Raw genomic sequence first — 144,179 nt, forward strand, 5'->3', positions numbered from 1 at the left:
CTGAGGTTCTACGCTCTGTGCAGGGGCCGCCGACGCGCAAGACAAACTCCTATTCCAACGGTGGCGATGGCTTGCTCCCTTGTTATGGCTTCGTTCCTGTTCATAAAACTTGGCTGTTACTCACTGAATCAGTATTTTTATGCAACACTGACTTGGAACATAAATAAATATCAAGGGGCAACACCTCTTGTTTCCACAGCAACAAATGAAAAGCAAATACTGGTCATTTAAGCGTTTCCTTCCTGCATGGGCACCTATTAGCACACGGACTCGGGTCGGCACCCTGAGTGGAGATGAAGTCGGGAAGGAATGTCCCGGCTGGGGAACCGGCGGGAAGTCGGCCGGTGGGGGCAGTGAGTGGGTCTGTGAAGACACGGGGTGAGGCCGTGAGTCCCTTGGTGCCAGATTTGGGAGGGGTTCCGTCTGTCGGTAAGTCAGACTTTGAGGCTGGGAGTAACGAGAGAGAATGACATTCATAGGAAACCCACCCAGCCAACAGTCCTAGAGACCAGGCAGTCTGGAACGTTCTGCGCATCTGCAGATCCCAAGATGACTCCAAGCAAGCAAGGAGCGTGGGGAACAATTTCATAACACCCTGGCTCCTCCTGATATTTCTCTCCAGTGCTTGAGAAAGTTCTCCGAGCTGGAGTGTGAGTTCACAGCTGAAGAAAATCCATCACTCGCTCAAACTTAAGTTCTATTTATCACCGAGAACATAATAAAACTCAAGCTCTAATGTAAACTTCTCTCCTGAGAAATAAAGCACTCGCAGATTCTTTGGTTTACCTTCTGTCTGCTCACCACATTGCTGGGGAACGCGTTAACCGGAGGTCTGGTGGTGGGCGGAGCACTATTTCTAAAACAAATGCGTATTTCCATGTCCAGGAAGATGGATAATCGATGCCTGTGTATGTTGATGCACATAATTCTTTAACTGTGGAAGAACTAGCCTAGAAGGATCTGATAAGTCTTGTTTATCTTTGTAGTATTGGCTCAGCGCCTAATAGATTCACTTATTAAATGAATAAAAAACTTACCCGTTTTGTGACATGTATCATTTATTTGGCAATGTGACGGTGTCCGCCACTCTCCCTATATATGGGTACAATGTGTGGGGTATCACTCACCTCACTGCAGATATGGGGTTGGGCTTTAAGGTTCCAGAGAGTTCTCCGGTCCGTGTTCATAATTGTAATCACTAGTAACACTAGGATTTACAGGAATCCGCTATATTCTATTTTTTTTTTTTTTTACCAAAAAATGTGTGCATTTTAGAACATTTTAAAAAAAAATACTTGAAGAAATAATTTCTGCTTTATATCATGATATTCTATTGGTTTGGGAACACTCCATGTTTTCCATGTAAGAGACAGGAGAAAGGAAAAAATATTGTGGGAATGTCACATGTCAGAATGACTCAGACATCCCTGGAATGAAATAGGATAAAAGGGCATCATTAATCTATGTTATGTGAATTTCATATCAGTTAAAATGGCCTCAGAGCCCGGCAACCAGGAGCCTGAGCCAGGCCCGGCCAGGCCCAGACGTCCTCTGCTGGACACGGGCACCGCCACCCACGCGAACTGTGCGGCGGTCAGAGCTGGTCCCCAGAGCTCACCGGTGAGGACACAGCATTGCCGCCGGGCCCTGTTCTCCCGCGTGAACCACTGCCGGCACGCTGGCCCTGATCTCCCCTGAAACAAAGCCGACGCTTGCTCCTGGAGGGACCCCGCTGCATGGACACATTCACGTGACCACACTTGAGGACAGTGCCACTAGCCGGGTTTCTTCACAGGAAAGAGATGGCAGACAAGTCAGTATTAGTAAACAGACCCTGTGACCAAATGCCCATCGCTGCCAGGACAGAGAGACCCCAGGCCCAGCCGCAGCCTCATGTCCTCAGGAATGGGGACAAACAGGACCCCAGGCCCAACCACAGCCCCCCACCCTCAGGAACAGGACACGTGACCCCAGGCCCAGCCGCAGCCCCCCACCCTCAGGAATGGGACACAGGGCCTGCTCCAGGACAGCACACACTCGGGTCAGCGAGGACACTGCAAACCATCTTCCTGCGTCCAGTGAGGGTGGGAAGCGTTTTCGTTTGTTCACAGCAAACTTCTCCTGCGTCTCTCCCTCCTCCCCTCCTCCTCCCGCCACAGCTTTAAGGAGCGTCCACACCTGTGTTGGGAATGGTGGCGACACGCAATGTGGGAACAACAACTCCGACACAGCACCCAGGGCCCTGCGGAGGCCGGTCAGACTCCTCTGCCCCAGCGAGACGCCTCCTCCTCGCGCCCGGTCAGCCCGGGTTCTGGAAGGGCTGAGAAAATGTCCTTCCCTAGGGATTCCCGACCCTCCCTGCAGGCCCTTCCCCGACCGCTCCCCCGAGACAGCAGCCTGCGTACCCCTCGCAGCCTCCCCGGTGGCTTTCCGCCCCGCCCGTGCCCTGCGGTAGCGTGTGGTCGCCTCCCGTGCTGTCTGCCCTCTGCACTAGAATGCCACCCCCACAGTGAGCCCCAAAATGTGTTCCATTGATGAGCACGTCCCTACCCACCCGGACAGGTCACTGAAATAGTATACAAGCTATTTTTCATACATTTTCATATCTTTTATACTCCACAGAGTGAACCTATGCTCAGCTCATGTTCTCCGCACACACGCACACTCTCGCACACGTACCGTATCCACGCGAGCCGTTGACAGATAAGCCAAGTCCGCCTTTTGCATTGTGTTTCTCACGTGCTGGCTAGGATTGAACCTCACACGGAATCTGTCTCCACGACAGTCGTCCCGACACCTACCAGTCGTCACCGAATTGCAAATAGAAACCCTTTCGATGGAAGCATCATGGAGTGTATGAACACCCTGCGCACCCGTGGGGAACCGTGGGACCCACGACAGCAGTGGGGAGTACAGGCGAGTGCTGGCTGTCGGAGGGATTTCGGACCGAAGCTGTGTGTGTGTGTGTGTGTGTACTATGAATGTACACGTGTGTCTGGGTGAAACTGGGTCGAACTTAGTAAAAGGAACATTTATACACAGCCGGCGTAAAATAAATGGATTTTTTCATTTCCTGGGTCTCTGAGGCGAACCAAAGTGAATTCCTGATTGTTAATATGAGACTGAAATGGTAGATCCTCTCATTCCCTTCCTTCGCTCTTCTATAAACCTGATCGGGTCTCACGGTTTCAGTGGCCACCTCTCTCTGTATAACCCCAGTCCATCTCTTCAACCGTGACCCGTGTCGTTGCTGCCGGGCGTGGCCGGTGGGGGTGAGCGTGCCCCGCCACCCCACGGACTCTGCTAGTGCTTCCGTCTAGCTGCCTCTCCGTGGTTTCCCTCCCGTGTCCATGAGGGAGAATTTCTCTGGAGTAATTACTCTTAAGACCCCCTCGCCTCCCCCGTCCACTTGTCCACACCCTGGTCCTTGTGCCTGTGTCCATAGACTCATTTTTAACTATTCCCTCTTTCCCTCTTTTCTCTTTTAACCAGCCCCCCCCCCCATTTTAGACGGACTTATTTTCACGAAATACGTGATTTCATCTTGTTACTCCTTTAATCAGAATTTTAAAAATTATTCTTGAGAAAATAAATATAACTGCACTTCAAAACTTTAACAACTCCAAATGTATCACATTCTGTTATTAAACACAGACCGTGGTTCTGGCCCCAAAGTAACGCATCCTGCTTCATGGACATATCGTGACTGTCCATTTGGCACCTCCGCTTTGAAAAGGCTGTGTTGGAATGTCGCCTCTGCCGGGAAGTCTCCCCTGATCTCCGTGGCCCATGATACCCACCCCAGGGTGCCTGGATCCGGCTCTGCTCCAGTCATTAGCTGCATGGCCTTTGCCCGTGTTATTCTGCATTTGCCTCTGCAAAACAGAGCTGGGTTACATTCTCTCCCATTTTTGATCACTCGAAATTGTACAAATTGGCAACATATTCTATTGATACGATTCATTTGCGCTTGGCTGGTCACTGTTTCTTGTTGCGTCTAAAGGCTTGACCTCCCAAACTGCAAGGTCGGTGGAGGCAGAGATATGTTTCTATCTCAGCAACATAGTTCTAAACGCAGACTAAACAAAAATGTAAAAAATTTGAATTAGCAAAATCTCAACGATGTCAGCTGCCACATTTAGTAAGTCCTCATAAGTAACAGTCGCTCACTAGCTAACCTACTGAGTGAGGGGTTCCGGCTCTGCCGAGCCAAAAGTCTGAGACTCTTCACAGGTTACCCTGTCTAAGGTCCACACACCCGGGAACTATCTCCCTGACCCATCGGGGAGGTTCAGCCAACATAACAAAGAGCGAGATGGGAGATGGACAACTTTTCTCTTACACTTGCTTTCCCAACGTGATAACCCACACAGCCCTCCCACCGACCCTCCTTCATCGCGGACTTCGTCCCCAGCACCCCCACCTCTACCCATTCCGATGATTTCCAGGCACCGCTGTTTCTCTTTGAATGAGTGGTCATGGGACAGAAGTGTCCTAACACTGGCATGCGTCCTGACCAATGACAGAACAGATGCTTACGAGCATGGTCCAAGGATTGCCGTTTGGGGAAATCTATTCACTTAAATACCCCGATGCTGGACAGGTACTGCAGACAAGGCAAGATTCTAGCAGCAAAAACCGGTGATGATCCAGCCTTGTCCTCAAGGACTCACCCGGTTGGAGAGTCATCAAACCTAGATCTGTAGTCATCGGATTCACCCCACGCACGGGATCGGTGTGGGCAAAAGCAGAAGGCCATCCCAAAGAAGGTGGTGGTCATACGCAGGTGGCGAACATCGAGAGGCCTCTCTGGAAGATGGTGGCATCCTGATGGGGCGGGGGCGGGAAGGACGAGCGGCGGCGTGAGCGTTGGAGAAGACAGAGTGCAGACAGGCGCGGGCTGGCGTGGACGTGCACTGGACCTGCCTGGAGCTACAGCGGGCTGGACGTGCAGGGAGTTCACACCGACGCTTCAGCAGGCACCACACAGGTCGCCTCGTGCCCTCTCCCAGCGGGTGGCGCGGCCCGCGGCCCGGCTGCCAGCTCAGCGGCCATCGGCGCCCCGGCCCTGGGCTCACGCCGTCTGCGGGAGCTCACTGCTCGCTCGGTGCCCGAGCTCGAACTCGCGCCCGCTCGCCAGTGCCAGCGACAGCTTCCGTGTGGTTGTGACCTTCACTAGCTGTGGAGGTCGTGTTTCCTCCAAAGGCCGATGCTGGTGGCGGGCTTTCTTTTTAAATTTTAAATCGTTTTCCACTTAAAACACACACACACACCGCGGAGAGAACATAGAGTAAGATGAGGTTTCATCTAAACCTATGAGATTTCTATCATCGCTGCTTCCCTTCCTTTGCATCACATGCTGTGTGTGTGTGTGTGTGTGTGTGTGTGTGTGTGTGTGTGAGAGAGAGGGAGAGAGGGAGAGAGAGTGAGAGAGAGAGACTTAAAGTTAATATGCTTTAAAAGACAAAAAGAGCCTCAAAGCAGGGGAAAATGATAAATCCAGGATTCAAGAAAGATACAATTCCACGATAAAATTTTCTTTGCAATCCCAGTTCTCAACAAAGGGGTGAAGAGCCCTGGCCGGTTTGGCTCAGCGGTTGGAGCGTCGGCCTGCGGTCCGGAGAGACCCGGGTTCGGTTCCCGCTAAGGGCACGTACCTCGGTTGCAGTTTGTCCCCGGCCCTGGTTGGTCATGCAGGTGGCAGCCACTCGATGTGTCCCTTTCACATCGATGTTTCTCTCTCTCTCTCTTCCTGTCTCTCCCTCCCGCTCTATCTGAACAAAAAAAAAATGGAAAAATGTCCTCGGGTGAGGATAAAAAAAAAACAAAGGAGTGAAGAGAAGAACTAGCGTGTTCTTGGTGCGTTTATAGCACCTTATCTTTATTTTGGGAAAGTGTCCTGGAGATCATAAAGCGGTGTCAGTGACATCATGGAAGGCTGGCTGCCCCTTAAAACGTTTTCTGATTCTTTCCACATTGCCTCAAAGACCTCGTATGCAACGCCCTCCCTCTCTCGGGGAGCGTGTCCACAGGGTGCTTTCAGCACACGTGGAAAGAAGGCCCGGGGGGCCCCCAGACTGCTTGGTGACTTACTGTCCAGAGTTAACTATGCAGATTTTTAAAGAAGTGCATTGCTACCTTGCTACTGAGCAACTCTTTCCTTCCTTGTTTTTCACTGATCAGGTGGAAAGAGGAGACTTCGGAATTTTGAAAGTTTCTTGACTTTCGTACAGAAAGTTTCCCGTTCTAAAGCGTATAGGAGGAAATCATTGCATTAATTATCCCCGAAGCACCGTGATTACGAAAATAATCTCCTTACTGACAATTCAGGAAGTCTTAAATATGAATTACAGTGCACATTTCAAGTTTAAACAATGAAACGGACCATTAAGTTTTCTGGTTTCATCTAAGGATCCTGCTTCCCGTTGTGTTTTTAATTTGATCCCGTGGCTCATGACATTCTTGGACTTCAAGTGCGGTTTCACAGTCTTGGATGAGCCGCTAAACTTGGCACCGAATAAGTTACAAAAACAAAGAGAAGAAACCGTCGTTTTTTCCCTCCTGAGGATCAAGGGAGTTTGAAAGACTGCGGATGTATATTATTCTAATATGTGTGCGTAAATTTGTGAAGGAAAATACTTAACGTTTATTTGTGGTTCGTTGATTTCGATGGAAATGAGTGGGGTACCCCATTTTATTTTCCCGCTTGTTAATGGCATCAAAAAACACTGCCTCCGTGGATCACAGTGTGTAAAAATGGGATCACAGACGTGATGAGGAGGTGGAGGTTTTACCACTTCTGTGTGTCCAGCGAGGGGGTGCCTGGCCAAGAGGTGCTGCCCTTGGGCAAACACACGGGGCGGGGGGTGTGCCCTTCGCCTTGAGCCAGGAGGGCAGAGTCCTATCAGCCCACCTATCAGGTGCGGCTTTACCAGGCTTGATCCAACTGAACTGTCCTGGCAGGACAAACGCCCACACAGTGTGCCCTGAGGGCACGGCAGTCACCGTCACCAATCCACCTGCAAGTCAGAGAAGCAGAGGCCACCATCGGCTGAACCCCACGGATCTGTGAGTCAGAGCAAAGCTGACTCCCCTTTTCCAACAAGACGACAGAAAATGCTGTTTTCTCACTTTGGGGTAATATATTAAATACTAAAGATAATACAACGGACACTTCGGGGTGATAGTTATATAATAAAATACAATATAAAATAATGAACGTACTGAATTCACCACACAGACACTGCGTAGAATATAAAATAGCATTAATTTACGAACATTGCTTCCCCCCCAGACGTCCGCCCTGACGCACAGTTTGGAGAACTGGCTGGGGAAGAGCTGAGATCGTAGACGTGGGCCCTGTGGGCTGCGCCTGTGGGGTTCACAGTGGCTTCTCTGTGGCATCTTTTCTAGGTGTCACCAGCTAGCTTTTGGCAGACCTGAGCTGACATGCACGCTGGTGTGACTCAGGATGCTACATCTGATCACACACTGTGTTCTCTTTCACGCACTCGGTGATGTGCTCACAGGCCTCTGACCCCCGGACTCAGAGGCAGATTCTATCCTGAGCCACCGGTCAGCACGAGACACCGCCCCCAGCCCCCACCCAGCTCCATCCAGCACACTGCCCCACCGTGCTCACCACCGCCCAGGTGAGAGCAGGTGCCCCACCTTTGCATACATCTCCCTGGACGCCTCCCTCCGCCTGCAATGATCTCACCTAATCACCAATATTGCTATTTATTACCTGGAACACTGATGCTCACGAAGATGAGCATGGAATGATCTCACCTAATCACCAATATTGCTCTTTATTACCTGGAACACTGATGCTCAGGAAGATCATAGCAAACTCAGAAACCAGCTCAAAAGGGTCATCTATTCAGAGTTTTAAAAATTAGCCCTGGCTGGCTGGTTCAGTTGGTTGGAGCGTCGACCTGTGCACCAAAAGATTTTGGGTTCAATCCCCAGTCAGGGCACAAGGCTAAGTCGTGGGTTCGATCCCCAGTCAGGGAATGTTCTGGAGGCAGTGATGGATGTTGTCGCTCTCACATCAATGTTTCTCTCTCTCTTTCCCTTCCCCTCTCTCTCAAATCAATAAAAACATCCTCAGCTGAGGATTAAAAAGAAAAAAATTAGTTACGACACATGAAAATATTAAATACCCCGCACGTATACACCTCTGGTCTAAACAATCTTTGAGCGTAGTCCCGATTTTGACAACACTCTTAAATATTTACCTAAATATGTAAATACTTATCATGGACAATAAAGAGTTACGGTGGCGTAGGAAGCTTTTCTAAACTGGCGGTAACAAAATACACGTTGATGAATGCTGTCTCTATAGAGAATGACGCTGCGGGATCACCGGCCGGTGAAGAGATGGACCAAGGGTCTGAGGGCCAAAAAGAAAGAAAAAATACAGAGTGGACCAAGAGCCACAGAAATGAGCTTTACAGCTGCGAGTATGCAGAACACAGAGTTTATTCTTGTATCATTACTTATTAATGCTTTTATTTTCATCGCAACAGCTGGTAACCTTCTCTTGCCCCACCCTGCATTGTGTAGAACGATTAGGCAGCTAATAAGAATGTAAACAGACTGACCGGTGTGGCTCAGTGGTTGAACATCGACCCTGCACCAAGAGGTCGCAGGTTCGATTCCCGGTCAGGGCACATGCCCAGGTTGTGGGCCTGATCCCCAGTGGGGGGGGCGTGCAGGAGGCGGCCAATCGATGTTCTCTCTCATCGATGTTTTTATCTCTCTCTCCCTCTCCCTTCCTCTCTCTCTAAAATCAATAAAGAAAAAAAAAAAAGAAATGTTACCTTAGTTTTCGGACTGCGTTGGATTTTAAAAATGTGTACTCAGTAAGGAGGTCCTTTATCAATCTCAACAAAAATTCACTTCTGTGCCTAGGTTGACATGAATACCCTCACATTATCTTTCTAAAAGGTTCTCAGAACTGTGTAAGATGCAGGTTCACGAAGCTGAGATCAGTCCCTGGGCAGGCACGGTTTTATCCACACTCCAGAGGGCGTGGACGAATGCCACGGAAGTCACTTCCCGCGGGTCACACAGCTCGGAGGGGTCAGCCGGGAGGCCTGCGGAACCCGGAGAGGCGTCCCCACCCTTGAGGGAAGCCCTGGCCCGAGGCCCGGTGGCTTGGCTGCCCGCTCCATCTCCAGGGGCGCGTAAAGCCCCCACCGCCAGGCCCCAGCCCCAGAGCCATGAAATCATAACCTCCTGGAATCTGAACTTCGGTCGGCTCCTAGGGCTCCCCAGATGATGTGAGGTGTGAGGATCACTGTTTAACACTGCGTCGTATCCACAGAAAGCGTTGGCTCGGGGCTGGGCCGTTCCGCTTCTAAGGCCGCCCCACTGGAGGAGCAGTGTGACTGCAGGAGGCCTGGCCAGCGCGCTTGTCAAGGTACCGTGAGTCGCCCTGCGTCGTGTCCCTGCAGCCCTCTGGCGCTCACGGCGGGCAGCGCCCAGCGCCCAAAGGCACACGCAGCTTCGCCCCGGCGATGGGACCAGCCCTGCTCTCAGCCGAAGCTCGAAGAAGCTGAGATCGCTGTCATCAGCGTGGTCCATCGCTGGTCCACAGCCAGCCGCCCTTGACCCTCTGCCCTGGTCTCTGATCACGTCTGTGATCACGTCCGTCCCTGCACGGCCTCACGGGGATTCGACTTGGCCAAAACTGTGGCTTAATATTTGCTTTCTTGATATCACCTTGGTAGTCATCAAATTATTTCACACGCTATCTTTTTTTTTTAAATCCTCACCTGAGGATATTTTTCCATTTATTTTCAGATACAGTAGGAGGGAGGGGGATATATATATAGAGAGAGAGAGAGAGAGGAAGAGAGAGGAACACTGATGGGAGAGAAATATATCAATTGGTCGTCTCCCACACAACCCTGACCAGGGCCGGGGACAGAACTGCAACCGAGGTACATGCCCTTGACCGGAATCGAACCCATGACTTTTCAGGCCAATGCTCTAACCACTGAGCCAAACTGGCCAGGGCTCATACACCATCTTTATGTCACTTTTTTCTTGGATTTTACATACAAATATGCAAATATAGTGTAACTCACAACATAATTTATCTTTAATGTGTGTGTTGTTGAATTATCTCAAAAATCAAAGGTTTGAGTCCATTTTAGATTGGACTGTAAAGACAGTATTTTAAACGTGTGATAAACAGCAAGTGGAAAAGTCTGGGAAATGCTTAGGAAGAAAGGGATGGTTAACTAATAAAATGTATTTCTTTTGTTTGTAGGGCCAAAAGCTTACCCCATGCTGGGTAAGTTTACCATGTCCTCTCTGTCAATGTCAGCACCATGCTAAAAATAATTTTTGTTATGAATGTGTGTTATTATTTTGTACTATTTACAACATTGTAGCTTGACAAAGAGGAGAACAATGGGGAAAAAAACTTGTCAGGACTTCAATTTCTTTTTCTTTTCTTTTTTTCTTTTTGAGGGAGGGAGGGGTGAAGAGAGAGAGAAACATCCATGTGAGAGAGACACATCTACTAGCTGGCACCCACACGACCCCAACCGGGGCGGGGGACAAACTGCAACCAAGGTACGTGCCCTTAGCGGGAACCGAACCCGGGACTCTCTGGTCCATGGGCTGGTGCTCTAACCGCTGAGCCAAACCGGCCAGGGCTCAATTGTTTTGTCTTCTCAGTAGTACTTAAAACATAAATGGGAGACTCTTCTTCGTCGCTGTACCTGCAGCGCAGGTCTCTGCGGACGTCAGGTCTCCGCAGATGTCGGTGGACTTCCCCCGAGGCCCATGAGGCTCTCCCGGCAGCTGGCTGGGCAGGGGGCCCCGGAGCTTCCTGTCGGAGCCGCAGCATCACAGAGACACCGTCAATCCGGAGCGTGAACTCACCCGAGCTCCGTCCTCCCGCTGAGCTAGGCCGCTTACCTCCTTGGGCGGTTTCACTTGGTTTTGATCTCTGTGTGATACAGTTCCTTCATTTTCTTTCTTTTTTTTAAATTATTACTTTTAGAGAGGAGGGAAGGGAGAGGGAGAGAGGAACATCAATGTGAGAGAGACATCAGTTGATTGCCTCCCACGTGGGCCCCACCTTCCGGTGCACGGAGTGATGCTCCAAGCAACTGAGCCACACTGGCCCGGCCCATTGCCTTCGTTTTCATGTGGACTTGATGGTAGGACGTCAGTCTTAAAAACCATGTTCAGGGAACTCCCTCCAAGGTTGAGACCGGTGCACATTCACGCTCCTGGTGCGGAGGGCACAGTCAGGAAAGACAGAGCCCCTGCAGTACCAGACGAACTGAGCTCCGCATCCTTGGAAGGGAACCAGGAGAGGGATAAAGTGCTACTTGCAATACCAGACATACGAGCCTCGGTTGTTTTATTGGTGACAAGTTACATTTTACCAGCCTGGTTGATGCCCAACTGACTCAACATCAAAGGGGAAGAAAGATAGGAAGTAAGAGTTTCAAGGAAAGATGCTCAGTGAGTTCTAATGAAACCGTAAGAAGCACCACCAAAAGCTGGTTGTTTGTGTAATTCATCTGGGCAACTGGCTGATATTGGCCGTGTGACATTCGTTAGCATCACTTCAATGAAATCAGAGGAAAATCTCTCTCTCTTATTTACTTTGTTTCTTCGAGATGCCGTAATATAACTTTAATAACAATAACATTCAAATATTAGCATTTTAGTTTTCATTGTTTCTGGACTCCCAATAGGACAGATCAACATAGGATCGCGGGACAACTGGGGTGGTTCTTAGGGATTGTGGGAAAAGGCGAGTCGGAGAGAGAGAGCAGGAGATAAAAGCCAGTATGCAGTCTAACCAGCTCCTTTGCAAAGTGCTTAGAGAGAAGGCAGGATTCAGGTCGAAGGCAACATGCAGGATAAAGCAAGACCGAGAACGCGAGGACACATGTCAGCACAAAGGAGACCAGCCACGCCGCTCCCCGGGGTCCCTGGCTGCAGCTGTGTAGGGTCCTGTCTGGTCAGCCCGGAGAGAGGACGTGGCCGAGGTCTGTGAGCGCCCAGTGAGCTGAATCCATCTCCAGGGAACACATACTTCTCATCACGGCTGTTTACCAGTCCGAAAGCTGCAGCTCCAGGAGCTCCGGTTACTCAGGTGCCACACGGCTAGTGAACACGAGTCCGAGAAACGTCACGTGTCTTCAGGTTCTCTCCTCCGACCATCCCCGGGATTTCCTGTGTCTACTGTCTCTTTCTGTGGCTTACTCTCCTCGTTCCTCCACACCGGCCTCGGGCTCATTCTAAACTTCACAGCTGGTTATCTTCACCCATAAGTTACAACAACTTACTGTGTCCTTTCTGCCCAGAAGCCACGAGGGCTCTGAGGACCGGGCCTTGGCTCTCCGTGCCCTGCCCTTCTCCTCCTCCATGACAAGGTCAACGTGTCCTCCGTCCCTAACACGCACCCGGCATGTCGGTCACGGCGCATGGCTGGACTGATGGCCACACGGCTGGAATCGGATCCATCACCTGCCAAGACACGCATCTCCTTCCCTGACATCACGGCCTCGAATCGCGTCACTTGCATCCTGCAGTCTTCACAAAGCTCTGTGCAGGCACCCGGGCCCTCAGCAAATAACGACAAAAACGAACGAATAAATATCAACTCTGGGTGCTTTTTTCCAATGCATAATACTATGGAACTGAAGAAAGTTCATCTTCAAAACGGAAGACTGCCCACGAGTAAATCTCTCAGTCGTAAGTACAGTGTTACCTGGAGGGCTGCGCACCAAACGCGTCACTTTGAAGGCAGCCCCTGGCAGACACTTGTGTCCGGGGCGGCCTGCTGCTGCCTGTGTTTCCCGGGGCACATGCACGGCGGCGGGCCGCTCCGAACGGAGCGATGGTTAATTAGCACTTCCCTCCCTTCACCCGGGAGTGAGAACTTAGAGAATATTACTGCGCTAATAAGCTCACACGCTTCCTATTTTAAACTGTTTTCAACTTTGGGAATACAAGTCCCCGAGACAGGAAAATACAAAATTCAAATCTTTTCATCCGTGCACCGTGCAAAGTGGGTCAGCCGACAGGTTTCTACGTGGCGTGTCCTTCCCACGAGCAGGGAGATGCTTCCCGCTCACGTGTCCTTCCTCATCGACAGTGTGTTTAAGGGGGAATTTAACGCCACGGAACACGAAGGAGCAAGGAGCCCGAGTCACAGGCAGAGGAGAGGGAGCGAGAAGAGCTCACGTCTCTTCCCTACTGGCCGGTTCTCCCCGATAAAGAGTTCAGGTTGATGTGTCTCCATCGATAAACAGCCTCCACCAGACCAGGGCTGTGTGGTGAATATCTACCTGTTCATAGAACTATTACATCCACGGAAAACAGTGATGATAAGTTTTGATTGAAAAACATTTTTTGTCTTTATTTTAGAGAAACAAGAAGGGAGAGGGAGAGGGAGAGAGAGAGAGAAACATTGATGAGAGAGAACATCGATTGGCTGCCCCCTGCATGCCCCCCACTGGGGATCGGGCCCACAACCTGCACATGTGTCCTGACCGGGAATCGAACTGGTGACCTCTTGGTGCAGGGTCGACGCTCAACCACTGAGCCACACCGGCCGGGTGACTATGAGTTTTTATGTTCCCCATACACATGTGTATGCAAAGTGAGTCCTGACACTTGAGAGACACAATTTATCGAACGGAGCCGGTCCTCATTGGAGGAGACACTCTCCACAGACTGGTCCTCCTCCTGGGTGGGTAAGGAGCTGCAGGTGATGGTTTAGTGATGTGTGGAATTATGCAGCTATGAATGGTTTTAGAGACAAAAGCCACTAATCAGTGATAGAGTTTAGTAGCACTTTGAAAATGACTTTGACCCCAATGAAACATTTCCAAACCTGTAAAAATAATAAGATTTTGTATATATTTAAGTGGGAAAAAATAGAAAATTTTCTTAAATATATATTAATATATAATATATAAATAAATATACACAAACATATATGAATATGAAGTGGCACCGTGGAATTCACTTGTTTAATCTATCTTTATAATGCTCATTTTAAAAAAAGCAAAAATAGCCATCCCTAAAATGTTCTATTAAAAAAGCCCGTCATAAGTCACAAAGTCTGCATTTAATATATTACTTTGTGTTATAATGTTATTTCATTGATTAACTTAAAGCGAGTGTATTTATTATTAACTGACAGGCGTGTATTTCTTAGACATTATTTTCTTTCCAAATGGACCGTCTAGAAATTATTGATAATAAAAAAGGCAAATATATTTGCTCTCATGTTACATGTTACTTCCTTATGTTACCTCTGTAATATGGGAAGCGGAACTCGGGAACAGAGAGAATGCCCCCCAACCCTGTAACTTCAGGTAGTGGACGTGCCACGTCCGGAACGAAGTCAGCTGCCTGCAGAGGCACCTTGCGGGACGGCGCCACCCTAGCCGCAGCTGGACAGCAAAGCTGGACCTGGCCTTCCGTGTGTGTGAGCGAAAGCAGGGTGTCCTGCGTGAGAACACAGGTCCTGTGCACGGAGCCCAGAACAAGATGTTCATGCACCCGGACTGTGTCCTTCTGAATCCAGCACTTCCCATGGGGCTGGGCGCCGAATCCGGACAACTGGAGAGAACCAGGAGCCCCTCGAGAGCCTAAGGGACAGGTGACTCTGCCATCTGATGCCCCCGACTGCTGGCCATGACCTTGCTCTAACCCCCTGCTCGGCAAAGGGTCACGCGGAAACATCTGCCTTCCCCCCATCTCGCTGACCCCACAGGGCCAACCAAAAGGAGGGTTTTCACGCCCGGACTTGGGCGCAGCTCTTCAATGTTTATGATTATCCCATACGTTGTTTATAAGTGTAAACATTGGCTTTCCGGGCTACCTGTGGTCCGTGGTGAGATGAGCAATCTTCCGAATCTACTCCACCGTGCGCCCTCGCGGCCCCCGGGCCCCGGTGGGGAACGCTGGAGACGCCAGGTACCACGGCCCCTGCTCGGTGAGGTGTCCCCTGCAAGCTGCTGCCCGAGCACAGTCCACTCCCTGGATGACCTCTTATCTCATTCCATTCGAGGCGGAACCATCAGAACAAAATCACAGAACTCAGTGCGATCCCGGTCACAATGACGAGGGACATCTTTCCACTTCACTGCGGGAAAGAAATCTAAAGTGAGGTTACCAGCCCAACAACAATCATACTTAGAAGCGGTGGTTCCACCTTCCCCCTCCCTGCTGGGCTCCAAGCACCAAGAATGATCTTGGCTAAAATGCCGACATTGCTAAGGTCGAGAAACCCTGGCGCACGTCATTGGACTATTTTTAAGAAGTGGTCAATTGTCTTAAGATAAGGTAAATCAAAATAAACGTAAACAACAGAATGTTTTTTCACCGCAGTGATAAACAGAACCCAAGAACCCCTAACCCTAATTTTTAAAAGAGGGGCTCATTTAAAATGTGCGTGTTGTTCTATTTTTCAATGAATCAGAACTTCGAAATGGAAGCTCTCGTGAGACAGTTCTGACTGATCAGAAGGCTGAGAAATGCGCATCGCCCAGAGCTCCTTAAATGAGGTCGATGCTCTGACACACGCTCTCTGCATGCCCTTCTCCCCCTGGGCGGGCGCGGAGTCCTTTGATGTTGCTTCACATCCTCTCCCTGCTGGGCACAACTGTTCCTTTTAATTAGACAGTGACTCCCAACCTGATCGTGACAATTCGTCTTTCTTCTGTTAGTTACTGTGTTCAGTGTTTAGCAATTCATAGAAGGCTTGGGAGGGAGGCAGACCCCCCCACAGGAGTAGTCCTCGGGCAACCGCAGGGCCTAATCGGCCGCCCATCGCCCATCGCCCATCGCTCAGCCTCTGGGGGCAGCCCGCTGTCACGGCCGAGTCCCTGATAGCTCGTTCCATATGCATGAGCGTCACGCGCGTCTGCGGGAAGAGCAGCCCTTCTGCACGCGGAGGCCCCCGGAGGCAGGATTCGCAGCACGCGTGGCCGGCGAGGGTGACAGCCACGCGGGCTGGCCCTCTGCTGCTGCACGGATGGGACAGGGAGTGGAAGTGGATTTATTCACGAAGCGACTCCGCAAGGCTGCCGCTTCCACGTGCGTTTTCTTTCTCCGTGAGCATCCAGCCTCCAGAGACGGCGCATCAATGTTCTGCTGGCAACGGGCTCGGTGGTTTAGAGACGGGCCCTGCGGGGACCTGTGAGCTGCAGGCGCCGGTGCTGCCTTCCCCAGGGATCCAGCCTGCATGGCCCTGCCTTGCTCCGTGCCCTGCGGGCCCGAAACCTGCTCACCCCTCACCGTGCGCTTTGCCCTCTGACTTGGGTTGGGGACAGCCAGTGGGAGACCCCAGCCCATCAGAAGCCAGGGCTGGCCCCTCTCCTCCCTGCCCCCACCCCGGGGTACTGGCCACAGCTGTACTCTCCACCGTTCAGGGTCCTGCTGGGGTCCCTTCCCAGGGCCCTGAGTTCTCCAAGGTTCTCGGGCACCACACCTTCCTCTCGTGCTCTAAGGACAGTGACGGTCCCCTGCTGGCACTGGTCCACCTCAGTGCCTCTCAGGCCCCTGGCCCCCCTGGGCTGCCGCACCCCCCAGCCTCTGCTCCATCCCTTCTGAGCCTGTCTGCCGTGCTCACACCCGGGCAGGAACAGCGGGATTTAAACCCAAGTGTCTGTGACTCCAGTCTCTGAGCCCTGCCTTCTCCCAGGTCTGTAAGGAGGTCGGGGAGCGGGGGAGCCGACCCCTGCTGAGCTCTTACAAAACACACGGAAATGCCACATACAAGAACAAAGAGACACACGGAGTCTGTCCCGTACCCCTTAAGGTGAAAAGTGAGGGATGGTTCGCAGGAATCTCTGCAGCGATGGCTCTGGAGGGGCCACGAGACTCAGGCCTGTTTCAGGGAAACGCCCCTCCCCCGGCAGGCCTGGGCCAGGTCACCCCGCAGGACCCTGAGGGGCCAACCCGGGATGCGCACCGAGTCTCTTCGTTCCTGGGCAAGTGCTTGTCCTCTTCCCTGGATTAGCAGAGGCTCCCGGAGGGCTGCAGAGGGTCTCGGATGTCGGATGTCGGGTGGCAGTCCCCGCCCAGTTGCGTCCTCCCTTCATCAAGTGACGTCTCCTGGAGAGAGACCAGAATGAGAATTGAAAACGGGGCCTTTTCTCTCCCTCCCCCGGGACCCCCCAGAGGCGGGTGCACGCGCTAACTGCCCGCAGAGTGGACATGCGGGAGAGGGTCTGTGAGGCCCACTCTCTTCCAGAGAACGGTTGCCTTCCAGCGTGATCGGAATCTCCAGTGTCCCTGAGCTGCCCTCGCTCAGAGGCAGGTAGGATCGTGGGCCGTGCAGCAGAGAGAGCGGCTGCTGGCGGCTGAGCGTGTCGCCCGTGGTGGTGACGTGGTCCGTGTCAGGTGGAGAAGTGACGTGAAGAGGTGGTGGTGGTTCGGTTCGGAACAGCCCTCCCACCCCGAGACGGGCAGCCGGGCGCCGGGAGAGCGTGGCCGCCCACGGGTCCGAGTCCCGCGAAGCGCGGCGCTGATATCAGGGTGCAGTGGTTTCCCTGTCGCATTCGGCGGCTTCAGAGAACATCACACTGTTTACCGGGGTTGTGTCTGAGCTGACACGTGAGTCACAAGCAGCGGAACAAGCTGTGGTCCGCATGGCGGTGGGCGGCTGGGTGGGGTGAGCTCCAGGGACGGGTGAGCATGCACAGGAGGGGGTCACCGTTCTAGGCCTTCACGCTGCTTTCATGGTGAACCTCTGAGTAAATGCAGCCCCGAGATCGCGTTTCCAGCTGCCCCCCGACACAGAACTCCTCCGTGACGTGGCCAGGACTCAGGTGTCTACAGGCCTCCAGTGCCGCACGTGGTTTTTCCTCCTCCTCTCCTCGCCTCTAAATGAAAACATCTGTCTTTACACAAAGCGCAGGAGAGGATTTTTTTTAAAGACTATTTCACACTGATGATTTCCAGCCACACCAGAGGCAGAAGTGCCACGCGTGGTCGGGAGAGGCTGCCCCGCGATATTTTTTTGGCAGGGATCGGGAAGGCGAGCGGTACTCGGCCCCCCAAAAATCCTCTGTGATTTCCCTCATGATTCTGATGGGCCCGGATTTATGACAGAAACTAAGACAACCTGCATGTAATTCTGCTCTGACGTCCTGCCCAAAGCCACGCCCGTCAGCTCTCCCTTCAGGCTCATCGCTCGGTGACCCGTTGGTGGCTTTGATGTGACGGATGCGTCGTGCGTGTGTGAGCCAGGCCCGAGTCGCAGGTCAGTGCTGTGGCCTGGGGGAGCCCCATCCTGAGGGCCTGGAGAGATACTCGGATGGCAACCTGATATGTGAGGCTGTCCTGCCCGCTCAGAGTGCAGCGTGCATGCTGTCCCTTTGCCTCCATCACACCTGCATCTGAATTCTGCAGGAAGGACCTCGGGACTCGGGACACATCGTTTAACCAGCAACGGAGCGGTGGCATGAACAATCGCAGCCAGAATTCAAATCCAGAAAACCCCGGTTATGTTTCCCACACAGGGAGAACCCGGACAATCCCACCGTCCCCTCTCCCAGCCAGGAAAGCAACGCGGGTGCCCCATTGCCATCCAGACGCGGTTCAAACTCCTCCAGCTCTCTGTCCCGACAACGCATCTTCTCCCCCCTGCCTCCCGATCTGGGTTGAGAACGCCAAATGGTCCTGGCCGGTTTGGCTCAGCGGTTGGAGCGTCGGCCTGCGGTCCAGAGAGACCCGGGTTCGGTTCCTGCTAAGGGCACGTACCTCAGTTGCAGTTTGTCCCCGGCCCCGGTTGGGGTCGTGTGGGTGGCAGCCACTCGATGTGTCTCTCTCACATCGACGTTTCTCTCTCTCTCTTCCTCCCTCTCTCCCTCCTGCTCTATCTGAAGATGAATGCAAAAGTATTCTCGGGTGAGGATTAAAAACAACAACAAAAACACCGAATGCACTCACTTGTCCCAGTACCACGGGCTCCCACTGTCTGGATGCATCTCTAAGTATCTTCCATACATTTATGAATTTCCCAGCAGTGACCCCATTTATACCAACACAGCTGCCGGAGCTTCGGCAGGTAATGGAAAACTCACGCTCCTTCAGACCAAGCTGTTTCTTGGACTTAAAAACAAAAAGTCTGGACTGTAACACAAAACGATATGCATTTGCTGAAAAAGCGTTCCTGAAATAATTGGACGTAAATCGCTCTGGCACAGGGTACACCTCAGTTCTGACACTATTTAAAGTCCCAAATCCCCAATTCCCCGCATGTCCTTGGTTATTTCTCTGAAGATAGAACGCTCCCCTAAGACCGTTCTAGGGAAAGGCTAACATCTATGCGCAGAGATGCTGCACCCTCTCGAGGACCGGAGGCTGAGGGGCAGGGCTGTGAACAGGGCCGCGCTCTTGGTCCGCGGCTCGCATCCGGGGGGTGAGTGGCCTCGGTGTGTTTCATTCCCGGGCCAGCCATGGCCCAGCCCCTCAGGTACCTCTCCAGACGTTGACAGAGCCATTCAACCCTTGCTGAGCCTGTGAGTGGCCACCGGGGGCTTCTCAGGCCGTCCCAGACCCCCGAGTGAGCCGCCTGTGGCTGGTCTTGGAGGCCCCATGCCTCTGACCGGCGCTCTGCAGGCCGGTTGCCGTCTTGCACCTGCTCTGAGCTGGTTTTGCTTCGTGATTCGGGCTAAGTGTGAAGAAAATCAGTGTGGCAGATGGAAGGAACTCAAGCTGTTTGTTCTTCACCAAACGCTCCATTCCTGCCGATATGTGCTTGGTTTCCCGTCGCTGAGTCCCCGACGTCGTTTCTCAGCCTGTCGAGAAGGCCTGGTCCCTCGGCGGGGTGAGCAATGTCCGCTGCAAGGCTCCCCGAGAGGACAGGGACGGGGACTCCGCGTCTGGCTCCTGTGTTGGGACAACGGGGCTCACACCGCACAGCGACCTCGGGACTCAATCAGCCCCTCGGGAGTGCCCCGTGTAAGGCCACGGCTTTGCTCTGGTGGCCCTGGCTAGAGAGAGGCCGCTGAAACCCTCAGGCTGGCCCAGGCCACGGGGAACGTGCGGGGCCCTGAACTTGGGGTCAGGGCACCCCGACTCCAGTCCCGACTCAGCCAGCTTGTCCCCGGGATACTGACAACCCTCACAACCCGAGTGGCCAAAACAGTAAAATCTAAGGCAGAACCGGGAACAAGTGACATAATGAACATCGACGTATTGGGAGGCTAAACACCACATGACGAGATATAAACGCATTTTGTTCCGATTTCACGTACCCGGAGCCGGCTAAGCAATCCCATCGCTGTTACGACATTGATTTCAACTTCCAGCAGGCTCCGGTGTCTGACGGATGCTGACGGCCCAGCGGGAGCCAGCACACCGAGTGGACGCCCTGGCTTCCACAACCGACACATCGCAGCATTTCACAGACAGAACAGACACTGTCAGGAGAGCCTTAAGTTACTGTGTAGCGTGCCGGACACCCACACTGAGAACACGCTTTGTCCACCTTACCTCGTAACCTCAGCAACCCAGGGTCTAAGTGGCCACACACCAAAACCATGAGCCATTTTAAAACTTGGCGAGTTTCATGGAAAACAAAGCCAAATTGGTTCAGTGTCCCGGTCCCGATAGACAGCCGTCCTACGCTCCGTGTACATGCACCTAGACGGACATCAGTAAGGCAGAGAGAGTCTCACCATGTGGAGAGGAAGGACGAGATGATGGTGAATACTGCGTACAGAGGAAGACGTGTGCATGGGTACGTACGCACAGCCACAGAGAGAGAGGTATACACACAGGTCTAGGAGGAGCGCATGCCAGGTCCCCGTCCCAGAACAATTAAGTCTGAATAGGGGGGGTGGGCCTGCACGGGTGCGAGCGCAAGCTCCCCGGGGGGCTTTAACGTGCCGCAGGGCTAAGAACTCTGCCCCGCCCTGGGCCCGGAAGGGCCGCGTGCAGCCCTGAGACCACACGGGTCCACGTTCCCACTCAGACCAGAAGGACATGCCAATGGGCGGCATTAAAAGTCTTCATCTGACGCAACTCATTTGCTGAACTTTTTTCCAAGCCTTCTAGAAAATGAAAACAGCGCTTACCTCCGGTCTCCGTGGGGGTGATGGAGACGCCCGGCGCTCGGTGATGCTAAGTGACGGGGCTCGCCCTGTTCTCGCCCGGTCCCTAGGCTGCTTTTCCTGGGGCTGAGCGCTGCGAATAAAACTGTTCGCAGAATAGCAGGGTCTTCACGAGAAAACCTGCACAGAGGCAGAGACGGGAATGTGGACCCCAGGGAACCAACTTGGGGGAGGGGGAGGGTACACGCAGCCCAGCCTCACCCAGAGGAGCCCGCAGTTAGTACAACATTTGCAAATCAGTAGATGTGATACATCACATAAAACAATGAAGGATAAAACCACATAATCACATCAATAGATGTAGAAAAGGCATTTGATAAAATCCAGCACTTATGCATGCTAAAAATTCTCAGAGAAGTGGGAATAGAGCTATCATATCTCAACATAATAAAGGCCACGTATGACGAACCCACAGCCAACATCACACTCAATGGGCGAACACTAAAGTACTTCCGTTCCGCAACACGGCAGGGATGTCTGCTTTTGCCTCTCTTATTCCACGTAGTACTGGAAGTACTAGCTACAGCATCATAGAAGAAAAGAGAAAAGTCATCCAAATTAGAAAAAGGAAGTAAAACCGTCATTATCTGCAGCTGACATATAGCAAACCCTAAAGACGCTACAAAAAAAAAAAAAAAAAAAACTACTAGATTTAATAAATGAATTCGGCAAAATTAATATTCAGAAATTGGTGGCATTTTTATACATCAGTAATGAACTATCAGACAGAAATTAAGAAAACAATCCCATTTATCATTGCAACAACAACAACAAAAATAAGGTACCTAGGAATAAATTTAACCAATGAGGTTAAAGACCTGTACTTGGAAAATTATAAAATGCTGAAGAAATTAATTAAGAAAGATACAAACAAGTGGAAACATATTCCGTGTTCATGGATAGGAACAATTAGCATTATTAAAATGTCCACACCACCCAAAGCAATCTACAGATTGAATGCAATTCCTATTAAAATACCAAAGGCATATTTCACAGATCTAGAACAAATATTCCAAAAATTTATATGAAACTAAAATGACCCCAAATAGCCTAAGCAATCTGGAGAAACAAGTACAAAGTTGGAGGTATCACATTACTTGAGATCAAACTATACTACAGGTCCCTAGTAATCAAAACAGCATCATACTGGCATAAGAAGAGGTACATCGATCAACAGGACAGAATAGAGAACTCAGAAACAAACCCACACCTTTATGGTCAATATTTGACAAAGGAGACAAGAGCATACAATAGGGCAAAGACAGTCTCTTCAATAAATGGTGTTGGGAAAATTGGACAGATACATGCAAAGAAAGGAAGGAAGGAAGGAAGAAAGAAAGAAAGAAAGGAAGGAAGGAAGGAAGGAAGGAAGGAAGGAAGGAAGGAAGGAAGGAAGGAAGGAAGGAAGGGAGAGAAGAGAGAGGAAGGAAGGAAGGAAGGAAGGAAGGAAGGAAGGAAGGAAGGAAGGAAGGAAGGAAGGAAGGAAGGGAGAAAGAGAGAGAGAAAGAGAGAGAAGAGGGAGGGAGGGAGGGAGGGAGGGAGGGAGGGAGGGAGGAAGGAAGGAAGGAAGGAAGGAAGGAAGGAAGGAAGGAAGGAAGGAAAGAGAGAGAGAGAGAAAGAAAGAAAGAAAGAAAGAAAGAAAGAAAGAAAGAAAGAAAGAAAGAGAGAGAGAGAAAAGAGGGAGGGAGGGAGGGAGGGAGGGAGGGAGGAAGGAAGGAAGGACCTAGACCACCAACTTATACCACACACAAGAATAAATTCAAAATGAATTCAAAATACTTAAGTGTAAGTCTTGAAACAATAAAAATTCTAGAAGGAAAATAGGCAGTAAACTCTCGGACACTCTTGTAGCAATATGTTGCCAATATATCCCCTCGGGCAAGGGAGACAAAGGAAGAATAAACACATGGGACTGCATCAACTAAAAGGTTCTGTGGGCAAAGGAAACCATCCACAAGAAGGGGAACCCACCGAATGGGAGAACATGGTTTGCCAATGCTACATCGGGTAAGGGGTTAATTTCCAAACAGACAAAGAACTCATACAACTCAACACCAGGAAGACAAACAATCCAATTAAAAAAATGGGCCAAGGACCCGCGTAGACACTTCTCCAAAGAACACATACAGATGCCAAGAGACATATGAAAATATGCTCAGCATCACTAGTCATCAGAGAGATGTGAATGAAAACCACAGTGAGATATGACCTCACATCTGTCAGAACGGCTGTCATCAGTAAACCGACAAACAACCAGTGCTGGCGAGGGTGCGGAGGGAAGGGGACCCGTCACTGCTGGAATGCAGGCTGGTGCAGCCAGTGAAAAACAGTACCGCGTTTCCTCAAAAAACAAAAACGAAACTTTTGACTCAGTAATCCCACTTCTGGGAATGTATCCTAAGAATCCAAAACACCAAGCAGAAAGAATGCACCCCATGTTCATAGCAGCACCACTTACAACAGCCAAGATCTGGAGACAGCCAAGGCCCATCAGTAAGTAGATCAGTGGATCAGAAAAGCTGTGGCCACGTACACAATGCAGTATTACTCAGCCACACACACACACACAAAGGAGATCTTACCTTTTGTGACAGCATGATGGACCTGGAGATTATAATACTAAGTGAAATAAACACTTACACGTGGAATCTAATGAACAAAATAAACCGATGCACAAAATAGAAACAGAGGCATGGATACACGGAACAGACCGACAGATGTCGGTGGGGAGGGTTTTGGGGGGCTGGATGAAAGGAGGTGAAGGCCTTAAACAAATATACATAGTGACAGCCAGAGGGAGAGGGGCAGATGGAGGTGGGCAGAGGGGGCAGATGGGGACGGAGAGAGACTTTGTTGGGGGGATGAACACACGAGTGGTGTGCAGATGATGTTCTGTTGAGTTGTACACTTAAAACCTGTGTGGTTTTATGAACCAGTGTCACCCCAATACATTCCATAAAAAGGAAAAATAAACAGAGAAGCCTTGCTTTACTTACCTGACAGTGACACAGAGGCCCCGGCTCCAGGGTGGCGAGGCCGGTGGCGCCCCTGTCCCAGGACTCCTGTGATGCTCAGGGGGATGACCACTTCCCCTTTGGAGCGTCCCTGCTGGGTCCTCTGTAAACAAAGAGCCCACTTACAGTTAGTTTAGTCCACGCAACCTTTGCACATGTGTATGTGCTCATGGGAGGTATGATTTGCCCAGTTGAAAAGTAAGCCCGGCCGGTGTGGCTCAGTGGTTGAGCATTGACCCTTGTACCAAGAGGTTGCCAGTTCAATTCCTGGTCGGGGGACATACTCATGTTGTGGGCCCGATCCCCAGTGGGGGGCATGCAGGAGGCGGCCAATCGATGTTCTCTCTCATCGATGTTTCTATCTTTCTCTCCCTCTCCCTTCCTCTCTCTCTAAAATCAATAAAGAAAAAGAAAAGTAAACGGCCCTCTTCCCACTATGACTTGACAACTTGGGAACATAAGATGAGAAAAAGGTCACAAAAACCTCTGTAGAAAGAGGCACCCCAGCCTGTGCAGCACCCTCTAGGGTCACCCCCACACTGAGCCCGGCGTGCACGGGGCTCTGAAAAGAGTCAGCGATCACTGGGCCATCCCTATGGGACCAAGTCGCTTATACTGTTGGGCCGGTTTGCAAATCAGCCATAGCTTCTGACACAACCAATTCTCATGCACTTGTCCTACTGCCGGAGCGTTTTCTAGTGGAACGTTCCAGTGCTTCGACAACAGGGCATCTTATTTCAGTGCAGCCTGGGACTGGGTGGAGCTGACGGTCTGCACTGTTAACCGACTCCCACGTGTGCCTACGTGGCCTGTCCATCAGCCAGGATTCATGCCCTTCCGTTCGCTTTCTCGAACGAAACTCCGAGGAAACAGTAGGGAGTGTCTGAGTCAGGAGCGTACAAAGTGGTGGACACTCGCAGCCAGGTGCTGGGACAGTGGGCCCCCTCAGGACGCTCGCCTGGGACAGTGGCCCCCTCAGGACGCTCGCCTGGGACAGTCGGCCCCCTCGGGACGCTCGCCTGGGACAGTGGCCCCCTCGGGACACTCGCCTGGGACAGTGGCCCCCTCGGGACGCTCGCCTGGGACAGTCGGCCCCCTCGGGACGCTCGCCTGGGACAGTGGCCCCCTCGGGACGCTCGCCTGGGACAGTCGGCCCCCTCGGGACGCTCGCCTGGGACAGTCGGCCCCCTCGGGACGCTCGCAGCCAGGCCCTGGGACAGTGGGCCCCCTCAGGACGCTCGCCTGGGACAGTCGGCCCCCTCGGGACGCTCGCGTGGGACAGTCGGCCCCCTCGGGACGCTCGCCTGGGACAGTCGGCCCCCTCAGTGGTGCGCCCGCCGTCGGGGCCCAGCTGCCCTGCAGTGATCAGCACACCTTCCAGGCCCGCGGAGCCCTGCTGCTGGGTCCAGCCGTCAGTCACTGCGGCTCCAGGAGGGACAACAAGCTCTTGAATGCATTTCTGTCCTTTGCGGCTGCATCCGTGCTGCCCTAAGGCTGCTCCTCCCAGTCCGCGCGGGGAAGGCAGCCTGTCTGTATCCGGCACCCAGAGCGACCTCCACCCTGGGATCTTTACAAAGGACGCCCGGGAAGTGAGTCAGGGCGCTCCAGGTTTCCCCTGCGCCCACCCCACCAAGGAGCCGAGCGTCCGCTTCCATAACAATCCGAAACCTTCGCTTCCACAGAACGTGAGGCTGGGACCTGCAGGCTTGTCTTGTATTCGTTCAGGAAGGACTGACTGCTGAGCGCCTTCCTGCGGCCACTGCTAACGAGACCGGTTACCGGGGGAGACTATTTGATGCCTCACGGGGTCCAGGGTGACCCGAGTCACTGGCGTGTCCCTGAGCCTCGGTTCCCTCAGCTCGAAGGTGAGATCACTCGTGACACGTCGTTTATTGATACGGTTAGAACCCGGGTGAGCTGACAGGTGCGCTCGACGGAGTGAGGCTGTGCGTCCTCAGGCCAGACCCAGGGGGCCCCGCTCCTCCCTTCACCCGTGACTTGTTCGTTTTGGCAGCGGGTGCTCGGAGACGTGGGGGTGAATGCCTGTGCCTCAGCCTCGGCCGATCGGCTGCATTTCTGCGTGGGGCTCACAGACGGGAAACCTCCCCAGTGCAGGAGCCACACGGCCGTTGCCCCTGGGCCACAGCGCCCAGCGGTGCGGCTCAACCCGAACGTGACGGGTCTGCCTGCGCTCGTCTAGGTCTTTCTGAGCGTACAAGGCGAGCAGCTCGGACTGGAATTCAATTTGGACTCAAAAGAGCGATTTTTCGTGTGGAATCTGCATCATGACAACCGACTTGCGAGCAGGTGTCCATTTTCAGATGTTCTGCCAACGCGAGGACCCAGCGCGAGTCCCGGATCTCCGGGTTGGCGACACCCACTCCGTGAAACCCCTTCCCTTGTCACACTTCAGGGAAAGTTTTGGGGGATTTAAAAATGCAGAAATAGTGCAACGGTCTTGATTCTCCACCCCCAAACCACATAAGTAACCCTGCTCCCACTTAACCAGGTGTGGAGAGAAAAGGAAGAAGGGAAAACACCAACACCGGCCTTGCCCACCCGGTCAGCAGCCGCCCGGCACGGGGTGGCCGGGACACGGGCCCTGCCCCCGCACAGCCTCCCTCTTCTGGATGCTACTTGCACCCATATTTAAAAGCGTGGACACGGCCGAGCCTTCAGCTGGTTGAATCACACATGGCCTGGAGTTCGTTTTTAAAGACCCCGCGTGTCCCCAGCCTGTAGGAAATCCGTGGGTGTGTCCAACAGACCCCGGTCTCCAGCCAGGCCTGCAAAGAGCCATGTGCCCCGGCAGCCACGTCGGAGAAGCGGGAACACCCAGCGACCTCGCAGACCCCATGGGTGGTGGGCGTGTGACGGGAGGGCCTGCACAGGGACCACGCGACCCACACCCTGCGGCTGGCTCCCACCAGGACAGCTCCGTGTCGACTGCTGTCGATCGTGACTTCTACCTGAAGATGACTAAACAGACTTGAAACATCTAGACCGTGGCGGAGACTGGGAGCTGCCTAATCAAATCCATTTACTCCGTATTTTATCTGTAACATGATTTGCTGTCAGGGGTGGCAGCCAAGTACTGAGTTGCAAATAAAAGCCCCCCTTTTAGCTTCTCTCCCTCCTCCCGCCACCCACGCTGACGTGGGGGCTGGAGCGTCTGTGTCCACCCTGCTGCCCACCGGGCGCTGGGAGACTGGAAGCCAAGCTCGTAGACACCAGGGCAGAACCAGGGCAGAACCAGGGCAGAACCAGGGCAGAACCAGGGCAGGGGGCAGTAGGAGAGCGCATGCCGGTCCCCGGGCGTGGACGCCCTCTGTGCCATTTCACACAGGAGGAGAAGGGAAACCTACTGACCAGAGCCGGTACTGGGTCTCATCTGTGACAGCCCGACAGCATGCCCGAGCAATGCAAAGGGGATGTTACTCTTCCACTTGTATCGGGTGATTGATTCATTGACGGATCAACAGCTTGGTGTGTGTCCATGTGCGTGCACTTGTGTGTGTCCGTGTGTGTGTGCGTCCGGTGTGGGTGTGTCCGTGTGTGTGTGTGTGTCCATGTGTGTGTGTGTGTCCGTGTGTGCATGTCCATGTGTGTGTGTGTCCGTGTGTGTGCGTGTCCGTGTGTGTGAAGTAAAGCCAACCCTGAAGGGAAGCAGTGTGTTGCACCAATGGGCTGAGAAACAAAGAAACTCAACCGTAGCTGGTAGAATTTAGTAAACATTTGAATCGTTAAATATATTCTAATTTTTGGGTTCTGTTTAGGATCCCACAATTTTCAAAGAGTTAGAAAAGTATTCACATGACCTTTAGTAAGAATATCGTACTTTCCGTAACGTAAGTCAGGGCGTTGTTTTCACGCTTTCATTTCGCAGCTGTGGGCCCGTGGGACCTCCCACACCCCTCCGTTGCCCCCCCCACTGCGCGGAGAGCTTCGCGGAGAGGGGGCCGGCTAGGGGATGATTTGGGATGAGGAACCAAAGCAGAGGAGTAAGTCTTCAGAGGGCTCAACATTTTCATTTTCAAATTCCTGAAATGCCCCGGGAGAGCCATTGCACAAAATCATCTACAGGATTCTTACGAAATACGCACATGATGACAACTTCATAGAGAGAAGTGCTCTGCAAAGGGTTAGGCACATTAAAAAACACATTTAACAAAATTAATAAATGGTAATAAAAGATGAGAGATAAGAAAATGTAGCCATGTAATTGTTTTGTGAATATGGGCTTTTAATCCTTGGCTAGACACCACAGAAAGAACGGATGTACAGAAATGCGTGCCCTGGGTCAGACCCTTCCTGAGTGTACGTGCCCACAGATACACAATCGGGGGGCTTCCATTCTCGGAGAGCAATGCATTGTACTCCACATACAGGAATAACACGATGCTAGGAATGATTGATAAGTGAGCAAGAATAAACTGTCTTTGAAAACCAGCTCAGGTGTGTACATTGTATTAGGGAGACATTCGTCGTACATGATGTCTCTTTATGTCCTTATCTTGAAAAGCCCTTCTGTAGTTTGAGAAAACAATCCTTTTCAGTTACACATGTAACTAGTTAAATCAACAGAACTCACGAGGCCGGTTCCCAGGAGGCCAGATGTTGCAAATGGATGAACCTCAGGTTGAACATTTGTTACAGAGAATTTTCCTGTTTCCCGGTGGGACAAACATCAGCTTCACACAGGTCTCCGTGCTCACCCCAAACCAAGGATAAGGATGTGTCACCCAGCGGTGGGCAGGGACAGGGGCACAGAACACTGGCTTCTGACTGAATCTGCTTACATGGGGCTGACACTATTTCCATGGAACCCCTTAGTTGACTTTCCTAAAACCAGTGGGTCTCCAATCACAATCTGACAGAGTCTGGAAGTCCCTGAGGGCAGATTAAAAGTACTGTCGATAGGATTACAAAATCATTCATTTTTGTATAATCGTTTGGGGGAAAAAAAAAAAGTCAAAACATAGGATTTTGTCCAAGTAATTTTTCTACGAAAGTGTCATAAATCTTTTCCTCTTATTTACGATCACTTATAGAGTAGTGAGTGTTAGCACACCACAAATAGACTAATGAATGAGTCAATAATTACTGCCCAGCCAGTTGAAAGTGTTATTAAAATATTTATACAATATTATTTTCAAGATGAGGGAAACTGCACATATAAAAATACAGCGACATTTCCATTAGTTCAGTGGTATTCACTTGCGATCGGCAGAGCAGTGGCACTCAGGTACCCACAGCAGGTGCGCTCAGGGGTCTTATCCTGAAAGCCCGTGTCCAAAGGTGTCTGCACGTGGCCCTTACACTCCAGCGTGGCTCCTCGCTGGCTCCCTCCCACCTTGTATTTGCTGTTAACTGCTTACAGGGGCTAATTCCTTGTTTCCTGAAGAGTCATAAAGTGTCGGGTGGAGATGAGATGACATTGGTGAGACCATGCTCATGGACACCTCGGCCTCCAGCGGCCAGCACTCACTTAGAAGGGTCTCACTGTCACTCCCCAGCCAGCTAGCCTCACCCTCCAACCAGAGTATTTTAAAGCGCAGTCTGGTGAAATCCCCCAGGTGCACACACAGGTTTAGAATACCCCGGTGAACCCACAGGCTCTTCCCACATCTCCAGTCCCGGTGCGGTCTCGCCCTCATCACCACACCCGGGCTCCTCTCTGCCAGCTGACCCCCCCCCCCGGGTGCCCACGGGGCAGGACTGGACGCCGTGTAATCTGTGGGCTGAGGCAGCTACAGGAGGGGCCGCTCCTGTGGTCCTCGGCTCTATCACCTCTAGCTGCCCCCAGGGCCGACATTCAGCTGCAGGCTGCAGCCCCGTGGCAAAGTGGCCTGGCGCACGCGCTTCTCTGCTCGGATGGAAATCCCCGAAGTGAGGACTCCGGGCTGGGCAGACGCGGACACTCACCCTTCCGATGACTGTGTCGGGCACCAGGAGTCCAGGCCCCTTCTTGGCTGTCTCTCCGTCTCCAGAGGGCTGGGCCACCGCATAGGACAGACCGCCAGGAGCCAACATTATCAGGACTCAAAAGCTACCCCAACACAGGCTCCCTCCTGAGCCCGTCCCCTGCGGCTCCACCCCTCCTGTTGGCACCTGACACAGCCACTGTCTCGCCATCACTTCTTCCTCCTCGGGGACAGCCACACTTGGCCACAAACACGCTTCTGTTCACGAGGCTCTGCTGTGCTGTTCTCTGGCCCTGGTCACAGCACGTGGAAATGCACGGAAATGTTTCGCGACACACGATGACCTCTTGGACGTTTCGCTGTGTCAGCTGACCATCCGGCGAAGGGTGGAGCGGGCCCTTCTGACAGGTGAGCTTCCCCAGGTTAGGGCTGGGGTCTTCCGAACACCCCGCGGCCTCGCTCCCCTTCTCTGGAAATGCTGGTTTTCTGCAGCTGGAGCTACACCTTCAAGGGACCTGAATCTCCTACAGCGGCGCAACCGGCTCAGCGTCCGCCGGGTCTGCGGGGCTCCCGGGGCCACCGCGGCGGGGCCGGCCACCTGTGGGAGCGGACGTAACCTCTCCGAGACGCATATGCTGCCGTGTTTCTCCAGGGCTTAGGAAGGCTGGACGAGTCTAACCACTTATCTCCATGTATCAGGGTGCTGCAGCCCAGGCAACCCCAAACCATTTTCATCTGCGAGCCCCTCGCTGAGGCAGGTCTGCGTGGAGTCTGCTCGCGTCCGTGATCAACGCGTGACTGCAGACTCTTAGGAAAGACTTTATTGCCGGCTGGGCATCAAAGCAGACGTTCAGAAACTACTCTGCAGCCAACCGTTTAGAGTGTGTATGAACCCGAGACACGCGCACACATGGTCTCACCTATCGCGTGAACTCATGGGCCATGAAGTCCCCAGCATCTCCGTGGTAAACCTCGTTTTTAGCTGTTTATGAAAATCTGGACCACGGAACATAGATGTTCTCCGTGATGACCTCTTCCTTCTTCATACTATTACTCAATGTGCAAAGAAAAACATATTTCTACATTTTAAAAAAACAGTATTTAAGATAAGTAAAGGGTGTTCTACTAGATCACCCTTAATCGCCACAGGAACTAATTAAAATCGGTATTTAGTTTTTAAAAATCGCAGCTAAAAGGTAAAGGTGCCATTCGGATGTGGTCGGGGTGGTCTGGGGTGGGTTAGCTGCCGCTGGAATTAAGCGGGAACATTTCTACCCAATGAGAGCGCAGAGGAATCGGAGACAGAGTGGGAGCTGGAACGGGCTCCGGTGTAAGCAACCCCCTTGTGAACTTGGGGGGAAGTGCTCGCTGAAGAGCCTGCCTTGCTTCCCACACCAGATCCTGGCCGGGGAAGACGGAGAGACACCCCACCAACCAGGCCCAACGCACCTTCTTGCTTTAAACGGGCTGGGTCAGGAGGAAAGAGAATGCCGTCGGTGGGCCCCTGCGTGCAACTCCTCGTCGATCACCCGGGAAGAACCACTCCGGCGGGTCGGAACAGGGCCAGAGGTGTGGTGGTCCGGTGGGCAGCGGCCCAGCTCACGCTAAAAGCAAGACCGTCCCACCTGATGGGCGGTTTCTACGGTCGAACGGAAACGTTTTCTGGAGTGTAAGACAGGAAAGGGCAGAACTGGAACGTTTCTTACTGTTACATCTTTTTGTGGACGCAGAAGGTCGGCCATGGAGACGGACCCTTCCCAGAGCACGACGTCCGTGGCGGGAGAGGAAGTGCTGGCAGCAGAGGGACAGCTAAGGGGAGTAGGACCAGATGGGCTGGAGGCCTCTCTCCACTCACCCCCGATGACGCAGGTGAATGGAGCGCTGGGGGGGGCACCAGAAGGCCACCCCGGCTCAGAAAGCTGCCCCGGAGGGCGGCGCTCCATGCTGCCCCCTGGAGAAGTCCAACTCCGTCCACAGCCGAACCCGGGGCAGCGGGGAATAAACCCAGGCTTAGACGTCTTCAAAGAGCTCAAGATTGGGGACCGAAGGACAGCGTTATGTCCCCATTGTCTGATACTGCGGTTGAACAGGGTGTTTTCCGCTTCAAGGACCAACATCTTGGAAACATGAGCTCACACTGATATCTAACAGGCTAAACATGGTTGTTTTTCACCCAGAGAAGACGGCTTTGTCCAGGTCACGTGAAGGTGTCACCGTGCTCTAGGTGGCCAGGGGTGCTCTGCACGAGAGGCTCTCAAAGGAACACAAGCTCCCCTGAAATGACACTCGGAGGGGTCAGCTGTGTGCGAGACGGACAATGTCCTTGGACCCGCAGAACTCAGATTCTGACCACAGTGGACGAGGTGACTGGTGGGGATAAGAGGGGACATTCCGGGGGGTTCTAAGTACATGACCAGCTGTAAACTAAGCAAAGCTCTCAGGGAGCCACCGCCCAGGCCAAGGAACACCCCACAGTGAGAGCTCCCCGGATTATGAACACGAGTCTCTTGTCCTGTTTCCCAGGGTGCGGTGATGAGACCACAGTCATCAAGACAAGCGGGAGCAGAAAGGCAACCTAAGATCGCGGTGTTTGGAAGGACCTGATCTGACCACCGCAAACTGTACCCCTAAAATCAGACCTCTAATAGCTGTGCTCATAGGTACCTAGATCAAGTATCAATCCTCAGGAAGGTTCTGGTGTGCTCTGGGCTAAACCTCACATGCGGGATACAATCATATTCCATTCCCATGACAAGGAGGGAACAGGTGAATGAGGGAGAATAAGTCAAATCACTTCCGTCTTTTGTAAACAAAAGTGAACATTCTGCGTCACACGGAAAATATCTGCGTAACAACACAAAACAGTGCTAACATCATCTGTTCCTATTTTGGATACTGTCTGATCCGTGCAGCCTAAAAATATTTACAAAAGTAAAATTTTATATTTATTTTTGACAGTTTTATTTTTTTGTTGAGGCTTAATGAGTGCCGAAAACAGATAATAATGAGATGTTTTTCCTGGATGTCATACCACTTGAGAAAAAAAGAAAATAAATTCTAAGACAGTTTTGCCCAGTCGGTGTGGCTCAGTGGACTGAGCATCCTCCAGTGGACTGAGAGGTCCTGGTTCAATTCCCGGTCAGGCTATGTGCCCGGGTTGTGGGCTCGATCCCAGTAGGGGGCGTGCAGGTGGCAGCTGATGGATGTTTCTCTCTCACATCCATGTTTCTATCTCTCTCCCTTTCTCTCTCTCTAAAAAAAATCAATAAAAACATATAGATCTATTTTTTATCCTCACCCGAGGACTTTTTTGCATTTAACTTCAGATAGAGTATGAGGGCGGGGAGGGGAGAGAGAGAGAAGCATCGATGTGAATGAGACACAGCGACTGGTTGCCACTCACACAACCCCAACCAGGGCCAGAGACAAACTGCAACCAAGGTACATGCCCTTAGCAGGAACCGAACCCAGGACTCTCCGGTCCACAGACTGATGCTCTAACTGCTGAGCCAAACTGGCCAGAGCAATAAAAACATAGTTTTAAAAAATTCTAAGATAGTTTTAATTGTACAACATGGGAGTTCGCCAAACTACAGGAAATGCCGACTGTGATTCTTAGTGACACAATCATTGGGAAACATATTAGGAAGAAATTTCCTTAGCCAGAGGTCAAGAGAAACTAATTTTCAAAAGTCCATGCAAATGTATTCATCGCTCAACTCTGTAGCCTCCCTGGGGTGTTGCTGCAGGGGGACCTGGTGTGTGACCGACCGAGGCCAACGACATGGTTGTGGGTGGAGAATGTAACACCCACAAATACCTACTGTCTTCCTGCCCTCCTGGCAAACAAATAGGTTGGGTACCAAACACATCGCATTTCTTATCTTCCCCACCCCTCTATCTTCAGGGTTAAGCAATCAGCAAGATAGTTTAGCTCATCTTCAGGATAGAAAACGAGGATGAGAACAGACTTTGAAGAAGCGGATGACTTCCGTTTGTACGAGCCATTTTTAAGATGACTGACAGGTGCCCCCGGAAAGACGGGTTTAATAAGCAGCAGATCTGTGAATCGTGATCTCCAGAGAATTCTGAGCCAACGAGGAAACAGAGGCGTCCTCTCGGGGTTAATGAGCCTCCATCTGTGGGTACAGTTCCTAAGGGACGAGCATTCAGATCGACATGAAGAGAGAACCCAAAACCGAAACCCACAGAACACCAGCACTTAGTGGCTTCAGTCCACACGTGTGCAGCCTCTCTGTGTCCCTGGAGGTGGGTGTCCCACCAGAGATCACGTGTCCCGGGTGTTGGCGTGGCCGTGTCTGGTCTGCATCATGGGCCGGCAGTGAAGTCGTGTGTCATGTGCAAATCAAGGCTTTTAAGAAGAGTGGGTGATTGTTCGAGAGACGTTTTTTCCTCCTTCTACCTTACTTCAAACATTGACAGGACCCTAAAGGAAGTCAGAGGCATAAAATGAAAGGTCCCTTGGACTCTGAGTGACCACGAGCAGAAAGAAAGCCACCAAGGTCGCCGGCTTGCACTATCATGTGAGGAAGAAACACTTCTCTTGTGCTAAAGCCTCTAAAATGACCCCAACAAAAGCAATGCTTCTCTCCGCCTGGGGTCCCCCATCTACCCTCCTCAGCCCAATTCTGTTCTTCCTTCCAAGCCCAGTTCGATTTCTTCCCGTGTATGAATTCCTTCAACCAGGGGCTGGCTCCGTGGTGGTTCCCTCCTCCGGACTGAGCGATTCTTCATCAGAGTCTCCCTCCTTTGGCAAATAATCATGTTTGTAGACACGTCTTATCATTTTAATGGACTTCTCACGTATTTTTGGTTTGTTTCTCTCTGGGTAGACAACCAGGCTTGTATTCAGTATCGTTTTCATACATCTTTTCAAAGGATGGGAAAAGTTTTTCTTTCTCCGTCAAAAAAAAAAAAAAAAAGACAATGTCTAAACTAAACTCCAATATAAAGAAGAAAATGAGGGATTTTTGAATTTTAATGTTGGCTGAGCAATTATGTGGAAGTTACGCGTTTGGCAAGTGAACTACACCTGTCTGTGTCTGTGCTCTGAATGATGAGGTTTATGTCACAGGAGGACAATAAACTGGGGACCCACCGGATTTCTGTGTTCCTGCAGCGGCCATCCTGAGCATTTACCTTCATTTCTGAAACAACCAGCAAACCCATCAGACACACGCACTCGGTGTCTGAGCTCGTCAACATCAGCGGAAATCCGCAGTACATCGCTGACCTTGTCTTGTGCCATGTGTGGTACTTTCTCAGGCCTACTGTGGTCATACTTTCAGGCCAACACATTTCATTCTCATGAGATTGGGATGAAATTTGATATTATCTGCAACGTTAAGTTTTTCCGTCAAAACCTAGGAAACAATGCTTTAGGTCAATGCGAAGCGTGGGGTTTCCCCGGGTCTGGGTAGTGGTTGGAATCGGAGTCGGCGTCCTGGCCGCTTTGGACAGACGGGCAGACGTCCCCACATCGGGGAGCCTCCGTCTCCGAAGGCCCTGGGTACAGTCCGGCGGGCGTTTCACTCCCAAGTTCGCAGCTGGAACAAACGCGGCTCCGTCACCCGTCGCATCCACCACCGCGCGCGCACCGCGGGGCTCATTTGTTACTCAAGCCCTCGGAAGAAGAAAAGGTAAGAAATGGCTGAATTAGATTTCTTTCGTACAAGGAATAATTTCTGCAAATGTGGGGCTGTGGAAATCATGCCTAAGGGGCAGAATTAGGAAAGGGAAATATTTTTCTAGAAAAAGCCTCAAAGTGTTCTGACCACAGCCCGAGAAGGTGAGGCGGAGAAGGGAGGCTTCTTCAGGAGGCCACCCTGCCGCCAAGGCCCGGGCTCCCTGACAACCGTCTCAGGAGCAAGAACGCTCGGAACAGCTCTCCGAGTACCGTGTCCGCTGCGGCGGGACGTCTCCTGCTCACGGTGTCGGTTGTCACCCAGGAGTGTGTATCCCCAGAGAAAAGCGGCATAACGTCCAAGGGTCCTTCCCACACGCGTTCTCGGGGCGCCTGCGTGCGCAGTCAATGCAGCACCCTGACCGTCACCCCCAGGGGAGGGGTGCGGGCGTGGGGCAGGGTCAGCCATGCGTTCCCAGCTCTGCTGTTCACGGCCCCTGACGTCTCGAGCTCCCCGCAACCCCTCCAGCTACATCTACAGCTAGTGACCAGGGCTAACCCAGGTGCTTGAAGGTTGACAAAGAACCTTGACAGACAAATGCCTTTGCTTCCAATCCCCGCATTGCTATAACCGAGAATGATTTGAGGGTGCAGAGACCCAGAGGCCCCCCTAGAGGACGTGTTTGTGTCTGATGTCCACGAAGTAGCAGCCGTAAGCGCTGCGGGAGCCCCAGGAAAACAGCTGCTTAACTTCCAAGGGTGAATGAGAATAGGGGTTCCGTGACCCTCAGCGTCCAGACCACGTTTCAGGGTGAGATCCAGAGCTGGGTCATAGCCACGGGGTTACAGCAGTAGAAGTCGTAGCGTGAATTGTTTCTAAGAGGAGTGAGGGAGCTTTAGAAAGAATGAGCTGTGGAACTGAATTCTAAAGAAACCTCGCGCCTGGGAACTGAACATCACCCACAACCACCACGCCAGTGCCTGGTTCCCTCCGCGCGGGAAACACGCACACCCTGCAGCCGTCCGGGAGGAACACGCATTAAGTGACTCTGGTTCCGAGCCTTTCAGAATCTGCAGGCCACTTGCTGGCTGAAGATGCACATGCAGACAACGCATTTCAAATAAAAATTTTAAAAAACAACAGGTGCCTCATCACGTCTACATCGAAATTAAATACATCTCCAGAGTAGAATTAACGATGCTTTTTTTTATCGCAAGGATGGCGTCTTCGGGAACCTTTCACGAAGGTGTTCATTCAGGTTCAGTAACTTTGGACCCAACTTCGACGTCTGTACATTGTGTAAGAGTCAGCACAGTGATTTTCCTATTTCTTCATTTCTACTAAATTAGAAAGTTCAAAGTCCAGGTGAGAGAGCAGGAGGGGCTAAGCGTCGTTGGGGGAGAGGCCATGGAGCAGATGGTCACAGAGCAGAGCCCGGCCCCGCCTGGGGGCGTGTGACTCGAGCCCGCTGGTTGAGTGAGCCCTCTGTGCCCGTGTCCCCAGCTGCAGAGTGAAGAGAACCATAGTGCTTCAGTCCCAGGGCTTGGGGGACAGTTCAAGCGACTGGTGCAGAGACCAGTCTCCGCAGAGTGCCTGACTCGTGGTGAGTGTCGGGGAACATTGGCCCCTGTCATGCATCGAGTACATGAGGTGGGGACAAAGGTCGCTCAGAACCCAGGTCCACTCCTGTCCGTGCTGTGGGTTCTACAGGGTGTGGGTATGAACAGCGTGGAGGCCCTCACTGCACACGGCTGGTCGCCACTCCGGGGACGCCACACACGGGACCTCACGTGGCGCCTTCTCCACCCCAAACAGGCGCACATGGACCCCCCCCCCCGCTCTGAGTAAATTGCACTTTGCAAAGAGTTTCTTGTGGCCATTTGATGAGTCAGAATGTAGCTTAAAAGATACATCCACAGAATGTTTCTCGCTACAAAGCGAATAAAACCACTTGTTCAGAGGGAATTCTACTCCAACCGGGGGGTCGCCTCACATATTTGCCTTTGAAAGAATGATGTGATCCTGAGCGTTAAACACCAAGTGATTTCATCTCCTTCGTGAGAGTAAAAGCTTACTTAATTATATCACTTGAGCAAGTCCTTTGAATCTAAGAAAAGAGCTTTCTTGGAATCATAAGATAGGAAGGAAAATAAATTTAAAATGCATCTATCGCTGGGAAAACTCAGGTATGTAATGGAAAGATATTTCTGTTAGGAGACAACATGTTGTAATTGAGCATATTAGTACATTATTAATAATAGTAGCTAACTTGTACTGAGCACTCTGTACGTATACACCTGCTGATGTCTTTAACCCTCACAGTAACTCATTGACAGAGGTAGCGTTATTGGCCCCACGTTGCAGATGAAGAAACAGAGCCATGAAGAGGAAGCGGAGTGGCTGAACCACAAGAGTAATCACACACACCGCCTCTCAACACAGAAAATCACTCATCATCGTCCTCGTCCACCCACGGTGGACACCCGTCACGAAGCGTGAATGGACACGTTCTCATCATCACATGTGTACGTGAGTATATTCATAACGTAGAGAAAGAGAAATACTTAGAGTGTTCCCACTAAAGCCAGGAAGAAGGTCGTTTAGTATTTGACCTGCACACAATTGGCAGACAGTTCATCATTATCTGCAGATGATATCTTTGTTTACTTAGAAAATGAATCAAGTAAAAGACGATTATAAAGGACTATTCAGGTGGCTAGGAGAGGTTCGAAGACGGTCCCCAAGACTGCCAGCCTCTGGGGCACCCGCCTGTGTCATCTGCTCCCCCAGGTGTGGGAACGGGTGTGATCACTCCCCAGCTGACGTTCTGGGCAGGCCACACTAACCGGGGCACCTTTAAGGAAGAAGGGGTGTCCGAGCACGGTCCTGGCTGCTGCGGACACTTACGGGGGCCACACGGCAACAAATGCGCTGGCGTATCGTTGCCCTCACCCCTGCCTTCCACGCACAGCGCCCACAGAAGAGAGAAGAGGCTCGTTCATGCAAAGAGTGACCACCCTCATCTGGAAAGTGGGAGGGGGGACCTCACAGAGGACAGGGTCCTTGGGCATCACCGAGCCCAGGTAGCGAGCCGGGGGAGACAGGCCCCGAGGAAGCTGCAGAGCTGATGCAGCGAGGGGCACGCAGGGCAAGGCCGCTGCGGCCACCCCACCTCCCAGCAGGTGCAGTGGACGGGAGGGGGTCGCACGTGACGGGGTGCATGCTGCCCGTTAACTCGTGTTCCCGGGTGGATGAGCACGGGGTGTCATGAAGGCCAGTGGGGGCGCTCCGGATGAGGACTGGTGATAAACTGGTGTGACCGGTTCTTTATCCCCCAAACTGGAGATCCGGAGGGGACCTATTCACGATGCTCTCAGCTCCTGCCGGTCTGGGAGAATCCCACCCTCCTGGAGCGCAGTTTGGAACACCGGACGCCTTGCCTGGGCCTGTCTGCAGTGTGCACATAGTTACACTGAGAGCTTGTCTCCGAGATTCACGTAGTAAGAGTAACAGGGAGAGAATCCATGTAAAACGGGGTGACACCCATCCAGCCTGCATCTTTCATGGCGTAGCTGCCACGCTGGGCGAGGCGGCCAGGACGTGGCCAACCTGGAGGACTCTGCCTGTGCCCTCACGGAGCCCTTGACCTTGGAAGCAGGACGTCCTGGCTCAGTGATCGGAAAGCGGTCTCCGTTAGGTGACTGCCTACCGTTTCCAAGTCAACGTATCGTAACGTCAGTCCCAGGCAGGAAAACGCATGCTACACGCATGCACGGCTGTTCTCCGGGCTGGGCTCGCAGACCCAGCCTCCACGCAGAGTCGATGAACAAAAAGATTCACATGTCTGTCAAGCAAATCACTGCATGAAACTAATTCATAACAGATGCCATGCGCTGAAAAAAATATATAATTGGCTTTAATGAAAATCTAACAATGCAGTTGTGGTCCAGTTGGATTCAGACCCTAATAGGTGCCTGTGGACACATTTCTGTGCACCTGGGGCCTCCGCCCAGCCCTCTGCTCTGCCTCCTGACACAGGTACCTCCACCTCTGCGTCCCGGGGGACACGGGGAGCGGGGGGTGCTCAGGTCTCAGTGATTACCGGGAACATTGCTCACATGTTTCTTCCCTCCTCACCAGAAATGCTATGGAACTTGCTGTACCTCCAAAAGGCTTTGCGTGAAGGAATGCTCCCTTATTGTACCCCATTTGGACCCATGGAAAATTTCAATAGTTTCCAGGGACACGAGAGACACTTAAACGTCATTATCTGAATTCCCTAAAACGTATTTGGAGGAGATCGAGTCTTCTTAGCGAAGATTTTACTCCAGCAGGAAGATGAGGGGAAACAGGAAACGAGCGTTTGGGGCCAAGAAGCAGCAAACACGTCGCTGTCAGTGACCGGTAGAGGGACACAAGCGGTCCTCTCGGCGCCTGGCACCACTGACAGGTGCGTCTGGAACCCAGGTCGACCACAGTCCCGCCAGGGGCGTGCGGAGCCCACGGGATCTGGTCCTTGCTAACGTCTGCGTTGTCGGTTTTTGAATCGTGGCCCTTGTAGCCGGTGGCACAGAACCTTACTCTGCTTTTCATCAGCATTTCCCAGGTGTGTATGATACCGGGCGCTGTTCTCATGGGGTGGTTTCTGTTCCCCATGTTTTCCGTCTGTGTTTGCCACCTCTCTCTGCAGCACAGAGAAAATGCTACAGGGTGGAAACCGAATCATCGCTGAAGAAAACATTTCCCATCTTCACACGTGGCCCTCATGTTCCCTCATGTTCATGTTCCGCATCTGTCTCGGCATCCGGCTCCACCCTCCAGGACCCCTCGCCGGGGGGCAGAGGACTAGCTGCCCAGCGGTGCCCAGTGACCGCCAGCTGCTCCCACTGTCTCCTCTCATAGACCCCAAACTCCAGAGTCTTCCAGCCACAAAAAACAGTGCTCAATCACCAGTAATCACCATAAAGAACTAGTTCCACTCACTTACCACTCACGTGACCTAGGACACGACAGCTACATGTGTGTGCCAACAGTCACTGGAACAATAAAACGCATTTGTAAGCCGTGTGATGCTGAGGCTGTTCACTTGGACAATGTACGAATATTTCATTTTATGATTGATTTTTGTCAACGTTCAGAACATGCTTTCTGGAACTCAGAGGAATCTTTAGCTCTGTATAGAAATTGTTTCCGTTTTTCTTTTCCCAATATTGTTGATATTTTAATATATTTGGGGCAAAAATCTCAGGTTTAATACGCAGACATCTGTAATGTAACTATACCTTTCAAAGCCTCCATTTATTTACTATATAATAGGCAAGAAATACAGAGGATATCATCTTAAGAGAGCAATTCTTTTAAAATACTGATTGTGCATGAGGACATTCAAGTGACAGTGTTTTCTAAATAATCTGTATGAAATGCCGGAGTCACGTTTCCAATAGGCTTCCGCATACCCCCAGCGAATCCCGAGCTTCTAAAGGGGTGACGTTGGCCCTGAGAGCTGTGGGCTGGGGTTCCCCAGGAGCTCCATCTCCGACGGCAAACAAGAGACGCTGGCAGTGCTGGAAACCGCCAGGCAGAGGAAGACAAACCACACGCAGGTGTCCCTCTGGGACCTGGCGAACACCCCTCACAGGTCACCGGCTGCCCTTGAACTCACGGTGGCTTAAAAATTCCGCGTTGCTGAAATGCTTCCAAACATCAGCCCCAGCAAGGAGTGTCAAGAGCCTCATTCCTCAGTCGTTTACAGACGGGCTCTTCCTTCGTTCACAGAGCCGTAGAGAATTCCATCAGCCTGGAGAGGGGTCGGCTGCAGAGGCCCGAGATCGCTCACCTGGAGGGGAAGCAAACCAACAACAAAGGAGGGGAGCGGCAGGCTGGACCTCCACCTCAGAACCACGGTGGGAAGTGTTTTCCTTTCTACTACCTTCATCTGCCAGAAATCCTGGGGTCACGAGGATCCCAGTTTTTGGTAGGAACTCTCTGAGGTTCAGCAAGATGAAGAAACTGGTTGGAGACCGGAGACCGCAGGGGTATTGTCACCAAGCGTTGTGGACCAGACCCACCGCCTGCCCGCTGTCCTCCTAGCCGGACTGGTCCTCAGGTACCTCGCTGCATCCATTTCGGGAGAGGAGTTTCTCTTCCCGTGGCCCACCAAGGGAGAGCCCAATTCCAAAGAGAACGGAGCCATCTGTTACGGTGTGACACCCGCCAAGGACTGTGGATTTACTAAGGCCTTTGTTCCGGCTCTGTGATGGCCCTTGGTCACTCCTGTGGCCCAAAGTGAACGGAGAGATGAAAATTCAGCCCTGCCCTCCGGTCCTGGCGAAGCCTGTTTTATCTGCTTCCCTTTCTTCCCTCTCCCAGGCAGTAAGTTCTTCAACTGGTAGGACCCAGAACAAACTTCACTGAGACACCCCCCCCACCCCACACGCGACCGTGGGTACTCAGTGTTGTCAACAACTATATTTGAAGACATATCATCATCTGCATGGACTTTTTCAAATACTCATTCTGTGCCGTATGCAACAGCAATATTAATCGCAGAAAGATGATAACATCTCTGATATTAAAAATACACCATGAGCCCTGGCCGGTTTGGCTCAGCGGTTAGAGCGTCCACATGCGGTCCGGAGAGACCCGGGTTCGGTTCCCGCTAAGGGCGCGTACCTCGGTTGCAGTTTGTCCCCGGCCCTGGTTGGTCGTGTGGGTGGCAGCCACTCGATGTGTCCCTTTCACATCGATGTTTCCCTCTCTCTCTCTTCCTCTCTCTCCCTCCCACTCTGTCTGTACAAAAAATGGAAAAATGCCCTCGGGTGAGGATAAAAAAAAAAAAAAAATACACCATGAGTCCTGGTTGGTTTTGCTCAGTGGTTAGAGCTTCAGTCCACAGACCGAAGGGTCTCGAGTTTGATTTCCAGTGAAGGGCATGTACCTGGGTTGCAGGTTCAATCCCCAGCCCTGGTCAGGGTTATGCAGGAGGCAATCGATGTGTCTCTTACGTCAGTGATTCTCTCTCTCTCTCTCCCCCCCCCCCACACTTCCTTCCATTCTATCTAAAAAAAAAAATCAAAGGAAAAATATCTTCAGGTGAGGATTAACAAAAACAAAAAATACACATGAGATGATTCAAATACAGGAACAAAAAGAGCGGCGCTGTCGATTGGATTCTGCACGCGGTGCGGACTGTCCGCAGGCAAGGCAGCCTCGGCACTGTTCAGTGCAACGCCTCCATCTCGTGCTGAGGACACCCCGAGTCAGCCAGCTCCAGCCACTTGCACCAGGAAAACTGAGTGTTCATGTCTCCCCCAAATTCATACGGAAGCCTTAATCCCCAGGGTGACTGTATTTGGAGACAGGGCCTTTATGGAAATAATTAAGGTTAAATGGGGTCGTAAGGGTGGGGCTCGGACCCAGTAGGACCAGTGTCCTTGTGAAAACTGACAGCCCAGCACTCTGTCCCCCACTGTCCCCTCGTGCGTGCAGCAAGGAGAGGCCACGTGAGGGCAGAGAAAGAGGGTCCTGCTGCTACTCCAGGGGAGATGTCCCACCTCACGCTACACGCTACATGCCACACGCCAGATTCTACACGTCACATGCCATGCCACACTACAGCCACATGCCATGTCACACGCCATGCCACACGCCACTCTCTGCATGCCACACGCCATGCCACACTACAGCCACATGCCATGTCACATGCCACACTACACGCCACATTTTACATGCCACATGCCATGCCACACTACATACCACATCACTCTCTGCATGCCACACACCACATGCTGTCACACACCACAGCACACACCATACCACACACTACACGCCACATTCTACATGCCACACTACACGCCACATGCCACATGCCACATGCCACACACCTGCCAGCACCTCAAGTTTGGCCCCGGTCTCCAGAATCGCGAGAAGAGAAATGTCCGTCTGTCCACCTCACGGTGTTTCGCTGGCAGCCTGAGCGCCCAAATCAAACCCTTATGAAAGGTCCGTGTAAACACCTCTCAGACTTAATTCATTTCAAATGCTAGAGAAACGTCAGAGGACCGATGGACGCTTCCCAGCTGTAGTTCAGGATGAGTGAGGCGACCCGACCAAGGACCGACGCTGCAAGGTGTCCCTCCTGCTCCTTCCCTCCCCCTCAGCAGGAGGCGCTGGCCCGTGGCTGCCTTGCTGCCCTGAGCCTGTCCCCGCTCCCCTGGCGGCCAAGCGCAGCTCGGCCAGCGAGCGCTCAGCGCAGGGCGATGTCCGATTCCAGATCCTGTCCTACAAGGCAGGAGACTGCTCCCCTGAGCCCTCCGCCGCGTCTGGAGGGGCTCAGGGCGGGGACAGGGACGCAGGAGGCGCGCGGCATGTGGAAGGACGTGGGGTGCTGCAGGCGGGAGCGCATGTCGTCCCACCCCGGCTGACGCCCACTCATCTGTCCTGTGCCGCACCTGGGCCTTGGAGGACAGCAAGGAGGGCCTGTGGGTAACTTCCCTGGTCCCTGGCTGATCGGACTCTGCCATCCCTGTCCCTTACGTGGCACACCCCAAAGGGACCCGAACGAAACAGACTGAAAATGGGTCATTATTTTCTCTGAAAAAACTGGCACACTCTCTAGCCCCTCAAAAGCTGCCGGCTTATTTAACCTTGTTGACGCAGACGAGTCAAACATGCCTCGGTACATGTCAGAGGCTGGGAGAGAAACAAACAATAAAACAGTCCGGTCTTGGTCTCACAGGTTTGCTGGTCCCACTGAGATTTCAGTGCGAGAAATAAAAGGATGATTATTAAAATATTCCTACAGATTTCTGATAAGTGTGTTCATTCCATCAAAGTTTAAGCTGGCAAAGCATATATTTATTACCAATCCTGACATTTAAGGAACACAGCTGAATGTAGCAGGGAACATAAAAGGCAGGTTTTCTTTGTTCTTTGTGAAAGGGACGGGCGGGCATTTCAGTTTCTATAAAACAACATGCCTTTCAAAATCATGCCTGTCAGGACCACATTTTAAATCAGGTCCGCCTTCTGCCTCGCGAAACGGCCACCGCGGCCGTGACATCACTTCCCCGGTGCTGAAAAGCTCCCTGGGATTCGGAGTGAATGCGGCGGACTCATTTGTCATCCTTTGTTCGCCGAGCAGCCGCGACAGAATTATCCTCGAAAGTTACTTTGATAAATGCTACCCCTTTGGGATTAAACATTCCTGCACTCTCTTCTGCTTTGCTGGTCGCTTTCATGCCGTCCCCTTGACAAAGCCCGGCTCACAATGGCGTGTGGGGTTTCTTTCCACTGTCTGCAGATTCCGGGGGAAAGTCCTGCTCACTTTCCGAAAACGCCTCAGTGCGGAGGGCTCTGTCTCACCCTGCAGGCTCAGAACACTGCCGTCAAGGACGGCCACGCATTGTGCCAAGGTGACACGGCGAGGCCACGGCGGAGGTGCCCAAGTGTCTTATCAGGTGCGCCACTCCCTCGCTCGCGCAAGCCGTCTTCGCTGCTCAGAGGGATTTCCCTTAAACGAGAAAAACAGCTGATCGTTGCTGTGTTTTGAAAGGAGCTTAAGAGTTGAAATGTCTATCATCCCAGGTTTCGGTTGAATCATTAATACATACGAAGTCACATTCCTCCCTTTAGTTCTGATGAGGAGGGTAAGACACGAGCCAAGACGGTGAGGAGCCCGGCTGTAATTCTGCAACCCGGGCACGGCTGGACTGAACGTGCCCCTCCCCCCCCCCGGCCTGACTTTGCTCAACTGGCTCATCACTTGTTTGTAAAAACCGAGCACATTGTATGCTTCTTTCTAAGCTCCTAGACAACTCTCTTCCCCGCTAGATGTCAACTTGAATTTAAAAGTGCCCCACTCAGATTTCTGAAGTGGCCTGGAATCCCTTGGCTTTTCATAATAACCTTCAGCATGCGGGTCATTTCAACTCATTAGAATGTTACCGATGGGACTGATGTCTATATTCCATTGCACCGACGGAGCAAGGGGATGATCTGATCGAAGCTTCAGAAAAACACCCCGTGGCCGACGGGTCAGCAGGCGAGCACTTGTAACTTCTTACCGTCACCATTTCTTATATTCGGTCTAATGACTTAATTCCCTACAAGTTCACTAATTCACTGCGTAATCCATTCTCTACACATTCTTAGAAATTCTTTCATTTAGTCGATTGTCCCTGGTTCTCTGAAGTAAGAAATAAAAGCCAAATACAGAAATTTGCCAGGACCATCCCAGCCAGGGTCAATTCTTGCCACGTGAATGATGTCATTGCAACGAGAAAGGAATTACATTTGAATTGGCATGTTCTTACCTTGAAATTTTGTTCAAATTCAACTCTCTTCTCTTTCATTTCGCGACTATGTGTTTTGATTTTAATTGCAGGGAGATCTAGGTTGGAACATTTCTCCTGCTAACCCTAACGTGAGAAATTCTGGTCTTAGAACTTGATATCGAAAGACTATCTCCCTAAAATCCTGGTTGCATGTGGACAAACGTCTAGATTTCCGAACATTTGAAAGTAAATGAGTCTATACGCAATATCAAACGCAGTTTTTCCATAAACTGTTTTGTAGGAATTGCATTTGACTGACCTGGAAAAAAATCGCTCGTATTTGTGACTAACTCCTAATTTTTAAATGTGAGCTAAAAGATTTCCACTCGCTGGTACCCAGATGGAAGAAACGCTTGACATTGCATGAGGATTCGCTACAGGATCACACTGGTCGGTCACGTTATTTATTGTTCAGGTCCCTGCGCTTTGCTACTGCCGGAGCCACTCTGCTTCATTTCCCTAAACACAGAAACGACAGTGTCGGGCCTCGGGCAGGATGCCCCCGGCCCGCGCAAGGTTGCTGAGCTGCTCTGTTCAGAACGCATCCCTGTCACTCAGAGCAGCAGCGTGTAAGAGGAAAGAGGAATGCAGGACAGGCCTCACGGAGCCCACCGATGACGCGGTTGGCGTTCTAAGAGAGGGAAACCCCCAAAGCCAGTGTTCTAGTCGACTCCAGGACGGTCTTAAAAGCTCATTGATATCCTTCCTCATTGGATCCAAAGCACAATGTGCAGACTCTGAAGCCAGAAAGGACTGCTTAAGGCGAGGGGACATGTTGTGGCCGAAGTCCAGCATCACTGAGCCTCTGGACGCTTCTCTGACATCAAGTATCTGTGGTACTGACACGTGGAGTGGTAGGGAGTTAACTTTCTAAAGGTTGTTCATCCGTGGCGGACTTAAAATGTATCTGTTTACTTCTATTTATCTATGCAGACTCAAAGTGTATAAGAGTGGGACAGTATAAGCGTAGAGTAACGTGAAAGTGGTTAAGAGTTGATTGTTTTAGAGATGGGCTAGCAAACCCTTCCACTGAGTGCAGGGGGCTTTCAGAATTAGTCCTCCTCCTTCCCTTCTAGCAACTGGAAATAACTGAAGATCCGCATTGGTGTAAGAACAAATAGCCATGATTTATCTTGGATAATTAACATCCCCTTCTTGCGATGTTGTAAAATCACGAGAATTAATATAATGAATGTGGCTAGAGTTACAAAGTATTGCTATGAGCCAAGACCTTTTTGGAAAGCATTGAAAAGGTGAGGAAGATGTGTGTTCACTAGGGGACAGCCATCTGAGCGCCCAGTACCTGCCACAAATGTTTATAAGGTGGGACCGTGATGACGTGTGTGTGACACGTAAACTCAGTAAACGTCACTCTTGAAAACATTTTCTACGAGAATTATGCCAAAAGTCATGAATGGCAAATTGTGATAGCAAGAAGTTGACATTTCTGGCAATAAATCAAGAGAAATTGGTCAGGGCAGCCTAATTTAAAGACAGTCATAACTAGTGGTGAACACCTGGTATTGGTCTCTATAACCTGGAAACAAAATAACTAAGCACGTGGGAAAACCCCAAACAGAGAGACAAAGAAGCGCCAACAACCGTCAGAAGAGAGTCAGAAGGGAAGCAGAGCTGGTCTGCACCTTCCTATCAGTGCATGGTTTCTGCAGAGTTCAGCCTACGAGGTCAAGGTGTCAGGCATGCAGAGTACGTGGGAATCGTGGGAATTTCCAAGATTTGGTATGATGTCGAAGAAGTAGACCAGGTTTGGCAAGACCCCTTGCTGAGGGTCTGGGCTATTCCCACTGAATTTGACACCCTACTGCTCAGTGTTTACCACATTATAACCAGCACATTCTCAAAACAGAAATGGATATGCTCATACAACAGAAAAACTACTCAGAGGAGGAGTGTGTCATCGCATAGAGATAAAGGGCGCAGAATTTGAGAGTAGCCAGACCTGTGCACAAATAGCAATGACTAACTGTGTGAGCTTTGCAAGTTACTTAAGCTCTCGTGACTTCCTGTCTTCAGCTTACGTGTTGAGACTAATTTCACTGTCATGCTCCCAGGATTAAATCAGACACGACAGAATTAAAGAGGCAACACACTAAGAATAATGATATAGAACAAAACTGGAAAGAATAAAAGTGTAAAGGATAAAGTGAGAAGTTGTAATGTATATGTGTATATGTACATAGACCAATGATTTTCAACCTTTTCATCTCATCCACACATAAACGAGCTACTGAAATTCTGCGGCACACCAAAAAACATATATTTTGTTGATCTGATTAAAAAAATAGACTTAATTTTGATTCATTCACATCGGGTGGCTATTGTCTTGTCATTTTATTTGATGAAGAAAGAGGGATTGCATGTTTTAACAATTCCTGCTGCACACCGGTTGAAAATTGCTGACATGAACATATATACTTATAATATAGACTTAATAATTTAACAAAGAAGAGGGTAAAAGGAAAAATTTTAAGAGGCAACAGTATGCATTTCAGGACTTAATCAATTTTTTTTTTTCCACACCTGAGGACACTTTTCCATTTTTTGCTCAGATAGAGTGGGAGGGAGAGAAAGGAAGAGAGAGAGAGAAACATCAATGTGAAAGGGACACATCGAGTGGCTGCCTCCCTCACGACCCCAATTGGGGCCGCCGGAGACAAACTGCAACCAAGGTACGTGCCCTTAGCGGGAACCGAACCCGGATCTCTCTGGACCGCAGGCCGACGCTCTAACCACTGAACCAAACCAGCCAGGACAGGACTTAATCAATTTTTGCCAAGACAAACAGGACTGATTGAACGGCGTTTATAAAAATGTCCCATGGGGGGTGGAGCGATGGGGAGGCGCTGGTCAAAGGCTACACATTCCCAGTTACAAGACAACTGTTCTGCAGATCTAACGCCCAGCACGGTGACTACAGCCGGCAGGACTGTATTGTACATTGAGAGCGTCTAAGAGTACATCTTAAATGCTCTCATCACAAAATTGTTGCGAATATGTGAGGGCATGGCTGTGTGTGTGTGTGTGTGTGTGTGTGTATCAGATCATAACATTGTACCCCTGAAACTTACCCAGGGTTGTATGTTACTGTAGCTCAATGAGGCTGGAAGAGGCCCGAGACCTCCAATTCAGTGGCCTTCCCAATGTTCCAGGACCTCTGGCCAGATGTCTGCGCCCAGAGCTAAGGGCAGAGAGCAAAGCCCTTGACCATGGGTTCTCTCACACTCTCGGTTCCCCGTGTGTCTAATCAGGCCGAGCGAGGCCGCAATCCAAGGCCTGCCCTGCAGTGTGAGTTCCTACCTCCGCCCCGGCGACCACAGTCCCGCCACGAAGCCGCCACGCGGGTGAGGTCGGGCTCAATGATGCGTGTGCGCCGTCCCATCACTTCTGCAGTTCGGTCTTCTTTGCTTTTATCTCTAAGTCAGATTGCAAATCGTCTCGCCAGACTTGGAGCCTCGGGCATACCGCACACTGGAGTCCGCCGTTTCTTCGCCTTCGGAAACACATGTAAGAGAAACATCACATCCCCCGTCAACTGCACCATTTCAGAGGGGTTTACACTTCGGAGTGGTGTTCACTTCCCAGACACGGGTGTGGGCACCCATCTACTTACGTCTTAATCCGAGTATGGGCAACAGTAATGACATAGACACTACCCAAACTTTGTCTGAGTTTAAGAGGGGCACAGGGTTGGACAGGGGAATTCTTAGGTTTGACGCAGACGGACGCACACACCTCCTCCCAACACTGACTTTCCTAACACCAAGGGTAAGCTTTCCCTTTCTCTTCATTTCCACTCATCTCCCAGCGTCCCAGATCTGCAGACTCCACACCCCAGGCAAGGAGGAGGCCAGGTTCTCAGTGAGCAGAGACCAGCCTCGCTGTGGTTGTTCTCAGTGTACGTGCCCCCCGTTCAAGACAGACTGACGGCGGCAGCTGGCATGTGGGCTGTGTCAAAGCAGACTGATGTGTAGGACCCGAGAGAGAAACGGGAGCCAGACCACAGCGCTCCTGGGACGGGAGGTGTGAATGAACCCCGCGCATGTGAGGTTCAGTCATGAGTTAAGGCCTTTTCTTTTTGGCATGAGCTTGTCTCCTCCTATATGTTATCCGTAATATCCAAATATTTTCTTACAGAGATAAGGAAAAGGCACACAGGATTCTGCAGGCCCGGCTTCTGAGTCCCGCCCGACGCAGATAAGGAACCTTTGTTAGAAGATCCTGTTTCACAGAACCCAGGCCGCGCGGCGGGCTAGGGGCTCAGGGAGCTGCAGGTCCATGGCCGAGGCCCCTAAAATTACCCGCAACTGTGAAGTCTGCCTTCTGAGAGATTAGAAGAGTGACTAACCTCTCTCTCTCTCTTTCTCTCTCTCCCCCCCCCTCCCTCCCCCTTCCTCTCTCCCCTCCAGCAACTTTCTCCAAAGGAGCTTTGTCCACATGCCTTTCTCAACGTGCCTATTTGTCAATGGATGTTTGTAAAACGTTCAGGCAAATTTAAACAGTTTTCTTCTTTTTCCTTCTTTTTTTATACTTTTTTATTTTATTTTATTTTATTTTATTTTATTTTATTTTTGCCATCACCATTTATCCCCTCTATGCCCTCTTCCCCTCCCCCTCCCCCCTCCCGCTGCAATCATTTAAACAGATTTCTCGACTGCAAATTTCCCCAGAAACTTTCTTAAACTAATTACGTGGGGATGAAGAGCAGGGTCTCTAGCCCGGCCGTGTGGCTCAGTGGATGGAGCGTGTCCCATGGACTGAGAGGTCCCGGTTCCATTCCCGGTCAGGGCACAGCCTGGGTTGTGGGCTCCATCCCCAGGAGGGGGCGTACAGGAGGCAGCCGATGGGTATTTCTCTCTCTCCCTTCCCCTCTTTCTAAGCAATCAATAAAAACATATTTAAAGGGGGGGGGGGACTCTAATATGTGATATGTCGGTTTTCCCAGGCTCGTTTGCCCATGGGAGACGCACCTCTTTCCCTGGGCCAGCTGTCTCTCTGGACCTGGCGCCCACGGGTGCACAGGGTGGGGAGGGTCAGTGGGGGAAGCCCGGGCCCGGGTGAAGGAGGACTCGGGGCACAACTCGTGAGAGGAGCGAGGGCTGGACGGAGGTTTGCACAGGGCTGCAGTGGAGGCCGGGGAATCGGGCCCACTCCTCCATTAGCGTCACGACCTTGGCGTGGGCCACGCACCCGTTCCTGCGCGGAGAGTCTTCCGTCAGCTACGTCCACGCCACGAACTTTGTAGCAGGATGACACTGGGCTGCACTCACTGATGGCACTTTTGGTGCTTGCTAATCCCTTTTTGGCTCTGTGGGCCCCTCTCCCACTCAAACTGCGATTGTTGAGTCAAAACTAGGGGGAAATGAAAAGACGGATTTTCTAGTTTCAAGAAAATATCTGGAAGAATTCTGACAGCTGAGACAGTGCCCCTTTCCTGGGACACTAGACAGGTTGGTGATGGAGAGGCACCCCAGAGGAGTGAGAGGCTGAGGAGCTGGAGAGCACCCCGCCAGGGGCCCGTGCCCGGCTCCTGCAGCTCCCACGCCGGCAGGAACGGCCGCCAGGTCGGGGCATGCACAGCAGGGTGCCGTGGGTGCCTCCCTTCCCTGGAGTGGTCTTGGAAAGTTCCTTGTGGCCCCCAGTGCGGGGGCAGGGGCAGCGGTGGGAAGTGGCTGCAGGTGTGTTTGGGTGAAATCCCTGGAGCCCAGAGTGAGGGGTCAGACGAACCTGGAGCTGAAGGTTGACAAGGACTCGCCTGCTAGCATCCCAATGGCCTCGGCTGTGACAGGTGCTGGATGAACACAGCCAGAGTCCCAGGCGGGATGTCCTGTCCCCTCTCTCACCCTTGTGTTCAGCATTATTTTGCCTGTTTGCAGAAGAGAGCGCCAAGGGAGACCGAGAATGTGTCCTGGAAAAGCTCACACAGCTAATAAATGACCACGCTGGGAACCGAACCCACGTCGTCCAGATCAGGGAGGAAATCATGCAGGTATCTGAAGTTTGTTCTGCTTGAATCTTCCAGAAACTTAGCTGTTGGACATTAAAGACCTGCTTTCAGAGACGAGATTTAGAGCGGGAAGTCCTGCCTCTCCGTGGGAGCAGAGGGGAGGAGGTGACCGACGAGGACAGAGGACAGGGCTATGGGCAAAACCACAGCTCTGGGGAAAGAGCCGCGACTACGACCCTGCTCCTCCCCCAGAGAAAGTTCCAAGAAGAAGCTGTCTCCTCCTTGCAGTTACAAAGTGACCACGGTGGTTCCAGCCATTTCCAGGCCCCGAGTGCAGACAAGCATTCCATTGTGAAGACTAAGCTACAAGGAAACAAATCATTTTCTCACTAGGACTTGCTCTTACTATGTATCCGATACCAACCCTCCAGGCTTGCTCCCAGGTTTCCCTGAGAATCCACAGATGATTTGGAGTAATAAATCAGGAGTAGGGAATGTCCTAGAATTATCATGAAATAGGAATAAATAACCCGTGAAATCATGTCCACAGTAAAGAATGCAGAAAACTGTCCAAAGAGAAGATGGAAAGCTACAAATGACATAGCATTATCGAATGAGGACACACCCGCCGCCTCCCGTTCTCCCGACGTTCGGAATCCATTCCCTAGAAAAGAAAGCTGAAAAACCAAAGGTATTTCTCATCTGTTCCAGAATCGCATTCGAATTTTCTCATTAATGAATGCTGGCAAAGTCAGGAAAGATGCGATTCCTTTTAAAATAAATAGTCGTCGCAAGTCCTGGCTACTTCAAGGAATACGTTCAAGTAATGGGAATATTTATTTATGAGGAGCTGTTCGATGCCAAAGAAATTCTTCATTTTTCCAGCATTTCAGGCTACAAGGATTCCTCTTGAGGGGACAATCATGTGAAATAAGTGTATTGGACAATGTATCAGTGCAGCGTAGTGTCAGAGCCTGGAGCCAGGCACCAGCTGGGGCTGGAATCCCTAGTCTGATGCTCACCACTGGGACTTGGGTACGATTTTCCTCCCATGTCTGCCTCAGTTTCCTCATTGTAAAAACAGGGGAATAAATACATTATTTGGTGGGGATTCGTGAAAAAGCATTTACAATAGTCCCTGGGACACAGCAAGCCAACAGATAACATACCGTTGCTATTGCTACACATACCACACGGCTTTATTAACTATAGCTTCATGAGGTTGTCAGGACGCGTAGAGTTGAGTGCTCATACAACTGAACAAAGGGAAGACAAAGAACCCAATTAAAATATGGGCAGAGGAGCTGAATAGACACCTCTCCAAACAGGACATACAAATGGCCAAGAGACATATGAAGAAATGCTCCATATCACTAATCATCAGAGAGATGCAAATTAAAACAACCATGAGGTATCACCTCACACCTGTCAGAATGGCCGCCATCAACAAATCATCAAACAACAAGTGCTGGCGAGTCCCCTTTTCTCCACACCCTCGCCAGCACTTGTTGTTTGATGATTTGTTGATGGCGAGGGTGTGGAGAAAAGGGGACTCTAGTACACTGCTGGTGGGAATGCAGACTGGTGCAGCCACTATGGAAAACACTATGGTGCTACCTCAAAAAATTAAAAATTGAACTGCCATTTGACCCAGTGATCCCACTTCTAGGAATATACCCTAAGAGCCTGAAACACCAATCAGAAAGAATACGTGTACCCCCATGTTTGTAGCAGCACTATTTACAATAGCTAAGATCTGGACACAGCCCAAATGTCTGTCAGTAGACGAATGAATAAAAATGCAGTGGTACATATACACAATGGAGTACTATGCAGCTGTAAGAAAGAAAGATATTTTATCCTTTAAGATGACATGGAGGGACCTGGAAAGTATCATCCTAAACGAAACAAGCCAAACAGAGAAAGACAAGTATCATATGATCTCACTTATTTGTGGAATACAATGAACATAACAGTCTGAGGAATGGGGTAGTCCCAGAGACGTGGAAGTGGGGTACAGACTGACAATCCCCAGAAGAGGGGATGGTGGAGGAGAGATAAACCACAGAATTTATATGCATGTGTGCATGAACAATGGACATGGACAACAAAGCTGGAGACAGCGCGGGGAGGGCGGGGGAGGGCAATCAGTGGGGGGGAAAAGGAGAAACATCTCTAACAAAAATAAATTAATTAATTAATAAAAAAAAGAGTTGAGTAACCAAGAATAAATTTAATGACAATATTCAGACATCATTTCCCTTTACTGTAATTTGTTTTGATGATTATCTTCCAGTATGTTTTAGTATAACTCCTTTTCCTAAGCCATAAGAAACTAATCCTGAATATTATAATTACTGAAGAAAACAAAAAAGAAAGACTAGAGTTTTCCAAATACTATATATGGTAGCTTTAGAATTCGGGGAGGAGGTGGGGAACCTCCGCATAAGGCCCCTGAAATCAACGCCAGCTAACATCACATGCCTTCCCAAATGAACCTGACCAAACAGAGCAGGCTAATTTCTAAGTGGATACTTTTGGACCACTCTCCAATGATGTTATAAATATCCAAATGGCCCTTGACAGAGAAAAAGTTACCCATCCCTGCTGGATAAATAGCTCTTCAACTTCCCTTTCAGACCTGAATTTCTCCCCTAGAAAAACCAGAGGAACATAGACTTTCACAACTTTTTTTGCATATTTCCTGTGTGACCGTGTGAGCTACCGGATGTAGGGGCACAGTTTTGCAACATAAATCTGAGCTGCTTCTCCTGCAGGTGAATGAGCACATTGTGCACTGATGGGAGACAGGTGGAGAACAGCTGGTGCAGGTGGGCAGGCACCACGCGCTCCCAGCGGGGGGCAAGCATCCTTTCAGAATGTGAGCCCACGGTAATTTTTAACATCATACCTCTTTCCTTCTGGAAGCAATACACTGTGCAAATAATCCTGTGTCCTTGTCAGTTTTTGGAATTGAAACAACGTTCATTTTCTGAGTCTGACAAGGATTGCCCTCCTCTGGAACAGGCTGTTGGCGGTTTGGACTGCCCTTCCCGCTGGTGTCTTCCTGAAAGTGCCCACCTGTTTTACATGCAGGCAGCTAGCGTTGTAGACGTCGACACAGACTTACAGGTTAACACACTGATTCTGTTTTTTTTTTTTTTACCTGGCATCATCTTTCAATTTCGGGCCGGCTTAAATAAAATTCTTGACCGTGCCCGTAGTTTGAACATGGGAACGGCCCTCCGCACCACCAGGTGAACACCTGCCCGTGAATAGTTCAGTCCTGGAAGATCAATGATGAAATTTAGCATATAGTTCTCCTTTTAACTTTTTAAAAGTAAGCATCAGTGATTGTTTTTCCCCCTTGAATTTCGTTTTTGTTTGTCTTGATGTTGTGAGCACTTTCGATCTAGAAAGTAGTAAAGATTTTCTACCCCTTCCTATTTATTGTATCTCTGAGCCGAAATGACTTCGGAGTCATTAGGGAGCCACTAGTTTTTTTTGTTTTGTTTTGTTTTTGTTTTTGTTTTTTAATCCTCACCCGAGGACATTTTTCCATTTTTTGTACAGATAGAGTGGGAGGGAGAGAGAGGAAGAGAGAGAGAGAGAGTGAGAGAAACATCAATGTGAAAGGGACACATCGAGTGGCTGCCACCCACACGACCAACCAGGGCCGGGGACAAACTGCAACCGAGGTACATGCCCTTAGCGGGAACCGAACCCGGGTCTCTCCGGACCGCAGGCCGACGCTCTAACCACTGAGCCAAACCGGCCAGGGCATGTTGTGAGCACTTTCGATCTAGAAAGTAGTAAAGATTTTCCACCCCTTCCTATTTATTGTATCTCTGAGCCAAAATGACTTCGGAGTCATTAGGGAGCCACTGGTTTTTGAAGGGCATTTCTTCTGTACCAGGGACGTTCCTGAGGGAGACCCCTTAACGACAGGCCAGTGACTCCTGGAACTGTCACTTAACCTGGGACCACACAGCTCACTGGGCCAGAGCAAGGGTTCTGGAAGGAGGCCTGCTCGGTTCTGAATCCCAGCTCTGCCCCATGTCAGCTCAGGAGTCACAGGAAAGGTATTTCACCCGAGTGATCTCAGTAAGATTCAAAATGTTGATAAAACCAAGGATAATCGTGCCTTCTTTCAATAGCTCTCATACGGATTAAATGAGATTCATTCATTTGTTCTCCAATCTCAACTGAACACCTAGTTCTTTGTGTGTCAACACCCGCTGTAGGGGATGAGGCTCATGGCCACGGTGAGGGTGACGGGAGAGAGAACCGTATTCACAACCGAAAATCAGCAGCTGGCAGTCAGTGCTGAGTGTCACAGAACGAAACTGCTTGATGCGGTGCAACTGGACGACTGTCAACGAGAGGGCAGCGAGGCCTTCTGCGGGCTGACGTCTAAGCTGAGATCAACAAGCACACAGAACTCGGCATCTGAAGACTGTCCCGAGGAGGAACTCTCTGGACAGAAGGAACCGTCAGGGCAAAGGTTCTGATGTGGGAACAGGGCGGAACTTCTGGGAACAGCATGAGCCCCGGCTCACGTTGGTGAGGAGACAGGGCAGCCCCGGGCCACACACCCGAGTTCACCTCCCTCATGGCCCCGGCCGGACCCGAGGCAATGAGCGGACAGGGAACCACACGGCCCCTGACTTCCTCCTCTGCCCACTGGACTGTCCCCGAGCCAGCAGAAGGAGCAGAGGACAGCACAGTCCCCATTGTTAGCAGCGGCCGTGATCATCACCGCGATCGCTGTCATTGTCACTGGGTCACCTGTCCTCAGGTGAGCCCATGCACTGCACCCAAGGCAGAGCCGGCGATCCCGCACGGTCTGCGGAGTCCCGCCAGGTGTGCCGCTGGGCCGCTCGGTGGCTGCTCCCGCTCCACCCGGGAGGACAGCTGTTCCCGAGTGCTCGCCGCCTGCTCCCGGGCTCGGCTCCCGGCTCTTCTCCTGTGACTTATGAAGTCGCTTTCATTTCCAGTGGTTTCCCTTCCCATGATAAGTGAGGGAACGTCACCGGGGCTGTCAGCTGGGAGGAACGCAAATGTTCCAGTGGCCTGTGGGCCCGCTTTCTCGTTGTCGGTGTCCTGTGCTTTGACATTTGATCAAAAGTCACACAATCTTGGTGCATTTCCTCCAAGCCGGGTTCATGTTCTGTGTGGGGACCGGGCCCTTTGCTCCCAGGTTGTGTTGTCACCCTGTCCTGGCCGCTCTGCACAGCAGCCGTTGCCATGGGACTCGCGCTCACCGGAGCCTCTGCTGAACCCCGTTAGTCTCTCGGCACTGGGGCCCCCACTGTGGCCACACAGAGAAGTTTCATTAGACGCTGACCAGGGCTGTGATTCTGGAAGTGTCTCATGGTCTCCAGATTTGGAAGGTGAGAGTGGCCATCAAAGCCGTCCCTGGTGAAGCTGCCGCACTACGTCTCAGTCACAGCGAAGCCAACCACGTCCTCAAGGTCAAACCACGGCTGTTTCCAAGCGCGTGAGGGCCTCTCCGTAGTGAGCGCACGGGGGCTTCACTGAGTCCCCAATTCCCACCCGGACAGATGGAGTCCCACACTGCCGAACGGGTCTCAGGTTTACTCAACAAGGCACGTTTGTGACACCTGAGAAAATATGAGAGGGACTTAAACTTTTTCAATGTAGGGGTTATTTCTGTTTGTTTAAAAGTAGCCTTTTGGGGGATTCAACAAAAACACATCTCGGTGATAGAAAGTGCATTCCTCGTGAAGAAGCGTGGAGGGAGGAAACCAGACCGTCACTGCAGGTGCTGCTCCTCCACGCACACGCCTCGGGAGCACAGGGACTGGGCACGCAGGTGTGTGCACGGCCAGGTGAGCAGTGACCGTCCCCTCGAACAGTCTTCCTGGGCAGCTGTGACAAAATACCACATACGGGGCTTCAGCAAAGAGATGCATGGTATGTCCTCACAGTTCTAGAGGCCGAAGTCCAAGATCCCAGCGACACGTCCTCACAGTTCTAGAGGCCGGAAGTCCCAGGTCCCAGCAACACGTCCTCACAGTTCTAGAGGCCGAAGTCCAAGTTCCCAGCAACATGTCCTCACAGTTCTAGAGGCCGGAAGCCCGAGGTCCCAGCGACACGTCCTCGCAGTTCTAGAGGCCGGAAGCCCGAGGTCCCAGCGACACGTCCTCGCAGTTCTAGAGGCCGGAAGCCCGAGGTCCCAGCGACACGTCCTCGCAGTTCTAGAGGCCGGAAGCCCGAGGTCCCAGCGACACGTCCTCGCAGTTCTAGAGGCCGGAAGCCCGAGGTCCCAGCGACACGTCCTCGCAGTTCTAGAGGCCTGAAGCCCGAGGTCCTAGCCATGGCAGGTCCCGTCTCTCCTGAGGCCTTGCTCCTTGGCTCTCAGACAGCCACCTTCCCAAGGTCCTTCCTGATGTGGAGCACACCCTTGGGTCTCTGTGTGTCCAGGCTCCCTCTTCTCACAAGGACACCTGTCAGACCGGATCAGGGCCCACGCTAATGGCCTTGTTTTAACTACGTCGCCTCGTCAAAGGCCCTGTCTCCAAACAGTCCCGTCTGAAGAGGTTCGGGCTTCAACATATGCACGGGGACTGGAGGAACACAGTTCCACAATTCAGCCCGTAACACTGACTGTCCATTGTTTCGTTGTTGTTAATCCTCACCTGAGGATATTTTTTCATTGATTTTTAGAGAGAGTGGAAAAGAGGGAGGGAAAGAGAGAGAAAGAGAGACATCAGTATGAGAGCGACTCATTAATGGTTGCCACCTACATGACGCCTCCCAGGGCCAGAGATCGAACCTGCCACCCAGATACGTGCCCTTGATTGGAATCAAACCCATAATTCCTTGGTCCTCAGATTGATGCTCTAATCACTGAGCCAAACCAGCCAGGGCCCGACTGTCCATTTTTAAGCCCAGAGATTTTTCCTCTTCGGTGCTGGTGTACCCAGACCCTTAGGGACTGGCTACTAGCAGAGCAAACAAACAAAAATCAAATTTGAGGAAGTCACCAAACATCAGTGTTTATTTATGATGACAAGTAGGAATGTCACTCAGACCAGAAAGTTGACTTTGGCGTCACAGTTCACTCAAGCTCCACGCAATTTGGAAGGCTGGCTGGTCCTATAAGGGCTTCCCGATACCACCAAGCAGTCACCTCGCTTACTGCACATCTCTCTGGAGATGGTGACCCTACCGCTCCATGATGGACAGGGCATGGTTAAATAACACGCCGTTGCTCACTCAGCGTTAGATCTTGAATGTATTTTCTTTTTTTTTTTTTCATGCTAAACAACATTGCAAAGAAAATTCTTTTACTCTAAGTCTTAGGCTATTTGCACATATTGCTGAATTTATTAGTAAAAGTTGTCCCTCAAGAGTTACTGTGGCAAGGAGGTGGTCCTCTGTAAGGCTGTGGATGCACACTGTGAGACCGCCCGCGACCACCGTGGTACCAGTCTATGCTCCGCCACCGGGTGGAGCTGTTTCCCGGTTACCGGTTAGGAGTAATTTGGTGCAATGTGCTATTTAAAAATATATATTCCATTTTGGAATGTAAAAAATCCCACATCTCATTATTTTTTTTTTTGTTTGTTTGTTTGTTTTTGTTTTATCCTCACCCAAGGATATTTTTCCATTTTTTATACAGATAGAGTGGGAGGGAGAGAGAGGAAGGGAGAGAGAGCGAGAAACATCGACGTGAAGGGACACATCGAGTGGCTGCCACCCACACGACCAACCAGGGCCGGGGACAAACTGCAACCGAGGTACATGCCCTTAGCGGGAACCAAACCCGGGTCTCTCCGGACCGCAGGCCGACGCTCTAACCGCTGAGCCAAACTGGCCAGGGCCCACATCTCATTATTTCACAATGAATTTTAGTAACTTTTACCTGTGTTTGATGGGTTTTTTTTTTTATCCTCATCCGAGGACATTTTTGCATTTATCTTCAGATAGAGTGAGAAGGAAAGAGGAAGGAAGAGAGAGAGAGAAACCTCGATGTGAGAGAGACATATCAACAGGTCGCCACCCACATGACCCCAACCAGGGCCGGGGACAAACTGCAACCAAGGTACATGCCATTAGCAGGAACCGAACCCGGGACTCGGGACTCTCTGGTCCGCGAGACGACACTCTAACCGCCGAGCTAAACTGGCCAGGGCTTTTTGAACTGCTGATCCATGTCTTCTGCTCATTTTGCTATTGAATTATTGACCTTCTCACTGACTGTGTGAGCTCTTTGCATATAGATGGTATTAACCATCTGTCCTAAGTTTTAAAAGAGTTTATCAAATTTTGTACCTGATACTTACGATTGCCTAAAATTTTTATTTTTGTGTACTTGAAAATCAATTTTTTCTTTAAAAAAAAAAAAAAAACCACTCAGGTTTTTCCTTTCTTACCTAAAAGTCAGAGCAATATTTCTACATGTTGTGCGCACTGTCTTTTCAAAACTCTTATTTTTTCCAGTGTCTACACTTTCTCCAAGTTGAATACCGCAAGCTCAGCAGCTGGACGCGCTGTTATCAGCGGCTGTGGTGCGGCATGAGAACCACTGGACAGACGACCGTGGGCAGAGTTACTTGTCCTGACACAAACCTACGTCCTGCAAAATGGGCTCCTGATGTTGTTCGGACACAGGGTGATGTCACACAGGTGAGAACACCTGGGTCCCTCAGTAGTTGTTAGTACCATTGTTGTCACACAGGTATTCCGTGGAACCTCAGTACTGTTTACCTTTCACAGGTGAACTTACCACCTCGTTTACCTTGATACTCAAAATAATGCGGGCCTCTCTGCAGCTCTTGAAGTTTATTATGTACTAATTGACCACCACGCTGGGGTAATTGTCCACACACTCAAATGTTCCTTTGATACGTAGAAGGCCTCGTCATCATTACTTAGCATCTTTTTCCTGCGAGGTCTGTTTCTCTACAGCGTACCTCCTATTGCCAAGCACACTGAACACTAAATCCCACCAATTATTTCAGCAACGTAGGAAATAGTATCAATGCCAAAACAAATATTCTATTTCCAGTTCTGTGGCAAACAACTTCTTTTTTATACGTCAGACTGCCCTCAGAAATTGGTGGCGTTATCCAGTTAGTTGGAGCATTAACACAATTTAGAAGCGCCAACGTAATAAAAGGAATGCACTCGTCTTTGGGGTGTCTACAGATGTGGTTAGGCTCCGGGCCTCATCAGAAAGAGTGATGGTGCTGCCTTCTCCGTGCCTCGTCATTGACGCAGGGGGTGATCACCACCGTCTCCATCTCTCGCTCAGAATCGCAGCAGGGAACCTGCCCCATGGTGCCGGCCACAGGCTTGCCTGGCTTCAGTGCTGCGTGAGCAGTGACCCCCTGCGGGACGGGCCAGCTGGGGACGCGCGATCAAGCTCCTGCCCGAGCGTCCAGCCGGGGTCACAAGAGCAGCAGACAGACACTCCCCAAAGGAAACCATGGAGACTGTTAGGAAACTATCGGCTCTTATTTCATCAGATAAAGTACCATTTGTCAGAAGGTAGGAAAAGTTGTGACGAGGAAGATTTCTTTAATCCCCCAAACGTATTCAAGCGCCTAACAATGCTGATTTCATACGCATGTTTTTTAATTTATATACCTTTGGGTTTAAGCTATAGGATTATTATTCAAAACGTTCTTGTGTGCAGATTGGGTGGTCCTTCACAAAGGCATAAGAAAGGGCAATTATATCAACTGAAATATATTTGGCACAAAAATTAAGGTCAGGAGTAACCCTTACTGTCTTGAATCAAGTTTACTTAACTCCTGGAGTTTTTTGTGGGTTTTTTTTTCCAGTATTTATGAGTACCTTGCAAAGTTTTGAGTGAATGAGCTATTTGTATGTTATGTTCGTGGCATAAATGACCAATCACTTTATATATATATATATATATATATATATATATATATATACACACACACACACACACACACACACACATACACACACACACACATTTTTTTTCTTTATTGATTTTTCGAGAGAGGGAAACATCGATGAGAGAGAACATTGATTGGCCACCTCCAGCATGCTCCCCACTGGGGACCTGGCCCACAACCTGGGCATGTGCCCTGATCAGAAACCAAACCAGTGACCTCTTAGTGCATGGGCCGATGCTCAACCACTGAGCCATACTGACTGGGCCAATCATTATATTTGTAATTATCTCTTTAGTGTGGCATTCTAATCCTCGTGAATTTAAAAAAAAAAAAAAAAAAAAAAAAAGACAATGAACCGAGCCCTGGCCAGGTATCTCAGTTGTCAAAGCACTGTCCCCCTACACCAAGGTTGTGGGTTCTATCTCTGGTCAGGTCACATACAAGAATCAACCAAAGAATGCATACTTAAGTGGAACAACAAATTGATCTCTTTCTCTTTCTGTCTCTCAAATCAATCAATAAAAATTATTAAAAAAAACAAAACACACAAAAGAAACCACAAACATTCAACCATGAAAAGAGACCTTTAGTGGCTTATGATGGAATCCAATTTCTTCCCACCCAAAGGGCAATTTAGCAATATTGACCACTTAAAGGGCTACATCAAACAAGATAATGAGGGATAATTCACTTTTCTCTTTCTGGTCTACCCATCCAAATCGGAACAACATGAACAACAGAACAATGCCGCCATAATTATTATTTGGCTTTTGGAGATACAAATGGATACTCTTTTTCAATGCCGCTTCCAAAAAAAGTTCTAACATTGTTCTGTAAGTGCGTTTTTCCCTCGCCTTGGCTATTTTGGTCTTGTTAAAATGTTGTTTTTGATCAAATAGCCCATACACGATTAGCTGCAGTATCAGAAAACAAATGAATCACAGCTGCACTGACAAACACAGAAACAGGGACAGAGAATAATAAATGCAGAAACAATTTCATCTCTGCCTGGCAGGATCCGGACAGCAATCACTGTAGACGGCACAGAACCCGTGTGTCCATCATACATTCGTGCGACTACATTAAAAACATGCCGACAAACATTTAAGGAATAACTTAAAATATATCTTCCGTTATATTGATTTTATCTATCTGCTTCTGGAAACAGACATGCAAGGACATATCTAATATAATGAGAGGTTACTGCATTTGAACCCGGTTAATAGGTGGCAGAGTACTTAAGTGAAGTGTGTGTGTGTGTGCTTTGTAGATCTGATGTGATGTCCCCTTCCACTTTTATCAAGGCCACATAGCTATATGACATCCAGAGAGATTCCTAGCTATTATAGTGGAAATACACCCAGATATAGCATGTATATCTAAGTACAACTCCCTACACTCTAATAAAACCTAATTATGAGATTGAAAGGCAATAAAATGAAAATAAATGTGAGAGGTGAGCTAAGACCAATCTTCAGTGAAAGCAAGAACAGCTGTGACTGGGCTAGAGCGCAGGTTAACGTGGTGTTTGAAATGAAGGAAGTCCTGACACGGCTCCGACGTGGGTGAACCTGGAGGACATCCCGCTGAGTGAAATACGTCAGTCACAAACGGGCAGATGCCGCATGCTGCCACGTATCTGAGGCATCTCAGACAGCCAAGTCCACAGACACAGAGAACAGAATGGTGATTGCCAGAGATGGGGTGAAATGGGGAGTTGTAGCTCAACGGACAGAAAATTGCAGTCACGCGAGACAGAGGAAGTTCTAGAGATCTGTGATACAACTTTGTGCCTGTACTTAACAATACTGCTATTCGTGCCCTTAACATTTTATTAAGAGGGTAGGTCTTGCCCTGGCCAGTTTGGCTCAACACTTAGAGCATCGGCCCTCGGACCAAAGAGTTGAGGGTTCGATTCCAGTCAAGGGCATCTACCTCAGTTGCAGTTCAGTCCCCGACCCCGGTTAGGGTTGTGCGGCAGGAGGCAACCAATCCATGTGTCTCTCTCACATCAATGTTTCTCTCTCTCTCCTTCCTTTCCTCCCACTTTATCTGAAAATCAGTGGAAAAATATCCTCAGGTGACAATTAAAAAACAAAAGAGGGTAAGTCTCACGTTAAGTGTTTTTACCATAATAAAATATATATATATCGCAGTAGATTTCAAATGCGCACTAAAGGGAAATACAAGCAGAAGTAATAGCTAGGAGAGCCAAATCCACAATGTGAAGGATAAATTACCTTATCCACTCCGAGCTCAAAGAGAGAAAGACATCCTCCACCCTCCCCTAGAAAAGCAAGGAGCAGAAGAGATGAAAATTCTGGGGGATACAACATAGAGCCTCGCCTGACGTTCCTGCAAAGGGACAAGCTCGCGTGCGGAACCGCCAGGACGTTCGCGTACATGCTTAGAGTGCGCGCAGGTCAGACCACCCGCACTCCCACCCTGGCTCTGCTCCTCCAGGCTGGGGCCCCTGCGGCACGTTCCTGAAGCTCGCTGTGCCTCCACTTTCTGATGTAGAGTGGGGACACTTCTAAAGGGCTGCTTCGCGTGCTCCTCGAGAGGACACGAGGCGTTTCCCTTACGACGACCTGCCATGGAGAGTCCTTGGTAAATGTCAGCAGCGATCACATAAAACCCTGAACCAGCCTGTGTTCTTCGCGGCCTGCTCTCCCAGGACCCACCACTGAACAAGTGAAAGACGGAAGCTAAAGAAACGTGTGTAAACTGGGAAGACCCACGTATGCTGCAGGCAGGGGTCCGTCATTTTCTAGGCAAAAGTCAAGAAAAGAGACTTAAAATCAGACATATTCCGGCTAATTTTTGAAACGGCATATGCAAAGAAAAAGCTCTCAGGTTAAAAAAGCATAAAAGGCAGACCCTCGAAGACCCACTCATGTTGACCTTTATTTACATCCGGCCGTTTACATAATTATTCTCTGACCTGCTTTTTAACTCGCTGTATCCTGCAAGTCCTTCCACATCCCTGCAAGCTTGGCGGGCTCGTTTTAACAGACACCCGGAGTCTGCCGTGGTTGCTTTAAACATTGCTATTCGTTGCCTTTGCGGAGGGGAACACACATCATTTTCAATGAGAACCTGGCTAAAAATCTGTGTTCTTAAACTACAATATAAAAATGCACTTCTCTCCTTTATTAGACACTAACTCTGTGCACTTGTTATGGATCATTTGTGGAGACGCGATTTGGAATTTGGACAGAAGCATTCCTGGTCGTTAAAAAGGGATCAGTGTAATGGCTCCAGGATGTGCCATTTTGTTCGCAAATTGCACTGCGCTTCTCAAAGTCATCCAAAAACTGAAGGCCATATGGCCCTTGCTTCCATGTTACAGCAACTTTTAAAGGAACGGGCACTCCTTGTAGACGCACACACAAACACTCACACGCACGCACACACAAGGACTGAAGTTTCAGCAAATTCTAGCAACAGAGCTCCATCTTTGGAGTGAGGAAGAACAGTGATCAGGATTTGCATGCACCAAGGAAAACTTGAACCTGGAAACCGAGTTAACATCTCAGATCAGTTGATCATTCATATCTCGACATTTCCCTTCAATTGTTCTTTTCTGCTGACATCCAAGAATCCTAGGATTTGTCCCAAAGGAAAACACTCATCTTTCATAACACCACCTCCCCATCGCTGCTAGGGTTTATAACAGGAGACCGATTTATTGCCTGCCTTTTCTGGGTGGTGGTGTTTATTTTAGCATATACACAACACTTTGAAATGCCAGAAAAATTAATCTTACCATCTGAAAAGAATCTAAAATTTCCAAGATTAGCTATGTTAAGAATATCGTCTATGTACTGACTGGGCCACAGGCTGTGCTGAGCCTGCACTGATTTTTGAAATCCGGCCACACGCAGACGAGAACAGTGTTGTTAGATGCCTGTTTTATGATGAGGAAGCCGAAACTCACTGAGGTCAGATAACTTGCTCTGGGTCACACCGCTAGCAACAGTTCGTCCCAGGACACATACTCACATGATTCTGACTTGAAAGTCCAATTTTTTTACTATTGTTAGTGTTTGAAATGTTTTGATTTTTAAAAGATCGCATGACATTTAAAAATTAAACATTTTGACTTGTATTAAGTGACGCTTTCATCACTAGTGGTAATCTGCCACTCACACCTATTCTCAAGAAATTCCCAATTTGAGGATGATGGTGTGCACCCAGCCAGGGTTTTTCAATACATATATAAAACATTTGATACACGCACACTCGGCCATTTCCCCCAGAAATGGAAACACAATAAACAAGAAACCTTAAAGGACATGTTTTGCCAGCAATGTATTTTTCTTTTCTTTCTGTATCAGCGAATAGAAAATGTGAACACTTTTTGATGGCTGCATACTATTTCATCAAATAGATGTATCCATTTATTATTATCAGTCCACTCATAATGGACATTTGGCTTATTTCTCCAGCCTTTCTGTTTTAAATTGCATTCCTGCCTATCATTGTGAAGGGTTTGAAGCCTTACACTCCTGGTATATCAAGGAGTTAGCCGGCCACAGTGTCCTGGATCCTGGCAGATGACATGAGTGTCCTGGGTCAGAGATAACGGATGTGGCTACACCTGGCACAGCAGGAAGCATGACCTCCGTACTCCAGTTCCTTCCACTTGGCCTCCGAGCTGCACCACCAAGTAGAGTTAAATCCTGTGCATCCCATGGTTTGGGGTCACAGCTGAGGCACCCCAAGCTTAGGAGGCCCCAATTTTTATACAAGTGCCACCAGAAAACTTGCCCAAACATTTTTCCTGGAAAGAGATGTTATCTTTATTAAACCCTCAACCAATAAGCCTCCCCTTGGCCACCAAAGGAAACACAGACTGGGTCTTCCCAGGGGGTACACTGTACAAACATGCTCCCCTCCCAACATGTACAGAAACACGAGAACTCTCAACTGAGACCAGCCGTATTATCCGGGTGCATACTCACTAGAGCTCTGGTCATGATGATCTTCTGCACTCCCCACACACTGCTGTACATACTGTCTGCGGCTGCTCCTCCAGCCTGTGCTTCAGGGCACCCACTGTGCGATGTTGGCAGGAGCAGGGAGTCGGTGTAAAACAGGTGAGAGTTCTGATCTCACCCTGTTACGTCGGGAAAGATAGCTGACTGGATATTCAGACATGGTTAATAAGGGCTATTTTTAATTGTAGAAATTTGGGTGGGTTTTATATTTTTATTTTACATTCCTATCTTTTGCCTGTGTAAATAGTAAGCATGAATGATTGTAGCAAAGCGATGTTACCTTATAACACACACCATGAGTACATTGTTTAGATAGTGAGTTATCTGCCATTCTAAAATCTCTTTAAGCCCTGGCCGGTTTGGTTCAGCGGTTGGAGCGTCGGCCTGCGGTCCTGAGAGACCCGGGTTCGGTTCCCGCTAAGGGCGCGTACCTCGGTTGCAGTTTGACCCCGGCCCTGGTCGGTTGTGCGGGTGGCAGCCACTTGATGTGTTCCTTTCACGTCGATGTTTCTCTCTCTCTCTCTGTTCCTCTCTCTGCCTCCCACTCTACCTGAACAAAAAATGGAAAAATGTCCTCGGATGAGGATTAAATAAATAAATAAATAAATAAAGTCTCTTTAATTTCTGCAGTAACTCAGCCAGCAACTTCATATTCATCATTGTGGTCAGGAATTGAGAGGTAACCCAGCACGCCTTCAAATGGGCAAAATGCCTCCTGAGGAGCATCAAATTAATTCCTCTGGGAATACTGGGCTGACAAAATTCTATTATTGTTCATTCCAAAAACCAAGTTATATGACTGGTTAAAAAAAAAATGCTTACAACCTTTTAAAATGAGAATCAACAGCTAGGCAAAACTATATACCAGTCTTAAATAAAATGCTTGATTTCTCTACTTCAAAAGTCGATGTTTAAATAACATAAATTACTATATTCTCCATGCCTTTGTACTGGTTTGAGCTCATTTTTGAAGTCATTTAAAGATGGGTTTCCAGTTGTATCTCCAGCCACCAGCCATAATTTTCTTGGAATTTCCAAGTGGAATGTGCTTACACCACACTGTACACGCCGGACAGTGCCAGAGACACGGATTTCAAAGACCTAGAAAACCGCTGGTCTCTCAGCTACAAGGGGTGCTGGGGACACTGGCTGGAGGGACGAGCTCTTGCGGGTGCGTCAGCAGGACCACAGCATTGCTCACAGAGCACGGCATTCTTCTCGAGAGCCTGTTCCCCCCACAGAGACGTGTCCACAGGCCCGCACTTCTGTCTGCTTGGGTGGAGGACACCGGCACTTAAATCCAAGAGCACAGACCAGCAGCAGCAGAGCTGGGATGCGTATGAAACACCAGGAATTCTAACTATTTTCTGATATGTGACAATCTACAAAACTCATTTGACAGATAGTTGTCAGAGGTTTAAAAAAAAAAAAGGTCAGGAGTTTGGTGGCCACTAAGGAATTCAAGCGAGAAAAGAATGGCCAGGGTCCCTGCCCCCTTGGCTGTGGGAGAATGTGTACAAATGAGGAAGACAGCATTTCTGTTGGACTGCAAGGCTGAACATAATGGTAAAATAGTATTTGAGGAATACTGGAGAAATAATTTCATGAATAGCATGCCCTCTTATTGAAAGAGGGGGGGAAACTAAATAGAAGAAGATGAATTCTTTCTTTCAGTTTTGCAACCTTAAATGATTTCCCTATAATATTTTTTTAAATAACAATTCGGATGACTAAAATGATAGTGCCGTATAGGAAGAAATACAGTCTTCATCTTTCAAAATATTAAAAAGTCCAAATAAGTTACTATAGTTTAGCTCTCCTTGTTCACCTGAAGACTTCCATGGACACATGCTTACATACAAGCATTTCGAAGGAAGTCCAGGGCTCTCTGTAACTTCCGGAATCGTCCTCAAGTTCTGAAGACTGTATGAAATATATTTACTAACATTGTGTGGAGACCCCAACATGGGTAAAACAACCCCTTGCTTGGCTTTCGGAAACCTCCAGACTGGTATGGAATGTACACTGTGATTCATTTAAGATGACCATGGAGAAGAGTATTAACTAAAACAAAATGAGAACAGAAAGAGTTCAGCGAGTACAATTATCTGTAAAACGAAGATGCTTTCCAGGCAAGGAGCCCAGGTTCCAGAGAGCCGAGGCTGGTTAGCCAGCCCTGGACCAGAACTGCAGGGTGTGCCCGTCAGGTCACATGCCCGACATCCAATCAGGTGAGTGGTGATGATGCACAAGAAGACGCTGCATCTCAGCTTCGACACCTGCGAACTGAGGACTTGAACGAGTGTTCTAATTCCCAAGCCAGTGTGTCATCCGAAAAATGAGATGACACTATTTCTTCTCAGGACTCCATAGTATTATGTTAGACAGAACATGTGAAGGTGCTTAACACAGTGCCTGCAACTATTGATTAAGTGTCCAATAAATATTAATTATTATTATGGGTAATTATACACTTACATTGTTCTCAACAGCTGGAGTTCACCTTGTTATTTAGTTTTGTGGGTAAGTTTAATTTTTTTTTTTTTCCTCATCCGAGGATATTTTTCCATTTTCTGTTCAGGTAGAGTGGGAGGGAGACAGAGGAAGAGAGAGAGAGGGAAACATCGATGTGAAAAGGACACATCGAGTGGCTGCCACCCGCACGACCAACCAGGGCCGGGGACAAACTGCAACCGAGGTACGTGCCCTTAGCGGGAACCGAACCCGGGTCTCTCCGCACCGCAGGCAGATGCTCTAACCACTGAGCCAAACCGTCCAGGGCAAGTTTAATTATTTAAATGATCAAAAAGAGTGGGCAAAAGAGAATTTTAAAATGTCTTCTTTTAGAGACGTCATAGTTCAGAGATGTCATTCTGTCCGGTACTGCATTTTCTCCCCATTCCACAGCCTTCCACCAGTGAAATCATATATGTCTGCAACTACCACTGCAACTGTGCAAAGGACTTGATCCCCCACACAGACCTCTCCCCTCAGCTTTACCAGCTGTAAACAACGACCCATTGGACATTTCTTCTTGATTGTCCCATTGCGACCCCAAACTCAACAGACTCTCAAAATGTTATTCTAAAAAATCTGTTTTTCCTCTTGGATTCGTGAACAGTCACTAAGCTAGAACCCTAGTCCTCACTCTTGATCCCACAGGTCACAGGACCCCAAGTCCTATAAAGTCTTTCTGATTCACCTTGATTAACCACGGCCCTCCCTGTGGGTCCAGAGCCTGACCATCTTCCGTACACGAGACCAGGGCGGCCCCCTAAACCAGCTCCCTGCCACCACCAAAGCAATCCTGAAACGCCAAAAACCATCATCCAAGGTCCCCATCCCCTTCAGGATTTCAGGATAAAATCTAAAGTTCTCAGCATGGGACGAAGACAACAAACCTACCACCATAATCAGAATGATAAGCGCAGCTATAAAGGCTGGAGACCAAGGGCCCTCACCCTTCAGCGTCCCATGAGACACGCCGGGAGTGAGCTCATTGACTTGACTGACACACCACCCCGCCAGGCTCCAGACGGGGTCGGCGAGTCCTGCTGAGACGATTCAGGAAATCAAGTTAGTTTCCTTGTATTTTGCTAAGTCAAGTTTATAAAATTTAAGATTGCAATAAAGTGTAAGTGGTGGGAAGGTATTTTTGTAAATGATTTGCTTTACACCCTGAGTACAAAGTGTGCGTTAATTTATATGATGGGCTGGATTTCCGTGTTAGAAAACAAGGTCGTACGAGAACGCTAAGGCACATTTCCTAGAGCTCCCTAAAGACGCGCAGCTTCTGAGCACCGGAACGAAACCACACTCCTAGCTGGGTTTGTGTCGCCCTTGTCACCAGCTGGCACTGTCGACTTCATCGGTTGGGAGCCAGGATCCCAGCAGGCTCAGATCTGAGGACACCCGTCGACTTGGCTAACACAGCAAGACTCTCCAACATTAATATCCCAATGAGACCCGTGTGGAGGACATCTCGACACGCACTTGCTGCTTCCGTGTCGAAACCAAAGTCACCGATCACGGAGTCAAGACAAGTGGACTTGAAAGCAGAAGTTAACTTCTCCTACTGCTCTTCCCGGCTTGCCACTTGCAGTCCCCGAAGTCACTCACCAAGGAGTCTAGCCCGTCAGTTGCCGATGAAAGTCCACAGCGCCGTTTGACTCTGTTTACAAACAGAACGTTTTGTATGTGATCTGCCTATGTCCTTTGCTTGTTCAAAGAGTAAGAAGATACCCAGCTCGACTTGACCGCAGGACTGTGGGACCAGCATTTCAACGGCAGAATGATGAGCCATCCCCGACTTTCCCAGCACACGGAAAGGTGAGCTCCCTGCGCTGTGAGCACAGCCTGGAGCAGATTTCCACCGCCAGGGCAACATTGTTTCTCTTTCTTTGAAAGCGTGCAGGGGCTTATGACAAACCTCGGAGCCAGGAGGGATGTGAAGAAGAAACATTAAATCATGGGGGCAAAAAAAAAAATGTGGTATAATATACACATTACAAATCACTTCAAAAATTTGCTCTGAAGATCTAAAACAATTAAAGGGCTTTGAAAAAAAAAATAGGCACAATCTTTCTGCCAAAACGTTACTTAACATACCCTCTCCATTTCCCAGAGCAGCTTCCCCCCTGGTTTGCTGGAAATGGAAATCCTTACAGATGTCGCTTGTAGAAATTGAATTAGCATTTATATGTAAGAAGAGTCATTATATTCCTTACATATGCATGTATTTAAATTTGTGGTTCCCCTTATTATTGTAAAACTTTCGCAAAATAGGCCTGTAACTATGCACAGAACAGCGGGAAACAATCTGTGTACTTATTGTCGTAAGCCTGAAATAATTAGGACATTTTGCAATAAATGATGGCTATCTCTGGGGTGGCAGAAGACAGTCGCAGGTCAACTTGAAGTTCTGAGCATCCGCACAGGGTTTTCGGAACCTTTCATACGAGAAATAAGACCGGGATCTGTCTGCCCCTTCGGGTCTCACTTTGAGCTTCCAGATGACACTTAGACACTCTAATTTTAACTATGACTTTGGGGTTCCCCTATCTAGACCTTCAGTTCATTAGGAACAATACACAGAGAAATGTCCTCGGACTGAAACACCTGCTTCCTACTATCACATGGTTGGCATCACGGGGAAGGGTTCACGGTGCCACATGGGTGCTTTCCGAGGGGCTGCCTCTCCATCCTTAGTGCCCTAGAATAAACAGCGGCACACATCGGAATAGCTTCATTGCATTTGACAAAAAAGAGAAACATAGGATCAGCATCATCTTAGGTATTTCAAAACTGTCCCCATCAGTTTGTGTAGATGCTCAGGCGCCATCGAACATCTCTGCGCAGCCCCCAGAGGACCTGGGAGGACGGGGCATGCCGCCTGCCCCCGAAAAATTAAGGCCTCATATCAGGAGACAGCCTCCCAGGGAGGGGGCTCGGCCTGTGCTACAGGAAGGGTGCTCTTGAGGAACCCCCCTATTGGAGACAAGTTTAGAGAACAAATAAATGTAGAAACTCTAAATTCCTGGTTTCAAATAAGATTTATATAGCGAGCACAGCATATCAGTAATAGCCATGATTGTTAAGTCTGAGCCAACAAAGCTCAATTTTTAAATGAAAAGTGATTGAACATGTATATTATTTGGTTTTCAAAATCTCTATTTATTAAGCAAATAATCTTAGACATCTTAATATCAACCTCAACATTTGACAATATTTACAAGTATATATTGAAAAAAGGAAGAATTTTAGTTTGGCCAGAAAATGTAGAGACGAGAAGACAAGACTATGGAATATAAGCAATATAATGCAATAGACAGTTTGAATAGCAGACCGCACTAAAACTTCGGGAATACTTTAAATTTTCACATACGACAAGGGCAATTTTTCATTAAAGAGTGATAGTCATTTTAAAGCTGCGATACATGGCTTTTGAAATGAATTATTAAATGATTAAAACAGGGTTCTCCGGCTTCCTGCAGCGGTTGTGATTGTATGTAAATGTCTCCCCATTGGAGGAAATGCGGGAAGCAGCAAAGCTCCCTCCGCAGGTTATCAGGAGGCCGGATGTCGCCTGCAGGCCGGGCTGTGCAGCAGACGCCCGCCTGACCGATGCATGGGGTGCTGCGATGTTTATTTTGAGATATCAGAACGAACAGTGACTGTGTTCCGCAAACAAAGCATTTTGTTTGTTTATTGATTTATTTTAAATGTCTTGGTCCCTAGTCCCCAGGGGGAGGGTCCGGGACCTCCAGTCTCCTGATCTTTATCCGCTCTCCTGTTTCAGCCCCTCTGACTTTGAATGACCGCGTCCAAGGAAAGTGCTTAAGAAACCATTCTTCTCCGGGGTCATTTCAAGACCCCGAGATACAGGAAACTTCAGAACTTTTACCATTTAGAGCTAAAACAAAGAAAGATAGCCAGAACCAAAAGGTCAGTTGCAACCTAAGGATGCGGAGAAGGTATGATCTAAGTGGCGGCTACTAAATCAAGAGAATACACTGGGGAATCCCACGTGCCTTGTTCGCCAGGGGCCTGTGGAAGGAGAGAGGTGCCACTTAGAGGACGAGTGAGGAGGGTGAGCAAATGGGAGGAAGCATTTCAACCTCCTCAGAAGTGTACACACACATTTCCCTGTATATGCTACTATATACATACCGCTATATATGTATCTGTATACCTCCTCCTATGTCTTACATATCTCTATGTAGTATATGCACATATATGCCTTCATCTATTTACATACCTATACTTCTCTCTCTCTCTCTCTCTCTGTGTATATATATATATATATATATATACACACACACACACACACACACACATATATATTATGCATATGCTAAGCAAAGATAATGAAACATAAACATATCAATTTATAGGCAAGTTTTTATACATATTAAACATACTGTCAAACATCTCATAAGAAAATTAAGAAAACGAAGAGAAGGCAGAAGTAGCTAATATCATGAATAAAAAGGAAAAAAATTACAGATTTTTTTCAAGATAAAAAAGATGAGCCCCAGCCGGTTTGGCTCAGCGGTTAGAGCATCGGCCTGCGGTCCAGAGAGACCCGGGTTCGGTTCCCGCTAAGGGCATGTACCTCGGTTGCAGTTTGTCCCCGGCCCTGGTTGGGTCATGTGGGTGGCACCCACTTGATGTGTCCCTTTCACATCAATGTTTCTCTCTCTCTCTCTCCCTCCCACTCAATCTGAACCAAAAAATGGAAAAATGTCCTTGGGTGAGGATTTAAAAAAAAAAAAGATAAAAAAGATGAGAAGATATTATGAATAACTTCACATCAAAAAAAAAAAAAAAAAAACTTGGGACCTTAGATGAAATAGATACATTCCTGGGAAAATAAAGCTCAGCATAACTGACAAGAACCACGTGGATTTTTGTACGGGATCATGGTTTTCTGGATTCAGTGTTCCGAGGACAGGGAACCAAGTATCTGTTCAGTTACCTGCTCGGGTTCCCCCGAAAGGCAGAATGAGTTTGGCCCGGGGCCACCCCCCGCGACTCTGCCGGTGACTGGGCGGTGCGGGGAGCAGGGGGGGAGCAGGGGGGGCCGCTCCCGAACTCATGAGCACGTTCTCCTGGAATGATTTGCAGCTGAGCCAGCAAGAGGCCAACAGCGCAGCTTCTCAGAGAAGTGCAGGTCCCGCAGAGGGGCCAGGATCAGCTCTTGAGATGAGCACTTCCTCGGACTCGTGAAAGGTTGGCTCACCTAGGACACCCTTCTGGCGGGTTTTGGAAACAGCGACGTCGTCTCTATTCCTTCTTCTACACAGTCAAGCCACGGAGACGGAGACGGAGACGGAGACGGAGACGGAGACGGAGACAGACGGAGACGGAGACGGAGACGGAGACGGAGACGGAGACAGACGGAGACGGAGACGGAGGAGACGGAGACGGAGACGGAGACGGAGACGGAGACGGAGACGGAGACGGAGACGGAGACGGAGACGGCCGGCGTCTGTCGTTCGGCCACAAAGCCGGAGGTAGCGGCTCCCGGGGCCCTGGCAACCTGGCATCTGCTCCCGCTGCGGGTCAGCAAACTGCTGCTGCAAAGGGCCGTACGGCACTGGGGTCACAGGGCTGTCCCCATCACAACTCCCACAATCTGCCACTACGCAGGACACCAGCCAAGGCCCGTGTGGGTAAGACGTCTGTGTTCCAGGCAGCCCACGAACAGAGGCACACGGGGGCTGTCGTAGGCACCCCTGTGCTAGCAGACCGTGCCAGGCCCCTTGATCTGAGGTCATTTCCCCACAAAGGCCACGGCCGCGGTAGGTTGTTCCGTGTGCTCTCTCACTACCCGTCCCGCTGCCACGGATGCCCGGGGGTCCTGCACCTGAGACCCAGAGCAGTGAGCAGGTATCAGGCGGCCGTGCTGGGCCTGGCGAGGAGGAGGAAGGCTCCCAAACAGGACCGAGCAGGAGCCAGGTCGCCCAGACGACGCAGCTCGGTGCCTCCCGGGATGTCTGTCCGGGATGCAGGGCTCTGTGTGACGGCTCCTTCCAGGCAGCATGAGGAAAAATCCCACTCTTTGGCAACCTCCATATAAAACTGTCCTGACCCCCAGAATAGTGTTCATTTCTGCCTCCTTTTTCTACCTCTCTACTTGGTACATACAAAAACATTTCCGTATCCTTCGTCGAGGTAATTTTTCTTTTTTTTACAATCCTAGCTCCCTAACTGGAGCGTCCATCACCTGTGGGCGAGGGTGTCCCTCTTCACTTTGTCTGCCAGACCTGGCTGTCATCCTTAGCGCTCAATAAATGCTCGCCCGTCACAGCAAGCACAGGACGTTGGTGCTGGGGGGCTGGAAAGGGTGGGGGCGGATGCAGTTTAGGGGAAGAGTTTGTGTTCACCCCCCTGATCTCCGTACAAAGCACGATCTGCAAATGGTAGAAGACGTTCACCAGCTACCTGGCAGCTTCTGCCGTGTCTCCAAGCAGAGAATGATCTTTCCTGGGATCTGTCCAGACAAATGCCCTTATTTGCTGGAAACGCATTAGAAAATGTCACGGGGTTATTGCATGTTTGCTCTCCAGGTAGGCGTCAGGCCCTAGCCCTCTTCTTACTTTGCCACATTACTTCTGCATGTTATTATAGCATAGGGCGTGGAAATCCCCGTCTTCCTCTGGAACAACATTGTTTCTCATTCTCTACATTTCAAAATACTAGACTGTCACAAACAGGGAAATAGCTGTACTTGGCTAGAACCTGGTGTGCAAATGGGTCACGGAGGCCTCATCGTTATGTCTACGGTTATCGTTGCACAAAAGACTTATTGCAATTTACTCACCAGCAATGAGTCAGCAGGATAAGAATGGGTTTCATTGGCTTTTCAGCTACGTAATAACGTACTGGCGTCTGCCTTCTGGGGATGGTGCACACGCTTCGATGCGGATAATCATGTCTGGGAAGTACTGTTCCTGCAGCCCAGCAAACTACGACATGGCATTTGGGGGCAGGGTTGGGTTTGGACGATGAGGTAACTGGTGGTGGATCTCAATCTTTACTGGTTTTGATTCTGCATAATTCATTTAAGTTGCAGAGAAGCACAGATTTCTAATGTAAGGGCTGGTTTTCAGCACATACAACAGAACCCACACCACCCTGGATCGTCATGGATGTGCTTTGGCCTGTGACAGGTCATTTGATCATTAACCTTCTCCTTGAAATAAATCAGAGAGGTGTGAAAAGTTGGGATGCCTTATGTTAACTTTAAAATGAATTCTAAATGTTTGAATTTTGTATTTTTATGTTCATTGTAGAAATAGTTTTGAAAGTTAAGAAAAGCACGCCAACTATGAAATTATTCACAACTACAATGTTTTGGAAATAACCACAGTTTATATTTTGATATGTGAGCTTCGATCTTTTAGATATGTTTTGAAATAAAAAAAAAATCAATAATGAAAATTAAGTGAAACTGACAATAACAATTTTGATATCGACATATCCGTTGAGAGGTTAAACATGGATGTGAACAGAAACACACATTCACGTATATGTTTGTCAGTGCATCCCCTCCCCAGAGAGTAAGCTGCATGAGGGCAGGGATTGGATTTTTAAAAAACTCTTCTACCCACAGTGTCTAAAATAGCGCCCAGCCCATATTTGTCCAGTGAGTTGATTATAAATTAGCATTTTTATGTTATAGCATGTTAAAAACACATTCCAATGTCAGTATTCTTATAAAATAACATTTCAATGGCAGTGAGTTTGTACTGTAATTCACTTCTAACCAATCTTCATTTGAAGGACACTTGAGTTCTCTAATTTTTTACATTTTCAAAAATAATTGTTTTTCATATTCCAATATGAAATTTTTTTATTTGTCTGATTTCATTGAAAATACCAGAAATTTCAGAGCAATATTAAGTCACCATAATTGCAATAGGAATTCTTAAGTTAATTCTGAATTAAATAAATGAAATGTGTCTCTCTGAAGTTTTATAATTAAATTCAGTGTTGGTGTTTACCTTGAGATATTATCATTTTAAAGAAATATGTATCTATTTATACTTTACTACAATATTTTAAAAAATAAAGTCTTATGAAAAGTTATCAAAGTTTTTGTCATTTGGTCTGTTAACATAATATACATGATCAAACTTTCCTAATATTAAACAATTTTTAACTTACAGAAGATACTTAGTTATGAAATGTTGTATTTTATGTACAATTAAATTAAGTTAGCTGGTATTTTTATTTGAATTTTTGTATTCTTATTTACAAACTTAATTTGTCTTTAATTTTCTTTAGAGCAAACTTGGTCTGTTTTTAATTAATGAGGATTGGCAAAGTTCACTGAGATTTATTCAAATCCTTTCTACACTCTGGAATGTTTTATTTTTAAAATATTACATTTCTTGGAAATCTGAAAGAAATCACTCACAAAACTCTTGAAGACCATGTCTTTTAAAATAGCTAAGTATTTGAAAATGTATTTTCTTTATTGGATGACAATCGTTTTATGATTGATAATCTCATGTAGTACAGCATTTTGGAAGTTTTGAAATATACTTCTGTAAACTGGCACAGAATGTCTTCATTTCAGGACACAGAGCCTTTAGTCTGCTCATCAACAATGTGAATTGGTCATGGGAAAATACTAGCAGCACTAACTAACAATAAAATAGAACCACTGCAACACTGTAGCATAATACAAGTTGCGTGAGTGAGGCATGAACAGGCGATCAGGGTGACCGGCACATGAGCGGTACAGTCGATCTGATAACGAGACTGCTGCGTGAGTGACTGGTGGGTGGGGAGCACCCCAGCTGGATGCACTGGAGAAAGGAGTGGGCGGCATCCCGGGGCCGGTTAGTAAGGGCGGCCTGTTCAGGACAGCATGCAATTTAAAACATAAGAATTGTTTATTTGTGAAATTTTCCATGAAATATTTTTGGACCACAGTAGACCGTGGGTGACTGAAACCTCAGAAAGCAGAATGGCCGAAAGCAAAGCTGTGCATAAGGAGGGACTACCGTATTTATCTGAAGAAAGAGAAAAGGTTAATTTGAAAAGATAGAGACACACCTATGTTCATTATGGCATTATTTACAACACCCAAGGTATGGAAACAACCTGAGTGGCATTGGTGGGTAAATGGAAAACGATGATGGGGCAGCTATACACCATGGAATACTAAGAAGGACATTTTGCCATTTACGACAACGTGGATGAATCTCGGGGCTATTATGCTAAGTGAAATAAGTTAGACAGAGAAAGACAAACACACTTACACGTGTAATATAAAAGACAAAAAATATGAACAAACAAAGCAACACAAAACTCATGGACACAGAGCACAGATTGGTGCTTACCGGAGGGGACGGGTACTGGGGAGGGGAAGGGGTGAAGGGAGTCACTTGTACGGTGAGGAATGGTGACCAGACTTATTGCGATGATCACCTGGGACTGTTCACAAATATTAAATTATTATGTTATATATCTGAAACTAATATAATTGTGATCTACCAATTTTACCTTAAAAAATAAATAAAGATTAGCCAAAAACAAAAAGAATACAGTTCCCGAGTCAGAAGCATCTATATTACCTGGGAGCTGGTTGAAAATACAGATTCCCAGACCTACCGAGTCAGAATCTCACTTTTCCGAGATCCCAGGCGCATTGCTGGTGGCGAGGCCTGGCACCGTGTGTGAAGTGGGGATGGTATGAAAGGATCGGGGTAGAAATGAATCATCTTATTCCAGGACACTGGTGACTGTGGGCTTCTACTGTCCACCCTCAGGCTCAGCCTTGTTTACTGATCCAGCTACAGTCGTCAGAAGCCTTCCGGGTCCTTATTTCACCGGTGACTTCGCCGGGGCCTGAGCACTGAATTCTAACCGGCTGAAGCACTTCTCTGTATGAAGTGTGAGCAGAGGTTAAAATATGAGTGTGTTTCCTGAACCAGGTAAGGCATTATCTTATTTACACAGAAAGGAAAGTTACTGTGGGTGTGTGCTAGTTACTGTGTGTGTGTGTGTGTGTGTGCGCACGTGCACGTGTGTACGTGTGTTTAAATAATCCCGAAGGCAATTGGCATGGAAAGTTTGCATCTGGAGAAGGGATACATGTGACCCAGGAGCATGCCCGCGGGGACCATGCCCGCGGGGGCTCGGGACAGCCCTGGGAAGCGGAGGGGTGAGGGTTCCAGACGGGAAAGACAGCTTGGAAGCCAAGCTGACGTGGGGTCAGCCCCGCAGGCCTACCTACTTAAGTACATAAATTGTTCAAATAACACGTGTGAGTCCCTGGGCACTTCTTTCCTGAGACAAATATCGCTCGCAATCTCCCAGCCTGAATTCCTGGAGAATTAAACAAAGCATCCGTTTACAGAAAATTCTTTCATCAACACGGAATATCTGAAATGTTTTTCATTTAACGTTGGTTCTGTACCAGAGTGAAGCCTTCAGATCCCACTATAAATAAACAAACTGAAGACTAGATGTCTCAATGACAGCTTAGACTAAACCTATCCTTTTTTATTTAGTAATGCATTATCTTAAAATGTTAGGAAAAAAAACTTTAATTTTACATTTCAACAGCGAGGGATACTGAAGCATCTACCTTACCATTTTGTTCCACATAAGTGATTTTTCGTAAGTCTCTACATTTTCGTTTTTCACTAAAAGAGATGAATTTATGTACACACTTTACTTCTGTGAGATGGGAGATGAGTCCCGGCGATGGGCGAGTTCGGGCACGAAGATGTTTAAGATAAATACACTGGGAGGAAGGGTAACCAGCCCAACATTTGTTTCTGTTGATCAATCCTTTCTTCATGAAGCATATTTAAAAAAAAAAAAAAAAGATTTTTTTTTCCATATTGATTTTAGAGAGAGGAAGGGAGAGAGAGAGAGAGAGAAATACTGATGAGAGAGAACACCGACTGGCCACCTCCTGCACGCCCCCTGCTGGGCACTTGGCCCACAACCTGGGCATGTGCCCTGACCGGGAATTGAACCTGGACTTCTTGGTGAAGGGTCGATGCTCAACCACTGAGCCACACTGGCCGGGCTCTTCATGAAGCTTATTTTAAGTGCTCTCTCTGAGTCTCTACGTCCCCAAAGATTTTACCAACCTCTAAGTGTAAAGTATCTGCTGAGCCATCAGCTCTGTCTAATGTGAACTTTCAAAATGTAACTAATTCTTCATGCTTTCATAATTGTGGGATAGCAACATGCACACAGATCCCTCTGTGCCAGGGAAAGTTGCCGGTTGCGTCGGGCACAGCTGAACGCCATCCATGCCCCTGAGCAGAGACGTGGTTGGACCACGCACCATGGCCCTGAGGTCCTGAACCGGGGGTCCGGCTCCAGAGCCCCCGCCGGGTACACTGAGTCTTGCAGGGACGCTCGAATAGAGTGACGGGGTCAGCACCCTGGAAAGCACAGAGCTCCCGAGGAAGACAGGCGGAGATGGAGAGGCTCCCTCAGCCCCTCCACAGGGGGCAAACAGCCTGTCCTGGTTTCTCCGGGCCCTTATGTGCATTTACAATCACGGTCTCACTTGTCCTTTCTTTTCTGACAAACTGAGTCTATGCCCTGGGATCGGAGCCTCGACCAGGACACGACTAGCGTGGGTACCGGACTACACAAAGGAGGCAGCCCCACGCCGGAGGAGCTGTGGTTGCCCCGGGGCTGGCGAGGCACTGCCAGGTCGTGGCCCGGGGGCCACTTCATCTCCCCGCGCCTCGGTCTCCTCGTCCGTAAGCGCAGAACACGGTGCTCTTCACAGGACGGTCGTCAGGGCCTCACACAGTGCGTGTCCAGCCACCACTTTCCAACACATGAGGCACCATGGGTGACGTCTGGTCGTCACAGGCAGGCCGTGTACCCTGCCTCGGCCTGTGCCAGCTTTGCATCGAGTCCGGTGTGAGCTGCTCGACGGGAACCCGCCAGGCTGCACGTCCTCACGCGCTCCTGACGCAGCCTGCACGTTTGGAAACACGAAGACCGCGTTATGTTCTCTGCGGATCTTTTCTCTTATCCCCACCCAAGGACATTTTTGCATTCATCTTCAGATAGAGCGGGAGGGAGAGAGGGAGGAAGAGAGAGAGAGAGAAACTTCAATGTGAGAGAGACACACCAACCGGCTGCCACCCACACGACCCAACCGGGGCCGGGGACAAACTGCAACCGAGGTACGTGCCCTTAGCGGGAACCGAACCTGGGTCTCTCTGGTCTGCGGGCCGACGCTCTAACCGCTGAGCCAAACCGGCCAGGGCTGTGATCTTTTTTTTAGAAAATATGAATTGGTAAAGAAAACAGGTCTGTTCACTCCCTGCGTGTCTCATGCTGTCCCCTGCGGTGCACACGGGGTATTCTGTCGTCTGACTCGTGTGGCGCAGCCTTGAGCTTCTTCGGAGTCACCTTTGCTTTTCAGATGGCGGAGCCAGCGGCTGGCGTGTCCTCCCCAGGGCGCCTCAAACACTCACAGCCCAGAGGCACCCGCTCGTCTACGTGACCCAAACACTTCATGCACTGAGGTGTCAGAACGAGCTTCTCATAAACACCAAACCGGAACACACCCTGCACGTGTCCTTAGGAGAGAATGCGGCCTCCTCACGTTCACTCCACCTTTCCCTGCGTTATCCTAAGAGCCTGGCAGTCGCACACAGACCTCGAACGGCGAGAACACGTCCATTCTTTCTCTTTAACTCACCACGGGGAAAACAGCCGAGGATCCTGAATGGAACAGCGAGAGGCCACCAGGCCATGTAACTCCGCCCAGAAGAGTGACCTTCAGGGCTTTCTGCGGAAGGATCAGAGAAAGTGCCGTGGACAACAAACCTTGAGTGGACAGATAAACCTTGAGTGGACAACAAACCTTGAGTGGACAACAAACCTTGAGTGGACAGATAGATTCCCTAACCGTCCTTCCAGGCTGAACCCCTCAACACACGATGCCAACACGTCCCTTTTCTTCAAAAAATTTGGTGTCATCATCATAAGAAACAGTCAACTTTCTTGGTTCACCTTACTCAGTAATATTGTAGTTGTTGGACCCTATGCGAGTTCCTTGTTCTGGGCCAGCATGTCCATCATTTTTGTGCTTCTAATCTCAGGGAAACTGTCTATGGTTTATAACGATGATGAGCCGGAAATAAATTAATTCTATCCCTCTCAGTGCTGGCTTATTCCACATAAGTGATATGTTCCACAGTAACTTTCAATACGTTCTTTGTGAGTTTAGTAGTCCTATGAGATGTACGTTTTTTCCCTCAGTAGTTTTGACTCTTTTTTTTTTCTCTCACAGGACCTGATCATCAGGACAAGTTATTGGCTATTTACAAAGAAGGAACAATTGCCGTCTAAACACAAGATCTCAACCTCAGAAAGACCGTGAGTACTGCCTCCCTCCCTGACCCCTCCCAGAGACCCTCCAGCACAGGGATTTCTACTGGTCCTAGGATTTTTGCAGAAGTGTTAAAAATAAAAAAAAATGGGTATGTGATAAGAGAAACCTTTGTTACAGAACGAAATTAAACCCAGTTGTTGCAACACAAGTATCCATGATGAAGAATTTTAATTTACTGCTCTAATAGACACATTTGTTTCATGGGAAGCACGTCAGGTTTTCAAAATCGCACTGTTGTCCCGGGAGAATGACAGGTGCTGAATAGATCCTCACCGTCCACGGTTGTGACGACGATTCCGAGAGTCTTCGGCCTCTCGATCCTCTAGGTCAGGGTGGTGGTCGCCCCACTTCACTCAACGTTTTAAGCAGAAACAAAACACGGGGTTTGCTCAGATGACACATGTGCACCTCCAGTGGCACCGGAAACATAGTGAGCACGAGAAGTCAGCGAAGCAGAGGTGTCCCCCACTCGCTCCTGCTTCATTCATTAAGAAAGAACTAGTTTAACTGCGTGCGGTGCGTGGGGGTGCGTGGGGGTCTGTGCGGTGCGTGGGGGTCCGTGTGGTGCATGCGGTGCGAGGGGGTGCATGGGGGTCTGTGCGGTGCGTGGGGGTCCGTGTGGTGCATGCGGTGCGAGGGGGTGCATTCGGTACGTGGGGAGGATGTGGGGGTGCGTGGGAGCACGTGTGGTACATGTGGGTGCGTGGGGGTGCGTGCGGTGCATGGGGATGCATGGGGGGTGTGTGGGGGTGCTCCCAGTCCTGACAAGAGTCACAGGATTCCAACTGTGCCTGTTGCACTAGCAGGTACGCGACAAGTAGGACATTCAGAGCAGGTCGGTGCGCACTGGGGGACTTACTGGGACACTTCTGCCGTGTCCCTTCTTAAACAGCCAGGAGACCTCGTTCTAAAAGACTTCCAAGAGAAGCGGCCCATCTGTTTTGTAACCTCAAAGACCGCCTTTGCTTGGTTGGAAAGAACAGTTCAGTTCTCGGTGGAGCCATTACGGACAGAATTAGGTCTCTGGGATGTGGGATGAGTGATGTAGTCTCAAGTGCATTTTGATAACAGAGGACGGTTTTCCTCTGCGAGTCTGAGTACATACCGGCGGATCTGTGTCGAGCCAGGGCGGCGGCAGCTGAGTCCCTGAATTACAGGACGGAGAGCCGGCCAGGCAGGGCTGTGCCCCACACCCGGGCTCTGTGGGGACCGCGGCAACAACATCGTTAGTTACCGGGGAAACGAACGGGGAGAAGACTTTAAGAGGAGTGGAAAAGTGTAAATACTTTCCACTTTCAGATGTGTTCCTTCCATGTCTTGCCCACGCTGTTATTTAGGAAACTCCGGTCCTGGTGTTTGTTTATGTGTGTTCGACACTGAACCACTTAATCCGATGGCCCTCCCGCCGCGAGCTCAGTGTGCCTTTGATTTGCCGCAGGGTAATGGACACCCTGACTCGGGTTTTAAATTTTGTTTGGATAAAAGGGAGGCATGTTAGGATTGGGGATCTTATCTCAACGTCCCAAATCCCTTAATGCCGCAGGCGGGGACGAAAGCTGTCGGAGGGGGGCCATCTGCTGGCCTCGCCCAGGCCCCGTGGAGGGGCCCTTCCGCCCGCATTGCCCGAGCCCGCGACTGCGTTCACTCCAGCCCCAGCCCTGCTGCGCGGAATGAGGGACGCAGATGGAACGGGCCAGGCCCCAGGGTCAGGGCTGAAGCGGCTGTCCCCCACTGTGTAAATAAAACCCCGGCAGCTACTGCTGTCCTCAGCGACTCCGGGACACGCAGCTCCTGGCGTTGCTGACCTCGCATGGAACAAAGATTAGATGCGGTTACCGTGTGTCCTTTCATCTCTCAGGAGGAAACCAAGGTCGCTCCCCCAGACCAGCTACTTGGGGTGACCTTCAGGGGAAGCTCTCCGAAACCTGGGGCAGAATATTGCAGTCTAGCCACGTCATTTTCTTTGGCGAGTTAGATAAAGCCAGGTGGAAACCACGTGGGGCTGGGAGGAATCTCCACGTGCGTGCAAAGGGGACCACATCCCGCCTGGAGATTTATTCATGGGCAGCACCCTCCACTCTGCACCCCTCCCCCCATCAGCAGCAGGGACAGCTCATCAGTCTGTTTACCACGATGGAATGAGGCTGAGTGCCCATACAGAAACCGGCAATAAAGATCGTTGTCCTCCCTGATCAAAGGCACCGAGAGAGAAATCCACGCTGGGAGGACAGAAGTCATTTTCCCAGGCGTCCCAGCATTTACAATACGAGGCTGGTGCCACCAGGCGCCCCCAGCTGTGCCGAGGGTGACAGGCCTGAGCAGACATTAGCCAGGCACCCAGGGGCAGTTAGCGCTTTGCACGGGGCTCTAACCTGTGACCTTCACTCTTCCCTGATTAACGCCCAGGGGTGAGCCACCGACACGGGTGAGCCATCAATGCCGTGGAGGACAGAAAGGGATTCAGAAAGCCAACCACGCTCGGTTTGCGGACGCAGACGGATCTGCTGGGCGCCTGGGAATAACGACGCTCGGTGCTTCGTCGTGGTCCCGGGAAGCGTCGGCTCCTGCCGGCTGTCATGGTAGCAGGCTCATCGCGGATCCTGGATTACCAGTGTTTAACATCTTCCTTGTGTTCACTTTCAGCTCTGTTATTTCTCCGAACCGTTCCTCCGAAAACATTCACTGGCTGACAGGAGAATCGTGAGCAATCTGGAAGAAGCACTGTGACCCTGGATGACTTACCGCGTTCGGAGAGATGCTACCACGCGCAGCACCCGCTGCGTGCGTCACGTGTGGACGGAATTCACAAGCGCACGCAGCGGAAGGGCCGAATCCCGGCCCTTGCTGATGAAGGGCTGGGCGGTTTCACGTCCGGCGCGCGAACAGAAGGCAGGCCAGGGCCTGTTCTCAGAGCCCGCCTCCAGAGATGGGCTCCTCTTTCTCGATGTCTCCGCAGGCTTCCTGGAGGTGTGTGTCCGGAGGACGGGGCCATGAGATTTCATGCAAAAACACCACCTTTGGTGAAAGACAGGCCTGGGCTCGAAGCCGTCCCGGCTAGGTGACCTTGGGCAGGATGCTCGCTCTTTTCCGGTCTTTTTTTCTCTCATGTCCCAAAACAAGGATGATAACATTTCCCAGGGGTGATTTAGAATTAAAAATGCAAATGCCCCTAGTCTTGCATCTAACTCAAACATAAAAGTTGATCGGAGCCCAGCCAGTGTGGCTCAGTGCTTGAGCATCGACCATGCACCAAGAGGTCGCAGGTTCGATTCCCTGTCAGGGCACAGCCCAGGTTGTGAGCCAAATTCCCAGTGGGGGCATGTGGGAGGCAGCCAGCTGATGTTCTCTCTCATCGATGTTTCTATCTCTCTCTCCCTCTTCCTTCCTCTCTCTCTAAAAATCAATAAAGAAAAAAATTTTTTTAATTGTTCTGGGAAAATATTCCCAGAGTTTCCATCTAAGTCCCTAAAAATAAAGTAATCCCTTAAGCACCAACCCCCAGAGAAGCACTGGCCGATGGGCCCGCGGTGCCGAGCTCAGGGTGGGGTGCATCCAGCGTCTGGTGGTTACAGAGCCCCCCTAATTCCAACGCTCAGCACTGCAACTTGGAAGGTCAAGTGCTTCCAGAGCCCTGGAGGATGGCCCCTGGCCACCCGGGACCACTGTTCCAAACCCTTGGCACAGAAGGGAAACAAGCCACCCACGAGTTTAACCGCAACTGTGTTTTTTTATGACAAAACTTGACATTTTGTTCCAGAGCAGACTTTTCTGCCTGGTAAGGCCATTTCTGCCAATGTTTCCCAGTGGGCACTAAAGCCCCTGTCCTGAGAGTGCCTAGCGGAACATTCTCCTTCCCGAGGCCAGCGCTGTTTGCACTTATAAATGCACCCCAAGAAAGAGAGTCGCTTTCATTGGACCAAAGGAAAATAAATCAGAAGTTTGACACACTCTCGCATCTGGATTGGAATTATTTTCCTTGAACCTTCGGACGGCAAACTCGTTTTCTGACGGAGGCCGACGTCAGAAACCAGTGCAAAGGATTTGGTGTTGAAGAATTCTTCTACCCTGAAGCTCACGCGAGGAATGAAGTGGCAAATGCACTGGCGTTGGTGGAAACCTTCTCTGAGCGCAGGCTTCGTGGGAATGAACATGTGTGGCATATTTGCAATGAGTGTCAGAAAATTCACAAATGTATGTCTACTCGGTATCACCAAGAGTATAATAGGATCAGTAAAGCAGTTTAAGTAATGCTAGAGTGATTGAGGGCAGATTTTCTTAACGTACAGGTTAAAAGAACATCAAATTTAATTCTATCTAAATTCAACTTAGAAGGCAGAGTTCAACTCGGTGTTCTCAAGCAAAAACATCTCCCCACCCTGCCTACCATGTTTGTCACCTGCTCATCATCCCTCCCCACGGACCCTGTGCTGAAGCCCCATTCTTGCTGGGCTCCCAACACCCAGGAGCCAGGCTTTCTTGAGTGCTGTGTATCAACTTGGCATCTTTTCCACAGAGATTAGCCTTAAGTACATATTGAACAATAATATCTATCATACAAAAGCATGACCCATAAAATACCTGCGGAGTGAAATCTTCTATCCTGCACACTCAGGACGGTGCCAGTCACGGCGACGGGCGAGGCAACCCTAAGTGAATTCGGCTCCAGGGAACCTTGGCAGCATCGGCTTAGAAAGTTTGAAGCAGTGTTTCGAATCGCATTCAGTCGAACGTTTCAAAAAATGGAAGTGCGCGTTTTCTTTTGCGCAATTGAACCCCTTTGACTACAAGAAGAAACGACCCCTTTAACAAAAAGAGAAACCTGAAATTTTAGTCGTGTGTATTTATAAAGGCTGAGAGACTATCGGACCATTATTCCTTCTCCTGGCTTCGGTTTGAGGGTCAGTTGTTAGTCTATTTGGACGGAAGGAAAGTAATATGGATATTGCATTAGCAAGGAGATAAAAGAAAAATTAATATTTGGAGATAAGACAGAAAGGATGACATGAGAAGCCAGGGAGGTGAACAGGGTGTTGACAGTAACAAAGGAATGAAAATCTGGGACTCTGAAATGTTGCCTTCTTTCCCCCAAAAATATAAAATGAAAAAAAGACAAAGGACATGTGGCCCCTTCACAGTGCCCACCAGCCTGAACCTCCAGCCCATCTCAGTTGGCACACGCAAGTTGGAATGCAGAGCTTTTGCCTGGCATTGGACCAATTCACTGGTTTTCTTTAGTTTAGACATTTTCACATTAGCAGTAGCCCCTCTTCCAGAACTGTTCCCTCTCTAGTAACAATGGATGCATTCACTCAATCCCTCATCAGTTGACTTATTGTGCAAGTAAAGTAACTATTTTTTCTATATACTGAATAAATGAAGAAATAGTGGAAATAATTACAAAATTATTACGACATACATTACTCAGGTTGGGCAGAGTTTCATTTTCCAAGCTCCCAGGGCCTGGGGGTCAAAAATAAAGACACTTTGAGGGGGGAAATTAAAAGGCATTTCCCTAATTTAAATGTTTAATCTTCGTAAGGTAAAAGTTATGTTGAGAAACCTTTCAAGGAAGGTTGTTTTAATTAGTTGGTCTTAAAACAGCCCTTGGTTATTTTTGCTTTTCTAAAACGAAAACACAATTAGACAAGAATGTGAAATCACTCAATAAAATTTTAAAATATGTTTCTGTTTTAAATTCAGCAAAAAGAAAAGAGCTTTAAATGGATGTGCTAGACATTGTTAGAGCCCCCCCTCCCTTGAGCCCAGGAGACTGAAGGGAAAGGGGGTCCCTTCCCACCACTGGAGGGGTCCCTCGTTCAGCCCAATCAGAAGACAACTGCCCGAGCCTTAAAAATGTTCCCCACACTTCCAGAAAGCTCCCAATGGCCCCAGTTGGGAGCTGAGTAAACTAAGTCTTTAGTTTGCTTTATTGGTTTCAAAACAAAGAATAGAAATTCCAAAACTCATCCAAATGGTAACCCCTGGTCTCCACCCCGCCCAGTCATTAGTCGCCAAGGTCCAACAAACATTTGTTTCTGGAATTCGCCAAAAACCCGCATCATATAGTTCTTATTTCAAGGTTACAGTCAGGCTGAACATCCATCGACATCTTTCTTTGTGGACGTGTCCCCGAGTTATCCTCCTGCTTACTGGGAATTCCTGTGTTGCAACATGTCACAGGCTTGTGACCTTGAGGCGCAGGGGCGGCCGCTGGTCGGGGCCTGGTGATGCGTGTGAGTGTGAGAGAATGCTGGTGGCAGGGGCGGCCTGAGCTCGGCTGGGCTCCCTGGCGTCAGCACGCGAGAGCGCCCGCCGGACAGAACGTTCCCGAGAGCGGACGGGGAGCAGACACGTCAGCACAGTAACAAGGCTTCGGGAACCAGAGAGAAGAGGGAGAGAGAGACTGCTGAGCATGATGACAAGGAGTCCACCCCACCACATCCCCCGGGGATTCCTGCTCCAGTCTTGGTGATGAGTGTAAGTTGGAGGATAAAAAGAAACAGTCATTTCATTAAAAAAAATCAACAACACTGGGCGAAGCAGGGCTGTTAGTGCCCATGTGGCCTGGTGGCGTGGACGGTGGGAACGCACTCACCGATGGACTTGGCCCCGGGGTGGCGAAGGTAGGGACCTGTGGGCACGCCTGGGACCTGGGCGGTTTCCATGTCACACTTGCACTTCCCCATGGAGGGCGACGCAAAGAAAGACGGTAAGGGTAGGTGCCGAGGGAGAGCCTGTGCACACACCTGAGACACCCCGGGACACCTCAGCAATAATTGAGAAGGTGGGAGACCTTCGCGTGGACTGTACATCCCACAAAAGAAGAGGACCCCTGAGCTACAATGTATCAATAGGATTTCATTTGAAATCCGGGACTGGCGTAGCCTTGGGAAACAGTGTCATTCTGTATTATATACACTGAACCCCTCTCCAAGGAACTCTGCCGGCGGAGTAACAGCTGGCGGAGCTAAGGGGAGGACGGGAAGATGCTCATGGGACTCTTCTTCCCGCTTTTCTGGAGATTGGAAAATTTCCCAAATAAAGTATTCAAAGAATGAAGAGATGCATTTCTAGCATTCCAAAGGTTCAGTTTTGATACTTAGTATTTATAAAATCATAATAAATTTATTTTTGTTTTGATCCACTGTGCACTAATAATAATGATAACTCAATCGAGAAAAAAAATTTAACCCTTAGGACCTTAAGATTAAAGGAAATTTTTAGGAAATACAAAGTTCTTCCTGGGCAGTGTGGCTCAGTGGTTGAGCATCGACCTATGTACCAAGAGGTTGCCCGTTTGATTCCTGGACAGGACACATGTCCAGGTTGTGGGCCAAATCCTCAGTGGGGGGCGTGCAGGAGGCGGCCAGTGGATGTTCTCTCTCATTGATGTTTCTATCTTTCTCTCCCTCTCCCTAATATCAATAAAGGAAAAAAAATTAAAAATATAAAAAGAAATACAGAGTTCAATGTAATGTCTATTGGAAGACAATGCAATATGACAGGATAATCAGTACAGGATTTTCAAGGATAAAAAGAAGTAAAATGGAAATGTGAGTTCAAAAATAACAAATAAATCATGTAAAAAATTTATCTGTTAAGAGTCTTTTCAACCAATTGTCTTTCCCTGGAGGCTGTGTACAGCCGTCCCTCGCCATTGTGCGCTTCGACTGTCACATCTTTGCTCTATTGCAGTTTTTCAAATATATTCATTAAAAACTTGATCGAGACAGTGAAAAGGATACAGCACGCACTCGGTTGTCTGAGTCCATTATCCACCCCTGTATTACAATTAAAATTAAAATTACTGTACGTGTGGACTGTAGGCCAATGTATTCGAGTGCCCAGGATCCTTCAACGCCAGGTGCCACCACTGGAGTCGGGAGCGGATCAACCGCGATCAACGAGGGACGACTGTCTATCTGATCACTGAGGTAATCGGCTGGCATATCTCTGTTCTGACCCATGACAGCCACTTACAGATAAGAGGCCACCTGTGCTCCTGGTTTCCAAGATCTTAGGGAGACACAACAGTACATGACTCTGATCCTTGCCCTCGGGTCAAAGATATCCACCTCGAAGGTTTTTTACCACTAAGTTTCTGAAATCCGTCAGTTTCCCTAAATTTCTCTCTGCGAGTCCTCTCCCAGGAGTCCAACGAGGCCTTGTGCCATTTCTAACTCGCATGACTGTTGTTATTGTTACAAATGTTAACAACTAATGACACCCGAGAGGCCAAACTAAAATGCTGAGCACTTCACCAAAGAGGGACTTTTCACGACTTGTCCTAGGTTCTGAAACCTTCAACTTTGTCATCTGAATGAGACCTTTTCAGCTTTATGAAAACCACAACAGTGTAGACGTCACCTCAGTTGCAGGGCCTGGAACAGGGCTGACTCGGACCTGCTCCCCGGGGGGCAGAGAGGGTTTTCTTTCCTCTCAACAAAGTTGTTGTGTGCCCTCCTCCCATGTCTCAGGGGTGGACTGGGAAGGGGAGGGCTCTTTGGGACAAAGACGGTCAGCCCTGCAACACCTTACGGTGTCACCAGGAGACGCGGTCTGTGTGCGAAGACGTCTGTGTGTAGACGGATGCTTGGGAATTCAAAGGATGGGTCGGAGCAGCTTCCAGGGCAGAACCTGGACAACGATCAGAGTCACAAAGACCTCATGTCACTGAGGAGAAAATGATGAGAGCCCCGTACAGATTGGTGGGAAGGACAGAGGAAGTCACAGGAACAGAAGAGAAGGAGCGGGCAGCGGGAGAAGGGATTTCCAGGTGTCCTCGGACCGGAATGTGATTCAGTGAACAGGAGTGGGAGGCGTGAGGGAAGCGCATCTATGGGTACAAACATGATCATGTGACGAGAAAGAGAAGAGGAAGAGCAGCTAACATTTCCTGGGGTCCTGTGGCTTAGGCAGCGCTGGGCAGCGTGTGCATGCTACCCCATAGAATCCGCAGTCCTCTCGGTCTGTTGCCTTAGTATCTCCATCTTTCAGTTTAAGGCACAGAGAGGTTGAGTAACTTTCCCAAGGTCACAATGAATAAGTGGCAGAGTTGACACATGGCCCTGAATCATCTGTCCAGAGCTTCCACTCTGAATCGCTCCGCCGTTCTAGGGAGAGAATGACTTCAATCCATCTCATTACACGAACAAGAACTTTAATGATCTGTTAATGTCACTTTGCTACTTCATCAGTGAACGATGGAAAACATCCACAGTGACTCGTGATCAAAGTGAAGACACACATGTCAGTTCCGTGTTTGTCAGGACAAACTGCACTCACTCAGAGCAACGCCGTGTCACAGAGACTCGGACGACGTTGCGCTGAGAACGGCTTAGCCAGCCTCCGATTAACCTCGTTTCCCGAGGAGCCGGGGTTCCCCACTTCCCGTGAGCTAGACAAGGGCCGCCGCGGGACTGAACTCCTCGTAAACACTGACGACCTCTGCAATCCACCTGCGCCCACTGCACCTCCAGCCGAGCTCTGTGCGTCCCGGGGCTGTTTGTTTTCAATCTGCTGGTGCGCCTCTATGATCCCTATTCAATGTAATCAAAGATGATGCAAAATGATGACAATGAAAAGATGGGTTTTTGCCCTGGCCAGTTCGGCTCAGCGGTTAGAGCGTCGGACTGCGGTCCGGAGAGACCTGGGTTCAGTTCCTGCTAAGGGCACGTACTTCGGTTGCAGTTTGTCCCCGACCCTGGTTGGTCGTGCGGGTGGCAGCCACTCGATGTGTCCCTTCACGTCGATGTTTCTCTCTCTCTCTCCCTTCCTCTCTCTCCCTCCCACTCTATCTGTACAAAAAATGGAAAAATATCCTCGGGTGAGGATAAAAAAATAAAAAAATTAAAAAAAAGAAAAGAAAAGATGGGTTTGCTTATATGAAAACGATGCCGAAATCTTCGGACTCAACAAGCCCGAGTTCCTAAACAGGCGATGGAATTAAACATGGGCAGTACAGCTAGAAAGGAATGGGAAAATGAGATTTGTGAACTATTGCTGCGCTTTCTCCGTCCACATCCAAGAGTGAGTTTGCTTTGTTTTTGTTGGTTTGTTTTTCAGAAAGAAGGAAAATTCAGTCTGTACCTCCTGGTCATCCATCATTGAATTAGCCAGAGAACTTACACATATACGAATGGTAAATATATACGTCTCGTTTAAACAAAATAATTCTCTGTATACGCCCTTTTCAATTTCCTACAACTTCTGGGGCCTGGTTGTTTTAGCTCCCACTGTCCTTTCCAGTGAAGATTTATGTAAAACAATAGTGTTTTGAAATTCTTAGAGCAAAAATTAAAAAGAGTAAGAGTTAGTCCACTACTATTGATTTTGCATCTTTTATGGGGAAGTAAAAGTTACTGGAAATATTTAACCAGTAGAAATTACACACACACACACACACACACACACACCTTCCAGGATGTTGACGTATCCACATAAAACACGAAGAACCAACCTTGCCCCAGAAAATAAGATACACACAGTCTCTGGTCAAATACTGAGACAAGCAAAGAGAATCATAAGCTGCCCCAACTTCTTCTGTTACTAATAGTGCGACCAGCGTCCTTGTGTCCGGACTGTCATTCCTGAGGCTGGCCAACCACAGAGCCCAGGGTCGTCATGGAAACCGTGAGCTCAGAGGGGTTCCCAGGACTGATGGAAACTTTGCTCCACCACTTCTTTCTGCAGCCCTTGTTTATGAACAGGATCACATGTTTATAAAAACAAAGGCTAGAAATAGTTTTATAATCCCAGCTCTGCTATCCATTAACAGCTTTTCACTCCACAGTGACTCGCACCCCAAGTGCAGTGTTAGGGCCACACCTGAACCTCCCTGACTCGGGCATTTTGGAAGGACAGTCCCTGCCCACTGGTCGTCCCTTGTTCCCACTCCCACGCTTGTCTCTGCGGCAGGTGTTTTAGTGGGCGCGCTCCTTCCGCGTGCCTCGACCTCTCCGTCACAGCCTCCTCGCCCCGAGAGTGAGACTCTGCCTCAGCGGAGGCTGCTGACGACCACTGACCAGAAAGAGCCTCGGACCGAAGGTCCGGCAGCAATAAATGCTGCGACCTTCAGGGGGTGATGAGTATCTAGTATCCCTAACATGCTGGCTGGGTGAGGACGGGGACAGGGACAGGATGTGAAAAAATAAGGATCAAAGGGGGACTTGGGGGCAAAGTTATGTGCCATTATTCAAACAGATTCGACCCTGATGAGAAGTTCACCTCATAGCATATTCTTCTTTTTGTTTGAATCCTCACCCAAGGACATTTTTCCATTTTTTGTTCAGATAGAGTGAGAGGGAGAGAGAGAGAGAGAAACATCGACGTGAAAGGGACACATTGACTGGCTGTCCCCCACACGACCAACCAGGGCCGGGGACAAACTACAACCGAGATACATGCCCTTAGCAGGAACCGAACCCGGGTCTCTCTGGACCGCAGGTCTACGTTCTACTGCTGAGCCAAACTGGCCAGGGCCAATGGCATATTCTTCAAAAATACCAGAAAGTGCAGCTGTCAGAGGGGAGGGCGTTGGGGCTGGTGGAAAAGGGGAGGGATTAGGCAGTACAAAATGGTGGTTGCGGAACAGTCACAGAGACGTAGGTTACGTCCTAGGGACTAGTCAACAATATCGAGATAACTGTGCACGGGGCCAGTGTACTTGAAGCAGCCAGGGGGCCCCTCTGTAGAGTACATGATGTTCTAACCACTCTGCTGTACACCCGCAACTAATACAGAATACCATTAAGTGCAAGCCATAATTGAAAAATTAAAAAATATTTCTTTAATTATGCTCCTTAGTCAATATAAATAGAATAAAACTCTTTTTTCTCATAGCCAAGAGCTAAAAATTAACGATGAGAGTAAAGCTAAAAATGTATCTGGCGTTTAGGCCAATATAATTTAGGTTAAGTTCCAAAATAAATAAAATCAATTCATTTAATGAGCAATCTATAATATCGTTTCTTCTCAGCATTTCTTGTTGCTTCTCATATTTTAAAGGAGCCTCTGGCTCTATACCTGAATCTTTTTATTTTTGTTGGTTTTTATCTCTGCAAAATCTGGGGCTTGGGCATTTTTCTCTGTGATACAAGGTAGAAAACTCTATGGAAAATGAGTAATTCATGGATCTAAACAAACATTGTAGTCAGTAATAGTAACCTGTATCCTTTAATTCTAATCTGTTAAGGGTCAGCTTTTGATTTCCACAACGGCTGTGCCAGTGAACATGTGGTCAGTGATGCTTGTGACCAAGAGGAGCGATCTGGGCGTCCACTGGAGCCTGAGGACCACGGCTTCAGGGCAGTCATGACGTCAGGGCCGGTGAGTCAAGGCAATGTGTGCACAGGTCATGCATGTCAGAGTCCTGTGGTTAACAGCCTGCAATTTCCTTGTTTGGTATTCGCATATTTATTATTTAAGTCTTGATGGGCTGTGGTTTGCACCCTGGGGTTTTCGGTGTTGGCTCCTCAGCCGTCCCTGTCTCGTTCCGTCCCATCCCCCAGTCCCAGCACTCCGGAAAGAGGCCCAGGACACGGGCGGGCGGGACAGAACTGTCCACCACGCGGACTCAAGTCCCGGCTGGCTCCGGCGGTTTGACATAATCACTGATTCGTTGTCGAGCTCAGGTCAAAGGTCACCCTCAGAGAACCTGCCCTGCCTGCCCATGAGAAAGGCACAACCCCCCCAACCCCCCCAGCTCCTCCCCCACCTGGGTTTGCTCCGTAGCAGTATCTCCACTCACAGTAACAGTTTGCATTTATTCACTTGGTTTTGATAATGACAACAATCCCTGGCTGGTGTTGAGCTCCCAATACCAGCCAGGCTCTGTCTGGGCTGTTTCCCATGTTCGGAATCATTGGATCCTCCTAGACCTCTCCCCTGTTAACAGAGAAACAGTCACGGGAGGCTGCATAACAGGCAGAGCTGGGCTCCCTCAGGAAGTCTGCCCCAGAGGCTGGCTCCCACGCGGGTAACCCAGCCTCCAGCAGGGCAGGGACTCAGCCTCCACTAAGATGTCTCCTGTGCCTGACCTGGACCTAGCAGAGAGGTCACCCCACCAACACCGCATTTGTAGAATGCAACCTGCACCTAGCAGAGAGGTCACCCCACCAACACTGTATCTGTAGAATGCAACCTGCACCTAGCAGAGAGGTCACCCCACCAACACTGCATTTGTAGAATGCAACCTGCACCTAGCAGAGAGGTCACCCCACCAACACTGCATTTGTAGAATGCAACCTGCACCTAGCAGAGAGGTCACCCCACCAACACTGCATTTGTAGAATGCAACCTGCACCTAGCAGAGAGGTCACCCCACCAACCCTGCATTTGTAGAATGCAACCTGCACCTAGCAGAGAGGTCACCCCACCAACCCTGCATTTGTAGAATGCAACCTGCACCTAGCAGAGAGGTCACCCCACCAACACTGCATTTGTAGAATGCAACCTGCACCTAGCAGAGAGGTCACCCCACCAACACTGCATTTGTAGAATGCAACCTGCACCTAGCAGAGAGGTCACCCCACCAACACTGCATCTGTAGAATGCAACCTGCACCTAGCAGAGAGGTCACCCCACCAACACTGTATCTGTAGAATGCAACCTGCACCTAGCAGAGAGGTCACCCCACCAACACTGTATCTGTAGCGTGCAACCTGCACCTAGCAGAGAGGTCACCCCACCAACACTGTATCTGTAGCGTGCAACCTGCACCTAGCAGAGAGGTCACCCCACCAACACTGTATTTGTAGAATGCAACCTGTACCTAGCAGAGAGGTCACCCCATCAACACTGTATTTGTAGAATGCAACCTGTACCTAGCAGAGAGGTCACCCCACCAACACCGCATTTGTAGAATGCAACCTGCACCTAGCAGAGAGGTCACCCTACCAACACTGTATTTGTAGAATGCAACCTGCACCTAGCAGAGAGGTCACCCCACCAACACTGTATCTGTAGAATGCAACCTGTACCTAGCAGAGAGGTCACCCCACCAACACCGCATTTGTAGAATGCAACCTGCACCTAGCAGAGAGGTCACCCCACCAACACTGCATCTGTAGAATGCAACCTGCACCTAGCAGGGAGGTCACCCCACCAACACTGTATCTGTAGAATGCGTGAGTGAGTGAAGGAGTGAATGAACTGGAGGAGAAAGTGTGAGTAGAAAGAGGAATTCAGCAGCAGTGAATTCCTGGACCAGCGGTCTCCGGAAAATTCAAAGGAGCACAGCCAGCCAGGGGCAGGATGTGGGGGACCAGCTCACTGTAACAGGGGTGCTGATTTTGTTCTGATTGTCTGACCTGTAGGGGCTCCTGTGTTGAACACCTTCCCTGAGCCAACATCTCCAACCTTTATTGACCCTTTGTGAGTATCCCAGGTCGTATATCGTGTGTTTAGATTAGGTAGTGACTTTATTTCTAATCATACAGGAGAAAAGCCTACACTGAAGTCTCCTTTCTCCCCGAAAGTGATGGCATCACTGTCAGAAGGACCGAAGAAACGGTTCGATGAAATGCTGGCAGAGACGCGGTTGGCAAGGCCGCTCAACCTGGGCTGCTGCGAGGGACGCCACGCTCCGAGGAGCCCGGTTCCCGTGACGGCTCACGTGCACGATGGGGGCGGGGCAAAGGACAAAGCAGGGAAGTTTGGGAATGAAACGAACCTGCATAAGTTGAAATAATGCGTCAGGTTTGGAGGAAAATGGGAAACTAAAATGAAGTTTTTGCTTTCATTTTCTCTTATGTAGACGGGAGTCTGTTGACTGGTGTTCACACGAAGCCTGTAGAAATGAAGTATGTTTTGAAACGCGGTCCTCGAAGTCGCGGCTTCCAGCTTTTTCAAATGATGCTGCAGCGTTTCAGGGAATTACCGCTCTTGAGAGACGTGGGACTCAGGACTCACACTAACTTTGACAACATTACTTGTGCTAGAAAACTTCTGCAGGCAATACCTTAAGTAGAACAAAAGCCAGTCAGCTATGACCAGAGCCAATCCGATTGCAGTCGGAGTGGGGGACCCAGCACCCCATCTGCTCCCCCCTTCCAGATACCACGCGCAGGGGCCCCTGCGTGGCGGGACGGGCTGGGCACCTTCTCAACAGGGGCCATTTCCGAAGCATCAACCACAACTCACCGAGGGGCACAAACACCTTTCCCTGCTTGGGCCCTCTGCGCACAGAGCGCGCTCCGTGAAGTATAGCCGAGATAAACAACGTTCTCCCTGCTGCCCACTCCCACCGAAAGCCTTGGAAACCCACCAAACTTCTCTGGGTTCCGAGAAGAACCCATGCGGCGAGCCCAGCTCTGCGCAGGGCCTGACACCACTGGCTACTCCGTGGACTCTGCACTCTCCCGCGTGGGGCGGCCTGCCCTCTGCCCCTCACCTGGTCTGCGCCCAGAGGCTGGCGTCCTGCCTTCACCGTGTCTGCGCTATGCCAGACGTGGCCTGGTGGGGCCTGACCTCCTACCCGCCACGGCGGCCACCAGACAGGACACGTCCCAGGGCTGCAGGCCCCAGGCACCCCCCACGGAGGTTGGCGCAGGGATGCCCAGAAAGGGGCAGAAGCGCCCACTCCCCACCCTGCGCGGTCACCTGGTGGCCTCTCTTGCTCTGTTGACGGCCATGCCTTCTGAGACCTCTCTCTAACGGTTCCTCTTTCCCAGCACCCGCACCTGCCCCCGCAGCCTGGCCCCGCTGCCCTTCCCAAGGTGTGTCCTCACCCACCTGCGCTGTCCGTGTTTGATCACTGTCCCCTCCACACCTGCCCCCGCAGCCTGGCCCCGCTGCCCTTCCCAAGTGTGTCCTCACCCACCTGCACTGTCCGTGTTTGATCACTGTCCCCTCCGGCGGTGCTCTTGGTCAGAGAGGGGACACCTCCGTGACAAGTGGGGGTCTCCTAGAGCCGGGCAAGTGGGCGGCCCTGTGTCTGACTCATCTGTCCTTCTGCCGCGCACCAAGTGGGCACGGGCATATATTTATGGAACGACGGACTGAGTGAACAAATGAGTACCCTTCTGCTCTGAAAACGTGTCAATAATTCAAACTGCTTCTCTCGGAAATCTGAAGTCTCCAAATACATATCCTCCTGAAGGGGGGCTTTCTAATAACCCCTGAGTGTCCAGAGTGCACCGAGTCACCCAAACCTTAGACAGCCTAGAGTGACCCTCGAGGGATAAGAACTAATATCTAGTTATTACTTTACCTTTTCAAAGCACTTTTGCACACATGGCCTGTTCCGATCCTCACTATAATCCTGTGAGGCTCATGTGCAATTGTTCTATTTTTAGATGAGAAACGTGAGGCCTGGAGAGCATAGGATACTTGCCTTTGATGGCTCTCTGGCCAGTGAACTCTAGAATACAGATTTCTCTATAACAAACCCTGTATCTTTTCATTATATTATCCTAAGATTCTCGGCTTAAAACAAAATAATGTTTAGAATAGAATAGAATAGAATAGAATAGAATAGAATAGAATAGAACAGAACAGAACAGAATTACCAAGGTCTCCTAAAGTTAATGGAAGACAGAAGGGCTGAAAGTCCCTGAAACATTAACATATTAATTGCACATGTCTTATTGCGCATCCAGAGGTCCTGGTCACTAGGTGTCTGCTGGTAGTCACTCCCTAGCTCATCTACTAGTTAGGAAACTCCCGAAGAAAAAGGACAAGTTTCAAAAATATATTTGTACTATCGTCCAGTTTTTCACAAAGAGTAAGTGAGTATCATTCGTGGGCGCTCTGTTCTGTAGCTCAGCAGTGCACAGGTGCTACATCGTGTCCAGGTAAACGTAAGAGAACACTGGATCTCTCCACCCCGTCCCACCCCAGCCCTCCATTGACCAGCAAAAAGCATAATTTTTTCCACCCCCCTTTCTTCTTTTATGTCCTGAAAATAGGGAAGAAAAAGAAGTGCGTGTACTTAAATCACACACTACTGGCTGCACCTACTAATTTGCACAATGGCTGGGCTTTCGGCTAAATAAACACGTTTAAGAGCCAAAATAAAGTCCATCATTTGGCATCAAACAAATGCCTGACTGACATTCCGCTGGAACTTTGGGTCCCGTTGCTATACAGGCGGAAGCTGGGCCGCCCCCTGTCGTTGGCGGGGAGAACGGCATCTGCACCTGGCCACCAGCGTGTTATTGGTGATAGTCGGCGCTCTGGTGTATGATGTCTTGCCTTGGAGATCGGGAGAGACGGAGACAGAGAGCAGAGGAGAGGACAGTCAATTTAGAAGAAAACAACGTAAGAATGTGACCTGGCAAAGAAAACCCGCAGACGGCAAGAGGGTTTCTTTCTCTCCCCTTCTTCCTTCCGTCCGCCACGATGCAAGTGACTAAATGGCATCGTACCGGGTCTGCAGACGTTACTCTCCCGTGTTTTCGCAGCCTTTCCCTATGTCGGTAAAGAGAATCCTCCGAAGCTGGCTCATGCAGCCACCAGGGTGGACATAACTGACGCTGACCACAAGCATGGCCAATACCGCCTGACCACGGCGCAGCGCCGACCCGCGGGCATGAGCTTGAGGAAGAGGAGAGGAACAGCCGATCCAGTCCAGACTCCCGGAGGATGGCTCGTCAGAGACTAGAAGGGTAGGAAACACAGTCGCAATAACGGTCCCGGGGGGAGAAAGAGCTGAGGCTCACTTCCGTGACGACCTGCAGTGGGGACCGGAACAAGCCCTCACGTCGCCCTGGGAGGCCATCTGTGCGCCATACCTGGTTGACCCCCACCCCGGCAGCCCTTGCCTCTGCGCTCTCGAGGGGCTTTCCCGCAGACCCTCTGTGGGGCTGAATGGGAGTCTCCGGGGGCCTGTGATGAGAGGAGACTCTGCTGAACCAGTGACCACACTCCCGTCGGTCCTAGCTAAAGCAGTATCTCAGTCCTTACAAATTACTCCAGACTGACTTCCCTCACAGGAAGGGAGGTCGATGGGACCACGTCAGTGTCCAAACAGTCAATGCCCGTGGATGGGCCCAGAAGGTCCAGCACTGCCGGGCTCCGGGCGCAGAGCAGGGGAGCGGAGGGCAGGACAGGGGCGCCCACGGGCGGGTGGGGGTGCGGAACCGGAAAGCTGAGAGATACAGCATCGGTGGCCACGAACACCGGAACGAGCCCCGGAAGAAATCCAGCGATCAGAACAGTGAGTGGGGGACCTTCCTGGGGATTCGCCGTTGTCAAGTCCTAAACCCCGAACGACACCTGGGTGATTTTCTTACGCCCCGGAGGACACTGAGCTATGACAGGTACGTGAAATCACGGTTGTAACCATTCCATCATCTCCTTTATCACCTGTTGCTTCATCTGTCTGGAGAGAGAGAGCAGGACCCTGGCCTTCGGGACAAGCAGCTTGGGGTGCAACTTTCCCAAGATGCTGGCTGTGTACACCCTTTCCGAGCCTGCAGATGCTGTCCAGACGGAACATGGCCTCAGTCTCTTTGAAAGCGGAATGTTTGAGTTTTTGATTATTGGCCAAAAGTATGTTATTTATTTAAAATAGTCTGTGCATAAAAATGCGAACTCTATCCCAGGACCCCAGTAACGTAGGCGCCCTCATTGTAAAATGACGTCAGTTGTTTCTGAAACAACTGCATTTCTGCCCCGATCATGGTGGTGGCGGGCCGGACGGTGTCCTCAGCCGCGCTCGCGTGGGAGGGCCGTGTCGGGACGTGTTATTGGCGGGCCGTTTGCTCCTGGTGGGCCCCGCCGCCCTGGAGCTGTGTACCCACCGAGCGGGCTCCTTTGCTTCGAGGGGAGGGCTGCTCTGTACCCACCGAGCGGGCTCCTTCGCTTCGAGGGGAGGGCTGCTCTGTACCCACCGAGCGGGCTCCTTCGCTTCGAGGGAAGGGCAGGGCGCCCAAGCAGGTGGCGCAGTGCGGACTCTGACCTTCAAAGTGATCTCTGTGCCGTCCTCACACAGGGCAGCTGGAGGAACCCAGGCCCTCAGACAAGGACAATAATCTTCCGATTAGTGACAACAATAATAACAATGGGGTTCTAAATAGGAACAAGCAGAGACTGCCAGCCAAGAAACACGGTTTCCAGGGTAAGAAAGAAACGTGTGTGACCTAATAGTTTCCACCCAACAGAAAGGAGACTGTCTCAGAGCTGCACAGAAACTGTCTGATGGAAATCATGAGAATGCAGAGCCTTCTCCCAGTGCGTGTGCATGTGTGTGTGCATGTGTGTGTATGCATGCACACGCACCATGCACCCTACTTCCGCTCTGGGCTGAAATCCCAAGATGCAGGGGAACCCCCTCTGAGGAGACCCAGCCCACAGCAGGGTCAGATGGAGAATGCAGCCGAGCCCAGAGACAGTCAAAGGGCACCCTCAGTGGCCCAGAGGGTGGACGGCCACCAGTGGGTGAGAGGGCCTCACTCACCAGCACTGTGAAGTGGATTCACCAGGACAAAGGGCACCAGCTACACCGCACATGGAGTCTTCAACAGGGATGCCAGGAAAACAGGCTGACACCGGATGGCAGATGTGACCAGACCGCTGGGAGCCAGGTGGGGACAAATATCCTTTCCCAGCCAGAAAAACCTGGAAGCCCAGCCCAGCCCAGACCGAGACGAGGCTGAGAGAAGGGCAGGCGAAGGGGCAAAGGGAGGCGCTGAGTTTGACTAAGTATTTACCCAAAAGGGACTAACTTCAGAATCCAGAAGGACCGTGATGACTGAAACAGTCAGAGTAGGGTTCCCACCATCATCCGTGGAGACTGAATCCACTTATTAAAAATATTGCACTTCTGCCCTGGCTGGTTTGGCTTAGTGGTTGGAGCGTCTGCCCATGGACCACAGTCTCGAGTTTGATTCTGGTCAAGGGCACGTACCTCAGTTGTGATTCGTCCCTGGCCCTGGTCGGGGTCATGCAGGAGGCAACCAATCGATGTGTCTCTCTCACATCGATGTTTCTCTCTCTCTCCCTCCCACTCTAGATGAAGATAAAGGGAAAATACCCTTGGGTGAAGATTTTATAAAAACAAACAATTGCACGTTTGCATATGAATTGTGGTAGACACACTTAGCTGGACACTCTGAGTTCCCGCCTCCCTGCACCTCCGCTCAGTGACTAGGGAGAGGAGGGACACCAAGGTCCAGCTACAGGATGTGCATGATGCATAACGTTCTCCGAAATGACAGTGCACTGGTCAGGGCTTTGGGTCTGCGTTGTTCATGCAACATCTCTACTCTCTGGAAGAGAACGGACACTCGTTTCTTAATAAATAAATAAAACGTATAATTGATTGTTCTTTAGTTATCTTAAAAAAAGCCCCTATGGGATTTAAGGATCTCTAATTTTCAATATTTTTCTACTGGTACCCTTGGTTTGTTCCTGAATTTAGTATGAATAACCAGTTTATTTAAAAAAAAAAAAAACAAATTAGGAAGTTCTATGGACTGAATTGTCTCCCCCCGCCCCCCATTCATAGTTGAAGCTCTAAACCCATGTGGCTGTATCACAGATAGGGCCTTTAAGAGGGAGAATAAAGGTTAAATAAGGTTACGAGGGTGGACACTGATCCAATAGACTTGGTACCCTTATTAGAAGGGGACGAGGCCCCAGAACCCTGTCTCTGCCATGTGAGGACTCGGCGAGAAGGTGGCCGTCTGTAAGCCGGAAAGAGAGCCCCCCCCCTCCCAGAACCCAGCCCTGCTGGCACCCCGGTCTCAGACTGCCAGCCTCCAGAACAATGAGGAAATGAATTCTGTTGTTTAAGCCACTCAGTCTATGGTATTTCGTAACAGCAGCCTGAGCCCGAAGTTAGGAAGTGATTGTTTTTATTACTAAAACTCATCACTGGGACCTCTCCAAAATAAAATGTTCAACAGCAAACGTCCTCTACACCCTTGATCACTCTTATGCAAACTGACGAGTTCATGTCCGCGACCCTCCATACCCTGCGGCAGGAGAATCCACGCACGGACAACCCCGAGCTAAAGCTGACAAAGGCTCCCGCGAAACCGCTGGTAGCCGACATCCTTGAAATTAACATTTTGGAACTCGAATACACATTTACGCGTCACACACACATGTGAGGTTGTACGTAAACAAGTCTCATTTTCAAAGGTATAAAATTTCTCATTAAAGAAGCGTGACCTTGCCTCTCCTTTGCTCTGCGATTATGAAAAGCCCCCTCTCATCATCATGCCGGTTTCCTACCTTCTCTTCCCACCCCCCCTGAGGTTTTCTTAAGCCTTTTCTTTTCATGTATTATGAATAAATTCAAGGCAGTCGTCTGGGATCCCTTCCAAGGAAAGAACAATGAGACTTTAGCTTTTGATTTTTATATTCATAAGTTGTTTTTGGAAAGGGCCCGTTGGAGAAACACTGGTAGTAATTGCCCGCCACGCAGAGTTGCAAAGGATCAGTGCCCACAATTGCAATTCGCTTGAAAGCCAAGTGCCCGGAGCCCACAAAATGCTTTCAGTCTGGTGCCAAACCTAAACCCCATCTCTGGAAGGTTCTGTCCCCTCCGCTGGAAAAGGCAGATACCAAAATGAGAACCCACACCCTTTGTTTGTTTGGGGAATGACTTAGTCACTGGGCCCTAAATGAGAGAATTCCCTTGGGGGTGGGGGCGGTCGAGTTGGGGAAATGTGGATATTAATGTATGCAACTGCAATGTTTTGAAATGCAGGTTGGGTTTCTGTTACAAACCATCTCAAAATCTCAGTTGCTTACCAAAAGGGGTTGTTTCTTGCTCTTGGAACATACTATAGAGGAACTGCATGTTAACACCTGTCTGTACCCCAAAACCAGGCTGAGGCAGCCACCTCTACCCACAGTTCTCTGATTCTCACGCACAGGAAGAGGAGACAGTGAACCCACACCTTGGCTCTCCGAGTTTATGCTCAGAAGTGATACACACGACTTCTGTTCATTTTCATTGGCCAGAGCAAGTCACATGGCCACGCCTGGGGTCCGTGGGTCAGAAAAATAGAATCCTCCTTCTGGGAGCCGCTTCAGCTATCTGGGGACAATAGAGCAGTTTACCACAAAACCTTCCTACGTAGCTAGACACTAAATTATGATATCCTCATTAACAAATATACTTAATAATAATATTCACTAGCTACTCTATTTGTATCAACAGCCAGGATAGCTGGGAAGCATTTTGCATGTGCAGTTCCATGTAAAGGTAAGACACGGGGACATGCATCCCCATTTAGAGATTAAGGAAGCAGGGCTCAGAGCGAGAAGCTGCTGTGTTGCCCAGACTAAGTGACTCAAGGCCAGGCGCTCACCAGTAACAATGTGTCGGTTTATAAATTTACTTGAACTTAAAAGTACTGTTGTTTTTTTATTTGCCTTATAAACGGGGTTATCTTAAGTGACAGGAGTCCCTTGAGTAAACCACCGCTCAAGGACCCACCGGGGAGCAGCACCCCTGAGAATGAGGTAGAGAGAAGACAGCAGAGCCGAGTGAGCCAACTGAAGGGAAGTGTCGGACAGAGACCCACCCACAGACCACGGCTGCGCAGGAAAGTTTAGCTTCTAAAGGTAGAGAATGGTTCCTCCCACCGGAGGTCTGAGCCTTTAAAACAGCAGAGCTAATCTTACTATTGCTAACATTGTTCCTTTTCTCATTTGACTTCGAGGGTGAATGAGATGAAAGAGAGGAGCTGGCCAATCCTGAGAGGCTTTTGAATTCATAAATTAATTTGATTCAGTCCATCAGGAGCTTATTGGCAGCTACGGAAACAAATGAGATATGAGTACCTGTCAGGGACATTGCACAACTTTTCACACCTGGAAATCAGATCGGGTCTCACACTGCCATTTCAGACAACGCCTAAGTCATCATGACGACCAGACACACAGCTCTGCAAAGATGTGACATCATCTATGAGCACAGCTCACACTGTCACTACAACTCAAGCCAGTGGTGGACATGGTCTCCAACAAATGCCATTAAATTGGATTAAAATCTCCAAATCCAAAATTTCCCATTTTTCTGAATGCAATTTCAAAGGTTTCCTAAGACTAGAAGAATTCAAAATCATGCATATAAAAAAATTATTGATTTACTTAGGTAGGGTGTGGGCTCGGGCAGAATTTTCAGAATGTTTTCCAATTCTCAATGGAGCCGTGTTGAATAGTCAGTCTCTGTAATTTATGTTTTGCTTCCACCTTTGCTGTAAATGAAAAGTAACACACGAACATTGTTGAACTCTCAATGACACTTTGGAAAGAAAATCTGGAGACTATCCTGGCTCTTTCTGTGGGTGTAAACATCTTTGAAAATCTCAAATGAAAGAAATATAAAGAAATAATCTTTTTTAGCAGAATACCTGGTATTGGCTTTAAAAACTTTTTTTTTCTTTATTGATGTTAGAGAGAAAGGGAGAGGGAGAGAGAGAAACATCAATTAAAGAGAACAGCGATTGGCTGCCTCTTGCATGCCCCCCACTGGGGATCAGGTCCACAACCTGGGCATGTGCCCTGACTGGGAATTGAACCTGTGACCTCTTGATGCAGGGTTGATGATCAACCACTGAGCCTCACGGGCCAGGCCCAGGCATTGTCTTTAAAATAATTCTCTTTGTGCTGGCCAATGGGGCTCAGGGGTTGAGCATCAACCATGCACCAAGAAGTTGCAGGTTCAATTCCCTGTCAGGGCACATGCCCAGGTTGTGGGCCAAGTCCCCAGTGGGGGGCATGCAGGAGGCGGCCGATCGATGTTCTCACTCACTGATGTCTCCATCTCTCTCCCTTTCCCTTCCTCTTTCTCTAAAATCAATAAAGAACATTTTTTTAAATGTATAAAAAAATAATTATCTTTGCTTCTGTTGTTTTAGTTAATAAACCACCGCAGGTTATCTTCCCCACATTTTATAATGCAATCAGGAAATCTTGTTTACTTATTTTGAATATTGTCAACTAGCCCAACTTGTGGGGTATTTTTAATTATTTTTATTGAATTTATTGGGGTGACATCAGTTACTAAAATGATATAGGTTTCAGGTGTACAATTCTATGATACGTCATCTGTATATTCTGTTGTGTGTTCACCACCTCAAGTCAGGTCTCCTTCCTTTACGATTTATCCCCCCTTTCCCCTCTCCATCCTCCCCCACCCCCTTGCCCTCTGGTAATCACCATACTGCTCTTTGTCTATGAGGATTTTTCCTTTGCTTAATCCCTTCACCTTTTTCACCCAGTCCCTCAAGCCCCTCCCCTGTGACAGCTGTCAGTCTGTTCTCTGTATCCATGAGTCTGTTTCTACTTTGTTTGTTAGTTTATTTCGTTCATTAGATTCCACATGTAAGTGAAGTCATATGGTACTTGTCTTCCTCTGACTTCAACCAGCCCCACTCAGAACTGTAACACGCATGCGCTTTGTTAGGGTCTGAGGTCTGCGAGAAGACACCAGTGTGTTCTCAGTTTTAATATAGATGGAGTGCTCATTAGCAGGCTTTTGCCTAAACCTGCCCGGCCTTCAACAGGGTTCGAATCCAGTGAAATGCTTATTTCCTCTCCACAGCTGTTACCCTCTGCTTGTGCTTCTTTGCCTCAGTGCCGATCTGACTCCGCCTGCCGACTGGCCCCATCCCAACAACTCGAAATGTGTTCCAGCCAAATGCAGATTCAATTGGCGAAGCAATAATGCTCTTCAAATTGCTGTACCATGCTTCAATAATGAAGCCTACGTCCCAGAAAGAACTGAAAAAAAAAAAACAAGTTGTTTTACAGCTTATATGCTCATCCCACTTCACTGAGACATACTTGGAAGCTTTGAAACATCTGCAGAGAGAAGATGGGGTAGACCGTGATCCAACTGTGACCTCACACCTCTACTTCATCATGCACATTTTTGGCAGGGGGAGCGCTCACCCACGGATCCACCCAGCCCACCTGTTAAAAGGTGAGCACCAGAGATCTGTGATGCTTCAGTGACATGCAGCTCCGCAGTCACTAGCCAGAACCTCTGTTTTGGGATTCACATGCTCACGATTAAAGAGCATCCTGGGATCGAACGCCAAAAAACCTAGACATCCCGGGTTACCCCGTGAAGACGGGGAAGGCACTCGGAATGTCACCCACTCTCAGTGTGCTTTGTTTTGTTAACTAGTTACTTTGTTACACATAAAGAATATAATAAGATTGCCTTCTCTCCCCCATTTTTAATGCTCACCCTGAAATGTGAACATCTCTTCTGGGATGAAATCACCAAGCTCAGAAGGTCAGAAGGATTGGTGAAGTCATCCCTGACAGTAAACACCCCAACACTTGCAGGCTGAACAGGCCCGGGCTCTGTTCTTGCCATTCCCAAATTCACAGCTCTCCGGGGACAGACTCTACCAGGAGCGGCAAAGGATGAGAAATTCTACCCCAGAGGATTCTATTTATTAGAAGTTATTCACATCCAGTAATCTCAGGAGAGAGGAACACAGCAATGTTGAAAATTACCTATTAATTGTTAATCCTTGGAGGTAAAATTAGACAATCATTTTTGAAAACATCAAGAGCACCACATGATAAAAATCAGACTCCCACATGTGACTCAACTTCTACTCATTAATTATGGGCAGGAATAATTACTAAATTGCCCGCAGTAAAAAAATAATCATTCATCACTGGGACAATGCTGAGTTTTTACAAAATGATAAAAAATATTCTGTTGGCTTCAAAGCATTGGCTGAAACTCTCCCTGTGTCTATGGGCAATGATCACTCTACCCAGCTTCTTCAGTGACTCACTGCTGCATGTATTCCCACGTGTTCTTTCTCCCCAACTAGATAGAAAATGTTTTTTAAGGGTTTGGTCTTAATGCTCTTTGAATCCAAGCATTTAACTCCTTGCCTTGTGCATAGTGCAAACATATTCAGGGTTTGCAATAAATAGTCTGTTGGGAAGTGTTCAAGATGAAAGCATTCTCCTCCAAGCACCTAGGAGAGCACCATGGTATACTACATGCTAAATGAATGTGTAGTGAGGATTACCCATATAATGATGTGTTTAACACATATGTGCTTTAAGAAGCTTAGCATCATGCTAGGGAAATATTATAAATGCCTTCCCCAAATTAACCTAGGACTCCAAAGGCTTACATATGATCTAAACTCTTCTCATGCCCTCAGCACCCAGAATGGCATATGAGGCTGATTTTGAATTGAGCACAGGTCATAAAGGAAAATAAATAAAAATAAAGAGAAGGGAAAGAATTCCTGCACTGTTGTGACAATATATTGCTGTCACATGACTTTTTCCACTAAGGGTGTTAATTCTGGATGGAACACACATGACCTGAAATTGTACAAATGATTTGAAGTTGCCCCAATACTTAACATTGCCAGGAAACTAGGAGAAGAAAAACTCTCTCTGGAGGAGGTCACATCTATCTTTGACCTTGATGAACCTTGCAAATAATTTTCTGTGGACAATGAGTAGTAAGTGGCCACAGATAACAAAGCTCACAAAGAAATAAGACAGTATGGACGACACCAGAAGGTAAACCTAACAGAAACAGATCTGCAAGCACACCAGATACCCAGAATTATCAAACAACAAAATAGTAAAGCAAGTATGCTGATCATGTTTAAAGAAAGAAATAAAAATATCTGTGAAGACCGAGAAGCTATTAAAAAAAAAAAAAAAAACACTTGAGAAATAACTAAGTTAATTATAGAATTAGTGCTGCAATAACGAAAATCTAAAACGCATTAGCCACATTTGCACATGTGCACAAGATAGAATTAGTGAACCGGAAGATAGGTCAGAAGAAACTACCGCAAATGCAACAAAGGCCTGTCTCAGGTGGCTTCACTGCTAGGTCTACCAGACATTCAAAATTCAGAAATTCAAAGCATAACGTCCATCTCCTATAACCTCTTCCAGGACACAAGTGAAAACATTGCTCCTCTCAGTTCCTGAAGGTCAATGCCAAAGCTCGACAAAGACAAAAGAAAGGAGGGCAGAGCAATCTCACCTGTGAATGCAGACACACAAGTCTAAACCCATTACTACCCAACTGAGTACATAAAGAATATATAAAACCACACTGTGCTTATCTCAGAACTGCAAGATAGGATAGCATTGTAAAATCTATGAATGTGTAGAAAATAGGCATAGAAAAGTAACTGAGTTATAAAAAAAAAAAAAACATTTTAGCAAATGAGAAATAAAAGGAAACTTTCTAAGTATATGAGTTGTCTAAAGATGAACTACAGTAAGGAGCATGATGAACTATTGAGAGCTTTCCTTCCGACAGCATGAATGCTACAAGAATGCTGCTACTGACGTTTTGATCCCACACTGCACTGGGGGTCCCATACCATCGGGTACAAAGAGCAGTCAGGTATGTGATGGTACTGGCATTACAGAGCACTGGAAGAATGGACTACTCCTACCTAGGTCAGTGCTTCAACAGCTGGATCTATATACACAAAATGATGCCCTACAAAGCCACATACACTGAAACTCGTTGCAGATAGAGGAAGGATTTAGAAATTTTAGAAGAAAGCATAGGAGAATATTGTTATAACTTTGAAGTAAAGAAAATTTCTTTAAACAGGCACAATACAAAAAGCATGCATTAAAAATAGTGATAAATTAGACTCTATCCATTTTAGGAATTTTTTAGTATAAAGAACTTATGGAAACTTGGGTTTCAATAAAGATAGTAGAAAAGCAAGCAATAAGTGGGAGAAAATGTTAATAAAACACATATTACTACTTACAGAGGGTTAGTTTCCAGAAAATATCATATATATTACAGAATGTGAAAATAAAAAGCAGTGACATAGGACAGATGGCAAGTCTGAAAACCAAAATGACCGATAAACTTGTGGAATATGCTTAGTTCGTAATTAAGAAAATCCTAATAATAATAATAAAAAAAAAAACAGTGATATATCTTTCTAATCTACCATTGTGGCCAAAAATTAGAAGTCTAACAATTCCAAGAGTTGTTGAAACTGTGGAATTGCAACTCACAAATATCCATGAGAAATAAACTTGATTAATACATGTTTGCATGCTCATACAAGACAGCAGTAAAAATAGATAACTATAGTTATGCACAGTGACATGGAATATATAAAAAACAATCATGAATGAAAACAGCAAGACAGATCACAGATGGTGTGATTCCATTTATGCAAAGGCAACACAAGGTTTAGAAAGCAGCTCCTTTGGGGTGGGGGAAGGCTAACAGACTTCAGAGGGATCCACTGATTCTGTGAGGCTAGATGGAAAGTTTCGAGGGTGGGGACCCGTACCTTCTTCCTGCATTTTATTTCCCAAGTACCCAAATGTCTGAAATGCTCAATAAATATTTGCTGCTTAAACAAGGGAATACTTGGCCTTCATAAATGGTAAAACTTCAAATCAGAACATTTTTATTATCACTCATGATACTTTAGCTTGTAGAATCATATAGAAGGGAATGAACCACAATATTCAGGAAATATGACTGATAATTTGATGTTAACCTGACACTTTTTGATGACATTAGTTAAAATTTTTGTTTTCTAAAATTGCAGTGATTATAGTTACACTTAAATTGTCACATGAGAACTGTGTGACATGAAATTGAAACATGAAATCTGACTTCAGTGGAGCATAATTTGAGAGGCAACCCACCCCCCCCAAAAAAATGAAAACTTGAGTTGATCAAAGTCTGCAAGTTCCACTATATACCTTTTTTTTTTTTTAGAAAATAGTTCACAAGTTGGAAGTTTGTGAAATGCGGTTAACATGGAAGTAATTGAGAGTGTTTGTGAACTCAAATGCCCCTCAACCAATGTGTCTCCAATTTGAAAAAGACATCAGATGAATTAAACGTTCATTATATTTGAAGTGTGGAATCAGGCCATCGTAATCCATTGTACGCGCGCCAGTTTCCTGATTTTTTGGCTCCATTATCCAATTGTCCTGCTGCGATGTTTGTATATTGTATGTGAAAAATATGTATTTGCATCACAGCAAGTCCGCACTGTATATTGCTCCCGGCTGTGTTGAATGGAATCCATTAGCGAGGGAGCAAAGTCTTCGAGTTACAAACAGTACTCAAAGAGGACTTCTCTCGACCAGACACTGTGCTTTGTTCATGATGTTTCTATATACTTATAATTTGAGCCAGATTGCCAATGAGGAAGGCTTGTGTCGAGGGAGAATTGTATGTTTTGAAGGCCAAGCTTATTACTTGATATTGCTTTATTTCATTTTATTCAGTTCTTCCTTATTTGCTTGCCACATCGCTGGAATTATGTCCCAATAACACTCTGAATATAAAATGCCATGACAGACACGCTTTGAGAACACGTTCGATTTGGGGGATGGCAGCCGGCAGCCACCAGTGAGCTCTGCCTTTCCTTCTCCAGCTGATTCTGAACCCAGCTCCTGGGCCAGTGGGTTTTGGACACAAGGCGATGGAAGATCACAGAATCGCTTTATCTTTCAGAAATCAGGCTTGTCAAAGAAGAAGCCGGTATCTGAACATGGGTAGCTCTTCAAAGTTTGGCTTTCCTTCTGCACACACAGAACAGTGTAGTGAGCTGAAACGTTTGTTTTTTTCCAATGGGAGGCACAGTTCCACTCCATCAGGACATATTTGGGGGCTTTGTATGGTCTATGTGATATTTTTAAAGTCCTAGTATGTTTTAGGTCATATAAAATTGGTGTACATAAACGAATTTTCCAAGTTCCTAGAAGATTATGTCAAATCTTCATGTTTTCAACTTACAGTAGTATCTCTACTTTTATACTCAAACCATTTCTTAGAAAATATTGTTTTCTTTTAAAAAGTTATCACAGATTCAGGCTTATCTTCATGAGGCAAAGTAGAGAAGTAAAGAAACAAAGAGTTCACCATACTTGAGGCCTGTGGGCATTCAATTTGAGTAGATCACACACTACCCAGTATTTTAATAAAAACTATTTAGACAGTAGAGTTAAGTGACTGCTTGATTTTCGACTCCACAGGTAGATGTACTTTACAACTACTTCATAAATCAAATCTACTACTGCTTTATTGATTAGTAATATTTCTATATGAGGTCAACTCTCCATTCAAAACAGGTATTTTTCAACAAACATTTGGTGTTTCAAATGCTCAGAAGTCTGATTTCATTCACGAAGTTTTGGGACAGCTGACTAATTTTATTTGCTGTTTTGCACCGTGTGTTCAAAGCCTTCCAGCTTATCCTAATATTAACGACACATAAATACACTGCTTTTTTCCTAATCTCATACACCTGTTAAATTGTCGAAGTTGTTTTTAATAAAGAGTTTCTGTCTTTCGACATCATTTACAGAGATGTAGATCCAATGTGTCCAGCCTGTTCACCACTGCCAAGTGCCAGATTCCAGCTGGTTCTCAAGACACCCCCTGGCTTTTCATTCCGTATTCTTTGAGTTAAATTTCTATTACTTATTTGAATGTTACTCAGTGTAGCTCAACATCTAAAACAAAACCACCAGGTAAATTGAGCGCTGGCTTAGTGGAGAGAAGCTGTTACCAAATGAGGGTTACAGATACGATGGATAGCTCACCACTGCCAATTTATTTTTTTTATTTTTTTATCCTCACCCGAGGACATTTTTGCATCTATCCTCAAATAGAACAGGAGGGAAGGGGGGGGGGAGAGAGAGAGAGAGAGAGAGAGAAACATCAATGCGAGAGAGACACATTGAGTAGCTGCCACCCACACAACCCCAACTGGGGCCAGGGACAAACTGCAACCGAGGTATGTGCCCTCAGCAGAAACCGACCCGGGACTCTCCGGCCCACAGGCCGATGCTCCAACCACTGAGCCAAACCGGCCAGGGCTTTTTTTTTTCCCACCACTGCCAATTTAGATGAAAGAATCAGTAGAAAGATCACGTGAGGCACCATGACTCAGCCCGGGTGTGAGAGTAAACCCAGGTTTCAGCTCAGAATCCGATGGCCCGCAGTACCTCCGGAAGATGGCCTCTCAAATCCCCACACTACTGTTTGAGAAAACAGACTCTGCTGTTAAATAACAAACCAACTGGCAGGTATCTGGTGACCCTTACACCACATTAGGAAAAACTGAAAAGTCACACTAACAAATGCAAACTACATCACTTGGAACAGGGAGACCCTGCATGGCACTTTAAATAATTCAGTATTTGAATTTTTCATAAAATGCCTTTCGTTTACCACCAGCATGAAGAAGGGAGAAGACAGCCCAGCCAGTGTGGCTCAGTGGACTGAGTGTTGACCCATGGACTGAGAGGTCCCAGTCTCATTCCCTGTCAGGGCACATGCCTGGTAGTGGGCTGGATCTCCAGTGGGGGATGCGCAGGAGGCAACCGATGGACGTTTCTCTCATATATTGGTGTTTCTCCCTCTCTTCCTCTCTCTCCCTCCCACTCTATCTGAACAAAAATGGAAAAATGTCCTGGGTGAGGGTTAAAAAAAAAAATCACTGCTTTGTGCTCACAGTGATGGGCGTCAGAGGCAGCCCATCCCGGGGGCTCACCCAGTCCTCGGGGCTCACAGGTGGGCAGAGGAAGCCACGGCTGGAGCCCAGGACTGCAGCTCCGAGGGGCATCGATCACCTGGGGCCCGGCCTGGCCATGTCCCCAGCCTCCCGAGGCCCTCATCTGGGAACAGGAATGGGCAGTAATCATACAGAAGGCTGAGCACATGATAGTTGAATTGGGGGGAAGGAGTCTCTGGGGTCAAAACAGTCGTGCCAAAGAGATTGGGTAAAGACACGTATCTACGAATTAAGAAGAGGCATGTTCACAAGCATGTAAGTGTACGTTCCTAGTCTTATTGGTAACACCCCTCTGGCGCGCCCTGCGCAGAGCTCCGAGGACGGCGCCCCGTGCCTGGGGGGCAATCGTCCGACGTGTGAAAACCGTGCCACGGTGCGCGCCTCACTGACCTGCATGACTCCCACGAACGGCCCTCTCCGGGGCTGCTCTCTGCTCCTCTGCTCCTGTTGCCTGATCCTAAGCCGCACTTAAGTCTACCATTTCCAAAGCCCCAGATGGCATAACAAAGACGGAGCAGAAACAAAGCCAAATTACCCCCAACAACCCATGTCTCATATACAGAGCAAATGCACCCTGCACCCCACAAGCCGAGACACAGCGGGTTGAAACTTCAACCGACACCCAGCTGTAGCAGACAGCGCTGTTCGCTGAATTACAGGCACATTGTAGGAGCCCGGAATCTGCTACTGCCGGCAAAATACTGAAACGCTCACGTGTCCTTACAGGAAAGGACACATACATGAACCGTGACAAAGTGCACCTGACTGATCACGATAATATACCTTTGAAATGCGACGTGCATTCTTATTCCTAGGTGCTAAATATTTTAAAATAAAGCCTTCGGGGGCAAAGTATTCACAGCACCACGTGTGCATCAGCACAGCCCTGTGGGCTTGGTTGTTAACAGCAGAGGCCAAGCTCAGGGGTCCCGAGCGGTGATGCACGCCGCGCGCAAATGCGTTCGTCCGACTCCAAAACCGTGCTTGTCCCGCTGTGGACACGCCGACGGGGCCGCGGACCGGTGCGTGGTGGGAAAGCGTCGTGACGTGAGCAGCGTCACGTTGCACGGGGTCTTCTCCGTCATCCGCATTTCCTTCTCGAACGTGATGACGTCAGCATTGCAAGTCCAGCCAACCTGCGCTCGGGTCTGCCGTAAAGCCATCTTACACGGCCGCGGAAACCGTCGCAAAACTGTCGTGAAAGCGCGTTTCTCCGTTTCAGCTGGGCTGCACCTCCCTTCAACTCAAAGGCTTAAGTACGTGTTGGACGCAGAGTCCAGGGAATTTCTCAAGCGCAACGTTTCTGATTCAAGATGATCTGCGCTCAGTTCCTTGGGATCGTTTCTCTGAGCCGAATCTGCCTTCGCAAAGTAAAAATTGAAGCCTTATTTCAAAGGTTGAAGGGACTTCAGCCGACTGGCGTCCGAGGCTCTGCAGCAGAACCAACGGAGAAGCAAGAGCTCACCTGTTCATCGATGCTGTTCTAATAGGTGATGCCGAACGCCCCCAGCGCCAAAGAGTTTGGATGACATCGTTTAAGTCGGCAAGCTGGGGTGGTCATCCGAGCCCCACAAGGGATGGCCGGCCGCACCCCGCCTGGTAGCGCCCCTGGGACCCGGTCCCCAGCCCGAAGGGACTGTGGGACCAGGCCCCGGGCAGGGACCTGTCTTCTCTCCCTCACTTCAGTCTGGTCGTGGGGGTGGTGGTGACTGAGGTCTTTTAGTGTGTCTTATTGTATTAAATGTATTGGGGTGACATTGGTTAATAAGATCATGTAGATTTCACGTGTACATTTCTATTTCATTCCGGACTCTATCCTCCCCCTCCGACCACCACACACTCACCTACCAGATCAGAAAAGTTAACTCCTGCTCTGGAAGGAACTGTCTTTCCTTGACTCTTCCTCCACACGTGCCTTGCAGAGCGATGAAGGTGCCGTGAGCCACGCTCCTTCCCGGAGGAGGACAGGTGTGCATTTGAACAAGCGGCACTGGAGGGGACCCGCCCAAAGGAGGACAGGTGTGCATTTGAACAAGCGGCACTGGAGGGGACCCACCTGGAGGAGGACAGGTGTGCATTTGAACAAGCGACACTGGAGGGGACCCACCTGGAGGAGGACAGGTGTGCATTTAAACAAGCGGCACTGGAGGGGACCCACCCAGAGGAGGACAGGTGTGCATTTAAACAAGCGGCACTGGAGGGGACCAGCCCGGAGGAGGACAGGTGTGCATTTAAACAAGCGACACTGGAGGGGACCAGCCCAGAGGACAGGTGTGCATTTGAACAAGCGACACTGGAGGGGACCCGCCCAGAGGACAGGTGTGCATTTGAACAAGCGACACTGGAGGGGACCAGCCCGGAGGAGGATAGGTGTGCATTTGAACAAGCGACACAGGAGGGGACCCGCCCGGCACCCTCGCTTGATGGTCCCTTAGCCTTTCAGGCAGTTCAAGTGCCTTTGAAAAGAGTGGGAATAAAGTGGCTGCTGATTCAGCAGAGAGGTTGATGAGAGTAGGTTCCTCCGTTGTTTGAAAGTCATTCCTCTGACAGAGACAGCTTTTTAAATATAGATGCATGACGTAGATACTGCTGGACACAGTGGGGTGAAAACCCTGAAATGGCCACAAACGCAGCCGAAGCACATTCCAGCGACAAAGGAAGAGAGATGGGGTGTCAGGGAAAGGTACTTTGAAGCATTCCATAGAAGCTGTCTTCCATTTAAGAATCTGACATTATTTTTAGTTTTAGCTCCTGTAAAAATTGTTTCTTAAGTATTTTCAGTTTCCAGATGAAATTTCCAAACGTCCTTTGTCAGTTCAGTTTCCCCCAATCATTTTGAACTGGGTAGAATGAAGTACTGCCTTCCTGGTGGTGGACCAGCTCAGTGTCCAGATTAACAGTACTCAACTTTTACATAATCCATGCCCGCCAATTGGATCAGAAGCAACTCTCACATAAACTGGGGACCCACACAAAGAAGTCCAGTAGGAAAGGGAAGGACTCATTACCAGCTGTCCAACTGTCCTGACTGATCAAGGTTGATTCAGATCACTGTTTGTTCTCTAATAAAACAGTTCAAAATAATCTAGATTCCTGCAGCCCTAGACCCTTCTGTTTCTGGATGCCTGCAAAACTTGTGTGTTTCCATTTTCCATCATGAAATTGACTGGATTTTCTGTTCTCGGAACTCCTCTACAATGCCTTCCCTCTTCCTGTTTCTCAGAAGTCAGACCCCTTCCTTCAAGGCCCTGGTCACCATCTGCCCACCCACTCATGGCTGTAAGGGACCCCGTGAGAGGACACACCCCTGGAAAAGGCCCTGAGAAGGCATCAAAACCCTTAAGAGAGAATAATCTGTAAAGGCCACCTTTTAAGTACAAAAAGTTCCACTCCAGAGCCCAGCCTTTAACCACTATCCTATATACTTTCTCTCAAATAAACCAGTTCTTTCTTGATTTAAAAAATTTTTCTTCTTTATTGATTTTATACAGAGAGGAAGAGAGAGGGAGAGAGAGATAGAAACATCAACGAGAGAGAACATCAATTGGCTGCCTCCTACATGCCCCCCACTGGGGATCTGGCCCACAACCTGGGCATGTGCCCTGACTGGGAATCGAATCGGCGACCTCTTGGTGCATGGATCGACGGTCAACCACTGAGCCACATTGGCCAGGCAACAAGATCTTTCTTTAAAACTAGCCTGTTCCCCCTGAGAGTCCATCTCCATTAGATCAAATGAGAACAGTGACTGCAAGAATGTGCATACCTGTGGTATGTGCACTTCTGTCTCTCCTAATAAAATCCTACCCATTCTTCCACCCTGACTCATAATAATAAATTGACATGTGTGGGGAAATGAGTCTTGCCATTAAAGGTTTCTATTAATGGAAAGCGGGTGTGGTAGAGGGCGACGTGATGCTCTGGGAATACAGGAGAGGAGTTTATTTGCTGGAACTTGGAGCAGGAAAAGGTTTTCCAGACATCTCCATTAGCAACCTGTAACTAATGTTTCTAGTAGGAATATCAGAAAGGACAATGAAAAACTGGTACAGTTTCCAGTACCCATCATGGTACAATCCTTTTCAACACAGAAGGGAGGTCCCGTCATCTGGGAGAATGTCAGGATCCTACCGTGAACAATGCTTGATAGTCAACTGCTGAGCGCTTCCTCCCAAGATTACGACCAGTCACTTGACGTCTGTTATAACCTTTTCTGTTCGGTACCCAGCTGAGGGCCTCGTAGTCCAAGAAGGCAAGGAAAGAAATACTTACGTGGAGTAAAAGGGAGAAATAAATCTGTAATTGTTTTCTATTTCTACATGCTTTTCTGTGTAGAAACTTCAAGGCTTCAGGAAACTATAATGATGAACAAGTAAATTTAGTGATATTTCTGAATATGATATCAACAAACTAAAAAAAAGTGGTATTTCTACATAGCTTAAATAAGAACTAAAAAAAATTATTTTAAAAGACATAATGTAGAATAATGTCACCAAAAATACGCATCTAATGAAATACGTGCCAGAATTTTTCTGCTAAAAATTTAAAAACGTGGAAGATACCAAATGCGGCCTGAGTAAGTGGAAGGATGTAACATGTCCATGGATTGAAGTCCCGTCCATGTGTGTTGACTGTGCCCCAGTTGAAATACCGATTCCACGAGACCCCAACCATGTCCCAGCAGTGTGCTTCATGGACTGACAGGCCGATGCTAACATTCACATGCACCTGCCAAAGCAGCCCGAGGGAGAGGGGAATCTGGAGGGTTTGCGTGATCAGCCATCATGAGCTACATCAGTTCATCAAGAGCGGTTTGTTGCAAGAATAGACAAGCCAGAGGGGCAGGACAGAGCCCGTGTGAACGAGGAGACACATTTGTGCGGAGTCCACAGCGAAACCGGAGCTGTGAACCCGCAGTGCCCTTGCCTGCATTTCCAGGCTGCGTGGGCTGGAGAGACATCCCCGGGAGCTTTGGAGCAGCAGGGGAAGCAGTAGGCAGCTTTTCTCATAGGTCAGCACGAGAGCAGGTGAGTGACAGCTCACACACTGTCTCTCACCTGGTGTCACCCTCGGCGTGGGGCAGCAGCCCAGCCTGAAGCCCTCCAGTCCCTGCATCAGCTCCCGACCCCTGGGCCAGAGGCGTGCAATGGGCGTCCACTCCTGCAGAGCCTGTTGTGGAGGGGGAGGGGGAGGAGGTGGCCGGAGACTGGCATGGGTTTCATCCCGTCCCCACAGGACCCGACTTCATGTGACTTGCCCCACTTCACGTCCATATTTCCTTGTTGATTGACAGCCTGGGACCAGAAACAGAGGCCTCAGTGTCAGGGGAACTGCTCACCCCGCCTCCACTATGCACAAGGGCAGATCCATATGGTGCAGCCTCATGTGTCTCCTGCATCCCTGACCAGGACACCAGCGACCCCAAGTGCAGGGAGAGGAAACAGTTTTCCATACACCCTGCTACATCATGGGGAGATAGCTGGGGGGACATAAATCTTGACTATCACAAATCAATCCCAGAGGGATTCAAGATTTAAATGAATATACATATACATATGTATACACAAATACGGATGTACACAACAATTGCTAAATTGGACTACTTTAAAATGAGTACTTCCGTTCATCAAAAGACACGGTAGAATCTAAATGCAAAGCACCCTGCAGAGAAAGATAATTGCGACGTATTTATCGAAGGACTGCTCTCAGAGCCTGTCCCGTGGTCCTGCAGAGCAGGAAGAAAGAGGCAACACTGCAGTAGATGTACACGCACGACACTGGCCAAGAGGAAGAGAGCCAACTGTCCCATGAACCCGCAAAGGCGCTCAACAAAATCAAATGTGGGGCAGAGATGCGGAGCGGCCACATCTCACACTAATTGCTGGTGAAATTTCAACTGTTTCAACCATTTTTAACAACTAATAGAATCTCCTAAATGTAGACATAGGTATCCCCTTGACTCAGTAGTTCTTCTCCTTCTCCTGAGGACACATGTCACAGAAATGCATATGAACAAAAAGGCGTGCACTGGGAGGACTGTGGCAGTGCTATTTGAAACAGCAGCAGAACGAAACCACCCGGAGGTAACCCAACTGTTCATCACAACAGATGAGTGGTCATTGCCGGGAAGCGCACCCACGGACTTACCCACATAAACTGCAACACACATGACGGAATGGATGCACACACGTCGCGACCATTTCTGCAAAGGGAACCCAGAGGGGGAGGTGACTGCAGGAGGACAGGAGGGAGTCTCTGAGGCTGTTAATGTTCTATGTATGATGACTGGTTGTTAGATGTGTGTGTGCCACTTACAAAAATTCATCGAGGGGTACTTGGGATTCGTGTACTTTAAAGTACACATGTGGAACTTAAGTTCAAAGTTTGTGTTGAGAGTGGTGCCATCGTTAGCATAGTCATAGAGCGTTCTGTCCAAGGTCAGAGGCCCAGGACTCGGAGAGCCACGACCCAGCCCCTCGGACCCTGTCAATCAAAGGGCTTCTCACGAGGCAGAGACATTCAGTACTCCTTACAAAACACGGCGTCTTTGGAAATATCTGCTCCACATTCCAGAAAAATCAATGTGAAGTTAGAACTTAATTAGAATAAAAACTGATCCGAAGCTGAGAACCACTGGCTTCAAAGTTACACAGAGTTAGATATAGAATTGCTGTCCGGGGTCACGGGATGGTAATAACAGCAAATATTATGAGGAAACAGAATGTACATGTTGACCACAAGAATTCGGAGGATCCTAGTTTGACATTTCACAAGTTTCCTATTCTTTGAGAGGCATCCAAGTAAGAAATCTATCTTCTGGAAGACGATAGGGACTCAATTCAAAACGCCTGTGGATCTGAAGGCTGAAGGCTCACATACCGGAGGGGCTGATACCCCTCGTCCGGGCAGCGGAGAACGTGGTGTTTCAGATGAAAGGAAGCATCGCTGCTGGCGTGCTGAAAGGTTCACGGGGGTTTGTGGACAGTTTTGAGCCAAGTGTATTTTGTGAACATGTGTCAAAGACATCCATTGCTCCACAACTCTGCTGAATCTTTTAAAAGCATACTCAACTGAAAGATGAATCTCAGGATAAAACAGCTTGTATTTCCTTCACTCATCTGAGCACCATTCAGCCACCCACTGACCACCCTATAAGTGCCAGGTACTGTGTTAAGAGCCGGACACAAAGGGATGCATGACATCTGGTCCCGGCTACAGAGCACCTCCCAGTCTACGGCTGACACGGTGTTGTGATGCGAAGTTATAGCTGAAACCCAGAGTGTTGAATACCGTGACCCCAATTACAGTCTCTCGGAAGTTATGTTATCACAGTAGCTCACATTTACTGAGGGCTGGCTGCGTGTCAAACACGGAAGCTGAGGTTCCAACCGATGGAGCAAGTGCCCAAGGCCACCAAACCGGTGACTGTGGTCCTGGCTGCGTGTGTTCAAAGCCCTCCTTCTAGACTGTTACACAGAACTGACCGGGAGCCCCTGGCACCCTGGAAGGTGGCGGCTGAAGGACAACTTCGAAGGAACTGGTAGCGCAGGGGTACATCCCAGTGAGAACCACAGTGTCACCTTCACTACTGGGGACTGTTCACTTGGTCGACATGGCTGTTTAGCCTTCATATCCTCATTCAGTTCCTAGAGGGCTACTCTAGATGTATGTGTCGCGTCTAAGGGTTAAATGACTAACTTATCTCGACGTGTCTCCTTTAAAAAGAAAATACTTCCCATTGTGCCCTGGCCTGTGCAAGCGTTTGGAGCCCTGGGTATGCCCAGTGGTCTGATGGCGGCCGGGTCCCCGCCACACTGGTCCTCTCCCCCACCCCGTCTCTCAGGGAATCTGAATTCCCAACAACAGAGCCGTGTTGCCCAGAGGCAGACCTCCACAGGGGGCTGGGTCACCTCAGCTCCCTGTTCTGCCCACTTTCTTTCTTTTTTCTGTTTTATCCTCACCAGAGCACATGTTTGCATTTATCTTCAGATAGAACAGGAGGGAGAGAGGGAGGAAGAGAGAGAGAGAAACATCGATGCGAGAGAGACACATGGAGTGGCTGCCACCCACATGACCCCAACCCGGGGCCGGGGACAAACTGCAACCGAGGTACATGCCCTTAGCGGGAACCGAACCCGGGTCTCTCTGGTCCACAGGCCGACGCTCCATCCGCTGAGCCAAACCGGCCAGGTGTTCTGCCCACTTTCTACACATCCACTGCCGGCTTCCTCATCCTTCTCCCGCTCGCCTCCCCACCCTCTGCCCCATCCCTTCCCCACCGCACAAAGCTTAGCAAGAAGGCACGTGGCAAGAATCGAGGTGTCTGAGAGGGTCACGATGCCGAACGGACTGGTGGGAAATTAGCAACTCCTCCTGCGAAGAGATGTCCCTGCCCGCGTCCTGACAGACGCCAGGGCCTCGCGGCGATCTCGGGGTGCCAGGGGACCCCGCGTGGAGGCCAGGCCCCTGGAACACTGGTTGCACACCTTTGGCACCTGCCAGCCCACGGCGTCGCCCTGACGCTCACCTGTGACATGGAGCTGCGTGGAGACGCGTGTACCTGCAGCCCCGGCCGGAGCAGAGCTGTCCGTAGCCCGCCTCAGTCAAACCACATCGCACTCGGGCAGGGCCTCCCGCACGCAGGGGAGAGCACAGTGTGCGCCCAGGAATACCCAAAGGGCGGAGCTCTGTTCCAGTAGAGCTACGACCTCATGCGTGTGTAGCAACGCGGCATCCCTGCCCCGGCTGGACCCCTGAGAAGCAGGCCTGGCCCAGAGGAGGGGCCCGGGCGTGAGCACAGCAGCTGCCCCGGGCTGGTGTCCAGGACGCAGTGGGGGCAGGCAGTGCCCGAAATATGCCTGTCACTCAGCCGCCAGTATCTGCTCGACCTGGCCGCACTCCGGTCTCCCCAGTGACACATCAAAGACATGGAGTTGATTGTTGGATGACAAGGATGACACACACCTGGGACTTTCATAGGCCATTTTACTACTGTTCCTTTGCATTATTAATTGCTGGGTATTCAGTGGTTTTCCCACTTGAAAAATTAAGTTAACAAAACTCTCTCGAATCCTGTTTGTCTGTTTTTAAGAAAGAGACAGATTTTACATTTTCTTTTTAAAAACATAGAATGGGCTGCAAACAAAGGTGTCACTGTCTTACTTTCTCCCATCCCCCAACTTATGTCCCAAACGTCCTTTACCATGCGGCCCATTCCGTTCAACGTAAGTTTCAAACTATTTTTAAAGTCATGTTAACAAGCATCAGTAAACGGTCCGAAAGAGGCCGTCTGAAAGCGGTCCCAGCGAGCCCTTCGCACAAGGCTCTGGAGTCTGCGCTCAGGCCCCAAGACGCCGCCGGCGCTCAGGCCCGGCTGCCTGGACGGGATGTCAGGCAGGAGCAGGCTCGGGACTGTTAGGGAGCAGAGTCCATCTGGGAGCACTTTTTGCTTTTTTCCTTAGAACAAATAACCGTTTCCCAGACTTCCAAGCTGATCCTACGATCGCTGCGAAGTTTATATTCTGTGATGAGACAAATTTCCTGCGAAACCAGGATTTCTCATCCCACTTTTTGATGTCGGGCTGCCTTGATTGGACAAAAAAAAGAAAAGGAAAAATAAGGAGCTATCAATCTGTTTTCTTTTCAGGCCTCTTCTGTTCCTTTGGAAATTAGTTACAGCCTGGTTTCTGCGGCGTGGTACCCGGCCTGACCTAATTGAATTACCGTGACCGGTGCGGTTTCGGGATAAACACTTTGATTCAGCCTCCACTTTGTGTGCGTCTCCGTCCCTCTCACAGGGGCTCCCCGTTAGCATTCACCCCGGTTCCTCTGATTCTCTGGCTGAACTCCTGGCTTTCACTGGGCGTCTGCGCTCACCCGCAGCCTTTGATGCCACTGTGCGCGCCGCCGGCTGTGTCTCCGCGCTGGGAACCGCGGGCCTCTGTGGGGTCCACGCTGAACATCCTTTGCTGTGAGTCACAGCGTCACTAGGCCCATGCTTCTGGGGAGACCCAACTGCCCTCGTTAGAAGCAGGAGGAGGAGGGAGCTGAGACTCGGGCCGAGAGACACCACACGGAAACGTCCAGCACAGAGCGGCTGCCAGGCCTGGGGCAGCTCAGACACCCACGCGGGCTTTTCCACGCAGAAACCCTGCTTGGGCTACTCCGGTCACCGCCAGCTTCCCTCCAGGGGCAGGCTGCAGGGGGTCTCCACCGGAAAGAGATCACACACGGACTCCGGCTGCTGAGCTCCGAACCCTGACAAGGTGGATGGCACCCCAGGGAGGGCAACGAACAACCAGCCCAGCCCAGCGTCCCCCAGCGTGTGTGCGTGTGTGGATGTGTGCGCGCACGCGGGGGGTTGCCCTCATTTGGGGGTGCTCTCATTCAGGTTGTTAGACTGAGGGGCGCTCATCTCTGAACCCCCTTGCGCTCCCTTGGTACGTACCATCCACAGGAAGAAACATACACCGAATCCCCCGCGGGAATACAACACAGCGTCAGGTCAGATCTGGTCCTGAGCAGCCTGTGAGGCTACAGGTGCTGTGGGCCCTCTGCCCTCCCTGCCGCCCCTCCTCGGAAGGGTTCCCATGGCGCGGGGCCTTTGCAAACTGTCCCACAGAGACTGAATGGGGCCTATTCCGCCACCCGCAGCGCCATCCGAAATGGCACAAAACCCCACAGCCCCCAAACAGGCCGTTCTGTCTGCAAGAAGTCAGAGAAAAGGGAGCCCAGCGGCGCTGTATCCCCGCTCAGACTGGCTCGCCTGAGCACATGAAAAGAGATTTTTATCTTGCAAATGAAGTAAAAGAACATGCTTCCTAAGACATCATTAAGGAAAACGGTTCTATTTTGGACGGCACAAATAATAGTGAACCGTAAACAAACAGAAGGGGCTTTTGTGAAAACCGAACGCTGGAACCTGAAGATTCTCAGTGAAACGGGTTCGCTTCCCTGACCCGCGTCCGTCAAAGCTGCCAAGGAAACGCTGGGCCGCAGGGCGTGGACAGGGACAATCCCTTTGCGGTTGGCCAGCGAAGGCTGAGCCCAAATATAACGAAACTGCGCCAACGGTCCCCCCAGGAGAGGCGGCAGTTCGGCCCAGAGTATCAGCGGGATCACTTAACTGGGGGAAGGAAGCTCCCTGTGGCATCTCAGCTGCTTACAGTCAGTACTGAACAGGTTTTCCTCTCCATCAGTGAGCCCTAGCTCCTTTGACTGCAGAGGGAGAGGAGAACGTGGAGAACTTGATTTCTCAGCTAGTGAGTCTGCTGGGACTCACAGAACCCACAGCGGGAGCCAGGTGCCAACCATAGACAGCAGGTGGGACACCAAGGAAAGCCATTCCAGGTGCTAAATCCCTCGGATGTGAAGGGCCCAGGACTGCAGGAAACTCAGAGGCTGGACCGCAGGGAGCTCAGGGGCTGGTGGCGGGAGCCTGTGTTCTGTAGCAAACACAGTCATATGTGTACATCTTGAACTAAGAACAGTTTGACATCAAAGGACATGATTTCCAACGACGGCTACTAAATCAATTCCAATTTAACTACATAATTTAGCCCCAGTTTAAATGTTAGTAAAGCCATTATTTATCCATTAATCTTTCCAATGTGTGACCAACCCCAGGACAGCTCTACAAAGGCTTATGCTAAGATAATATATGAATAAATCAGCACTAACACTGCAAAAAAAAAAAAAAGAGTAAATCCAGCAGATTTCGAATAAAGACATCTTACTAGAGTGGATAAAAAGTGGTTACAACTACGTCAACAAAAATTTTCCCCAAAATTTATACCAAATGCCACACATTTAAAATAAGAATTCTAAAATGAAGATATTAAAGAAAAATGTTGAACTACTGAATAGTAAAATGTAATTTAAAGCTAGAACAATTAAATGTTTTATACTAATTTAGAAATAAATGGACTAAATAGTGAAACAAATAGTCCAGAAATAGAACCAAATACATATCATATTTGGTATTTAAAAATTGATAATATTTTATACAGTAGAAAAATAGATTATTCAATAAATGATGTTAGAACAACTGGCTAATTTTAGGGGGAAATAAACTGAATCCCTACATTATTCTCTGCAACAAAATCAATTTCAGGTCGATAAGACACTTAAAATCTAAAGAAAAAGGAAAAAAGTATATGTTTTAAGTAATCTCAATATGGGGGAATCCTTTTTAAACAAGACTTAAAAAGAATAATAGATAACGATGATCTCATTTGACCATACAACTGTGCAATATGCTACAGAGTTCAAACACATTTAACAATAAAGAGAAAATATTACAAAATAAATGACAAAAAAGGGAGATTCGATGTCAGAAACATGAGAGCATTTGCAAAAAGAAAAAGTGAATATTCCAAGAGAAACCTGGACAGAGCTGTTCATAATGACACGAGTCATAGTTTTACTCTTACTGATGACTTTCCAGCTCTGCACTAAAGAAAGTAGATGCATCACATTCGTGAATATCAGAAGCATGGGTAAGATTCGCACACACTACCAGCTTTGCAGAGAAGAGCTGATACCTGACATATTAAAGGGGCACAGAGCTGGGACCCAATCTGTCTGACTCCTCAACCTGCTCTTACTTCTTGTTCAGTAACACCTCCGTGCACAAGGACATACGAGAGCCTGATTCTTGCTTCCCGGCGGGAGCTCCCCGAGGACCAGCCGCACTGGCACCCCAGGGAATGTGTCTGAGACAGACTGGAAGCCCCTCCCCAGACCCACGGAGTCAGAATCTGCCTGTTTACAAGATTCTTATGCCTTTCAACTTTCATAAACACTCGTGCTTATCAAACTTTGATAATCATTAACTTCGGTGAATAAATATTAATTGAAAAAACTTTAAAAGTTGACCTTCATCCCAACCGATGTGGTTCAGTGGTTGAGCATGGACCCATGAACCAAGAGGTCACCAGTTCGATTCCCGGTCAGGACACATGCCCAGGTTGTGAGCCAAATCCCCAGTGGGGGGCGTGCAGGAGGCGGCCAATCGATGTTCCTGCACATCGATGTTTTTATCTCTCTCTCCCTCTCCCTTCCTCTCTCTAAAATCAGTAAAGAAAAAAAAATTTTTTTTTAATTAAACTTGACTGGCATAGATGAAAAAGATCACGGGTCAGGTTGGGAGAAGTTGGGGTGGGAAGAGAAGAACACACAGTGAATGTGTATTTTGAAACCTCTGGAGGGATTTTGAGGAATTTTGTCAATATGCAGCACATTTAAGATGGGTTTGACCTTCCGGGAGTGTATCCGAATTGAGCAGAGTGCAAGGAGACACACTGTATCAGTGCTCTATGGCTGTTGTGACAAATTACAATTTTAGTGGCTTCAAACAACACAAACTCGCTGTGTTCCAGTTCTGGAGTTCTGTGCTCGAAGCCGGGCTGATAGAAGGAAGAGGAAGGTGCTCAGCCCGGCCCCATTGTGGAGGCTGCTGGAATAATCCCTTTGTTCATGTACTCATTTCCCTTTCCAACCTCTAGAGGGCGCCTGCATTCCTCTGCTCCTGGCTCCTTCCCTACATCTTCAAAGCCAATGGTGTAGCTTCAAATTTCTCAATCCCTCTGTCTCTCTCTTCCCCCCACCCCCAACACTGGCCCTCCTGGCTCCCTTTTATAAGCACTTGTGATTACATTGGGGCCACCTGGATAATCCAGATAAGCTCTCATCACAAAATCCATAACTTAATCACATCCGCCAAGCCCCTCGACCATGTTAGGCAGCTTACTCAGATTCCAGGCATTAGGAAGAGGAAATGTTTGGAGGTCCATTATTTTATCTGCCACAGACACTAAGAGATTTTTTTTTAAATCACAGTGTTATTTTAACAGTGAACAATTAAGAACACAAATGTCCATTCATATAGGGGGTTGTGGTGTTTTCATGTAATATAATACTATGTGGCCATTAAACATTATGATGATTTTTTTTATTTTTTAAGGAAAATATTCTATATTTTGATTCTAGAGAAAAGGCTAGGCCCCAGACAGTTCACATACATACAGAGAATCAAATAAATATATATATAGAGAGAAACAAAGATAAATGAACCAAAGTTTCCCCAATATAGTAATAGCACTTCACTCTTAATAGAGCAATTTGCGGTGACTTCTACTTTCTCATTTATACTTACTCACATTATTTTATTTTATTTCATTACAATGAGTATATATTATTTTGCCATCATATAAATATGACATTTATTTTACCATACATGCTTCACTAGACATCGACATATCCATAGATGCTGGCCTTTTAGGCCAACTGGCATTGGGGGCAATGGAACCCTGAGGGTGAGCTCTGAATCGGGGTGTCAGTCTCAGGCTCTGTGTGCACAGAAGGCCAATACCAGGGAGTCTAGAAGGAAGTCGTGGATTTATCTTGAACGTACATAAACTGTTACTGCAAATAAAGCCTAATAACATTTAACTTTTGGCAACCAGGTGTAGGCTTGAAAAATATTCTTACCTTCTTGGTGCACAATTACACGTAGACCTAACTCACTTTTCTGCATACTATGCAAGATTGGATACCTAGCCCTTAGCTCCTCACATGTGGGATCATAAACAGACCACTAATTGGATTTCTGTAGCAAGAAACCTATAACCAGTATAATATTGGGTCAAAAACACCTAGATGTATCAGGAAAGAAAATTAGCCTGGCAGAACAGCCTATGCAAATCACCGAACACGTCAAACACTTTAGAATGATTTGAAATCTATGCAGAAAAGTTTAGAACCAAACCAACTTGGTTAAGGCTCCCAGACTTTTCAGCCTAAATCAGGCCTGAGCATCATGACAAGTGGCCCGTGGGGTCCGGTTTTATAGTAGCTGTCAATAGTTTTCTTCTGTAGACTAGATGAGATACAGCATGGAAAGTATCTAGGGTGTTGGACGGTATATAATAGGTGTTCATGAACTATTAGTTCTCTTGTCATCCACCATTTGATATGTAGAGAGAACTATGTTCACTGAGTTATAACTCCTCAGGACGAGAATGCCTTCGAACCAGAGACCTGTGAATTGGATCAAAATTTCCGACGGGATTAGGGAACATAAGTCATTTGAAGCAAAGGGTTATTAGAAGTCAGTGGCCGAGCTAGTCGATTACGTTCATACTGCTACTGCTGTAGCCGAGTGTTGGCCCAGGGTCCTCTCGCCCTTGCACTGTGAGCGTTGTAGACAGCAGGGGTTGTTCGAAAGGCAAAACCCAGTTTTACCTCCCCACGAATGTGAATTATTTCCCACGGGAGGGTTTTCATAAAGCAGGAGAATATCAATCTTAGGCGGAGACCTCAGCACCGAAGGATTAGGAGATACTGATGAAATCAACTGGACCTCTTAGGGGTGCTCAGAGGTTACCGCAGCTTTAGACGTGCTGGGGGTAGCGATGTGACATCGGACATGTGTCCCTGTGGGTCCCCGAGAATGACACTAACCCACCGCAGCCCACGGCGCTCAGCCTGGGCTCGGGGCTCCGCTCTTCACTGGCTCCCCCACCCATGCGCACGTGAACCCCGGGAGCTGCACGTTATTAACCCAACGTCACAAACGAGAAGAGCGGAGGTTCTGGGACTTGCCGGAATCCACACAGCTATTAACTGTCACAGACAGGATGCAAGCCGAGGAAATGAGACGCCAGAGTTCTGTGGCGAACCAGGGTCCCCGATCACTCCCTGCTGTTCACGTTTCCGGGGCAACGCCCAAAAGGGCTCCTCACAGCCAAGCCCCACAACACATTTTCTGATTTTCAATTGACTGGGCCGGGAACTACTTTTGTGTCTTGTTTTCCCCAAGCTTCCAAACATTGATAACATCAGGGAAACTGAGGCAACTTGGTAAAAACTAAATTCGCGTTGGGAGCAACGGTGTCTTGCTGTGAGTCCCACACGTACTAATTGGATTCTGCCCGTCTGCTTTGGGCCGCCTACAACTACCGGTGCTCCGCACGACAAGCTCCCCGGCCGTGAATGATGAGAATGACCTCATTCTGAAGTCGACGTTGAAACGGGGTTTCTCCTCCGTCACCCCGTGAGCCACGACGGAAGCACATGCCAACAACAACACCGGGGCGTCGTCAAGGTTCCCAGTGAACGTGTCACAAAATCTATGGTCTCCGTCCGGCCCGTCTGGCTCCTCGGGCACCAGCACTCCTGACCACATACTCCCCCCTGCCAGTCCTCCTTCCACTGTCCCCCGACTGGCTTCTTCCCACGTGTGTGGCGCCACCTGCTCATTCACCTTGAAGATTCCTCCCGTCGCCCAGCGGGCAACCGCCACCGTGGCTTTTCCGTCACCTCCTCCTCTCACACGGCGCTCTCCGGAGGCTAGCTTCCTCCAGTGCTGTGGTCTCACTGAGCCAATACTTCCCGCTGCCCCCCACTTACTCTCCTGAGCCCCACACTCACCGCCAGCCACCTGCAGAACTCCGAGTGAGTCTCGAAGTTTGGCACAGTCGGGGCACCTGGACCGAAGCCTGACCTCACCCCGCACACGGTCTCTCCCGCAGCACCGTCCCCCCGTGACCGGGGGCATCACTGGTCGGCTTCTCTAAAAACTAGCCTGGAGTCAAGGATGCTCGACCTCCCCCCTCCCTCACCCCCACAGCAAAGAAATGAGCAGATCCGGGGCAACTCCGAGGCGTTTCTGAATTCACTGTCTTCTCTCCATCCGCTCTGCCTCTCTCTATCGGATGTGCCTGGCCTGTCCCGACTGCCCATCACTGGCCTCCCGGAAACTCTCTAGTCCCCGTCCACCCTGCTTTCTATCGTCAGACTTCGACATGTAAATCTGATGTTCCGACACTCCCAATTATTCTTCGCCCCTCTACCTCCCCACTACAATCTATGTTTCTCCTGTAGTCTTAGGATAATGACCAGGATCTTCAACACAGCCTGCAGGGTGCTATTACACAGGCCGGTTCTTTGTCCCCTCCTGCCCCTTCTCGGATCCCTCCGGCCTTCTCGCCAGGCGTCCGTCCTCCGCAGGATTGTACGTGTCCCGGCCTCCGCGTGGGATTCTCTGTGTGCTCCCAACTTACCTGCTCCACCCTGCCCAGTCCCCTGAGCTCAGGGGGAGGATCAGGTCCTTCATGCATCCCTGGTAGGTCAAGCCTGTCCATTCAATACTTGTCCAGGACTGACTCCTTTTATTTTCTTTAAACATTTAAAATCCTACATCTCTTGATTTGAGTAGGTGCACAGTACTGGCTTCCTCTCGGGAGTGTGCACTCCAGGGACAATGTCTTCGTTCATATTTGTCTCCTCAGGGACAACTTCACCTGCAGGTAGTGTTTCTCCCACTGTCAGGTGCGTCTTTGGAAACGGGTCATCCCGCCTCTCTTAGCTCCACGGTACTTCTGTCTAAAAGTCCAGATGGCAACCGGTGACGTCTCACACGCACATGTATTTGTACGTTTTCGGGGCGCCGGCTTCACCGAGGGTGCTCACTGATGTAGAAAGCACCAGAACACACGCCTCCAGGGGGTAACGTCCCTGTTGTGTTTTTTGAAAGGTGGCCTGTTGCCCTTTGGTGTCGGTCTGACACCTGCAGCAACCTACTCTCTTCTGAAGGAGCCCCTGTCGCATCAAGCCACGTGGGCGGAATTCAAACGGAGGTCATGTGACTGTTCTATTGCCCTGTTCTTCACAGCCCCTCCCAAACCCCTGGATCCGATTTCCAGAGGATCCCATTGGGCTCTCAGTGGTTGGTCTCCATGGGACGGATTTCCTCACACCAAGGACAAAACAGAAGGCACCAAAATGGCTGGGTTTGTGTGACAACATTAATAGGTTGTGACAGTGTATGACTGTTTCCCTTTCACGGACACCCTACTATGTCCCCACGTCCTCGGTGTGCTGCCATTAAACTAGTGTTAATGCCTTTTTAATCGCAGGTGGCTTGTGGGAGAGGCTGCCACCCACCAGGACGCAGCGTCAGGGGGACATGGCCACCTGCACACATCCCTCTGCGCGGTGGAACGGATGGCGGGAAGCAGGAGGCTGGGGACCAGCTCCCACCAGGACGCAGCGTCAGGGGGACAGGGCCACCTGCACACATCCCTCTGCGGGTGGAACGGATGGCGGGAAGCAGGAGGCTGGGGACCAGCTCCCACCAGGACGCAGCGTCAGGGGGACAGGGCCACCTGCACACATCCCTCTGCGCGGTGGAACGGATGGCGGGAAGCGGGAGGCTGGGGACCAGCTCCCACCAGGACGCAGCGTCAAGGGGACAGGGCCACCTGCACACATCCCTCTGCGCGGTGGAACGGATGGCGGGAAGTGGGAGGCTGGGGACCAGCTCCCACCAGGACGCAGCGTCAGGGGGACATGGCCACCTGCACACATCCCTCTGCGGGTGGAACGGATGGCGGGAAGCAGGAGGCTGGGGACCAGCTCCCACCAGGACGCAGCGTCAGGGGTACATGGCCACCTGCACACATCCCTCTGCGGGTGGAACGGATGGCGGGAAGCGGGAGGCTGGGGACCAGCTCAGACTCACGAGTCATTTTCCATCCGTTTCTTGGTAACATGTTTTCTGTTCTCAGGAGAGGCAAAAATGTGGTCTTCAAAAGAAGTCGACAAATCCCTTGCAAAGCAAAGGCAAGTTAGATGTAATCTCTGACGGTCTTCAGCACGGTGCTAACTCACCTGGTGTACAGACTGCTGCATCAGATAGCAAGGAACAGAAAGGACGTAGTTTAGTATAAAAGACAAACTTAAAATCTTGAGTTCTAGAGAAGAATTTTAAAAAGCTCCTTCCTTAAATATTACGTGACTTGAAATAACTGAGTTTCAGAAGCAGTGACGCAATATCCCGGTTGTACCTTGCTGCTTCCAGAAGCAACGGCACCATAGTTCTGTGTCTGTTCCGGCGACTGTGTACCTGGATCAACCACTTCACATTAACACCCTTCAGCAGTAAGTCAGTGATACACAGTCTGACGAGAGGAAAAGAAACAGTACAATAATGTTGCATCCTTCTCATTCCGCCCTCTGAGTCTCCCAAGTGAAGTTAACGTCTTAAACAGTTTCCAAAAAGGACTCTTAAAAACAGTCCCCCAGACATCAACCCCTTCCTTGTCCTTACTCAGGCTACTTTCCCCATGCAGCTCAGCCCCCGGAGACACTCGGCATTAATTTAGAGTCTCTCCTGTTTTCTTTCAGCGAGGAGAAGAGAGAAAGGTCAGAAGCAGGCACCCAAGGACGGACAGGAGTCAGAAGTTAGAAATAAACAAAGGAAGTTCCTTTGGGGTAGGACTATTTAAAACATGTGCCAATAAAATGTTCAAAGGGTTCCCACAGGGCCCCAAAGATAAACACATGCAATTTCTGGTCTCTTAAAAAACTCCACATACCTGAAGCTGTAAATGCAAATAGAGAACATGTTTCTGTGCAGAAGCAGGAAAAGAAAGCCATTTGGTGTCTCATTCACTGACTAGGAAGGACACGTTTGAGGCCTGCGACCATGGAGATTTACATCCCAGCTCTGAGATCCTCCCACGTCCCCTTGCCCTGGCGCCTGATCGAGACAGGGAAATGATCACCACGCTTTCTTCATGGAAGCATTAAGTGAATAATACATGTAACAGCCATACGACCATGCCCCTCACACAGCAATTGCTCATCAAATGTCAGCTACCGATTTCGTGATTGTTATCATCATCATCCTAATGAGGCTGGGCATGGAAGGGGCCAGGCGCTAAGAACCCCAACCTCTAGGAACCAGCAGCCATAACCCTGTGAAGAGGTCAGCACTCCCTCCAACACGCTGAGGACACCGGGAGCACCGTCCTCGCGTGACGAGGGAGCTAGGATGTCACAGGCTGTTTTCAGTATGTGTGCCACTGGCTACCACAGAATTTGGGAGTTTGGGGGAAAATAAACAGAAGCACATATTTTTAAATGTCAAAGATATATAAAAAAACAGAAAACAAAACAAAACAAAAAAAGCAATCCAGAAGGCCCAGAAACAAAGAATTAAAATTACGAGGGGAGAGAGGATCATCAAAGACATAATGGGCTTCCGGTCAATCTGGCGGCATAGGTACATCCTCCCACAACCACAGCAGAATCACAACTAAACTTCAAAACAACCGTCCTGCAGAACCACCGGACATCTAGCTGGATGGGGGCCCTACCACCAAGGAAACAGAGAAGCCGCACCAAGACTGGCAGGAGGGATGGAGGGGAGGAACGAGCCCATCCCACACCCACACATGCCCGTTAAAATGCGGAGGAGCAGACACCTTGGCTGCAGAGGCCCCCCCTGAGGCGTGAGGGGTCCCAGCCAGGAAGGGAAGTCGCCATTACCTCTGGCTGTAAAGACCAGCAGGGATTGAGGCTGAGGCGGAGGCTGCTGGAGTCCCGGGCACTCCTCTTAAAGGGCCCACAGACGCTTACTCAGACTCGCTCCCTCTGAGCTCCAGCGCTGGGGCAGCAGCTCGAAAGGCACCAGAGCAAAAACTGGGGGTCGGTTTCTCCCAGACAGAAGTGCTGGCAGAGGCCATTGTTCTTTCTTTTACTGAGCCCGTCCCTGCTGACACAGGTGTGAGCCATATTGAGTCTCCATCAACCTGGCTAAGGATGTTAGCCCCGCCCTGGTGATTCCCTGAGACCCCACCCCACCCAATGGCCTATCTTGGCTCATGCTTTGGACTTTTCTAATTTCTCTCAAACAAGCAGCATCTGGCCTTGAAGTACCACCTGTCTGTTGCTAAGTGGCCCCAGACCCAGCACCAGCAGCAGCTGGGCTTGGTTGGCATACTGGCCACTCCGAGGGAAAACCAAGCCCAGCACAAGTAGCAACCATCTGAAGATGGCTTTGTAGGCCATGCTGGGAGGCCCCAGGCAGGACACAGGTTGTGGCTGACCTTGGCCTGCACCTCCTAGGAGGTCCCAGAGCCAGAGCACCCAGTGGACAGCTTCAGACCATGACAAGGCACCACCCAACCACCTCCACAAGAGACACACTCAAGGGGTAGATTCGGTGGGTACCAGGGCCCCACTGAAGTAAGTCCTGCTCTGTAGGCTGGGTCCCTGCACAGCTGATCCTCTACAGTGGTTGCAGCCAGTCCTCACAGTCAATTGGCCTGGGGTCAACCTCTCCTACTGAGTACCAATAGCAGTCAAGGCTCAACTATAGAGATGCACACAGCGCACAGGGGGGTGCACCTGGAGCACCCAGCAGAGTGACTGGGGAGGCCGTGCCCCTGGGCCCTACAGGACACATATTACATAAGGCCCCTCTACCAAGAACAAGAAATGTAGCAGCTCTACCTAATACATAGAAACAAACACGGGGAGGCAGCCAAAAGGAGGAGGCAAAGAAACAGGCCCCAAATGAAAGAACAGAACAAAACTCCAGAAAAAGAACTAAATGAAATGGAGACAAGCATCCTACCAGATGCAGAGTTCAAAACACTCATTATAAGGATGCTCAATGAATTTAGGGGAAAAGTAGATGAACTAACGAGAACTTCAACAAAGAGATGGGAAACATAAAAATGAAGATAAAAAAAAAAAAAAAAAACCAGTCAGAGAAGAAGAACACACTAACCAAAAGAATCAACAGTAGAGTAGATGAAGCAGAGGATCAAATCAGAGATTTGGAAGATAAAGAAGCAGAAAGCACCCAATCAGAACAGCAAAAAGAAAAAAAAAAGATTCCAGAAAGAGAGGACAGTGTAAGGATCCTCTGGTACAACTTCAAGGGTACCAACATTTGCATCATGGAGGTGCCAGAAGGAGAAGAGGGAGAGCAAAGGAATTGAAAACCTATGTGAAGAAATAGTGACAGGACACTTCCCTATCCTGGTAAAGGAAACATACATACAAGTCCAGGAAGCATAAAGAGTCCCAAACAAGATGAATCCGAAGAGTCCCACACCGAGACATATCATCATCAAAGGTTAAGACAAAGAGAGAATCTTAAAAGCAGCAAGAGAAAAGCAGTTAGTTACCTATAAGGGAGCTCCCATAAGGCTATCAGCTGATGTCTCAACAAAAACTTTGCAGGCCAGAGGCACTGGCACAAAATATTCCAGGTAACAAAAAGCAAGGTCCTACAACCAAGATGACTCTTCCTACCAAGGTTATCATTTAGAATCAAAGGACAGATAAAAATCTTCCTGGATAAAAAAAAAAAAAGCTAAAGGAGTTCATCACCACCAAACCAGTATTACAAGAAATGTTAAAGGGTTTTCTTTATGAAGAGGAAGAAGAAGAAAAAAGGATTAAAATATATGAATAATAAAATAGCAATAAAAGCATATTTAGCCCTGGACGGTTTGGCTCAGTGGTTACTTACACCAGACAAAATAGAATTTAAAACACAGGCTATAACAAGAGACAAAAAAGGACCCAGTAATTTTAATTCTGGATATTTATCCAAAGAAACCCACAACACTAAATAGAAAAGACATATACATCCATATGTTCATTGCAGCATTATTTACAATAGCCAGGATATAGAAGTAACCTAGGTGCCCATCAATAGATGAGTAGATAAATAAGACGTGGTTTATATATACAGTGGAATAAGACTCAGCCACAAAAAAGAATAAAATCTGAAACAACATGGATGGACCTAGAGGATATTATGCTGAGTGAAATAAGTCAGAGAGCTCTGGCCAGTTTGGCTCAGCGGTTAGAGCGTTGGCCTGCGGACCAGGGGGGGCCGGGTTCGATTCCGGCCAAGGGCAGGTGCCTTGGTTGTGGTTCATCCCCGGCCCCGTTGGGGTTGTGTAGGTGGCATCTCTCACATCGATGCTTCTCCCTCTCTCTCTTTCTCTCTCCCTCCTACTCCGTCTGAAGATAAACGTAAAAATATCCTCGGGTGAAAATTAAAAAGAAAAAGAAATAAGTCAGAGAAAAACAAATCCCAGATGATTTCACTTATATGTGGAATCTACAAAAAAATAAAAAATAAAAATAATAAATGAACAAGCAAAACATAAGTAGACTCAGTTACAGGGAACATGTTGATGGTTGCCAGACGGGAGGGGGATCGGGGAGGCTGGTGAAAAGGTGAGGGGATTAAGAACTACTAATTGGAAGTTACAGAAGCGTCACAGGAATGTGAAGTACAGCACAGGAAATACAGTCAGTAATATTGTCGTAACTACGTATGGTGTCAGATGCCATCTCGTTGTAAGTTGTATAAATGTCTTATCACAGGGTTGTGCACCCGAAACTAATATAATATTGGTGTCCAATGATTTAAAAATAAAAATATTTTTAAAAGAAATAATGAAATAAAATTTTCTAGAGCTGAGGAGTACTAAACATCTTCAGATTCCAAGGACTCATGTCATCCCCCAGGGCAATTAATTAAACACAAAAACGTCCTCAAGAAATTTCAGAAAATCGAGAACAGAGGGAACAGGCTGAGGCTGGAGAAGAGCCCACGGAGGGAACAGGCCGAGGCTGGAGAAGAGCCCACGGAGGGAACCGGCTGAGGTTGAGAAGAGCCCACGGAGGGAACAGGCCGAGGTTGAGAAGAGCCCATGGAGGGAACAGGCCGAGGCTGGAGAAGAGCCCACGGAGGGAACAGGCTGAGGTTGAGAAGAGCCCACGGAGGGAACAGGCCGAGGTTGAGAAGAGCCCACGGAGGGAACAGGCTGAGGCTGGAGAAGAGCCCACGGAGGGAACAGGCCGAGGCTGGAGAAGAGCCCACGGAGGGAACAGGCCGAGGTTGAGAAGAGCCCACGGAGGGAACAGGCCGAGGTTGAGAAGAGCCCATGGAGGGAACAGGCCGAGGCTGGAGAAGAGCCCACGGAGGGAACAGGCTGAGGCTGGAGAAGAGCCCACGGAGGGAACAGGCCGAGGCTGGAGAAGAGCCCACGGAGGGAACAGGCTGAGGTTAGAGCAGAGCCCACGGAGGGAACAGGCCGAGGCTGGAGAAGAGCCCGCGGAGGGAACAGGCTGAGGTTGAGCAGAGCCCACGGAGGGAACAGGCCGAGGCTGGAGCAGAGCCCACGGAGGGAACAGGCCGAGGCCGGGAGAGGAGCCCACGGAGGGAACAGGCTGAGGTTGAGAAGAGCCCACGGAGGGAACAGGCCGAGGCTGGAGCAGAGCCCACGGAGGGAACAGGCTGAGGTTGAGAAGAGCCCACGGAGGGAACAGGCCGAGGCTGGAGAAGAGCCCGCGGAGGGAACAGGCCGAGGTTGAGAAGAGCCCACGGAGGGAACAGGCCGAGGTTGAGAAGAGCCCACGGAGGGAACAGGCCGAGGCTGGAGAAGAGCCCGCGGAGGGAACAGGCCGAGGTTGAGAAGAGCCCACGGAGGGAACAGGCCGAGGCCGGGAGAAGAGCCCACGGAGGGAACAGGCCGAGGCTGGAGAAGAGCCCACGGAGGGAACAGGCCGAGGTTGAGAAGAGCCCACGGAGGGAACAGGCTGAGGCTGGAGAAGAGCCCACGGAGGGAACAGGCTGAGGCTGGAGAAGAGCCCGCGGAGGGAACAGGCTGAGCCCGGGAGCAGAGCCCACGGAGGGAACAGGCCGAGGCCGGGAGCAGAGCCCGCGGAGGGAACAGGCCGAGGCCGGGAGCAGAGCCCGCGGAGGGAACAGGCCGAGGCCGGGAGCAGAGCCCGCGGGGGAACAGGCTGAGCCCGGGAGCAGAGCCCACGGAGGGGGTAGTTAGCAGCCCTTCCTCATTTGCTTCTTGGGCGATGTCACCAGGCGGCTCTCTGACAGGTCGGCACTGGCGCCAACAGTGCGGTTGTCCATCGGGTCAGCAGCAAAGCTCCGGGTGGAAGCAAGGTAAAGATGCTGGCATTGCATATTTCTCTTCTTCTTGTTTTATATATAACTGCTAATTAAAAATTAAGGGAAATTATCTGTACATCTACGCACGAAGAGAGAGGAAAACCTGGAGACTAGTATCCAGTCAGCTAACACCGCTGTCCTTTCTTAGTGACAATGAGGAGCCAGCGCCACAGACCCTCTCAGGGGACGGGGCTCCTCACGGGGTCGCGCTCCCAGGCCTGTTCCGCGTCCCTCTCGCTCCGTTCGGAGGTGCCTAACGCGACAGGATCTGACCGCGTCTCTCTTCCTTCGGCTGAAGATCGTGCCGTTTTGCAGAGTTCACGTTCCGGCTCCCTGTTTCGCTCTATGAGAACCAAGCGGACAGGACTGCATCACCTCAGTCAGAGCTGATAGTGCATTTCTTAACCGAATAAAAATGCCCCCTTAACAAGAATAACAACTTTATCTTGCTGTGAGGCATTTTTAATTGCAGAGAGTGTACGGCTCTAACTGCATTGTACCCATTTCTGGTTGACATTTTAATGATCCCATTAGCCAGAAAATAGACGTTATGAAACTTTGAAAAAGAACTTTCGGTGGGTTAGATCCAACTGTTTTCAGTCATTCTTAGAAACAATCAATTAATCTTCGCCTATAATCCTTTACATATGGTAGAATCTTTTTCAAATTCAACCTCTTTTCCTTTACTATAGCTAATATTTTCCCCCTAAAGTGTTACCTTCCCTCCTGAATATCTCAAGATAAAACAAATCTCATGGCCCCTCTCATCCCTCAACTGACCTTCACTTGGGAAGCTTTCTCTGCTCAGGTTGGTACAAAGGCACCCACATCACACGGTTCAAAGGATCCCCAAACTTTTAAGCTCCTGGCTTTTGATCTGGACTCTGAGGCCATGAAGAATGCATGAGAAATGTTACTATGAAATTGAAAAGTGTCCCGAAAGTAACAGAAAAGGCCAGTTAAACCCTGGACCTAAGTGAACGTGGGACTCTCTGGGAGGAAGTCTTGCATGAAGTTCTACAGATGCATTTCACGCCCCGTGAGCGGTTCCTCAGACAGGGAGAGGGACGACACCAAAGTGGGGACCGATCTGACCTCCCAGGGAACGCCGTGTGGGGGGCTGACCGGGAGGGAGTCCTGGGGGGACGGCAGCCAGCCCTCCGCACCTGTGCGGTAGCCGTGGGAGACCAGGGCAGGAGCGTCACTAGGGACCAAGCCCAGGAAGAGAGGGTCACTGTGGCCGCTTCATAAACTATTTTAAACTGTCACCGATGGACCAGACACTGGTGGTGAGCTCACACGCGGTTTCAGGCCCCGTGGAGGCAGGTGCGGGGAGTTGGCAGGTGCCGTTAGCTCATCGAGGTGGGGCTGGAAGAGGGGGGCATCTTCCTCTCCTCCATCGGCCTAGAGTTAGGATCATCCTTAACCCCGTGCACCTTTCTCTACACTCTCCATGTCACGATGCCGCATTCCACAGATCTTCCGTTGTGACACACAGAGCCAGGAAAAAGACAGATATAACCCCAATATTAAAACTACCCCAAGTTAAAAATTACGAAAACGTGAATTACAGACACCTCCCCACTGGGACACATACTACTCACTGTGCATGAACGGTCTCCGTGTCCATGGTGTAATTCCCACTTCTCCCATCAGTCGACCCGCTGGTCATTTTCAGGTGTGTATCCTGCCTCCGAAATGGGTTTCTTCTCTTCTCTTTCCTTTGTTGTGGGTGGGGGTGGGGTGGGGAGGGTACTGGAGCCGTGGGAACAGCCGATGCTCACGCTTCTAGACGAGGGCAAGACAGGAACCAGGGGACGTGGCATCGCGGGAAGAGCTCCAACGTCAGATTTCCTGGCTCCGCCTCATGGGCCCACCACTTCCTGTGTGACGCTGGCGATTACTTTACCTCTTTGGGCTCTTTTCCCCTTCTATACACTGAGTGGAAGAATACTACTTCCCCGCTGCATGCTAAGTGTTAGACCAGCACCTGGGATTCTGGCCTGTCTAGCAGTCAAGAGCTGTTGGCCACTGGGACACCACTTCCCGAGAATCGGATTGACACCACGTGTTAGCAATGGCCTTCCTGAAACGCCCGTTAGCGCAACCAGTAAGTATTTAGCAAACGCGTCGCGTCTGTTGCGTGCGAGGCGTTTTTCTAAGCACAGGGAATACAGCAGTCGATAGAACCAACACAGTCACTGAAAAAACGGGTGGGGGAGGGGGAGAGGCAGACAGGAAACAAGAAGACAAATACGTGAACAAATAGTTTACATCATGGTCGTGATTGTACTGTCTCAAGATAAAACCAGGGGGGCAATAGACATGGAGGCTGTGGCTCTTGAGGAGGGGTAGAGAAAATGTCTTTGCAATAATGTCGTGGTTTCACACAATAGGGAAGCCTTTGAGATTCATCCAAGCTGTTATAATCTCTTATTTTAACTATGAAATACATTTTCAAGAACTCAAGAGAAGACCGGTGGATTATATTCATAAGCAAGGACATCTGCCGTTCGCTTTCTTCCCTCATTCCCGACGGTACACCGTGCCTTTGGTGTCCGGTTACTTCTGACTGGAAAACGGATTTTAGCAATTACTCTACAATAGTTTTGCTGGCAACAACTCCTCTGAGTTTTCCTTCAGCTGAAGATCTTTGCATGTCTTTTCTTTCTGCTGAACATAGAATCGTGGGTTAGTACGATCTCTTCCTAGAGCACTTGAAAATGTCACACCCCGTCCCCTGGGCCCCATGGCTTCTGCGGAGGAACACGCAGCCCTTTGACCTGATGTTCCCTAAAAGTAGTGGGTATGGGTTCTAGGTGTCACAACGTTTCTTCATATTTTGTTTGATTATGACATATCGAGGCTTCGGTTTCCTTGGGTGTATCATGTTGAGTCTGCAGAATTCCTGGCATCTGTAGATTTATGTCTTGAGTCAAATTCCGGTCATTTTTCAGCCATCGTTTCTTCCAGTGCCTTCTCTTTTTCTGAGACTCTGATGACATGTCAGTTCCATTTCTAAGCCTTTGCAGTACAACTCGTACCTGTCCCAGCTTGGGAGCCGGGTCACTGGGGGTCTGTGGTGAGCACTTAGTATCTGTCGGTCTGTGTTTGGCATCAGACCCACAGTCAGAGCTCTGGAGTGAGCCCAGGAGTGTGTAAATGACGTGATGGCCTCCCTTTTCCAAGTTCCCTCCACCTGGGGTTCTTGACCAGAAATCTGCAGGCTTGGTGACTCTGTGATCCTGCATACTTTCCACGACCGTGTGCACATCTAGGCCAGTGGGCAGCATGGCAGAGAGAAGAGACGCAACGAGGTTCGCTCCACCTACCTGGGACCACAGGTGCTCCAACAGGGGGAAGGTCCCTCTTTCCCTGACCTTCCATCACCTCTGGGCTCCGGCTCCCAGCGTAGATGCTGCCATTTCCACAGCCTCTGTGGGTTTGTCTGGAAGCGAAAGCAAGAAAGAGCTGAGAGACAGGAAAAGGAGGAAAGGGGAGGATTCCCCCCACTCTCTGTGATTATTTGTGGAACCACCCATTCACGCCCCACGACAGAACTAACTGGAGGGTTCCTTCTGGAAGGGTCTCTGTTTGCACCTTGGTGCCCTCCTCGGGTGGTTGGGCACCGCGCATCCAGACTGGACTACGTCTCCCTGAGGCAGCGGGGCAGCTCGCTCGTGGTGCCTGCCGGCTTCTGGTCTCCCCCAGCTACACTTACATTTCAAAGCCATCCGATCAATGCTGCTCCACAAATCCAATCTAGGTTTTAGAGCTTTACTTGACGAGATACACAGAGTAAAATATACCGACCCTGCCTTCCCCAGCGATCTCCCTCTTACTTCACTCCTATTAATGATTAATTTTCAAATAACTTCCCTCTTTGCTGTGGACTGGGGTATTTGGCTTCTTAATATAGAACTGGGGATATGGCCCCAGAAACAGAATGCAGAGGGATGCGGTGGACGAAGTGAATCCTGGCCCCAGTGGCCAACGTGACGTGCAGACTAGGAGTCCGAGGTCCAGCAGCCAGTCGGTGAACCGCGGGGACACAGGCATGGTCGCTCTTGTGCACTCGGCTCCCAGTGTGGGGGCACACACACGGTGCTCATTACACTCGTGTCTCTTCGTGGGCTGGCTCTAGAGGTGGTAGCGAGAGATCGAGGCCGAATGGCGTGTCGTCAGAGTCCCTGGGGCCTGGTTGCCGCACCAGCAAAGAAAGCACCAGACCCTGCTCCCGTCTACGGAACATTCGACTTCTCGTCCGATGGGCAAGACTCGTCCTAAAAGGCTTGGTCAGATGACCTGTTGAAACAGATGCGTGTACTTTGCACGTCATGCTCCTGAGCTAAAAGCCTAGTGCTTATTTGTAAATGAAGTTTGGTGTTGGAAAACTTGCAGGAGGGAAGACGTTTGGGCTCGTAGAGATGATGGTGACTTTGGAATGATTGCCCGCCAGCTTGCCCATGATCCCTTCAAAGGTTTTGCGAGAGCTTGTTGATGGTTTTCTGAGTTTGCAGGAGCCTCCGTTGTCGAAAATGTCAGCAAATCTTGTTTATCTGCATACTTATGGCACTCCGACAGACGCAGTTTAGAAAGAAATACTCAGACTGAGTGTTTCGGTGGCCCGAAGCCCTCCGTTCGGATGAGGAAGGTAGGGCTCGTGAAGGCTGAGCTGCTGCCCGGGATCTCAGAGAATAGGAGCCAAGAGCACCAGCCACGCTGCGGACCAGGACCCAGGGGCCCCTTCTTCCTACTCCGACTTTTCTTCTCTTTTATTGTATTGAATTTACTGGGATGACTTTTCTAAAAGCCCAGTGCTTATTTTTAACAAGCCTAGTGCTTAATGCAGTGTCTCATAGTTGTTTTAACAGCTCTTACGATATCTGAGATATTTCAATTACTTACTAATGTTTACCTTAAGAGGGTAAAGCTAGTTCTTCTATTTTACAATTTAGAAATAAGTCAGTGGTTTTGGGAAATGAGGCTGTATTGTGTCAAGATAACAGCAGCTCCACCATCCTGTGTTCAAGCTGCATCTGAGGACACAGGTGTGGTGGACACAGGTGTGGTGGACACGGGTGTGGTGGTGGTGGACACG

Source organism: Molossus molossus, unplaced genomic scaffold, assembly GCF_014108415.1.
Source record: "Molossus molossus isolate mMolMol1 unplaced genomic scaffold, mMolMol1.p scaffold_m16_p_4, whole genome shotgun sequence".
Lineage (NCBI taxonomy): Eukaryota > Metazoa > Chordata > Mammalia > Chiroptera > Molossidae > Molossus > Molossus molossus.